Source organism: Somniosus microcephalus, chromosome 4, assembly GCF_052327205.1.
Source record: "Somniosus microcephalus isolate GS21.2 chromosome 4, FLI_Smic_1.0, whole genome shotgun sequence".
Lineage (NCBI taxonomy): Eukaryota > Metazoa > Chordata > Chondrichthyes > Squaliformes > Somniosidae > Somniosus > Somniosus microcephalus.
In genome coordinates, this window is record NC_140990.1 from 271,286,900 (window position 1) to 271,431,078 (window position 144,179).

At 45.2% G+C, this 144,179-nt stretch overlaps 1 protein-coding gene across 1 annotated transcript; it reads left to right on the top strand.

Annotated features, from left to right (window-relative positions):
• Window positions 1–21,595: 21,595 nt before the first annotated feature.
• Window positions 21,596–112,658, top strand: LOC147120460 (voltage-gated inwardly rectifying potassium channel KCNH7-like). Its single transcript, XM_085986427.1, is given in 4 exon segments — window positions 21,596–22,320; window positions 27,220–27,450; window positions 112,421–112,468; window positions 112,471–112,658. Coding segments are annotated over 4 exon segments (483 nt in total). The 5' UTR covers window positions 21,596–22,244; the 3' UTR covers window positions 112,599–112,658.
• Window positions 112,659–144,179: the final 31,521 nt, after the last annotated feature.

Here is a 144,179-nt window from a genome sequence, read left to right on the forward strand (position 1 = left end):
TACTTCTACCACAAATTCAGCCTCAGTGTTTCAGTAAAGTGTAAACAGCAGTGTCTGAATTTTCTTACATTGTATTATACATCACCAAGCACCATTATTAACAAAATTCAAGCAGAATATAACAGAAAATTTACAGTTTAATTTTAAATGAATATATTAAGTGTGTATTTAAAACATGTTAGCATCAAAATAAGAAACCAGTATCACCCAGCTATTGTAATACACTGAAGAGCCCCCAGATGTTCCTCTAACTCTCTGAAAACAAATGTATGTGTGTTCCTTGTTCTTTTATTATAGGGGCAATTTTAACTCTCCCCTGCTCAGTGGAAATGGGGAGGCAGCAGAGTTAAAATTGCATCGAGAGACTTCCCACTCCATTCTTGCTTGATTCCCGTCTGTTGCCATCTTAACTGCGCAGTTCTTTTTGGTGCTCAGTGGAAGAAGGCAGGAACTTCATCAGTACCCCCTTTGAACATCAGTAGCGCCCCGATGCAATTTTAACATGCAAAAATGGAAATTCCACCTCAAAGGGCCATTGGAAGCTGTATTTAAAGAGACAATAACCTGGAGGCTCTCAGATAATAGGAATCTGTGTGCTGCTGCATTTTGTAGATTTCCGCTGGAGAGTTTGCCTTTGAGATCATTTTCTTTTACATTTACTCAGCTTTTACACCCTCAAGAAGCACACAGCTTATGATGGGTGTTATTCTTGGAAATTTAATTTGGTTGCATGAAGTGGAGGAAGAAAAGCAACAGCAGCCGGCAGTCCTAACACAAGGGCCAGCAGGGCTGTTCGAGCAAAGGCCTTACCCAGTCCATAGGGTCTGCAGACCTAAAGTCACTTTCACTGGCATTGTCTGAGGGGCAGTGCATGTGAAGGCTGTGCTTCTCCCGGCAGATTGTCACAGACCTCTGTAAACTCCTGCAAGAGTGCTGGGCCAGGTGGCCGTGCTTTGCCTGTGGCAGTGAAAGTCACCGCTGCTCTTATCATTGTGCCTTTCCAGGGTGATAGAGGGCACCTTTCCGGCACCGCTCAGTCTGCATCAAGCAGGTCATCAATACCTTCTTTGCCAGGGCCAACTTCTACATTACTTTTCCCAATGGATGCCAACACTCAGAATGTAAGGGCTATGCGATATACTGCAGTAGCTGGCTTCCCACCAGTGCAGGGGGTCATAGACTGTACACATATAGCCATTATGGCACCATAAAACCAGGCAGGATCATTCATTAACTGGAAAGGATTTCATTCCATCAATGTGCAGCTGGTCAGTGATCACCACCACACAATGCTGTAGGTCTGTGTTAGGTTTGTAGGCAACTGTTATGATTCCTTCACTCTGCGCCAGTCAACCACCCCCTCCTCCGACCCCACTGTTTCACCCGTCATGGAACATTAGAGGCTGTCTTCTAGGGGAACAAGGGCTAGCCCCTACACACAGGACTTATGACATTCCTCCAGAACCCCAACACACTTGCAGAGATGAGATACAATCAGAGCCACAAAACCACTAGGATGATCATCAAGCACAGATTGAGCTCCTGAAGCAATGGTTCCTTCGTCGGAACATCAGGTCATCTGATTGTTTCCAGCATTTTCTGTTTTTCTTTCAGATTTCCAGCATCCGCAGTATTTTGCTTTTGTATTGAAACTATTGAACCATTTATCATAAAAGTGACCCCCTGACATTGCAGACTAATAATGTGCTATGAAACTAGACTGTAAATACAATTTCAAAATTAGAAAAGGTGAGTTCTTTAATGGCTAAAACAATAATAGCCTTAAAATAATATTCCCTCCATGTGCCAACCCAGTGTCATGCTCCAATTTTTTTTTACTATGATGTAAGATGAGGCAAAAAAAAATTACGCAGCGAGTTGTTATGATCAGCAATGCACTTCCTGAAAGGGTGGTGGAAGCAGATTCAATAAAAACTTTCAAAAATGAATTTGATAAATACTTGAAGAGGAGAAAATTCCAGGGTTATAGGGGAAGAACAGGTGAGTGGGACATGGATAGCTTTTTCAATAAACCGGCACAGGCACGATAGACCAAGTGGTCTCCTTCTGTGCTGTAAGATTCTATGATTATATAATGTTATGACTCCTATGAGGTGCTTCCCCAGTGGATTCAGCATGGCTGGTGGAAGGCTGCTGTTGGTTAAGTGAGATGCCTGTGGTCAGTGACCTCTGAGAACTCGGGCCTTAGAGAGCCTGGCAGCAGACGGTGGCACCTCGGCTATTGCCAAGGTAGACTAGACCAGCTGTCTTTCTGGTACTATAGCGGTCATTGGTTTAGAGTGTGGAGATGGAGTAGACATGCTGTCATCTTGAGAGAGGGGAACATGTATCACTCTTTGTTGTGCCATTGCCACTCCCCTGAGGCTGTGCCTCATCTCTCCCACTGAAATGCGAAAGAATAGACTTCAGGAAATGAGTGGTGTCTTTAAAGCCCCGATCCATGTGGTCCATCAGCCTATCCAAGATAGCACAACATTGGAGCCGAGAGACTGAATGGCAGCAATTTGAGCTACCAACAAAGCTCAAAAGCTGGAGACACAGACTCTTGGTGTGACGGCTTCACTTCAGCGTCTATGGAGGTGACCACGTGCTCCATGGTAGACTGCAGATTGCTGATGCCTTGCAGTAGCACCCAATGCAAGCTGAATGCGGACTTCTCCAAACTTTCAGACATGGTATGGCAACTTCTTGGTGGTTTTCCTGTATTATATCATATAATTGCATGCTTCCAGAAAGGAGCTGTTTCGAAGGCTGGACCCCTGAATTCTGCATCTCTCTCCTCAGCAGAGGTTGGAGCCAAGCTTGCCCTGTGGCAAGCCATCTCCTAGGTTGTCCTTTCCACTACTCCCTGCTCCTCCTCACTCATGTTGGGTACTTGACGGGTATCAGCTGTGGCTCAGTGGGTAGCACTCTCGCCTCTTGAGTCAGAAGATCCTGAGTTCAAATCCTACTCCAAAGACTTGAGCACATAATCTAAGCTAACAAGCCAATGCAGTACTGGATGAGGCATTAAACCAAGGCCCCATCTCCCTTCTCAGGTGGATTGAAAAGATCCCACGGCATTATTTGAAGAAGAGGTTGGGAGTTCTCCCCGGTGTCCTGGCTAAAATTTATCCCTCAACCAACACCTGAAAGCAGATTATCTGGTCATTATCTCATTACTGTGGCAGCTTGCTGCTGCATTTCCTACATTACAACAGTGACTGCACTTAAAAGTACTTAATTCGCTGTAAAACACTTTGGGACATTCTGAGGTCATGAAAGGCGCTATATAAATACAAGTTCTTTCTTTGTTTTCTTTGCTTCACCAAGCGCAGACCCCTCTAACTCGCTGTCTGAACCACCTGGGGTACCAATCTCTGTAGTGGTGCATAGCAGGGATGGAGAATGTGACAGTGCTTCGTTTGGAGGATTGTCCTCATCTGAATCCTCTTTAATGGGGTCAATATGCTGAGAAAGCCCTGGAGAAAGAAGAAAGGGACAAGAGTTAGCATGGCATTGTCAGGATAGATAGCAGCAGGTGACAGGCTTCACTTTGTAGCATAAAGTTGTCAAGCTGCTTGAATGTGCAATTGCTTGAGGTCAATGGAAGGGGCACCCTCGGGCACTCCATCTCTGATGCTCCTTGCTTTGGAGAAACCTATTATCTCCAGGACTATCTGCTCCATCTGTCTGAAGGCATGGATGCTAGCTGGTCCTCCCCTAGTCTTGCTCCTCTGCTTTGCATTGTGAGCCATTTTCTATTGCAAAAAGAGTGGGAGAGAGTCTGTGAGTGGCTTTCGAAAAGTGATGTGTATATGTGTGGTGCTTCTTCATAACATAGGAAATAGGAGCAGGAGTAGGCCATTTGGCCCCTCGAACCTGTTCCACCATTTAATGAGATCATGGCTGATCTGATCTTGGGCTCAGCTCCATTTCCCTGCCCACTCCCCATAACCCTTCACTCCCTTATTGTTCAAAAATCTGTCTATCTCCACCTTAAATATATTCAGTGACCCAGCCTCCACAGCTCTCTGGGGCAGAGAATTCCACAGATTTACGACCCTCTGAGGGAAGAAATTCCTCCTCATCTCAGTTTTAAACGGGCAACCCCTTATTCTGAAACTATGCCTCCTAGTTCTAGATTCCCCCTTGAGGGGAAACATCTTCACTGCATCTACCTTGTCGAGCCCCCTCAGTATCTTATATGTTTCAATAAGATCACCTCTCATTCTTCTAAACTCCAATAACCCCTTCATCTCAGGAATCAACCTCATGAACCTTCTCTGAACTGCCTCCAATGCAAGTATATCCCTCCTTAAATAATGAGACCAAAACTGTACGCAGTACTCCAGGTGTGGTCTCGCCAATACCCTGTACAGTTGTAGCAGGACTTCCCTGCTTTTATACTCCAACCCCCTTGCATACAGTGCGGAGAGGGAGAAGAAGCAATTTGCAAGCAGGATGGGGATGCGTTCAATGAAAAGAAAGTGGTTCGACTATAAACTCAGAAAGCAGTCATTAGGGACTATTGTTTGGCATTTCTATGATTTCTATGATTTGCTACCAGGTGATAATAAAATGCTGTTAGAGCCTATTGTGAAGACAGCAAACACCAGGTGAATATGCATTTGGAATGAGAAGCGGAGTTGGTACAGTGTCCCCTTATGATTGGTAGAGAAGGATGTGGTGCAGGAGAGGGAAGTGTTTAGAATTTAGGGAGGGGGGGAAATACTGTTGCCAGGTGTACTGCAGAGCAATATATATATGAAGACCCGTGCTGCTTAGGTTAGGTCATTGAAGCATTTGCTGCATTGAATCCAGGTTCTGGGGGTGATGCTCAAAGAGTTCACTACCTCTGCCACGTCTCTCCAGACCTGCTGCAAGATCTGTTTTGGCAGCTTCTTTCCATCAGGTGGAAACAGGAAATCCCTCTGTGCCCTTAGCTCCTCTACAGGTGTATCTGAGAACCTTGGTGCTTGCTTCTCGCACAATATTTAAATGTTCCATCGAAACCACAGGCAAATTGCAGTGATGTGAATGTAGCCTCCCTTTAAGAGGTGCATTCACACTTGAAATAGCCATCAGGACAGGGGGGTGGGGCTGCAGGAAATCCCCCCCTAAAAGTGAGTGGGCTGCCTGTCGCTGACCTGATTGGGTGGGCAGCCCACCATTCAAATGCTAATGAGGCCCAGCAGTTAAAATCATCCAGGCCTGACATTGATGACATCGGAGGGCGCCCTACCTCCCCTGTCCACAGCCCACCTGAAAACCTCTGCCAATTAAAATCCCCCCTTATATAAGAAATCAGTGTCACCTTATGATCATGATGTATGCCCATCTGATATAAAGTAAGTATCCTTGACTTTCAGAAACAACAAGATAAATATTACAAACCCTGACTCATAATCTTACTTTTGTAACTCAAGCTGTTTAACAAGTGAATTAAATATTTTGTAGCATGCCCATATTTATTTGCATATGCATCTTATTGAAATTAAAAAAGATGATTTACGAGAAATAATTTGGAACTCTATTGACTTCATTTTACATATTTTAAAATTAATTATTTAAAGTCATCTAAATGTGAGATGGAGCATTTGAGTACAGGAGTAAAGAAGTCTTACTCCAATTATATAGGGCCTTGGTGAGACCACACCTGGAGTACTGTATACAATTTTGGTCTCCTTACCTAAGGAAGGATATACTTGCCATAGAGGGAGTGCAACGAAGGTTCACAAGATTGATTCCCGGATTGGCGGGACTGTCGTATGAGAAGAGATTGAGTAAACTAGTATTCTCTTGAATTCAGAAGAATGAGAGGGGGTCTCATTGAAGCATACTAAATTATTACAGGGCTTGATAGGGTGGATGCTGGGAGAATGTTTCCCTTGACTGGGGGTCTAGAACCAGGCGCCACAGCGTCAGGATAAAGGGTAGGCCATTCAGAACGAAGATGAGAAGAAATTTCTTCACACAGAGGGTGGTGAATCTTTGGAATTCTCTGCCCCAGAGGGCTGTGGAGGCTCAGTCATTGGGTATATTTAAAACAGAAGTCGATAGATTTCTGATTAGTAAAGGCATCAAGGGATATGGCGATAGGGCCGGTGAATGGAATTGAGGCAGAAGATCAGCCATGATCTCATTGAATGGCGGAGCAGGCTCGAAGGGCCGAATGGCCTACTCCTGCTCCTGCTCCTATTTCTTATATTCTTATGTTCTTAATGCAAACAACATATATTACCCTTTTGGATTGTAAACCCTAAGTGAAAATACAATTCAAAACAATTAACGGAAACTATGGGCCCGTATATCTTCCCTGAGATGGCACTAAAAAGCTATAATCTGAGCAGAAATTGCAGCAGAACCTTATTGCTGTCCATTAGAATTACCGCCATCATTTGAGGTCCTGCACAGTATGATGACCACATACGGGAAATTGTATTATGATGCCATGCAGCTGAGGAAAATATGTTGTATGATGTATTTCCCGCCATTTGTGCCCTAACAATGCTGGGCACAAGGGATGTTTGTGCAACTTTAACCACCAGCTTTGCTAAGGGCATTGTGGGGGGAGGGGGCCGGTTCTTAAACTGGTTAACCTACTGCAATTAATTGTACAGCAATTAATTACAAATTAGAAACCAACATATTTGAAAATATGTACATAGTGGTTATGCTACTGGACTACTAATCCAGAGGCCTGGAGACATGAGTTCTAATCCCATCACGGCAGCTGGGCAATTTAAATTCAGTTAATTAAATAAAACTGGAATAAAAAGCTAGTATCAATAATGGAACTGCAACCATGAAAGGGAAGGATATCTGCCATTCTTACACGATCTAGTCTATATTTGACTCCAGACTCACAGCTATGTGTTTGACTCTTAACTGCCCTCTAAAATGGCCTAGCAAGCAACTCAGTTGTATAAAACCGCTAAAAAAGCTATAATAAAACCGGACAGACCCCCCAGCATCAACCTAGGCACTGGACATGACAAAGTCACAACCAACCCAGTCAACTCCGCAAAGTCCTCCTCACTAACATCTGGGGGCTTGTGCCAAAATTGGGAGAGCTGTGCCACAGACTAGTCAAGCAACAGCCTGACACAGTCATAATCACTAAATCATACCTTTCAGCCAATGTCCCAGACTCCTCCACCACCATCTTGCAATCACTGTGGCGAGAAGTTTGCCTTTCTCAATGTGCAATTGATTGTAGTGGTCTGTAATGGGAATTCCCAGCGAAGAGCTGCAGTGATGTCAACAAGCTGGCTAAGCAGCCAATCACATTGAAGAATTCTCACAGACAGCAAACCAGGAAATGAAAAGCATGTTGGAGTCGCTAGAAATCAACAGGCTCTGAGACTTTTGTTGCAGCAAAGGCAAAACACGTGTTACTTTATTCACTCTCCATGAGGACTGAGGGTCTCAGCCTCGTTGCAGGGCTATGACGTCATCACGCTACCGACGCATGACGTCATCACGCTACCGACGCTCTTAAATGGACCCTGCCCTGATAACCCAACCAAGTACGTACATATAACAACATTGGCTATACATAGTGAATTGTGTTTAGGTACATATAACCACATTGGCTATACATTGTGTTATTGTCCCTATGTGGTCTTCGCCACATACGTCCCCCCAGAATTCACTAGCACTGGCAATGTCAGTCGTTGGGGGGGCCAGATCACACGGTCGAAACGGTTCCTCAATTCCGGGGCGGGGACCGGGGGGTTCATCGGAGGGACCTCGGGCGCTCAGTGGTGGACTGAGGGTGCAGAAACCGGAGGTCGGCCCCGCCTCGGGGGCTGTGCCAACTCAACGGGTCAGTCCAGATCCAGGTGGGCCGGCTTACGGAAATGCAGTCCGGCTTACCGCTGACATCCACTACAAAGGTCTTGTCCCCGGTTTCCAGGACACGGTATGGTCCATCGTAGGGAGGCTGAAGAGGTCCCCGGTGGGCGTCGTGGTGGACGAAAACGTACTCCGCCGCACGAAGGTCGAGCGGAACGTGGGACTGCGGGATGCCATGCTGTGACGTGGGCACCAGCGCGAAAACCTTGGCGTTGTCCAGAAGGTCGGACCGCTGATGGGCTGTGGACCAAGGTTCCGTTGCATTGGGGACAAAATCCCCAGGAACCCGCAGCGGCTGTCCGTAGACGAGCTCGGCGGACGAGGACTGGAGGTCCTCCTTGGGGGCGGTCCTGAGTCCCAGCATGACCCACGGGAGTCTGTCGATCCAACTGTCGTCCTGGAGGCTGGCCCGGAACACGGCCTTCATGGAGCGATGAAACCGTTCGCACAGTCCGTTAGCCTGAGGGTGGTATGCTGTGATGCGGTGGAGTCTCAACCTGAGGCCTCGGGCGACAGCGTTCCAGAGCTCCGACGTGAACTGGGGCCCCCGGTCAGAGGAAATGTCAGATGGGGCGCCGAACCGGGCGACCCAAGTGCTGATGAATGCCCGAGCCACATCGGCGGACGTCGTTGAAGACAGCGGGACAGCTTCCGGCCATCGGGTGGTTCTGTCGACCATTGTGAGGAGGTGGGTGAACCCGCGGGAGGACGGCAGGGGCCCCACCAGGTCCACGTTAACATGGTCAAACCGCCTCTTGGGCACCGCGAAAGGCGCCAACAGGGCTTTAGTATGGTGATACACTTTCAAGCATTGGCATACCATGCAGGTGCTGGCCCAGTCGCGAACGTCTTTCCTGAGCCCGTGCCAGACGAACTTAGCCGCCACCAGCTTCTGTGACGGCTTCCTGCCCGGGTGGGAAAGATTATGGACGGCGTCGAAAACTTGCCGTCTCCACCCGTCGGGCATGACGGGACGTGGCTGCCCAACGGAGGCGTCGCACAGGAGTGTGGTGCCAGCATCGTCGAACGCGACGTCCGCTAGTTGAAGGCCCGTGACCGCCGTCCTGTAGGCCTGGACATCTGGGTCGGAGGCCTGGTCGGCCGCCATGCGGGTGTAGTCGATGCCGAGGTGTACAGCGCTGGCGACGGCTCGGGAGAGACAGTCGGCGATGGGGTTTTCTTTCCCAGCCACATGCTGGATGTCCATTGTAAACTCTGAGATGAAGGCCAGCTGGCGTTGCTGACGGGCCGACCACGGCTTGGAAGCTTTGGCCATGGCGAAGGTCAACGGTTTGTGGTCCACGAACGCGGTGAATGGGCGAGCCTCCAGTAGGAAACAGAAGTGTCGGACGGCGAGGTAGAGGCCGAGAAGCTCGCGATCGAAGGTGCTGTACTTCCGCTCGTTGGGGCAGAGCTGCCGGCTGAAGAAGGCGAGCGGCTGCCAGGTGCCGTTGACCCACTGTTCATGGACGGCGCCGACCGCATAGTCCAAGGCGTCGGTGGTGAGAGCGATCGGCGCATCAGGTAACGGATGCGGCAGCATGGTCGCATTAGCCAGGGCCCTTTTCGTGTCCGTGAAAGAATTGGCCATCTCCTCGGACCAGTCGACGGCGAGCTTGTCAGGCTTGCCTTTGAGGGCCTTGTAAAGGGGCCGCATAAGCTGGGCTGCTCGGGGGACGAAGCGATGGTAAAAGTTCACCATGCCCAAAAACTCCTGCAGGGCCTTCACGGTGAGGGGTCGCGGGAAGTCCATCACGACCGCCACTTTCAATGGCAGTGGCACCGCCCCGTCCTTCATGATGCAGTGCCCGAGAAAGTCGATCGAGGACAGCCCGAACTGGCACTTGGCCAGGTTGACGATTAGGCCGTGCTGGCTGAGGCGTTGGAAGAGAGTCCGAAGGTGCGACACATGCTCCGTCCTGGAGGCGCTGGCGATGAGGATGTCGTCCAGGTATACGAACAGGAATGTCAGGTCCCGTAACACGGTGTCCATTAGGCGTTGAAAAGCCTGGGTGGCGTTTTTGAGGCCGAATGGCATGCGGAGGAATTCGAACAGCCCGAACGGGGTGATCACCGCGGTTTTCAGGACGTCCTGCGGCTGGACAGGGACCTGATGGTAACCCCGGATGAGGTCCACTTTCGAGAATGCCACTTTCCCGGCCAGGCAGACAGAAAAGTCCTGGATGTGTGGAATCGGGTAGCGGTCGGGGGTCATAGCGTCGTTGAGGCGCCGGTAATCGCTGCACGGGCGTCACCCGCCGCCTGGTTTCAGAGCAATGTGGAGGGGCGAGGCCCACGGACTGTTTGACCGGCGGATGATGCCGAGGCGCTCCATGGTGTCGAACTCAGCTTTAGCGATGGCGAGTTTCCCCGGATCGAGGCGTCGAGCGCGGGCGTAGACGGGCGGACCGGTGGTCGAGATGTGGTGTTCTACCCCATGTTTGGTGGTGGCGGACGAGAATGTGGGCTTCATGAGGTGCGGGAACTCGGCGAGGAGGCGGGAAAACTCGTCGGAGGCCGAGTGTGCGCTGGACAACTTCGTCGTGCTGGACCCGCTGAGGAAACACGGGAGCGAGCTGAAAGTCTCAGCGTTGATGAGACGTCGGTTCTTGACGTCCACCAAAAGGTCATTGGCGCAGAGGAAGTCAGCGCCGAGAAGAGGGGTGGACACTTTTGCCGTGACAAAGTCCCAGGTGAACCGCTGCCCGCCAAAACAAAGCACCACGCTCCGTTTCCCGAAGGTGCGGATGGAACTGCCGTTGGCGACTTCGAGGATGGGGCCGTGGTTCCCCCCTCGGATGTCTATGGTTGACGCGGGCAGGACGCTCACCTGGGCACCCGTGTTGCAAAGAAACCGACGCCCGGAGTCGGTGTCCGTAATAAATAACAAACTGCCTGAACGGCCAACAGCCATAGCAGCCAACGAGTGGTCTTTCGTTTGTTTCGATGCGGGAAAACTGCACGGGGGCCGGCACTTCCTGGCTTTGGGGCCGAACTGGGAGTGGTAGAAGCAGAGGCTTGGGGGCTGCCGCCATTGGGCTGTATCGGTGGGGGCAGGGCTCCGCGTGGCCGCGCAGTACTGTTGCCCGGCAGAGAAAAATTTGTCGGCCTCCTTGGCCAGGCCGTGGAAATCGGTAATGGAAGAGTTGGCTAAAGCCGACCGTACCTGACCTGGCAGCTGTTGAAGGAACAGTTCCTTGAAGAGGAAGCACGGCCTGTGTGCACCCAGGAGGGCCAGCATGTGGTCCATCAGCTCCGAGGGCTTGGAGTCGCCAAGCCCGGGTAGAGAGAGAAGCCGGCGTGCGCGCTCAGCTTCGGTGAGTCCAAAAGTTTCTAAGAGGTGCGTTTTCAGCATTTCGAATTTGTTGAGCTCCAGGGGGTTCTCGAGCAGGCTCACGACTCTGGCCGCGGTGGAGCTGCCGAGAGCAGAGACGACGTAGTAGTACCTCATGTCGTCCACAGTGATATCCCGGAGTGCAAATTGAGCCTCGGCCTGGGCGAACTAAGCGGCAGCCTGTCGTTCCCAAAACTCGGGTAATTTGATGGAAACGGCGTCCGTCGCCATTTCGGATGAGGTCTTTGGAATCATCCAAAAGAGCAGCGGGGTCACCAATGTTGGAGTCGCTAGAAATCAACAGGCTCTGAGACTTTTGTTGCAGCAAAGGCAAAACGCGTGTTACTTTATTCACTCTCCATGAGGACTGAGGATCTCAGCCTCGTTGCAGGGCTATGACGTCATCACGCTACCGACGCATGATGTCATCACGCTACTGACGCTCTTAAAGGGACCCTGCCCCAATAACCCAACCAAGTATGTACATATAACAACATTGGCTATACATAGTGAATTGTGTTTAGGTACATATAACCGCATTGGCTATACATTGTGTTATTGTCCCTATGTGGTCTCCGCCACAAGCAGCTATTATCTGGACTTTTAAAAAATGTTACAGAGAATGAAATAAAGATTGGGACTTTCACATGGGGTTAAGGTAAAAGCTGAAATATCATGAACAAACGTTAAAAAAATTTAACTTTAAAAAGAATTGTTATTTTTATCATAATGGAGAAATTTGATACTCCATAAATATACAAAATTAGTTTTTCAGGGCCAGAACGTTTGTTTAGCAGTCTATATGCTGTTAAAACCCCAGTTCCACCTATTCCAACAAGGCATAACATTTAATGGGGTATTTAACAGCAATATTAGCATGGAAAAGCCCAAGTTTTCATCGGTTTCACTGATTACACTGCTGCCAGCGATGGCGGGGGGTGGGGGGAGGGGGGTGTGGGGGGCAAAGTGCAGCCTGTGTTGGTGCAGTGAATGTAAACTGCAACTTCAGGATTTCTGCGTTTCGATGCACATGAGCTAAATCCTGAAGTTGTGGTCAGTTTCAGAGGTGTAGTGACAGCGAGCACGAACAGTTCACTGTCATTACCCACCGCAAAATCCAGGCCATTGTATTTTGACACTACATAGTTTAAACTTCATTGAGAATCGTAGAAAAAAAGTAAATTAAATAAATACTTGACAAACCTCCAGATTGAGAGGATCTTTTATATCACCTGACAGTCAGCTACCTGGACTACACTTCCTCCCACCCCGCCTCCTGTAAGGACTCTATTCCATTCTCCCAGTTTCTCCGTCTCCGCTGCATCTGCTCTGACGATGCCACCTTCCACACCAGTGCTTCCGACATGTCTTCCTTTTTCCTCAACCGAGGATTCCCCTCTACCGTGGTTGACACGGCCCTCGACCGTGTCCGTTCTATCTCCCGCACTTCTGCCCTCACCCCTGCCCCTCCCTCCTGGAACCATGATAGGGTTCCCCTTGTCCTCACCTTTCACCCCACCAGCCTCCACATTCAACGGATCATCCTCCGCCATTTCCGCCACCTCCAACGTGATCCCACCACCAAGCGCATCTTCCACTCCCCTCCCCTTTCAGCATTCCGTAGGGACCGCTGCCCCCGAGACACCCTAGTCCACTCCTCTATCACCCCCAGCACCCCTTCCCCTTCACCCAGCACCTTCCCGTGCAAGCGCAGGAGATGCAACACCTGCCCTTATACCTCCCTTCTTCTCACTGTCCAGGGCTCCAAAACCCCTTCCAGGTGAAACAGCAATTTACTTGTACTTCTTGCAATCTAGTATACTGTATTCACTGCTCATGATGTGGTCTCCTCTATATTGGGGAGACCAAACGCAGATTGGGTGACCGCTTTGCGGAACACCTCCGTTCAGTCCGTAAGGATGACCCCGAGCTTTCGGTCGCCTGTCATTTTAATTCACCGCCCCATTCCCACTCAGACCTCACTGTACTCGGGCTTTTGCATTGTTCCACGGAAGCTCAGTGTAAGCCCGAGGAACAGCACCTCATCTTCCGATTAGGCACTTTACAGCCTTCCGGACTCAATATCGAGTTCAACAATTTCAGATCATAACCTCGGTCCCCATTACATTTTTACTTATATTTTTTATCCACACCTTTGTTTTTGCCCTCCCCCCTTTTTTTCTCTCCCACATGGCAGCTGTCTCCCATTCTGCCAGTGCATTTCACACCTAATCTAGAGCCATCTTTTGTCTTCACTAGTCCTATCACCATCTCGTCTCTTCACTTCTCTTTTGTTCTCTCCCAGCCTCCAAACTGGCCTTTTAATTTGTTTCATTTCCTGTGCTTTTTCAGTCTTGACAAAGGGTTTTGACCTGAAACGTTGACTCTATTTCTCTCTCCACGGATGTTGCCTGGCCTGCTGAGTTTTTCCAGCATTTTCTGTTGTTATTTCGGATTTCCAGCATCTGCAGTACTTTGCTATCGTACTAGTCTTCAGCCTTTCTTCTAAACAGTTTAAAGGTCATTCAATCCATTAGTTTCCTCTCTGTGATCATGTTTTGTTCATTTTTGCCCCAGTTCCTTTCTATTCCAATTCTCCCAAAATTATCGTTTCTATTTCAGTGGTGTTCTGAAGAAGGGTTCGGTGTGCTAGCCTATCTTTATCTTTTCTCTCTACTGGTGCTGACTGATCCACTCTGTATTTCCAGCATTTTCTGTTTTTCTTCCAGGCATTGAAATGTTTCTTTTTATGATACTGTTAGATTTACTATCGCTTCCCTTCCAAGAATGCCAGCCCTGAAGAACTGCTATTCCTCTATTTTTCATGATCTCCATTTGTCTCTTTCATCCAGTTGACTTTTATTGTTATGCCTTTTCCTCCTGGTTTGTGATTATGTATTTATTAAGACCCACTTTTACAGCAATTTCTCTTTTCTCAGCACCAGACTCCAGCTCTGACTCATTCCACATGGATTCCAGTTGAAATTTCCCCTGTCGCTTTTGGATTTACACAGCAGTACCATCATGAAATTCAGTGCTCTTTCCAATACTGTTCTCTGCATTTCAGGCAATCCACCCTCTTTACCATACACTGCAACAGGCATGCTCTCAACTTCTGAACCTATATCATACTGGTTCTCAGTATAACACCATCCTTCATCTTTAGCAAAAAATAACTTTTTTCTTACTTTCAGGTAGCAAGCACTGATAGCCCAAGCAACTTTCAAATGTAAGAAATCCCCCAATCTCACTTCCCTTTTACTTTCCTCTGTTGCTTTCTCTCCGAACCTTTTTTCTTTTCAAGTTTTCAACTTCTACTCTGGTCTCCCCCTTTCTGATCCTGAGCAAAGGCTTTATGGATGGATCTTGGATGAAGGAAAAGAGAGTTGTATATCCAAGTTTACAAATGGCATGAAGTTAGGAGGCACCCTCAGCTGTGTAGATGGGAGCAGTAAGTTGCAAAGGGACAAAGACAGATTAAGTGAGTGAGAAAACTGTGGCAGATGAAGAGAGACTGGACAGGCTGGGGTTGATTTCCTTAGAGCAGGGAAGGCTGAGGGGGGACCTGATTGAGGTGTACAAAATTATGAGGGGCATAGATAGGGTAGATAGAAAGGAACATTTCCCCTTAGTAGAGGGGTCAATAACAAGGGGGCATAGTTTCAGGGTAAGGGACAGGAGGTTTAGAGGGGATTTGAGGAGAAACTTTTTCACCCAGAGGGTGGTTGGAATCTGGAACTCACTGCCTAAAAGGGTGGTAGAGGCAGGAACCCTCACAACATTCAAGAAGCATTTAGATGAGCACTTGAAATGCCATTACATACAAGGCTACGGACCAAGTGCTGGAAAATGGGATTCGAATAGACAGGGCTTGATGGCCGGCGTGGACACGATGGGCCGAAGGGCCTCATTCTGTGCTGTATAACTCTATGGGCTGGATTTTGATACTGGAGGCGTGTAGGAGGTGGGACTACAACTTTTGGGGTTGTAGTCCCGCCTCCATCGAGTTGTGGCCAACCCACTCGATTTTCACTTGATTGACCTTGTTGAGCCCACCCAGCGGGCTCAGCAGGCCAATTAAGGGCCACCCGGCAACAGGTGACGGCACAGATTGACATTTCATGTGTCAAGAGCTTTTGACAGATGAAATATCAGCGTTTGACAGCTCTTTGAAGCTGTCAAACACTGACAATCTGTACACTAAGTTAATTCCTTCCTCTCAGGCTGATTTAGAGATCTCTCCAGAACAGAAAGCTGAATGCTGCAACTTTTGACAGCTCGTGGCCATTCTGCTTTCTGTGCCGGTGAGATGAGGGACTCCCGAGACCTGAAGGATGGAAGGCTGTAAAGGTAAGTAAAGGTAATTAAACTTCTTTAAACACTTTACACACACTAAAAACACTTACCTCTGCACTCATGCACACATCACCCACCTGAACACCGGACATCTCGAACCCTCCAAGCCCTTCAGCCCGACGGTCCGCCTCGCCAACTTGGTGTGGTTTGGAGTCGTTGGAATCCCACACTTCAACATTAAAAATAGGGATTAGGCTAAAAACTGCCTGTTAACTACCTGTTAACAGGCAGTTAATTGGCACTAATCCCCTTCCTGCCTCAGGGAGGCAGCTCCCAGCACAGGTCGGGTATTCGCCTCCTTTGAAACTGGCATGGAGGCGGGTTGGGGGCGGGATGGGTTTGTGCCCCCTGATTTCACGATTTTAACCCCCCACATGCCTCCAATCCCGCCTCCATGGCCCAATGAAAATCCTGCCCTATGACTCTATGGAGTTCAATGTGGGGAAGTGTGATCTGGAAGTTGGATCTGAGAAAGACAAATCTGAATATTTTCTTAACAGTGAGAGTCTAGGAGCTGTGGAAGAGCAAATAGATTTAGGTGTCTATGTACATAAATCACTAAAAGCTATGCACCAGTACAAAAAGTAATCAAAAAGGCTAATGGAATATTGGCCTTTATCTCAAGAAGATTGGAATATAAAGGAGAGGAAATGATGCTTCAGTTGTACAGAGCCTTGGTCATATCCTATCAGAAGTACTACAGTCAGTTTTAGTACCAAACCTCAGGAAGAATATATTAGTCTTGGCGTGGATACAGTGCAAATTCACCAGAATGATACCAGAGCTTAAAGGGTTACGTTATGAGGATAGGTTACATAAACTTGGCTTGTATTCCCTTGAGTTTAGAAGTTTGAGGAGTCATTTAATTGAGGTGTTTAAAATAATTAAAGGATTCAATAGGGCAGATACAGAGAAGCTATTTTTTCTGGCGAGGCGCAATCTTCAAATTAGGAGTGAGATCAGAAAGCACTTTTTCAATCAAAGGGTATTGAAAATCTGGAATTCTCTCCCAAAAAAGCTGTGGAGGCTGGGTCAATTGAAATTCTCGAGACAAATTGACAGAGTTTTATAAGGTAAGGATATCAAGGGATATGGATCAAACGCAGGTAACTGGAGTGAGGTACACATCAGCAATAATCTAATTGAATGGCAGCTCAGGCTGAAGTGGGTGAATAACTTACTCCTGTTCCTATGTTCCACAAAAAATTGATTCGGTGGGTTGAAAAAGAGATTAAAATGATGGTGAAACTTAAATGGAAGGCATATGATGACATTAGCGATAACAGTATGAAAAAAAATCTCGAGGAACATACAAAGTTTAGTGGGGAGCTGAAAAAGGAGATTAGAAAGGCTAACCAGGAATATAAAAAAGGTTAGAAGTAATGTAAAAGGAAATAATAATGGCTTTTATAAGCATATAAAAAGTAAAAGAACAGTTAAAAAGTGGACAGGATAACACAGGGATGAAGATGGAAATCTAATTGTGGAAAATAAGGGTGGAGATATTAAATAAATATTTTGCATTGTTTTTTACAAATGATAGGGGAAGCAAGAACAGAGGTGTACTAGAGGAGGATGTGGAACAGTTTAGAGATAACTGTAGAATTTTTTGAATCCACCTTAATATGCAAATTGTGCCATGGGACTGGAGAGTAGCCAATGTATCACCTTTTTTTTCCAAGAGGGGAGACAAGGGCAAATCAGGTAACTATAGACAAGTAAGTCTAATGTCAGTTGTATGCAAAGTCTTAGAATTTCTAATTTAAGATAAAATGAGTAAGTATTTAGAAATACATGGGTTAATCAAGGACAGCCAGCACACATTTGCTAAAGGCAAGTCATGTTTGACAAATTGAATAGAGTTTTTTGAAGAGGTGACTGATTGGCTAGAATACGGGAATGCAGTAAACATAGTGTATATGGAAGGTGTTTGATAAGTTGTCTCATAAGAGGCTTGTTAGAAAAATTCAGATAAGAATAAGAATAAAGTTAGCCGCATGGATAGAAAGTTGGTTGATGAATAGAGAGCCAAGAGTTAGGATAAATGGATATTGCTTGCACTGGAGAAGGACTGGAAGTTGTGTACTCTAGTGTCAGTGCTGGGTTAGTTTTTGTTCTCAGTATATTGAGATGATTTGGACTTGGGCATAGGCAGTGTAATCTCAAGATTTGCTAACAACAGTTTGGTAAACAATGAGAAGGACTGCAAAAGATTTCAGGGATATATAACAACAACTTGTATTTATATAGCACCTTTAACATAGTAAAATGTCCCAAGGCGCTTCACAGAAATAATTGGCACTGAGCCAAAGAAGGAAATATTAGGATGGGTGTCTAAAAGTTTGCTCAAAGAGGTAGGTTTTAAGGAGCATTTTAAAGGAGGAGCGAGAGGTGGAGAGACAGAGAGATTTAGGGAGGTAATTCCAGGGAAGTACACTGTGTTCGCAGAGGGTTGTAGGGCTGGAGATTGTTACAGAGATAGTTGAGGGGGAAGGTCATGGAGGGATTTGAACACAAGGATGAGAATTTTAAAATCAAGGTGTAGGTGGACTGGGAGCCAATGTAGGTCAGCGAGTACAGGGGTGATGGGTGAACCGGACTTGGTGCAAGCTAGGATATGGGCAGCAGAGTTTTAGGTGAGCTCAAGTTTATGGAAGATGGAAGGCTGGCTGGGAGATCATCGGAATAGGTCAGTCTGGAGGTAGCAAAAGCATGGATGAGGGTTTCAACAGCAGATAGTCTGAGGCAGGGGCAGAGACAAACAATGTTATGGAGGCGGAAGTAGGCAATCTTTTTGATGGAGAGGATATATGGTCGATATAAACAGAGTAGTAGAATGGGCAGACAGGTGGAAGATGCAATTCAATGTAGATAACTGTGAGATACTGCTTTTGAAAGAAAAGAAAGAAAGAAGTCATTAAGTATATATTCTCATTTCTTGTTGTTTTCTGCTTTTGGGAGAAAACAACAAGAAATGATTTAGTGACAAGACACTGATGGGTATGGATGAACAGAAAGACCTCTGGATTCACATAAATAATTCCCTGAAAATGCAAATGCAGGTAGATAAAACCAGAAAAGGGACAAAAGTATTTTAGATTTTATCAATAGGACATAGAGTACAAGAATAAAGAAGTCATGATAAATTCGGACAAAACATTGGTTAGCCCCCCCCCCCCCGCCCAATTATAGAATGGACATTATAGCCATAGAGAGCATACAGCATAGATTCACCAGGATTATGCCAGGGATGGGAAACTATAGTTTTGAGAGGGACTTGAGATATGGAATGTTTCCACAGGAGCAGAGAAAGCGAAGAGGGAATTTAGTAGATTTTATTATTATAAAGGGTTTTGAAAGAGTGAATAGAGAAAGACTGTTTCATCTGGGCAGGGAGTCATCAATTTAAAATTGTTACAAATAGAGTGAGGCAAGAGGTTAGGAGAAAATTGTATTTGCAGCAGGTTGTTGGAGAAAGAAATGTTTCCACAGGGAATGGTTATGGCAGTGGTCATTTCATCTTTTGAGGAACATCTGGATAAATATTTGAAGAAGAGGAAGATACAGAGTAACAGGGAGACCATGGGTTAGTGGGATGTAGTTTAGATTGCTCAAGCAAAGAGCTGGCACAGTATAATGAGCTGAATGCCCTCCTTCTGTGTTGTAAACCTTTAAGCCACAAACACAACACATTCCAACCTCAACATGATACTGAACATATCTTCTGCTGTCTTTACTTCTGTGCATTTTTTTTGTTCAGGTGGCCCTCACACCATGAACCTGGCCCACTTTCCAATTAGGCCCCCCCCCCCCTCCGACCTTTTCTTCCTTGCATCAATGACTGTGTTGGTGGTCCTTCCTACTCTCACTCTTGAGAATGTTATTAGTTATACTTTATATTTCTGCCCATCCCTCGCCTTCATGTGGTCTATATTTGTCTTTTCCCTTTTCATCCTGGACTTCTCTATTTCTGATGATGAGCTTTCCATAGACATCTAATGTAAGCCCACCGATTCCCATAACTATCCAATTGATGCTTTCCCACCCCCTCCAACCAGAAAACTCAATTCCTGTCACTCAGTTTCTCTGACTCTGTCACTTTTGCTTTGATGACTTCAACTTCTACAGCAGAGTTGCGAAATGTCTTTTTTTTTTGCCTTACTTGAGGTTTCCTCTCGGCGGTGGGTGACAGAACCCTTGGCTGCATCAATCCCATTTCCCTGCTTCTGTTCTTCCTTTCACATCACAGTACTTCCCCTTGTCCTCACATTTCATTTCATCATTTGGTTTGATTTTTAGTTCCTGTGTCCCCCCATTTCCAGTTAGCAAGATGAGAACTGTGCCAACAAGTAATAGCTAATATTCTGTTGTTTCCCACAAAAAAGTCCAGAAACCAAGTCTGAGCTGGTTATCATTCTGACAGAACCAGTGTTCAGACTGGAGGAAGGTACAGTGTGTTCTCCAGGGGTTGATTCTATTGGTTCTAGGACCACTGCTTTTCTTGATATATATTAATGACTTGGATGTGGGTGTGCAGGGCACAATTTCAAAATTTGCAGATGACACAAAACTTGGAAGTATAGTGAACAGTGAGGAGGATCATGATAGACTTCAGGAAAACATAGACAGGCTGGTGAAATGGGCGGACACGAGGCAGATGAAATTTAACACAGAAAAGTGTGAAGTGATACATATTGGTAGAAAGAATGAGGAGAGGACATATAAACTAAATGGTACAATCCTGAAGTGGGTGCATGAACAGAGAGACCTAAGGGGTATGTGTGCACAAATCATTGAAGGCAGCAGGGAAGGTTGAGAAAGTGGTTAAAAAGGCTTACGGGATCCTGGGCTTCATGAATAGAGGTATAGTGTACAAAAGTGTGGAAATTATGATGAACCTGTATAAAACACTGGTTCAGCCCAACTGGAGTAATGTATCCAAGTGCCACCACACTTTAGGAAGGATGTGAAGGCCTTAGAGAGGGTGCAGAAATGATTTACGAGAATGATTCCAGGAATGAGGGACTTCAGTTACGTTGATAGGCTGGAGAAGCTGGGGTTGTTCTCCTTGGAGCAGAGAAATGTGAGAAGAAATTTGATAGAGGTGTTCAAAATCATGAGGGGTCTGGACAGAGTAGATAGAGAGAAACTGTTCCCATTGGTGGAAGGGTCGAGAACCAGAGGACACAGATTTAAGGTGACTGGCAAAAGAACCAAAGGCGGCGTAAGAAAAAACTTTTTTTATGCAGTGAGTGGTTAGGATCTGGAATGCACTGCCTGAGAGGGTAGTGGAGGCAGATTCAATCATGGCTTTCAAAAGGGAGTTGGATAAGTATCTGAAGGAAAGAAATTTGCAGGGCTACAGGGAAAGGGCAGGGGAGAGGGGCTAGCTGAAGTGCTCTTGCAGAGAGCTGGCACGGGCTTGATGGGCCGAATGGCTTCCTTCTGTGCTGTAACCATTCTATAATTCTATGACTATGAACGATTTACCCTGAATAGCTGAAATGGGAAACACTTGTCTCGCATTTATTTTTACATTTTCTAACCCATCGGTCATCCCTATGCCATCGGTGAGCTAAAGTTGTGATCGCTCCTCTAAAAGAACAGATTATTTATTTTCTCCACCCTGGTGGCATCTCATTTCTTTCTGTAGTCAGCTGCACTCAGCATCATTCCACAGCTGAGAATAGTGTTTACTGTTCCTTTCGTCACCTGAATGGAGGAAGCTAGTTAAGTACAATTGAATACACTTGTTTATTTGGTCTCACTTCAGATTGATCTACATATATGTAGAAATTACATTGACATCAAATGTGTTTTATAACATATGAATAAATAACGTATTTCAGTATCAATAGACCATGCTCTACAACGTTTAACTTGTTCTTAACTGTGCTAAATTCCTCCCCTCCCTATTGCTGGGGAATGAAAGTAATATCAAGCTTCACCTGAAATCATTCATGCACGCCACATCGAAGAGTATCTTGTTAATTGCACATTTTTATTTAGTGGGTCACATATAATGGCTGTGTGTGTGTGGTGTGTGTGTATCGATGTATTTTACTTTTCTGAAACACTTGCGTCATTTCAAATTAAATTGGAGTTGTGTTCAGCACCTTGGACAGCCATAAGTGGATCTCCAGCAGTGATTCTTCTGACAACTAATTGTGTTGCCTTCGCTAACAGCGGATCCGTGGGCATGTTTCCCCCTTCTTTCTGTCTACTTTCCTTTTAATCCCGTGTACTGTTTCTTGAATCTGATTTCCAACATAAAGTGGAATGGGCAGTGATCAGTTGTGTACAGACACGCTTGGGTAATCAGAGCTGCGTGTGGAGCCGAGGGGAGCGTCACCCGGGCTCAGAGCTGCTGATATCTTCCGTTCAGCAGCACCTTAGCGCTTTGAGAAGAGAACATCCTTCCGAAATTTGCGATGCTTTTGTTCCGAGAGGGTGGACCGGGGCAGTGTTCATTGTCCTTCTCTGCGCTGGTTCTCGGGTCTGCTGGGGGGACCCTGAGTTCTTAGATGTTCGCGGACGGTTTGATGTTGCCAAGCGGAGAGAGACTGTGTTGTTGATGATGCTTTTCTGACAAAGGGACGATCTGAAAGAGGCGGAGCGGCTGTAAGAGGAGCACAGACCAAGCGGATCGGACCGGCACTTTAAATCGGGGCAAAGCATCCACATCACAACAAACATGCCTGTGCGAAGAGGGCATGTTGCGCCGCAAAATACCTTTTTGGGGACCATTATACGGAAATTCGAGGGCCAAAGTAAGTGCAAATAAACACACTTCCTGCCAAATGTCCAGGTCTAGCCAATCTGGATGTGTGGTCGTGGGTTCGCGTCCTTCTGCAATTGATCTTTTAGTGTTTGAGGAAATCTAAATATGAATGTAAAGGCGGGGTAGTATTTCTAATGCACATTATTTTTTTTTAGTTTTAATAAGGTGTTTGGTGTTCTTTCCAAAATTCAATGATAGTCGAGTATTTCACTTTTGTTTCTGAAAATCGCAACGAGAGACGCTACGTTTCTGTATCGTTAATATAATTTAGGGTCGCTCCCACCAGACAACCAAACAAATCAATATATAGGAATATAAACTATAATTTGAAAGCAAAAAGGCAAACTGAACATTGAAAATAGTACTCCCTGTCATGTGTGGAGTATATGTCACGTGCCTCTATATAAAGCAGTGGGTGAAATGGTATTTTGTACTGCCATTGTACTTAAAAACAAAGTTGTACCATTTATCATTGTAAGGTGAATTGAGTGGCACAGTGGGTTTGCCTCCGGGACTTGGTACCAAGGTTAGAACTAGCCCAGATAAATAGAAATAATATGTGCTTTCTGTTTATGGCTGTTAAGGGTTTTGCAATGTTAGCCCATGTCTCTGTGGACATGAATCAGGAGCATAAAACTGCCAGTATAATGTGCTTGCATACAAGAGATAAGTTGGCTTGTAGAACCATTGAACTATACTAAATGCAAGTTATTTTAATGTGAACACAACATTAATTAAATTTAATTTGAACAGAGAATGCATTCATTCCTTGAATTTAGTTACAATTATTTATGATTGTGTGCAAAAGCAGCAACATCTAAATGCTGTGGCGTCAACTTGATGCATATTACAACAAAGTTGACTCAGATTTTATGTTGACTTATCTGTCACATGAAAACAAAGGTTACCACATACCTCCTTAGTGTGTACAGGACAGTTCTCTGTTTTTATTTATCAAGTACAATGCTGTGTTGCTGTCTTAAAAGATGTTTTTTTGGAGGGGCTAAATTTTTATGATCATTAAAGTAAGGGATGTTACTATGGAACACCTTTTCACTTTCATTATTCAATGTCAGCATCAAGTATCTCTAATAAATTACAGAATAGTTAGATGTCAAACAATATTTCTTAACCCTAATCTCAGAACTACACTCCCGTTATACAACTATAATTTTTCATTTCAATTTCTCACGTTGGCAATCCTGAGTGTCTCTGAGTGAGTCCAGTGCTGATTTCTGCTCAATTGTCAACAGCTTTGTCTGTAGTTGCATGCATACTAGTAATTAGGTAGAGACTGCTCCAAAGGGGCCTGTACTATCATCAGAGCGAGGAACATTTCAATCCCAGATTAGATTTATGTCCCAGACACAAAACAATAGTATGCAAGCCCATTTCATCTCCCTGTTGTTTTCAGCAGATGCGCAAGCATTGTGTTTTTCAGCTCATTGTGTATTTGCTTGGAGCTTGTGTACTTTGTCACAGTCTTTGTCCCTTCCAACATGGCATGCTTGGCTATCTCTCCGGGCAGCAACAGGTGCATGGCAGTTTGGATCTCCCGGGAGCTGATGGTCGAGCACTTGTTGTCATAAGCCAGGCGGGAAGCTTCACCCGCAGTGCACTCAAAAATATCGCTCACAAAGGAGTTCATGATGCTTATGGCCTTGGAGGAGATGCCGGTGTTGGGGTGAACCTGTTTCATCATTTTGTAGACGTAGATCGAGTAGCATTGTGACTTTTCTTGCAGTTCCCACATTTTTTTTTACATTCCCTGTAACTCTTCACCACATCCTCACTTCCCATCAACTACACGGCTGTGGCCAAGTTAATGCTGATAATGATCTGTGTGACTGAGACTGTAGGCCTTGGTATCACTCCAGACTCAGTTGCTGTGCTATCAAAGCACCTAGAAGAATGCAACACTGCAACAACCAAAATTAGCTATATCTATAATATAGACATGATGATTTCTTTTCACAAATTAGAAGTAGGCAGATTTTATTCATACTTCATTAACTGAGGATGTCTACACTACCACAGTCCCTATCAATTTGGGTAATGCACATGCAATCAAATCGCTAGATGCGTGCAGCTGCAACTTGCATCTCTGCAACTTTTAAGTTAAGTGCAGATTTAAAAATGATCAAACAAGGAACTTGTCAAAGCTTCAGTAAACATATTGTTTGCAAACAATCTACTTAAATATAACAATCTTCCACAATCAGCAGTTTACTTAGATCATCTTTGCAATTTTCCATAAAGTAGCCTTCATAATTAAATTAAGTATATCTTGGTTTTAATTTTGTTAGGCCTAAGTTATATTTTAAGCAATTACCAAAATTACATTTGACAATTAGATTCCTGCTAGAGTGAAAATTGCTGCTTCAATTTCAGCACATTTTAGCTAAAATGTGATACAATGCCAGCTTATAACCAAAACTTTATAATGTGGTCTTTTTACATTCATAACTAATTCTCATTGAATATTTTCCAGCAAGTGCCAAATTCCTAAAGATGCCTATTTCATTCTGGTTGAAACTGCCACTACAAACATCAAACATAGTGTGAGAGGCCATTAGATAGATGGTGCGTAAAATACAAATGTCATGCTGCAGATGCATAGTCATGTTTCAGTAGTCCAAAAATTGAGAATTCATGGACTCAGTGACTGATTTTGAGAATCAAAGCTGGAGCAGAAGCATAGATCAACTGTAACATAGACATATTCTTCCAATCACACCAAAGCTGTCACAGAATAAGGATGCATCCTCTACAACATTACTGCCAGAGGCAATATACATTTACAACATTGCACTATCTCGTATCATGGACATACCTCGACTAAATCAAAGGAAAAGAACTGGAATTTAGTTAGCATTTTATATGTCATCAAGATATCCAGAAGCCAAAAGGATGTTCAGAGTCAATGAATTAATTTTTTGAAGTGTAGTCACTGTTGTTATGTAGGCAAATACAGAAGTCAATTTATACACCACATGACCCCACAAACAGCATTGAGATGAATGGCCAATTAATCTATTTTTGGTGGTGTGGTTAAGGGATAATTGTTTGCCAGGACACCGGGAGAACTTTTCTGTTCTTCAAATAGTACCTCGGGATCTTTTAGGACCACCTGAACAGGCAGGCTTGGTTTAATGTCTCATCTGAAAGATGGCACTTACAACAGTGTAGTACTACACTGAAGTGTCAGCCTAGATTATGTTCTCAAGTCTTATAGTGGGGCTTGAACCCAATAACCTTCTGACTCAGAGCCACTGAGGATCATGTCCACAATAGTTTCTCCCTCTAGTCAAACCACCAGGGCCCAAGGCAACAACCTCCCTCCTGCAAGGAAGGAAGCATGGATAATGGCTACAATACCGCCTCTCAAAATGAAGCTACCAGGAATTATAGTTGTATCTTTCTCCAGCTATGATTGCTAGAGATCATGTTCTCATCAAGACCGCTAGGGTATATGGTTGCATCTTCCAGTGAGAGCAGCAGGGATCAGGGCCACATCTTCCCTCCCAGAGATGACAAAAGACCATGGTCACATCCTTACCCAACACCAAGCTGCCAAATATTGTGGGTATCATCCCACTTCCCACAACAGTAATGCATCCTCCATGCTTGCATCTGATTCTTGCTGGTCTTGTAATGGGGGAAGGGATAGAAGATGCATCTAACAGTGATATCTCACTTTTTAAAAATTCTAATCCTTGGTGATCCTATAGTTGCATTGTTACATCGCCAGCCCTCTCCAGTGAGACACCCAGGGACCTTGGCAACATCCCTAAACCATCAAGTATTTACAAAAATAATGTTTTGTACACGGATAACCTGTTTTTCTTGATGTGCCTCAAAGATACAAGCTACATGATGATGGGAAACCTATGGCAGGACACAGAAAATGTTGTGTACATACAAATGTACAAAGGAAAATTATTTCTTTACATTCACAGCATACTTTCACATAGAGAAAGGTGCAGCTGAATTTGAAATAATCTTCATTTTAAGTAAATGTATACCTCTGACTGAGACAAGTTCAGACTGCTTTGGCCTTTTAATCTGATTCAGCATTTGTTCCCACATTACATGGGTTCCATGGTGTGGAGGTGCCGGTGTTGGACTGGGGTGGACAAATACAAGTCACACAACACCAGGTTATAGTCCAACAGTTTTATTTGAAGTCACAAGCTTTCGGAGCGCTGCTCCTTCATCAGGTGACGAAGGAGCAGCGCTCCGAAAGCTTGTGATTTCAAATAAAACTGTTGGACTATAACTTGGTGTTGTGTGACTTCTTACATGGGTTCAGTTGTAAATGGTGCTTTCAGCTTAGGATAGAGGCTCATTTTAGTACTGATATAGAAGGATATGGTCTCTGCACTGGACTTACACTTTCTTCATCTTTGTTATCACTGAGTACACAGAAGAACATTGTTCCATTCCTCAGTTTTGTCATCCCATGTCTTATTGAGCAGGAAAAAAGAATTGGCAAAAATAAAATTGTAGTTTTCTTCAGGGAAATTTCAGGTTACAGTCTACAACACAATAATGATGTTTTAATGTAGTCCTGCAGTTGTGGATTTTAAAATGAGCATAGCAATTATTGAATCTTTGGTTATCTATAGTTTGTTTACATAATATACTTAAACATAAATGTCAATTAAGCATAAATATATCTTATTGTATGTTTTATGTTCTGGTAATAATTTATGACTTCAACAATTTTGAAATTCTGTTGCTATGAGGGGCTCTTGTAAAACCCTTCTAGTGTAGATTGTCTACACCATCACTAGTTGTTACTGATGACAGCTAGTGATCAACCATGAATTGTAAGAACACACTGGTGTTTTATATTACTCATTATTATTTTTCTGTTTCTTTACAGATAGAAAATTCATCATCGCCAATGCAAGGGTACAGAACTGTGCAATTATCTACTGCAATGATGGATTTTGTGAGATGACTGGCTTCTCGAGGCCGGATGTCATGCAGAAGCCTTGTACATGTGATTTTCTGCATGGCCCAGAAAGCAAGCGGCATGCCATTGCTCAGATTGCCCAAGCTCTGCTCGGCTCAGAAGAGAGGAAAGTGGATGTCATATACTATCGCAAGGATGGTAGGATAAAGAAATATATATTTACTTACAAGATCAAGAATTAATGCACACTTTTAAACTTACTATAGGGAATTTTTCAACATGGAATTACGCATAGGTACAAAATCAGTTTAAAATGTTAAACTTAGCTGAATGGAAACAATATAGCAGTTCACTGAAGTTTAGTAGAAAATGCTTTGGATTATAAAGTTAGTTGATAAACACAATAGCAAATAAATGTAGGTAGACAAATAGAACTAAAGAAACCAAAGAATAAGACTCCGGTTTAAATCCATGTAGGTTAATCCCTGCAATATGCCAATATCAGCTTAAGTGTTTTTATAACAATATTTTTTATCTTGCGAAAAGCTGTTACAAATCTTTGATAACATTTTGTGATGGTGTAGTATTTTTTCAAATACTTGTAAAGCTATTTTTTTCCAGACATTTTAATCACATTCACTATAGCTAATTAACGTAATGAGTAATAAGCCACTTTCTCAATTAGTCAAAAGTCAGATTGAGTCATTGAAGTTATCTACTGCACATCCAAGAGCTGACACTTTGGGACAGTTTTCATGCTGTGGAATGATTGAGATGTTAGTAGTAATTCCAACATAGCTAATTTAGCTTGTGGAATTAATGTAGTGCAAATTAGATTCAGGCACAACAATAAAGAACCTCTTTAGTAATGTCCTAATTCAATCAGGCAACACAAGGTTCAGTTAAAGCAGAAAAAGGCAGACAAATCAATTTCTCTAGAAATGGAATATCTCATTTACCTGTTGTTCTGTATCTAGCTGTTCAACAAAGAATTGGCAAAGTTTGCAAGCCTACTGTAGGCAGTTGATAGCCCTGAAACTTAAGTCTGTGATCTTACAGTTGGGAGGCAAGCACACTTTTGTTCATGCTACTGAGCTAGCAAATCACTTGTGTTTATTAGCAAAAATGAGAGCGTATGGAAGTACAGATAGCCATTTGACTTGGATTTGAAATTGATTGGAAGGTATGAGATGGAGAGTGTGATAAGGCATGATAATGGGTAGGCACTCTGATTGGTGGGATGTGACAAGTGGTGTACCCCAGAGATCTGCTCCAGGGTCTCAATTTCTCATATTTATTAATGACTTGGATGAAGAAATAGAGAGTTGTATATCCAAATTTTCAGATGACACTAAGTTAGGAGGGACAGTAAGTAGTGCAGATAGGAGCAGAAAGTTGCAAAGGAACATAGATGAATTAAGTGAGTGGGCAAAACTTTGGCAAATGGAGTACAATGTGGGCAAGTGTGAGGCCATCCACTTTAAAGGGTTAAATTATGAGGACAGGTTGCATACACTTGGTTTCTATTCCCTTGAGTATTAGAGATTGAGGGATGATCTAAATGAAGTGTTTAAAATGTTAAAAAGATTTGATATCTACCCTAGATAAGGAGAAACTATTTCCTCTGGTGGAGAAATAAAGAAGAAGTTGATATAATCTTAAAATTCAAGCCAATCAGGAAGCACGTTTTCACACAAAGGATAGTGGTTATCAGGAACTCTCTCTCTCCAAAAGGCTGTGGGTGCTAGGTCAATTCTTGCTTTCAAGACTGAGCTAGATAGGTTTTTGTTAGGTAAGAGTATCAAGAGATACGGAGCAAAGGTGCATATCAATTATAATCTAATTGAATGGCAGAGCAAGTCCAAGGGGATGAATGGCCTACTCCTGTTTCTAATGTTCCTATGTTCCTGCTCTTTTGGTTAAAACAAATTGACTGTAAATTAATGAAACTTTAAATGAAACTTAACAAATTAAATTAAAATAAATTAAAATCGCATCGGCCGGGGTGATGATGTACTCCAGTTCCCGCAGCGCCCACCGGTCGCAGAAGGCCTCAAGTGTGCCGGCGGACACCGCGTGCTCCATCTCCAGCGCCACCCAGACGTGAACATAGCTGCGGAAGGGAGGCAGGCAATCGGGCCGAATGACTCCCTCGACCGCCCACTGCCTGGACCTGTTTATGGCTACCTTCGCCAGGCCCAGGAGCAGTCCTATGAGGAAAAAGTCAGATTCGAACCCACGCCTCCAGAAGAGACTGCGACTTGAACACAGACGCCTTAGACTGCTCGGCCACCCTGATGGGCTGTTCCTACGTTCCTAGTGTGTTTAAAAAGAGCTTCCCACTTCTCCCCCATACATATCAGTCAAGATGAACAGATGGGTAATGGCTGCTTAGCTATCCTTCCAATTGATAATTCAGTGGAAAAAGGTGAAATGTAGCTGTGAACAACTGCCACAAAACAGGTGTCAGTCTAAAATACATCTCAGCTTGGCTATCCTAGTCAGAAGCTCAACACTCTAGTTACCAGGCTTGCCAAAGAAGCTGGAAATAGTTGCAAAGATCCTTTATTCATGTTCCTTACAATGATTAATTGCTGATGTTGAATGAAATTGCCAAAATAAGGTTTATAGCTTACCATTTTAATTGTTCTTGTTTATGATATACAATTATATATTGCTTTACAATATAATTCTACCAAAGGGTATAGACAGCACATTTTGAAACGATATAGATTTTGCTAGCTATGATTCTGTAAATAGGAAATATGAATGTAGCAATTCTACGTGTCCCAAAATGTCAAGTTTCAGACCCAGATTGACTGCTTTCTTGTTTTTAATTTTCTCCCGATTGTGTCTAACTTCTCCAGAAGGTGGCTGGGCAGTTCTCTAGGTGCTGGCAGTCCCCAATTACCTCACTCAAGTAGTCATCTTTTGAGTGCAGACCGAGACAATGAATGGCAGCAAGGTATTCAGCTAGGGGGGAAGGGCAACCCAAATGAATCAAATCTTGTCCTCACCCAGTATCCATCGACATACACCTTCCAGCAGGGTGGTGATTAAAAGCAGGAATTTTGATTGATTTTCCTCCCCTAGCCTGGAAGACATGAAGGCCAATTGCTGTGCCCCATTCCTACCACTCTAACTGAGATGAGTTAACTCAGCACAGGCCAAATCTAAGACGTTGCTAGTTTATATAATTCAGCACAACAACATCGAGCTTGTTTACCGACTCAGTGGTCAGGAGTGCCCAGATTTAGGGCTGGATTTTGATACTGGAGGCGTGTAGGAGGCGGGACTACAACTTTTGGGGTTGCAGTCCCGCCTCCATCGAGTTGTGGCCAACCCACTCGATTTTCACTTGATTGACCTTGTTGAGCCCGCACAGCGGATTCAGCAGGCCAATTAAGGGCCACCCGGCAACAGGTGACGTCACAGATTGACATTTCATCTGTCAAGAGCTTTTGACAGATGAAATATCAGCGTTTGACAGCTCTTTGAAGCTGTCAAACACTGACAATCTGTACACTAAGTTAATTCCTTCCTCTCAGGCTGATTTAGAGATCTCTCCAGAACAGAAAGCTGAACGCTGCAACTTTTGACAGCTCGCGGCCATTCTGCTTTCTGTGCTGGTGAGATGAGGGACTCCCGAGACCTGAAGGAAGGAAGGCTGTAAAGGAAAGTAAAAGGTAAGTAAAACTTCTTTAAACACTTTATACACACCAAACACACTTACCTCTGCACTCATGCACCCATCACTCACCTGAACACCGGACATCTTGAACCCTCCAAGCCCTTCAGCCCGACGGTCCGCCTCGCTAACTTGGCATGGTTGGAGCCATCGGGAATCCCACACTTCAGGAATAAAAATAGGGATTAGGCTAAAAACTGCCTGTTAACTACCTGTTAACAGGCAGTTAATTGGCACTAATCCCCTTCCCGCCTCGGGGAGGCGGCTACCAGCACAGGTCGGGTATCTGCCTCCTTTGAAACTGGCATGGAGGCGAGTTGGTGGCAGGATGGGTTCGTGCCGCCCGATTTCGCGATTTTAACCCCCCACACGCCTCCAATCCCGCCTCCACTGCCCAATGAAAATCCTGCCCTTACTGTTTAACATAAACCTGTGATAATATAGCTTCTCTGTAAAAGGTTGTATATTTCCTTCCAGTACTCTCAATATAAAAACACCCTCAATGATATAGGACAGGCTCTTATAATACGTATCTACGCACTAGCCAACACTGAGCTTTAACATTTTGGGATTTATTAAACTGGAGCACAAATCATTTGCAATCTGTCACTGCTACTTTTCACTGTAAAATGACAGGGACAGGTTCCAAATAATGGGTTATGATGTATTTTAATAAATATGAACAGTGTAAAGCAAGCGTGCTCAGTGGGAATCCTCCAGCCAAACATTATCAGAGTGCATATGAATTGAGAATTCTGGGGGAAACATGTACATTTCCAAGGCTTCACACACTCAACATGATGTATTAGGTTGTTTGTTTTTGAAATTTATATTTGTGGATGGTGATTTCTTTGTAATGAGGGTTGTAAGTCTGAGAAATTAAATGATTTTCACCTTTGGAAATGCACTGTCAGCATCGTGGAATCTGAGGCCAGATATATCAGAAGCCAGATACAGAATAAAGCTCCTTCTACGCTCACTCAGCAATATGCCTAGATCTCAATCCCAGAAGAACCGATCTCTCCTGCACTGGTGTAATGTCTTTTTTTAATTTTCTTCACAAAGCAACTTGCCAACTTTGCTGAGTCAGATCATCAAATTAGTGGCAATTTATGTTAAATGTGTAGTTTAGTGCTGTGAACCTGAACCCAATAGAAGTGAGTTAAGAATGCTTAAACCCTTTTAACATACAGCTGGCAAAGAGAGTAGAATTGCATTTCATTAATCAGGTCTGGATTTAAACTTAGATTCCAGAAGGGAAAAGTCACTGCGTCTTCCATTCTTCCATGAAGTGGATATTGAACAGTAGGTCTGATTGTGAAACCTATCATTTGGGGACTCATACAGGAGTATATTTAGCTACTTAATCTTACACTAATGTTCAGTTTAAAGACAGTTTATTCACAGTAAAATACCAAGTAAAAGCTAATAGCTGTTTAACATGAGCTGCTGGAACATCATGTTTTGCCATAGCCTTGTCATTCACAAATACATTTACACAGCAGTGCAAAAATCAAGTATTCTCAGCATGATAATGTATGGTACAGTTAGATTGTCACTTTGCTCTGATAGCTGTATTTTTTTTAATTATCAAGTATTTTCATTTTAACTTCTTCATTTTCCACTCATTAAATTAATAGCTGCTAAGTATTAATATATTCAAATTGATTCACCTTTATATAGCTAAGTAAGATGGATTTATTTTCAGGCGGCTTTGGAGGTTATTTGTCGGACTCTAGAGTTTAAGCAAACCAAAGTCAGAGAAATTCTAATGTACACAGAACATTTGCTTATAAGAATTTGAAAAGATGGAAATTAGATCTGAATTTATTTACATGTCCATAGTCCACATGAAACCACACTATTACTTTTCTAATTGTCCAATTGCTTTTATGTTGATTTTTTTCAAACCTAATTGTTAAGTAAATGTTTTTAGTAAACTCTGTGGTGTTTCAAATCAGTGTTTATAGAAATGCCCTACCCGAGGTTTTTCCCAAAACCCTACAATAGTGAGGTTATGAACTATGTTACAAAGTCATACTTGAGACAATGCAGATTGTAAATATTAGCGCATTTCAGTGGATTGTTACTAATCCCATGGGATATAATGGGATCATATGCTAGAAATTATCAATCAAGTCAAGTGTGATTTTAAAAATGCAAATGATTATATCAGTGATATCATCATACAAAGAATTGTAACAATCGTCATAAACAGACCAAATAGAGCATTATTCATTATATGGAGCAAAGTGTTGTGGCACTATTGGAGGATGATGATCAGTAGAAGTTAAGTACCTGAGGATGGGGAGGAGGTTAAGAGAAAGACCCCATTCTTGCAATTAGGAATAAACTGTAATTACTGATCAATATAAAATTTTTATAACCCTATACTTTGTAATTTGCTACACTGCAGCCTCTTGCAAATAGTCTTAATAAATTAGCTCCCAGCAGTGAATATTTTCTTCCCTTTATGATTCAATGAAGAGGAAAGATTCAAGGGAAAAAAATAGCAGATTTACATCAACAGTATTCATAGTGATCAAATGTCTTGTTTACTAATCAATCATATTTAGCAGAATGCAACTGTATTATATTGTTATTGAGGGTTAGCAGTTAATTTGCATTATTCTAATAAACATTTATTTAAAATATGTAAGAATTTTGAAAGGAATAGTAAAAAATAATTAAACATTTATTTGTGGAGAATAGTTTGTTAGATTAAAGTAGTATATTTATATATATATATATATATGGGCTAGAAATTGGCCTCCTTTGCGCCTCCCGTTATTGCCTCCGGGGGGCGATAATGGGGCACTAACGACTTACAGGCGCGGCAAAAGAAACTACTCCCGCGAAATTCAATGGTGGGGTAACGCCGGCGGTAAAACTTACCGCCTCGATCTCCTGCGTCCTGGAGATCATGACATCATCCGGTGCGCATCGCCCCAGATCCTAAATTTGCTTCCGCCCCCTGCTTCACCGGGTGTCGGCAACGGCAGCTGCAGGAGGCGTTGTGACCTCGGCCGCCTGCTTGGGGAGCGGTAATTAAAGGGTTTGGTGGTCGGGTAAGCCAACATTTTTTTCTCACCCCTTTGTGCTGTGTTTTTTAAATTTTTCATTACTGCAATTGATCAGCCCTGCACTCTCTGAGAGTGCTTGGGGCTGCTCCTCGCGGATTGCAGACGGCTGTCACCGATGCATCCCCAGCCGTACCTATAACAGCTGTGTGCATTGACCCGCCCCGTTAAGGGAGGGAAGGAGCCTGCGAATCTTGCAGCGCTCTGCTGATCCCGCTCCTCTCACTCCCTTTAGCGCTGTAAGGGAAGTGGTAGCGCCTGATTTAGTGCTCCATTTCCCTCTTGGAGCGCTACAACTGAATTTCATGGGAGTCTCTCGTCATTAGTGCCTGGCGATAATTTCTCAGTTTCCGAAGTTTTAGCGCCCCAAACGGGGCTATGATGAATTTCTCCCCCATAGTGTTGAGCCATAGAGACAAAGTGCTATATTTGTCAGGAATAGATTTGAGAATGCAAATGAATAATTTATGACTTTTTGTTCGTTGTAACACTTAATGGGATTGCCATAGCTTGAGCAAGACAAAAGCTGAATCACACGTTTTGGGGTTATGCAACTCATTTTATACAGTAGCAAGCCATGTAGCTACCATAATAATTTTATAATAGGCTGATAAATAAGAATACATACAGAATGAGTTTATTACGGATTAAAGAGCTGTGATGTAGCATGATGCCATAGAAAGTGCAATGTCTTTTCAAAACAATGCAAACGCCATTGGCACTGCTGCTTTCATGGTTGTGAGTGTGAGACCTATTTTTATTGGTTGTTTCTCTTCTGGTGACATTGTGATTGCTAAGGGAACCCTTATTGTTTAGTGCGTAATTTTCTCTAGTACGTGGGTGAAGGGAAGGCAGCTGTTAGAGTTTAAATCGTGGCCCTAGGATACTAATATTCAAACACTTAATACATTCCTTTGGAAGTCCTCTTTCCACTATTTTAGTAGGGATGTTAACATACTTAAAGTAAACACCACAGCTAAAATAGCGGAGAGAGACATTTCAAATGAATGCATTGAACATGTGTGGGCTGATGTCCTAAGGTATAACTTCAGGGCTGGTAGGTATATGCATATACAGGTACTAGAAAACTATTTTGATGAAGATAATAAGTTATCACATGAACTAAGTGGTGTAGCATATAGTATAAATTGCCAATTATTGATATGAAGATGTTGATTTCATTTCATTTTCCTAGTCAATGCCTCTATTGATGCATTTGGCCCAATTTCCCACGTATTTGATGCTAGTACTAGATTCGACACAAAAAGCAATGCTAAATGCATTGTACATGTTTATACCATTGTTAATTAGATGTAGATAACTTACTAATGCAGATGCAATGCTATTACGGCAGCATTTTCTGCTTATGTTTACAGAGCAGTAAGTGAAAAGTGGCTCTCCATGGTACGTGTAACATCCGCCACTAATTTTATTGAAATCAATAGGTGCCTTCAACAAATCGTAAAACTATTTCTATAATTCTGCTTTGCCAGTGAGACAAGAGTCAATTTTGTACTTTTGATTAAACTTGATGGATTGTGTCTTTATATGAAAATAAAACCTATTCCTCACTGCTTATGTTCTATGCTTAGTTGTGTCCGTATAAAAGTTACATGACAGGATATAAAAGTCTTCTTACTGTCAGTACAAACACTCCATTTACCACTGGGTTAGAAAATGATACTGTGAAATTTGGAAATCTCCATATACTAGTGCAAGTAATATTATAGATGTTCCAATAACACAGCTATGCTTTGCCTGCCATAAGCACCTTTCAAAATAATTCAAATAAATTAAGCATCAATATGGTAAAATAGATAAGGGAGAACCAGTGGATGTGGTGTATTTGGACTTTCAGAAGGCTTTCGATAAGGTCCCACACAAGAGATTAGCGTGCAAAATTAAGGCACATGGGATTGGGGGCAAGGTATTGACTTGGATAGAGAACTGGTTGGCAGACAGAAGGCAAAGAGTTGGAATAAACGGGTCGTTTTCCGAGTGGCAGGCAGTGACTAGTGGGGTACCGCAAGGATCGGTCCTAGGACCCCAGCTGTTCACAATATATATTAATGATCTGGACGAGGGAATTGGATGTAATATCTCCAAATTTGCAGATGACACAAAGCTGGGCGGGAGGGTAAGCTGCGAGGAGGATGTCGGGAAACTCCAGTACGATTTGGACAGGTTGGGTGATTGGGCAGAAACATGGCAAATGCACTATAATGTGGATAAATGTGAGGTTATCCACTTTGGTGGCAAAAACAGGAAGGCAGATTATTATTTGAATGGCAATAGATTGGGAGAAGGGGAAATGCAAAGAGACCTGGGTGTCCTTGTGCACCAGTCGCTGAAGGTAAGCATGCGGGTGCAGCAGGCGGTTAAGAAGGCAAATGATATGTTGGCCTTCGTAGCAAGAGGGTTCGAGTACAGGAACAAGGATGTCTTGCTACAGTTGTACAGGGCCTTGGTGAGACCACATCTTGAGTATTGTGTGCAGTTTTGGTCACCTTACCTGAGGAAGGACGTTCTTGCCATGGAGGGAGTGCAGCGAAGATTCACCAGGCTGATACCTGGGATGGCAGGAATGACGTATGAGGAGAGATTGTGTCGATTGGGTTTATACTCACTGGAGTTTAGAAGATTGAGAGGGGATCTCATCGAAACCTATAAAATTCTGTCAGGTCTGGACAGACTAGATGCAGGAAGGATGTTTCTGATGGCCGGGGGGTCCAGAACCAGGGGTCATAGTCTAAGGATAAGGGGTAAGCCATTTAGGACTGAAATGAGGAGGAATTTCTTCACCCAGAGAGTGGTGAACCTGTGGAATTCTCTGCCACAGAGGGCGGTGGAGGCTAGTTCATTAAATATATTCAAGAAAGAGTTGGATATATTTCTTAAGGCTAAAGGGATCAAGGGATATGGGGAAAAGGCAGGGACAGGGTACTGAATTTGGATGATCAGCCATGATCACATTGAATGGCGGTGCAGGCTCGAAGGGCCGAATGGCCTACTCCTGCTCCTATCTTCTATGTTTCTATGTTTCCCATTTATACATTGTGCTGCACTCCCCTTATAAAAAAGTTTCATAATTTATGTTTATTTAATAAAGCCACATAAATTATGCTTAATTTACCAAGATAAGAGAGAAGGGATAATAAACAATTTCCAGTGCCTTATATGATTTTCAGTATATATAATAATTAGTATGTAGGTCTTCTCTGGTGTTCAGATCCTTGAACTAACTGGCACTCTTCCAAACTACCATATATGTAGAAATCAGTAAGAAAAGTAATCTCTGAAAGTATAGAAAGTCATCTTTTTCTTTCACAGGAGAATAACCTTTCAGTGAACCTCTGTACTTATTGTTTAAGTAGATGGCAGAGGGAAATTCCACTGTGTTAGGCTGGTAGATTTGTTTGTAATTCAATTCTTCAGAAAATGCATTCACCTCCCTCCCTATCTCTGTAACCTTCTGCAGCCCGACAATCTCCAAAATCTCTGCGCTCCTCCAATTCTGGCCTCTTGCACAGCCCTGATTTTAGTTGCTCCACCATTGGCAGCCGTGCCTTCAGCTGCCTGGGCCCTAGGCTCCGGAGTTCCCTCCCTAAACCTCGCCGCCTCTCTACCTCGCTCTCCTCCTTTAAGGCGCTCCTTAAAACCTATCTCACCTGTCCTAATATCTCCATCTGTTGCTCGGTGTCAAATTTTGTTTGATAACGCTCCTGTGAAGCGCCTTGGGACATTTGACTATGTTAAAGATGCTCTATAAATGCAAGTTGTTGTTGATTGAACACAGTTTTGATTGCACGTCAATGCAAAGACAGTAGTGCAATTCAGGAGTCAGGTTGATAATCTGACATCTGAGCCCATTGAAGCAAAGAAGTGTAAGTTCACTTCCAGGAGCTGATCTTACACTGCTAGGCCTTTGTACCAGGTGCGGTATAATTCCAGCCTGGTGCAAAGTCACCTTTAAATAGTCCCCGGCGGTGTATTGGTCTGCCTGGACACTTAAATATATTTTTGAATGCTGGGAGCAAGTCCACACTCCTGCCTTGTTCCTCCTAACATTAACAATTAACCGACCAGCCCGACTCCACTTATTGGCATTGTACAAGCCAAGCCGGCAGCGTAACCTCATCCTGTCAGCTGTGCATCAATAGTTGAGTATCAACATTTGAGATTTTATTCTGAAATGCATGAGATCTAAAAACTAAATGCTCTGAATGCATTAACAGAGGTTTTTTACCATTGGTAAACATATTGATCTGAGCAGTCACCTGGGTAAAAATATGAAGTAACTATGGCCCAGATTTTCTGATCGGAGGCTTCCTGCGTGCGGATACCTCCAATCTGGAAAAAAATCTACGCCCTTGCCTGTGGGCTCCGGAGGTCCGGACACTTCTGCTCCTGGGCCTCTCCTGGTGCGCGCACGCAGAGGCCCAGGTATCCCAGGGGCGCAGGCAGTTCGCAAGCATCCCTGGGGTCACGTGGGCCATGGGGAAACAATGGAAGAAGGGAATCCCCAATCACAGTTTTGACAGGTCTCTCAGCTTAGACCCGTCAAAAGTATGAATGGGTATCACTCAAAAAACACATCAAAACATTAAATAATTTTTTTTTTTTAAATCAAGTTTTTAAAATTAGTTAAAATTAAATTAAATATTTTAAACAAATTTAATTTTTTGAAAAAAATAAAGTTTTTTACAGGGCTAAAAATAAACTTACCATTTTTAAAGTATTTTTTAATTATAAATGAGTGAAAAATCTTTTTTTTACTTTTTTAAACTCTTATGCTGGTAAAAGCAGTCCTTACGTTTTATTTATTTTAATTTTCTTTTGACAATTGTGATAATGCTAAGTTTATGCTCTGGGCAGGGATAGCCTTTTCAATAAGGAAATGTTAAGTAATGGTTTCTTCGGATATTGCTACATCTGTACTTTACAATGTCTATCAGATAAATTAAATGATAAATGTACTGAACATATGAGAATTATGAATGTCTCAGGTATTTAATATATTTCCTGATTATAAATTACTTTAAAATATTCAAGATCAACATTTTTTGAACTATGGGGAAGTCTGAGACCTCTCCCTGTGAGGCTGCAGCACCAACAAGATTTGGTAGCATAGAGAAGGGGAATTGAAACATTTATAATGCATATTTAATACTAAAATTAAAATAGTACATGCTGGGCTGTGGTTTACTCCATTATAATGCTTTCATTCTTTATCGGTGACCATTTGTTAAAATTCAGCCAGAGTGGGTCAGCCATAGCTTTTCAAGGTAAATTTCACCCAAAGCCAAGTCTAGGGTTTGAATTGGTTCTCTGGCTAATAACTTAGCACAACATTACAAAGCGCCTTAAGCATACAGGGGTATGAAACTAAGGTGGGGATATACTACAGATACTGGCCTCCAATTGCTATCTGTCTAATGTAAACTCCAACAGGAAGAATTAATACTATTAACTGTACCTCACACTGAGGTTAACAGTTAAGGAGTGCTAGGTATGTAACTTGGATGCATATGCAGAGCTCTGTTCCTGGATGGCCCATTTTTAATGTGTAAGAGAATGAACAAGAGCATCTACTTTCTCCTATCATTAAAACATTGAGTAACAAATTTATAATGTCCCCATGTAGTCCAGGCATGGGCAGGAGTTATTCTGTACCTGGTGTACCTCCAAAAGGTGTGAGTATCCTCAGTCGAGATGGTTTTGCATCTCTCACTTTAGATATTTTTACATTTATTACTTCTGTGGTTTGGGTTGATGAGGACCAATGCCCGTGCGCTGGTTCCCTGTGTTTACATTGCTAAATTATATTGCTTATCCTGGTGGCAGAATTGTACACCTGGGCAAAATATATATAGTTCTACTGCTAGGTAAATGAGTTGAATTTAGCAATGTAAACATGGGAAGCCAGTACACACACATCAATCTCCCACATGAACTGCAAAAGTATTAAATGAAATGTGCATTTTAGTGCACTTGGGAGTCAGGTCACTGACTTAACTGCAGAGTTAAATTGCCACTTTAATATTATTGTGTACCTTCAACCACTCCATTTTGATACAGAAGTGACAATATAACTATCACCTGTCAATATAACTATAACCTAAGGCTGTGCGCCCCCCCCCCCCCCATTCAAGCCAATTAAATAAACTGCTTTAATTTGTAGGTCCTTTTAAATTAACCTGGTTCCCTTCCATTTCATGTCATCTTGTGCTTTCTTATCTATTTAACTTTTTTCTTTCCCCTGCATAGCAATCTTTCTGCCCTTTCTGGTACTTTTTAAAACTAAATGTATTTTTCCCTGTTTCACTGCATTTCATTCACTTGCTGCCCCAAACAGCCAGGCTTGTTATTGCTTTCCCTTGTTGTTCCTTTCTCTTTGCCCTGTGTCTTTGTCCGACCAGTCTTTGAGTCATAGAGTCATAGAGTTATACAGCACAGAAAGAGGCCCTTCGGCCCATCGCGTCCGCGCCGGCCATCAAGCCCTGTCTAATCTAATCCCATTTTCCAGCATTTGGTCCTTAGCCTTGTATGCTATGGCATTTCAAGTGCTCATCCAAATGCTTCTTGAATGTTGTGAGGGTTCCTGCCTCTACCACCCTTTCAGGCAGTGAGTTCCAGATTCCAACCACCCTCTGGGTGAAAAAGTTTTTCCTCAAATCCCCTCTAAACCTTCTGCCCCTTACCTTGAATCTATGCCCCCTGGTTATTGACCCCTCTACTAAGGGGAAAAGTTCATTTCTATCCACCCTATCTATGCTCCTCATAATTTTGTATACCTCGATCAGGTCCCCCCTCAGCCTTCTCTGCTCCAAGGAAAACAACCCCAGCCTGTCCAGTCTCTCTTCATAGCTGAAACGCTACAGCCCAGGTAACATCCTGGTGAATCTCCTATGCACCCTCTCCAAAGCAATCACATCCTTCCTATAGTGTGGCGACCAGAACTGCACACAGTACTCCAGCTGTGGCCTTACCAGCGTTTTGTACAGCTCCATCATAACCTCCCTGCTCTTATATTCTATTCCTCGGCTAATGAAGGCAAGTATCCCATATGCCTTTTTAACCACCTTATCCACCTGTTCTGCTGCCTTCAGGGATCTATGTACATGCACACCAAGGTCCCTCTGATCCTCTGTCTTTCCTAGGGTCTTACCATTCATTGTGTATTCCCTTGCCTTGTTAGTCCGTCCAAAATGCATCACCTCACACTTTTCAGGGTTAAATTCCATTTGCCACTGTTCCGCCCATCTGACCAACCCATCTATATCGTCCTGTAGCCTGAGGCTTCCCGCCTCACTATTTACCACCCCACCAATTTTCGTGTCATCTGCGAACTTACTGATCATACCTTTTACATTCACATCCAAATCATTAATGTAGACCACAAACAGCAAGGGACCCAGCACCGATCCCTGCGGTACCCCACTGGACACAGGCTTCCAGTCACAAAAACAACCTTCCACCATCACCCTCTGCCTTCTGCCACTAAGCCAGTTTTGGATCCAATGTGCCAAGGCACCCTGGATCCCATGGGCTCTTACCTTCCTGACCAGTCTCCTATGCGGGACTTTATCAAAAGCCTTACTGAAATCCATGTAAATCCATGCTCATCAGTTTTTCTTCCTCTAATAATGATTTAGCCAGTCAACTTTTCTCCCTTTCTTGTGTTATTCAGTTTCTTTTTCTCATCTATATTTAGCTCTTGCGCTCGCTCCATCTCAATCTTTTTAATGTTTTACATTTGTTATTCCAATTAGGAATCAGTTAAATACCACAGCAACAGAGCAACACACTGTTGGCTCTTCCCATGCTCTGAAACATGGCTGCCTAGAAGCACAAGCAAAAAAATAACACTGGCAATGAATGAATTCTAGGCATGGTGCCATGCTGGGCATTTTTGTACTGAATAAAATATATGTGCCAAAATATATTAAAAATCTGCTACACGTTAAAAACATAACGCAGTAAAAATGTAACTGCAGCTATAATCAGCAAAAGAACAGGCTGTGCACAGGAAGTCTTATTCATCTTTTTGCTACTGTGCTTTCCACACTAGTAGATTTAAATCACCTCCTGTCTTGCTATTGGCTCTTATTTCTAACTTGTTACTAAACCATGCAAGAGCAAGAAAATAGCTTGAACCTGGTTTGCCCTTCCAGTGGTTCGTTCAAGTATCATTTGCTGCAGAAAAGTTTGGATAAAAGCTTGACTTTTTTCTGCTAAGCTTGTTTTCCTCTTTGTACAATTTATTGTTGTTTAAGCATCTTAAAATGAATAGAATTCCACCCACTACCAAAGGCAATTGCATATTAGAATTTCTTATAGTAAACAGCTAACATGCCAGCATATGCAGCATTTTGTACTTTTACAAATGATAATACAGTTTTGACATAGTATTAAGCAGACATTAATGACCATGGTAGAAATATATCTTGGAAACACAAATTGGCAAGCAAATGGAAATATAAATCGAAAGGGAATTAACATACTTATTGCTGCAGGATGAATATTCTAGTTTACCACCTTACACCTCAGGATTTTAAATCAATAATGGGGCAAAGTGAAGGTTCTAATATCAACCTTATATCAAGTTCATGCATGAAATGAACTGCTGTCAATCCAGTCACCTTCTATCCCTGTGTACAGGTGAATTCTGATGCAGGAAGCTGTCACTTGGCACAATTAGGAACTCTCTTTTCAAAGTGTTGTTTAGACCACATTGTTGAGGAAGTGCCAAGACTATTAATAATTTCCACCAGCCACCGTAACTCTATCCAAGGATCACTTACTACAGTTCTTGAAAAATAGATGGGTTTTCCCAATTCTCTCATATTGTTATTGTCCATAAGATTGGCAGGAATCTTTTTCTAAGGTGTATGACAACGACCCATATAATAATTTTGCAGTGGAAAAGGATACCTGTTGTTTCACAGGAGGAATTGTTCTTCAATCAATCCACACTGCGAGACTATCATGTTGTACATCCTGCAGAACTAAATTGTCTGTCAATATGCAGCTACTCAATCTTCCTAAGCATGACCTTTTTTAAAAGCAATGTCAGTGATGATACCATTATTTCTTCTGCCCCTCATTTGCCCTCTGATTTTACCCCTTACAAAGGCAGTAACTTACACCTTAAAGTTTCTTTAAATTGTAATTTTTATAATTATTGAGAAATTTGACACTCCACAAATTAAAATTCATTTTTCAAGGCCATAACGTTTGTTTAGAGTCAATGGCCTAGAAATTCATTATAGCCATTTTTGGGGCGGTAAAGTCGGGTGGCTGCTAAAGTTTGCGCCCGGCGCAAATTCGAGGCCACTTCCCCGATATTCATTAGCTTCGCCCTAAGAGTTTGCTCGAGCGCTAAAACTGGCGATGCACGGCTCTCTTTAGGCGCTAAGCCGGTGGCCCGGGCGCTAACACCGGAAGGTGGGCGCAGGGCAGGTGCGGCGAGCTGCTGATTGACGGCAGACACTCTGGCTCCGGTGAGCTCTTAAAGGGGGAGGGTGGATTTGGTTTTTTGAAAGGCCGCGACTGCTGTATTTGTGTTGTTGGGGAGGGCTTCTCTCCATCAGTTTGTTATGTGGATCCGGCACAACAACAACAACAACAACACCTCCTCCTCCTCCTCATTTTTGTCTCTCACAAAGTGTTGCAAAACGGCTGCCTTTTCTACTGCAGGAGTGCCCTTTAATTTGCGCTCCCCACGGCCCGCCTCGGCTGTGTACCATTCCACTTCACAGTCGTTAGGGCCGCCCGGCGCACAATGGGGCGGCGCGAGTGAAGTTCCGGTTCCGGGCGCACAAAGGGCGTTGCACGACAAAATGACGTCATGATCTGCGCGTGCAGCAGGGCGCGCTAAGACTTTGCGCTGGCGCTAAATGTCTACTGAAGTTGGGGCGAGGCGCAGATCGCGCTGCGCCTGGGCGCTAAGTGCCTAGCGCTCGAGATCTACTCCTCCTAAGGCGCTAACGGCTGGCGCGCCCAACTGAATTTCTAGGCCAATGCGTTGTTCAAACCCCAGTTACACCCAATCCAACAAGGCATAACTTTTAATAGGGTATTTAACAGTGATATTACCGCGGAAAAGCCCAAGTTTTTGTCAGTTTCACTGATTTCACTGATTGCCGGCTATGAGGGGTCCACAGCGCAGCCAGTGTCAGAGCAGTGAATGACTGACCGCAACTTCAGGATTTCCACGTTTAGATGCACATACGCTAAATCCAGAAGTTGCGATCAGTTTCAAAGGGGTAATAACAGCGAACGCTATTAGTTCGCCATTATTACCCACCGCATATTCCAGCCCAATGTTAACATTTTTCAGTGCTTTTCAGTGCTCCACCTTAATGAAATAATGGGCCGTATTTTGCGACCCCTATGGGTGTGTACAAGGTGTGTATGCGCCCATAGGGGCCGCGCAAGTTCCAGGTTTAGGCCTGTGAAGCGCATGCGCTAAAACCCGGAACATTCCGATCTGTCAAGAATCTTCTGGAAAGATCCTCTGCATCCCCGGGAGATGGGCCTCTGCGGTGGAGAGTTGCGCTATTTGCCTAACTTCCGCTTACTGAATGCCTGTGAAATTCTTACACCTGGTAAAAGGCGTAAGGCCTGCTTTTACCATCATAAGTGTTTTTTTAAAAATAGAAAAATAAAATGTTATCACTCATTTATACATTAAAAACCCTGTTCAATAAGGTAAGTTTATTTTTAGCCCCATTAAAACATATACATTTTATTTTCAAAATTAAATTTTCATTTAAAATATTTAATTAATGGCATTTTAAATAATTTTAAATATATAATGTTTTTTTAACATTTATTTCATGTGTTTGTGTATTTTTTAAGTGATCCCCATTCATACTTACGGGGGTTCCGTACGGATCTCCCAGAAGTATGAATGGGGATTCCCTTTTATTGGTTGGGCCGGCCCACGTGATCCCAGGGGCGCTTGCGAACCGCCTGCGACCCGGGATATGTGGGCCTCTGCCCGCGCGGACCTGGAGAGGCCCAGGATTGCAAGCCTCCGTACCTCCCGGACCACCAGGTAAATGTGTAGATGTTTTACAGGCCGGAGGCATCCACCCATGGGAGGCCTCCGATCTTAAATTTTGGGCCAATACATTGTATGTTGTTACATCCTTCCTTAAATAACAACGCATCATCTGACTTATAATGAGTAATGCCACAGGAGAAATGCTAGTAATAAAAACTGGTCCATGTGCATGTATTTTTTTGTCCATTATGTAACATGTCCTCTATCACAGCTCTCTGTCAAATTTATGGCAAATTTGTTCTAGTCAACTTTCTCATTGCTGATTGGTTCATATGCATATTTCTTCTTTTAAAAAAGGAGAAAGGAAACAAGTCATTTGGATTTTATAGTGAAACTGTTCCACCAGTTGAAAATGCCTTTTAACACAGGAGTCAGAATATCTGTAGCCCATGACTTAATAAATACATTTAGCAATCACATGTTTTTAAAAAGAAAATAAGTCAAACATTTTGGTTTTGGTGTGCAGTTTGAAGAGCCATTTAATTAGCATTTACCTCACGCCGCGCAGTTCCGTCACCAAACAAATAAATTCTGATTGACCAAACGTTGCCTACTTAACGACATTTAGATTTTGTGGCCTTAGAGAGATGCAACTTAATACATTGTGTGCTGCATGGTACAGCAACAATCCTATCCTTACAAATCAGCATACCATCTGAATTACCATGATAAAGCTCACGGGAGATTAGCTGGTATATACAGAAAATTAGTGTATTACAGAAATGTTAAAAATATTTACAAAGATATTCAGTGCATCTTTCTAACTTCCTGTAGAATTGTAAAATATAGTAAAACCTAAACAAAATTCCCAGATCTTAGAATCAATTTTAAATTTATAGGCCTGACAAAATGTCAGAATATAAGAGTGTAAGTATTGAATAAGAAAAGGGCATCCAGTCCATTAAGCTAGATTCTTTGCACAGACTCAATATCATATTCTATCATGGATAACACCTAACCTTTCCAGTATTCCTGGGGAGTCAACCAAGTGCAGGTGAATCCTCCAGCAAGATAAAAGTTTGAGATTTCTGCCTGAACTCTTGAAAGCAATGGAGCTAAATTCTAAGACACCAATTCAACCTGACAACCCACATCATTTGTCCCTGATCAGTCACATTCCACAGATAATACTGCCATATATATTCTGCGCAACCAAATCTTTTTGAAAAAACGAAAAAGATCTAACCTCCCCTATCACAGTAGAACACAGGGCTGATTTTACATGTAAGTGGTGCAGGGGCCTCTGCTGATGACAGTTTGAGCTGTAAAATCAGGTGTATAACCTCACATGCCTGATCTACGCCAGGCTGCGTTTTATACCAGCTAATTTGGGGGTGAAAATTAGGCCATGCTACAGGCTAGCTTCAATTAAATGGAATAATTACTTAAAACCGATCCCGTATCGAATCTCCCAATCTTGAATGAGGCTTCACCCACAGGCTGCACCTTACCCCTATAAAGTGGATACATGCTGAAACCTGGACTGCTCAAAAAGGCTTCTTTAAGTTTCAATAGCTGGTAAAAATATTTTGTTTTTCATTTTAAGAAAGAAAAAGCTTGCATTTTACAGCACCTTTCACATGCTCAAGATGTCCCAAAATGCTACACAGCCAATGAATTACTTTAGAGGTTTAGTCATTGTTGCTTTTTAGACAAGTGCGGCAACCAATTTGCACACAAGGTCTCACAACAGTTAACTTAATATATAACCGGTTGATATTGTTTTTGGTAGTGTTGTTTGAGGAATGGATGTTTAGCCAGAACACCAGGGGAATTCCTTGGCTTTCTTTGAAAAGGTGCCATGGATCTTTTACGACTACCTGAATTGCCAGACGGGATCTCAGATTAATGTGTTGTCTAAAAGACAGCATCTCCAACAATGCAGCACTTCCTCAGTACGTTAGTGAAATATCAGCCTAGGTTATGTGCTCAAAACCTGGAGTGGTACTTGAACCTGATTCAGAGGTGAAATTGAGTCATGCTGCCAATTTAAATTGCATTTTGCATTTTGCTCCATGTATTATTTGGTTTTGACGGGTAGTCCACCAATTTTGCATTTTTTTTGTTTTTCCTGCCAATACTTCCTTCATGATTGTTAGTGGCTGCTGCCATTCAAATCATATCAGACAAAATGGTGAGGTTGAATATTCCTTGGGGCCTCCAAATTTCCTGTATGATTTAGCTGAGGAAGACGAGTTCATGATGTGCCAACAAATGCAGATGCAATGATGGCTAAACCATTTTATCCAAAAACGTAACTACTTGGGACCTACATTTAAAGACCACGCTACACGTACCTAGAAATGTCAGATGACACCTGATTCACATAACAGGCTGTCAAAGAGTGCTACCAGAGATACCTCAGCCTAATAGAAATTAATATTGTCGCAACATGAAGTTTTCATGCTAACAGATTCTTCTAAGCCAGCCCATTTTGCCATATCAGTCTCAATACAGATATTGAGCAAGCAACAAATGTAATGCTCACAAGGGGCAACACCTTCATCATTGTCCCGGTGGAAAGGAAGCATGAGCTGGACAGGGTGCAGAGCTTTTAATGGATGACAGAGTTCCTTTGAGTGCAAGGTATCTCAGATGGCATCTCAGACCCCACCTATGTGGGCATCAAGGCTCTTTATATCACCCCCATAGCCCACATGAGGAGCAAGAATTTGCACTCAATGTTCAGGTGGTATCTGATTACAAAATCATCATTACATCAGTAGCCATTATCCAAGAAACAACCATGATGCTTTCATTATGCAACAGTTCACAGTGAGGGCATTATTTGATGGGGAGGAAACACTAAAGGTATGGCTCTTAGGAGACAAGGGCTAACGTCTGCATCCATAACAGCAGAGGAGCAACTCTGGCTGGAAGTGTGAGTAGCTGATTGATATTCCTCGGCTTCACACCGTGTGCAAAACAAAGAATGGTTCTGTGTAGTGACTGAAGTGCTACCTCCAGAGTGTGCAGTAGTTCCCAACTGGATTTGTGCCATGCTTCATCAGCCCCACAAGAAATGTATGTAAGAGTGAGGAGCTTTGCTCCTGATATCGGCAAATGTCTTTCTCATTTCCAGCCTGGTAAGATGAATGTGGGTGAATGCAAAGACTTGGTTAGCAACTTCACTCCATGCAGCTTGCATCTGTGCCTTTTTCTGGAGAGTGACCTTCAGCCTCAATTAAGACCTGCATCTCCTGCAGCAGGACCTCCAGCCCGTCTACATCAAAGGGAGCAGTGTTGCCTACATGTCTCCGCTTTGCCATTGTAAGCAATCGGTCCACTTCTTTGCTGCCACCACAACTTTCCCTTTAATGGCAAGATATAGCTCTTTTAAGAGCTGCTGCCTTGTTGGATTTTACGCTCTCCAGCCAAATATGCTACAGGCCAAGCTCTCTTGACAAGGTCTTCTTGTGCCTGTAACCTGTTCAAATGAGGGGGAGGGGCTTTCATCACAAAATGTAGCATAGCTTGTCTCCTCAGCTACCATCAGAAGTGAATCTGCACCATGGGTCAACTCAAGCTCATTTTTGCCATTCTTGCAAAATCAGAGTTCAACATATAGTATGTCCGACATCAATAAACACATAGGCCAATTGTTCACTTATATGTTCCTTGTGCATAAGCTCCTACCCTACAAAATGATTCTATCCAATATTACCAAATAAATCTATATTACTAACATACAACTTGCTACATCCAACAATTACTAAAAAAAAATTCCACAATGTAACTTCAGATTACAGCGAAAGCCATCACCTTGCACACTGCCGTCATTTGATATCTGTTATGAAACAGGTATCTGTCAATAAAGTTGTCATTTGTTGATTTAACAAAAGCAGTGAATGCGCTGTAGACAGAGATGCAGCAGACATAGCAGGTAAACATATACTGTCACCTGGTGCAAGATTTCAAGACTTCCTTCATCATTTTGTTTAGTGACGCAACAATGACAGAAAGCTGTATAGATGTGCTGAAGAAATTAAACTCTCTGTACTGAGTGATCTGAAGTGCATGATGCAACAGATGAAAGGATTTGCAATTTTTCATGAAAAAAATTGTATATGTTAGTTCACAGAAATTATCCAAATTAGCAGGATTTGATCACATTGTAAAGACCTCAATTAGATCACCCCTCAACCTTCTAAACTCAAGGGAATACAAACCAGGTTTTTGCAACTTGTCCTCAATTTAACCCTTTAAGCCCTGGTATCATTCTGGTGAATCTACACTGTACCCTCTCCACGGCGAATATATCTTTCCTGAGGTTCAGTACTGAAAACTGAATATAGTATTCCACATGGAGTCTGACCAAGGCTCTGTATAACTAAAGTATAATTTCCTCACTTTTATATTCCTACCCCTTGAGATAAAGGCCAACATTCCTGAAATAAAGAGTAGATTGCCTTTCAAAAGCTAAGCTTTATTAACCTTAAAAAACCAGCAAGTACATGTTGGGCACCCAGTCTCAACCACTGTAGAAAACTGAATTTAAGATGGCCACCACAGGTCACATGGAATCAACTAACCAATAAGTTTACAGCATATATCTCAAGGCAGGAAAACAGGCAACCAATTACAATGCTTCTTATAAAACAAGAATAATCACCACATTCACCCCTCCTTTTAAAATATACTTCAACCTAGGTAGCCTTTACAGTTTACAATTAGTTATTTATGACTAGAGCAATACATGTATAATGCCTTCAACAATTTTAAAATTTTACTATTAATTTATTAATTATTTTAAAAGTCCATTTTTAATCGGTCGACCGGATATCTTGTTCGTGTCGACCTTCTTAGCCTTGATGGAGTTCCTTGCCCTCCCACACCAGGAGACACAGAAATATCTTCTGCAGGGAGGCTATCAATATCCCGATTATCAACGGTTTCTGGATTGGAAGTCCCATTAGAAGGTAGACTGGGAGGGTCATGAACATCCATCGGGGGCAGACTAAGAGAATTGTAAGTGTCTGCAATAGGATTGGAAATGTTCGTAGTATCTGTGATGACATCAACATTATCTGAATTATGGCTATTGTTAATGTCCTCAGGAGAGGGCTGGCCACCACAAGGAGCTAAGTCTTTAACTGAAACCGTACTTTCTTTCCCATCTTGGAATCGAATGTGAGCATATTGGGAATTTGCCTCCAATATCTCCACCTCCTCCACTAAAGGATCATACTTTGACAGTCTAACATGGCGTCGGAGCAGCACAGGTCCCTGCATAGTAAGCCATGAAGGTACCGAATATCCCGTAGTGGATCTCCGCGGATAGTTGAAGAGCCTTTCATGGGGGGTCACATTAGTAGCCGTTGAAAGCAATGATCTAATGGAATGCAGGGCATCAGGCAGTACCATTTCCCACTGTGTATTCTTAAGGTTCCGGGATGTCAAAGCCAACATAACTGCCTTCCAGATCAACTGCCTTCCAGATCACCCCATTGTATCGTTCGCACTGTCCATTACCCTGGGGATTATACGGGGTAGTTCTGCTAGTAGAAATTCCCCGACTCTGGAGGTATTCCTTCAACTGGGAAGACATAAAAGAACTTCCCTGATCCGAATGGATATACGCAGGCATCCCAAAGATGACAAAAAGTTGAGTCAGACATTTAATAACTGTAGCAGCTGATACATCTGCACAAGGAAAAGCAAAAGGGAACCTTGAAAACTCATCCACAACAGTAAATATATATCGATTCTGAGTCATTGAAGGAAGAGGCCCCTTAAAATCAACGCTCAGGCGTTCAAAGGGAGAAGTAACCTTTATAAGATGAGCTCGTTGAGGCTTAAAGAAATTCGGTTTACACCGGGCGCAGACAGAGCATAACGAAGTCATCCGCTTGACGTCTTCAACTGAAAAGGGCAAATTCTTACTGCGTATGAAGTGTATCATCCTCGTAACACCAGGATGGCACAAAGCATTATGAAGATTAATAAGCGTATCTCCGTGAAGCACAGAACAATAAGCCTTCAACAGCGCATCAGCGGCAACATTATCCTTCCCCGGACGATAGACTATATCGAAATGATAACATGCCAACTCGATCCTCCACCTCATTATTTTATCATTCTTAATCTTTCCGAAATGTTTGACATCAAACATGAAAGACACAGATTTTTGGTCAGTTACTAACGAAAAATGTCGCCCAGATAAATAATGTCTCCATTTACGCAGTGCTTCTACTATTGCGTACGCCTCTTTCTCTATTGATGAATGTCTCTGCTCACTATTGCTCAGAGTACGTGAGAAAAAGGCCACAGGTCTTCCATTTTGGTTCAGGGTAGCCCCAATTGCAAAATCGGAAGCGTCCGTCTCAATCACAAAGGGAACCTGCTCATCTATAGAATGCACAACTGCTCCAAGGATATCCTTTTTAAGATTATCAAAACACATCCTGGCCTCCCATGATAGAGGATATGTCGTAACCCGAATAAGGGGCCGGATCTTCTGCGAGAAGTTTGCAATCCAATTAGAATAATAAAAAAACAGTCCAACAACTCGTTGCAAGGCCTTAGAATTAGTAGGGCAAGGTAACTCAATCAGTGGTCGCAGCCATTCTGGATCTGGTTTAATCTTGTTTCCCGAGATAATATACCCCAGTAAATTTACCTCGGTGGTCGAAAAGATACACTTCTCTTTATTGAAAGTTAAGCCAACTTTTTCCGCAACTTGAAGGAATCTTTCTAGATTAAAATCATGCTCCACCCTTGATTTGCCACACACCGTGATGTCATCTAAATATGAGAAGGGGTCAGAGAGAGAGTTATCACTTATAAAAGCATCCATTGCCCGTTGAAAACAGGCGACACCGTTAGTAACACCGAATGGTACTCGGCAAAACTGGTACAGCTTTCCGCCAGCTTCAAAGGCCGTATATGGTTTGTCCCTCTTAGCGATAGGAATCTGATGATAAGCACTCTTTAGGTCAATAGTGCTAAAAACCTTATATTGAGATACTTTATTGATAAGCTCATCAATCTTAGGCAGGGGGTACACATCTAATTGAGTATACCTGTTAATAGTTTGAGAGTAGTCTATCACCATTCGCTTCTTATGTCTCTCATTAGTGGTGACAACTACCTGTGCCCGCCAGGGCGAAAAACTAGGTTCAATGATTCCTTCCGATAAAAGACGTTGAACTTCAGAATTAATAAATTCTTTATCCTGACTGCTATACCTTCTTGACTTGGTAGCAATTGGCTTACAGTCTGGCATCAAATTGGAAAAAAGTGATAATAGAGAAATGAATAAAGAAGTTAATCCACAAATAGACAAAGGTGGCTTGGTTCCTCCGAAAGAAAGACTGAGGGACTCATGTAATTGAAGCACATCATGACCAATCAAAATGTCCGCACAGAGATTAGGCAGAATGGATAGGCGTATATCAGTATACGTATTACCTAGGAGAATTAATTTCACAAGGCAACAACCAGCTACTTGTGAGGTGAGAGTCGTCTGAGCCATACACACCTGATAGGAAACAGGCGAAATTTTCAAATGCTTCTCCCTCACAAACTGAAGACTTATAAAGCTCTCAGTACTGCCCGTATCTATAAGGGCCTTCACTTCTAACCCATTAACTTGGGCCATAACTATAGCTTTGTTTAGGCCATGGGAAAAGGCGGCAGAAACTGATGCAATAAACGCCCTATCTAAAGGCTGAATGGTCGCAGAGGAGGCAACCGATTTGCAAACACGTGCATAATGACCTCCCTTGCCGCATTTACTACACACAGCCTCCCAGGCAGGGCACTTCAGACGAGGGTGCCGGGCGTTCCCGCAAAAATAATACTTCTGAATCCTAGAGGCAACAGCTGCCGAAGTAGAAACTGTTTCGGAATCTGGTAAACCACTCCTATTAAATCCACGTAACTCCCTTTCATCCGGAACTGCCAAAACCACGGTCGCAGGCCGATCAAAAAGAGCATAAGAATCCGAACTTCTCAGAGCCAAATCCAATGTAGAGGCTTGCTCAAAAGCACTCTTAAGATCCAAGATCTTATTTTCTAATAACTGCTGACAAATTGATCTAGACAGTAATCCATTAATAAATGCATCCCGTACCGACTCTTCCTTATGTTCTTCTGCAGACACGGCCTTATAGTTACAGTTAGCACCAAGGCGCCGGAGTGCTTGTAAATAAGCATCCAAGGATTCTCCTGCCTGCTGCCTACGGGCAGATAAAAGGTGACGTGCAAATACCTCATTTTTGGGTTTAACAAAAAAAAATTCCAACATAGCAATAGCCAATTCATAAGTTTCACAGTCCAAAATATACTTATACACATCCGGAGCAATGTAGTTGATTAGTATATCCAACTTATTCAGAGATTGCTGATCCAACACACCCAAAAAGTTTTTAAATGTACGATACCAATGTTTCCATTGATCATCCACTCCTGCAGAATTAGGGTCAGCATTAAATCGTTCCGGTCGAAGATATCGTTCCATTATAGCAAAAGGTTAATAAATTGAAATAAAGAGTAGATTGCCTTTCAAAAGCTAGGCTTTATTAACCTTAAAAAACCAGCAAGTACATGTTGGGCAGCCAGTCTCAACCACTGTAGAAAACTGAATTTAAGATGGTCACCACAGGTCACATGAAATCAACTAACCAATAAGTTTGCAGCATATATCTCAAGGCAGGAAAATAGGCAACCAATTACAATGCTTCTTATAAAACAAGAATAATCACCACAATTCCATTAGCCTTTTAGTATCTATGCACTAGCTTTTAGTGATTTGTGTACATGGACAACTAAATCCCTTTGCTCCTCCACAGCTCTAGTCTCTCACCATTAAAAAAATATTCTGATTTGTCTTTCACGGATCCAAAGTAGATGACCCCACACTTCCCCACATTGAACTCTAGTTCCATAGTTTTGCCCACTCACTTAGTCTGTCTATGTCCTTTTGTAATTTCCTGCTCCAATCTACACAACTTACTGTGCCTCCTAACTTAGTGTCATCTGCCAACTTGGATATACAACTCTCTATTCTTTCATCCAAGTTATTCATATACTGTATATGGTGAAAATCTGTGGCCCCAGTACAGATTGCTGGGGAATACCATTTGTCATATCCCGCCAATTAGAGAACATTCCCATTATACCTACTCTCTGTCTCCTTCATCCTAGCCAATTACTAACGCATGTCACAAGGTTACCTCCAATTATCATAATATCAAGCAGGAAATTAATGTTGCGGATATGCTATGACACTTGGAGAACTCTGCTCTTCTAGTGCATTGGAATATTTGATGTCCACCTGAATAGACAGAAGATAACTCAGTTTAAGGTCTCAACAATAGACAGTACCTCCTCAATGTAGCACTCCCTCAATGCTGCACTGAAGGGTCAGTCTATATTAAGTGCTCCATAGTAGGGTTATGTGCTATTTTCAGTTAAATGCTTTAAGCACATTTAATAATTCTTTGGCAGCAGCCATGCATAAAAATATCAATCAAGCTGTTACAATAAGAAGCAATGTTATCATATGTTAATAATATGTCAGTATCAAGTTGGAAATTAATGTTGGTGATATCAGTAGATCAACTTTCAACCATTAATATCAACAGTAATTTCTAGCCTACTGGCTTTATATAACCTCTTTTTCTATGAAAGTTGAAGTATAGAAATATATAGAACAGTAAAATCATTCCTCATTTTCATGAGAATGGACCTAAAATACATTTTCAAAGTGCAATCTCCAGACCCTTGGACATCCATGAGGGGATCCCAGATCTCCATATGTCATCAGAATTTTCCTGTCATCAGATTTCTGTATTTTTGTTTCATCAGAGTTCTGTACTTTTCTGTATTTGTTGACTTACTATCCCAATAATTCAGCTGCTGTATACTAATAAACACATCTGCAATCATAGCATTTTTAGGAAGTTGACACAGTTTTTCACAAGCTTGGCCAAGGGGGCAGCCAGGAGTATGCATTATTTGTAGAGGGTCCTCAGGAGTTGACAGTATTTTCTGGGAAGTTGCCCATGCAGGAAAGTCTGAAAAACATTGGTGTCGCCCAGTTAGTATGTTTATGTGAATATAAATTGCAGCTGTTGTTCTCAAAGTATTAAAGTAAGAGGCTGCTAAAACTGGAAGCACCACATTGGCTTTTGGATTCCACCCCAATAGGGAACAACATAGAACACATTTTGGAAGAAGATCCGACTGCTTAATGTTATTGGTGCGACATGTGGAAGTGGAGCTGTCAGGTTAGCTTTCTTTGTTTTGTGTAGATGTGAATACATGAAGCTTCTTTTCTTTTTGCCTCATGGGGTTCTTTTTATGAGAAGACTAGTGGCACACTAATCAATCTCGGCCTATTAGAGAAGCCAAGATGAAACACAATGAAAACAGGTTCTGGGTTATCAATAGACACATCTGCAATTTGTATGGTAGCTCACAGATCAGACAAAGATATAGTTCCTCTTGTCAAAGCCATTAACCACCTTAGCAATGAAAATGAAGAAAGCTCCATTACTTCTAGAATTTATGTGATTTTTATTCTCCTAAATGTGATACACTTAGGAAAAAGACTTGGGCCAGAATATTCTCCAGGTAGGCAGAATGGGGCGGGGGGCCTCCAAAGCAAGCGGGAAACCCAGGGGGCTGGGATTCCAACAGGCCCTGCCAACGTTTAACGGCAGGGCCTGATTTGCATCTGAGGCCTCGGTTTCCCACCCGCAGCCAGCCAGTTTGAGAGGCTGGCTGGCTGCAGGAGGGTAGGCCTGCAGAGAGGGAGCGAGGGGTCGGTCCGGGGGAGAGATCGCGGGGGGGCTCGGTCAGGGATCGCAGATTGGGGAGGTCAAGAATTGGCGGGGGGGAGGATCAGGCATCGGGAGGAGGAAGCAGAGATCGGCAGGGGCTCGGTCGGGAATCGGCGGCGAGGATCGAGTATCGGGAGGGGGAGGTTGGGGATCAGCAGGTGCTCAGACGGGGATCTGGTGGGGGGAGGATCGAGGATCGGAGGCAGGGCGGGGAGGGGTGATTGCCAGGGCTCAGGGATTGGAGTCAGCCAGGAATCGGTGGGGTGGGGGGGTGTGGCCGGAGATGGGGGGGTTGATGGGGGATGGGTTGGCCGGAGCATCGGCGGGGGGAGAAAGAGGATTGTGACTGGCCACTGGAGGATTGTGGCCAGCCTCAGCGTCATTGGTGGGGTGGGGGGAGGCCTCATGGTGGGGATTGGAGGCCTGGAAAGGCGATCGGAGGCCTCGTGAGGGGGGTCTCTGATTATGGGGGGTGGGTAAGTTAGTTGACCCTGGATCCAAGAGGTATGTATACAGTCTCCGCCTCATTTTAACTGCCGGGTTTCACGAATTGTGTGAAACCTGTCCACATGCAGTTCAATTCAAAATGGACGGGGAAAAAAGAGGCATCCAGCCTCATTATAATATTTAAATTGATGTGCCGCCCCTTGGGAGCGGGTTGTTCGCCCCCGTCCCGCCTCCGTTAAAACCAGAAGTGGGTGGGTTGGAGGAGGGATCAGGAAGGGAATCCCATTTTTAACAATTTAACTGCCCTATGCTCCAAACACACCCGTTTTTTAGGGGAAAATTCCGGCCTTGATTTGTTATGTTGTGCAGGTTTAGATGATACTTTCGAAAACCTCTCTATCACTCTGTTTAACTTGCATTGAAGATGAAAGGATGGAAGTAGAAATGCAAATTGATCACAGTTTTTGAAATTACGCAATTGTTTTTCAAATAAGATTTTACATTGTAATAGAGCCACCTGGTGGAACATTGATGTATATAATAATAAAGCCATGTGGAGTACAGTTCTTACCAGAAGCCATGTTGTGCTATGTATGCTGTGTCTCAAGATATCACAGAATTGGCGATGAGGATACGATTGCAGATTCCCTAGCTGAAATTTTTGTTGGAGGATAATCCTGCCAATCGATGGAGGGACTGTTAAAGGTTCTTCGTTTTGCAGAAAAACTTAAAAATCAGAGGTAAATTTCGAACACACGTGGCTGAACTGTCGACGTTGCCGACTTTGTCAGAGTCCAGATGGGCATGCCTATGGGAATAATAGGGCACTTGGGTGAGTTCCATCGTGACCGAGAAACTTTTGGAGCCTATGGAGTGGCTAGAAATGTTTTTCACCGTGAATAGTATTGTCGGAGATCCTGATGATGTAAACCATGACCGGGCAGTTTTAGAAATGAAACGGGCTATTTTTTTGACTGAAGCAGGCCCCAAGGTGAATGAAACCCTGAAAAATGTGCTTGTTCCCGCCAAGCCGAAGGACACGCCACTGAAAGAGATCCTAACCAAGTTAGAACAGCACTACAGTCCTGAGCCTCTGGAAATTGTTGAAAGTTATCATTTTGGAACACGTGATCAATTAAATGATGAGGGAATCAGTGAGTACATTGTAGCTTTAAAAAAGCTATCCATTCACTGTTATTTTGGAAACTTTCAGGACCGAGCTTTGCGTGACAGCTTTGTTTGTGGGTCGAAAAATAAACGTATCAGAAGTAATCTGTTGACAACCCCTAACTTGACTTTTGACTTGGCTTGTCAGACAGCTATATCGATGGATATGGCCGAACGATACTCCCGAGAGTTCCGCGCCATTTCCAGTCATCAGACAACCAAATGAATCGGCTGCAGATTAAAAGTAAAAGGCAGTTGGGCTCCAAGGCCTCAGTAACTGGCCAAGGTAACAGTGCATTGAAGTCGTGCTATCAGTGCCTGGGACAACACATCACTCAAAGCTGTCCATATGGGAAGGCAGAATGTTTCTACTGCAAGAAAACTGGGCATCTTGCGAAGGCGTGCCGACAGAAGAGTAAACCGACTGGCAATGCTAGAAGTAGAAATCGGCAGACACTACATACCATTAAAGAGAAGCAGCAGGACGAGGAGTTTCTGGAGATTCATGTCATCAGGAGCACCAAAGTATCTAACGATGATTCACGAGATATCTTCATCCAAGTAGATGTCGCAGGAACCAGGATACCAATGGAAATCGACACTGGTGCATCCGTGAGCATAGTACCAGAATCACTATATCGCAACATGCTGTGTGATTATCAACTAGAGAAATCGAAGGTAGAGCTGCGAGGCTACTCAGGAGAGCAAATCCCTGTAGTAGGAAGTGTCACCATACCAGTGAAATACAAGGATCAATGTCAGAGCTTGCCTCTCCTAGTAGTGGCAGGAGACAAGCCTGCCTTGATAGGTAGAAATTGGCTGGGATCACTGAAGCTGGATTGGAGTGAGATTTTTCATTTGGAAGCAAAAGATGATGTCATCAAGCAGTATCCGAAGGTGTTCAGCGAAACGGGCAGTCTGAGCCAAGACTTCAAGGCGAGTGTCAGAGTGCAGAAGGACGCAAAACCAGTTTACTGTAAGCCATCTACCACACCATACGCACTCGAAGAAAATTGAGCAAGAACCCAAAAGACTAGAAACTGAGAATATTATCTCTAAGGTAGATCTGAGTAATTGGGCTACACCCATTGTTGTTGTACCTAAGTCAGATGGTAAATTAAGGTTGTGTGGTGATTATAAGGTAACCGTAAACCAGGTTCTAGAGTGTAATCTACCCAATATGTTCCCAAATGTGGAAGATTTGTTCACAATGCTGACAGGTGGCCAGATCTTTTCGAAGTTAGATCTAACAAACGCTTACCTACAACTTGAGTTAGATGAAGAGTCCAAGTCATGTTTGACTGTCAATACTCACCGAGGCCTGTATCAGTTCAATAGGCTACCATTTGGAGTGACTTCTGCCCCCGACATATTCCAGGGGGTGAGGAACCAAATTTTGCAAGGGATTGAAGGGCTAGTGTGTTATTTGGATGACATACTCATTTCAGCACCAAACAGGTAAATCCATGATGAGGTTTTGAATGAAGTGCTCAAACGGCTAGAGAAGCACAGAGTACGAGAGACAGCTCACAAGTGTGAGTTGTTTCAAAACTCAGTGGAGTACTTAGGGCACAGAGTAGACAAAGATGGTTTGCATCCAACCAAGGGAAAGCTGGATGCAATCAGAAATGTATCCACTCCCAAGAATGTATCTGAACTTCGATCATTTTTGGGTCTTTTGAATTATTACAGAAAGTTCCTCCCAAACTTGGCTACATTGTTACATCCACTGAATGAGCTGTTGAGAAAACAGGTCCCTTGGAAGTGGTCAAAAGAATGTGCCACAGCATTCAAAGAGTGTAAAAGCCCAGTTAGTAGAGAGTACCATGTTAGTTCACTATGACATATCTAAGGAGATCAAGCGAGTATGTGATGCCTCTCTGTACGGAGCTGGGGTAGTGATCTCTCATGTACTAGATAGTGGGGAGGAGCGACCAATTACTTTTGCTTCACGCACTCTCAGTGCCAGTGAGCGGAATTATGCGCAGATCGAAAGGGAAGCTTTGTCATTGATTTTTGGAGTCAAGAAGTTTCACAAATACTTGTTTGGTCATAAGTTTACCATAGTTACTGACCATAAGCCCCTGATAGCAATCCTCCATCCAAAGTCCCCAGTTCCAACCTTAGCTATAGACCGAATGCAGAGATGGGCTTTGATTTTTGTCAGCATATACAGACAATCAGCTGATCACAGTAATGCTGATGCTATGTCCAGGTTGCCATCCCCATCACAAGTTACACCCAATAAGGAAGAAGTTTTCTATTTCTCATATATTGATGAGCTGCCAGTCACAGCTGAAGAGATTGGTAGGGCAACCAGTTATGTCAAAGGTATATGATTACATAGCAAATGGATGGCCAAGCCAGGTATCAGAGGAAGATATCCATCCATACTTCGTTCATAGGAATGAATTGGCAGTGAATAAAGATTGTATCATGTGGGGAGCAAGAGTGGTTATCCCAAGTAGGTTCAGGTCTAAATTGTTAGGAGATCTTCATGACTAGCACCTGGGAATGTGCTTGGCCAAGAGCTTTGCACGCAGTTACTTATGGTGGCCAGGTTTAGATAAAGAGACAGAGTACATAGTCAGTCAGTGTACAACATGTCAATCGGTGAGCAAGAAACCACCATCAGTAGTACCATTACAGCCATGGAAATGGCCTCCCAGCTTGTGGCAAAGGTTACATGTAGATTTTGCTGAGCTAGAAGGACAGCAATTGTTCATAGTCATAGAGTCATAGAGTTATACAGCACAGAAAGAGGCCCTTCAGCCCATCGTGTCCGCGCCGGCCATCAAGCCCTGTCTATTCTAATCCCATTTTCCAGCACTTGGTCCGTAGCCTTGTATGCTATGGCGTTTCAAGTGCTCATCTAAATGATTCTTGAATGTTGTGAGGGTTCCTGCCTCTACCACCCTTTCAGGCAGTGAGTTCCAGATTCCAACCACCCTCTGGGTGAAAAAGTTTTTCCTCAAATCCCCTCTGAACCTTCTGCCCCTTACCTTGAAACTATGCCCCCTGGTTATTGACCCCTCTACTAAAGGGGAAAAGTTCCTTTCTATCTACCCTATCTATGCCCCTCATAATTTTGTATACCTCAATCAGGTCCCCCCTCAGCCTTCTCTGCTCTAAGGAAAACAACCCCAGCCTGCCCAGTCTCTCTTCATAGCTGAAGCGCTCCAGCCCAGGTAACATCCTGGTGAATCTCCTCTGCACCCTCTCCAATGCAATCACATCCTTCCTATAGTGTGGTGACCAGAACTGCACACAGTATTCCAGCTGTGGCCTAACCAGCGTTTTGTACAGCTCCATCATAACCTCCTGCTCTTATATTCTATGCCTCGGCTAATGAAGGCAAGTATCCCATATGCCTTTTTAACCACCTTATCTACCTGTCCTGCTGCCTTCAGGGATCTATGTACATGCACACCAAGGTCTCTCTGATCCTCTGTCCTTCCTAGGGTCCTACCATTCATTGTGTATTCCCTTGCCTTTTTAGCCCTCCCAAAATGCATCAGCTCACACTTTTCAGGGTTAAATTCCATTTGCCACTGTTCTGCCCATCTAACCATCCCGTCTATATCGTCCTGTAGCCTGAGGCTTCCCTCCTCGCTATTTACCACTCCACCAATTTTCGTGTCATCTGTGAACTTACTGATCATACCTCCTACATTCATATCTAAACCATTAATGTACACTACAAACAGCAAAGGACCCAGCACCGATCCCTGCGGTACGCCACTGGACACAGGCTTCCAGTCACAAAAACAACCTTCGACCATCACCCTCTGCCTCCTGCCACTAAGCCAATTTTGGATCCAATGTACCAAATTGCCCTGGATCCCATGGGCTCTTACCTTCTTGACCAGTCTCCCATGTGGAACTTTGTCAAAAGCCTTACTGAAGTCCATGTAGACTACATCAACTGCACCACCCTCATCCATACATCTAGTCACCCCCTCGAAAAATTCAATCAAATTGGTCATACATGATCTCCCCCTGACAAAGCCATGCTGACTATTCTTGATTAATCCTTGCCTCTCCAAGTGGAGACTAATCCTCCCTTCCCTCACACAGGAGCCTGGGATACATCTTGTCTGGGCCTGGGGATTTATCCACTTTTAAGCCTGCTAAAACTGCTAGTACCTCCTCCCTCTCAATATTAATTTGTTCAAGTATATCACAATCCCTCTGCCTGATTTCTGTGCCTACATCGTCCTTCTCCATAGTGAACACAGATGCAAAATATTCATTTAAAACCTCAACTACATCTTCCGGCTCTACACACAGATTGCCACTTTGGTCCCTAATGGGCCCTACTCTTTCCCTGGTTATCCTCTTGCCCTTAATATACTTATAAAACACCTTGGGATTTTCCTTTATTTTGCTTGCCAGTGTTTTTTCATGCCCCCTCTTCGCTCTCCTAATTTCTTTTTTAAGTACCCCCCCTGCACTTTCTATACTCCTCTAGGGCTTCCACTGTTTTTAGTCCTTTGTATCTGCCAAAAGCCTCCCTTTTTTTCCTAATCCACTCTTGTATGTCCCTCGACATTCAGGGTTCCCTGGGCTTGTTGGTCCCACCCTTGACCTTTACGGGAACATGTTGGTGTTGTACTCTGTTTATTTCCTTTCTGAAAGACTCCCACTGCTCTGATGTGGATTTTCCTACAAGTAGCTGATCCCAGTCCACTTTGGCCAGATCCTGCCTTATCATATTAAAATCAGCCTTCCCCCAATTTAGAACCTTTATTTCCGGTCAATCTTTGTCCTTTTCCATGACTACCTTAAATCTCACCGAATTATGGTCACTGTCACCAAAATGCTCTCCTAATGACACTTCTACCACTTGCCCGGCTACATTCCCTAGAATTAGGTCCAGTACCACCCCCTCTCTTGTAGGACTTTCTACATGCTGGCTCAAAAAGCTCTCCTGGATGCACTTTAAGAATTCCACACCCTCTTAGCCTTTCACACTCTAATTATCCCAGTTAATATTGGGGAAGTTGAAATCCCCTACTATTATTACCCTATTATTGCTACACTTCTCTGAGGTTTGCCTACATATCTGTTCCTCTATCTCCCCTTGACTGGGGGCCTATAGTACACTCCCGACAAAGTGCTTGCCCCCTTTTTGTTTTTAAGTTCTACCCATATGGCCGCATTAGAGGAACCTGCTAAGATATCATCCCTCCTTACAGCAGTAATTGACTCCTTGATTAATATTGCGACACCTCCTCCTCTTTTACACCCCCCTCTGTCTTGCCTGAAGATTCTATATCCCAGAATATTGAGCTGCCAGTCCTGCCCCTCCCTCAACCATGTCTCTGTGATAGCAACAATATCATACTCCCATGTGTTCATCAACACCTGCAATTCATCTGCCTTACTCGCAAGACTCCTTGCATTAAAATAAATGCCATCCAAACTTGCCATACTCCCTTGTGCCGTTACATATTTGCTCTGCCTTCCAGGCTGACTTGTTTTTTTCCTCTATATTTGGCTGTGCATCACCCCCTACTATAGCTCCACTCCACCACAACCTCTGACTGTTCGCCCTCCCCCTTCAGAATGCCCTGCAGCTGTTCAGTGACATCCTTGACCCTGGCACCATCCTGGAATCATGTCTGCGGCCACAGAAACATCTACCTGTTCCCCTTACGATAGAATCCCCTATCACTATTGCTCTCCCACACTTTTTCCTCCCCTCCTGTGCAGCTGAGCCACTCGTAGTGCCACGGACTTGGCTCTTGCTGCATTCCCCTGAGAAACCATCTCCCCCATCAGTATCCAAAACGGAAAATCTGTTGGAGAGGGAGATGGACCCAGGCGACTCCTGCACTACCTTCCTAGTTCTTTTACTCTGTCTGGTGGTCACCCATTTCCTGTCTGCCTGTGCACTCTTTACCTGCGGTGTGACTGACGTAAGAGAACTACTAGGCACTTGGTCTAAGCATTAAACAAAGCTTTAATCAACTGTTTTACAACATGGAGGTCTAGTTGTGTACTTCACTAGTTCCTGTTAAGAATGTCCTGCGCAAGCTGGGCCCGTGCCCGTGCCCGAGTATTTATACTCTCCCTCGACAGCGCCACCTGCAGGCCGCTCAGTATTATTTCATAAGTCTTTCTTTCATGAATGACTGATTCATGTCAGTGACCACCTCGTTAAATGTGCTATCCACGAAGATCTCAGCTTCGCGGATATTCCACAGTGACTCCAGCCGCAGCTCCAGCTTCGAAACGCGGATTTTGAGTACCTGCAACTGGAGACACTTCCTGCACATGTGTTTGCCCTGGACACCGAAAGTGTCCCTGACTTCCCACATAGCACAGGAGGAGCACTCCAAGATGCCGAGCTGCCCTGCCATGTCCTACCCTTAATTTACTCCCTTTACTTCCTTTAAATTAAAGAACACTAAATACACTAGGGACCTTACTTCCCTTTAAACACTACTTACTCTAAACTAGAAACCTTACTTTTACTTTAACGACTCAACTGTAGAAATACTCACCAGGTCCTACTTACCAATCAGCCCCTTCCCTCATAGTGATAGATAGTCATTCAATGTGGGTAGAGGTGTTTCTAATGCAGATAATAACAACAAGCAAAACACTAGACAATTTGCGAAGATTGTTTTCTTCATACAGCCTCCCAGAAGAAATTGTGTCTGATAATGGGCCCCAATTTTGTTCAGAAGAGTTCACACAGTTCATGAGCAGTAATAGTGTGAAACATACCAAAGTTCCACCGTACCACCCTGCTTCAAATGGTGCAACAGAACGCACAGTACTAATTGTCAAACGTGCCCTCATCAAGCAAATGCTAGATCCAAATCCAAAGAAACATCAGTTGTCATTGGACCACAAACTGGCAAATTTTCTGATTACCTATCGGAATAATCCTCATACCACTACTGGTAGAAAACCAGCAGAGTTGTTTTTCAAATGACAGTCACGAACCAGGTTCTCGTTGTTTAAGCCAAACTTGGCACAGTTCATAGAAGAGAAACAATCAAGGCAGAAAGAGAATCATGATAAAGGCAGAGTTAGAGAGAGAAGTGTGAAGTTGAACCAAAAGGTTAGAGTGAAGAACCATCACCTTAAATGGTTAAAGTGGTTACCAGGAAGAGTAGTGAAGATATGTGGCCCTCGCACATATTTGGTCAAGATGTTTGATCATGGAAAGGTTAAGTTTATTCACATTGATCATATCTTACCTACAGATGTGGAAGGAGTTGAAAGCTGGGATGATTCAATTTATTCTGATGAGTCAGATAGTCTTGCTACAAGTAGAGTACCAGTAGCAAATCCTACATCAGACATACCAGAAACAAGTCCAAGACAAAGTCAGAATTTAGGTCTGAGCCCGAGTCAGGCAGACAAACAGTCTGAAAGTGTAGAGAGTCCAAATGTAGATCAAGTTCAGCCCTTGGAGAAAAATTCTCCACAGGCTCAGCCTAGAATGAGTCAAAGTCCTACAACAAGATCTGAAAGTTCTGTTCAAGAAAGAAGGTATCCTCTTCGAAACAGAAAACCAGTGGTTAAGTTTAATCTGCAAATATGGAAAATAAGTTCCTATCTTTTGTTTGTGTTACAGAATTCGATAGTAGAATTTGGAAACATAAAAGGGTTCCATTTGAGAAATGTACACCGAGTTATGTATACCATGCAAGTCATGTGCAATAATTATTTGCTTTGATTAACTTCAATAAGGATGGAGAAGTGGTAATAGAGCCACCAGGTGGACTACTGATGTATATAATAACTAACTGGAGTGCCCGGCGGTGCCGAGGGCTTTTTGAGGGCATGATGTTATGAAAAAAGTAGAAATAATTTTAATAATATATATAAATGAGTTTGTCAGTCTGTCTGTCTATGTGGGAAGGAAAGAGAGAGAGAGAGAGAGAAAGAGAGAGAGAGAGGGAAAGAGAGAGAGAAAGGGGGAAGGAGAGAGAGAGAGGGGGAAGGAGAGAGAAGGGGGAAGGAGAGAGAGAAAGGGGGAGAGAGAGAAAGGGGGAAGGAGAGAGAGAGCGAGGGGGAAGGAGAGAGAGAGGGGGAAGGAGAGAGAGGGGGGAAGGAGAGAGAGAGAGAGGGAAGGAGGGAGAGAGAGGGGGAAGGAGAGAGAGGGGGAAGGAGAGAGAGGGGGGAAGGAGAGAGAGAGAGGGGGAAGGAGAGAGAGAGAGGGGGAAGGAGAGAGAGAGAGGGGGAAGGAGAGAGAGGGAAGGAGAGAGAGGGGGAAGGAGAGAGAGAGAGGGGGGAAGGAGAGAGGGGGGAAGGAGAGAGGGGGGGAAGGAGAGAGAGGGGGAAGGAGAGAGAGAGGGGGAAGGAGAGAGAGAGGGGGAAGGAGAGAGAGAGAGGGGGAAGGAGAGAGAGAGGGGGAAGGAGAGAGAGGGAAGGGGGAGAGAGAGAGAGAGGGAAGGAGAGAGAGAGAGAGAGAGAGGGAAGGAGAGAGAGGGGGGAAGGAGAGAGAGAGAGAGACTGGGGGGAGAGAGAGAGAGACTGGGGGGAGACGAGAGAGACGGGGGAGACGAGAGAGACGGGGGAAGAGAGAGAGAGACTGGGGGGAGAAGTGAGAGACTGGGGGGAGAAGAGAGAGACTGGGGGAGAAGAGAGAGATGGGGGGGAGAGAGAGACTGGGGGGAGAAGAGAGAGACAGGGGGGAAGAGAGAGAGAGAGACGGGGGGGGAGAGAAAGAGAGAGACTGGGGGGGAAGAGAGGAGAGAGAGAGAGACTGGGGGGGAAGAGGAGAGCGAGAGAGACTGCTGGATTTAGTTCGGGATTAGCGCTGGAGGAAGAAGGCGAGCTCTCCCTCCCTCTCCCACCCCTTCACTCTTTCCCTCCCCTAACCCTTTCTCTCCTCTCCCTCCCCCCCCTCTCTCTCCCTGCCCCTCTCTCCCCTCTCTCCCCCCTCTCCTCTCCCTCCGTCCCCTCTCCCTCCGTCCCCTCTCCCTCTCTCTCCCTCCCCCTCTCCTCTCCCTCCCCTCCCCTCCCCTCTCCCTCTCTCTCCCCCTCTCCTCTCCCTCCCTGTCTCCCCCTCTCCCCTCCCCGCTCTGTCTCCCTCCCTCTCTCCCCCCTCTCTCCCTCTCTCCCTCTCCCCCCCTCCTCTTCCTCCTCATGGTTAACGCGGCGGGCCCTTTGGACCCGGTTGGCCGGGGCGGCAGAACGAACGCCTTTCGCTGCGGACTCCCGTGCCCGATTTCGGGTCAGGGACGGCTCTCCCCCTCCCTCCCCGCTCTCTCTCCCTCCCTCCCCTCTCCCTCTCTCTCCCTCTCTCTCCTCTCCTCTCCCTCCCTCTCCCCCCTCTCCTCTCCCTCTCTCCCTCCCCCTCTCTCTCTCCCCTCCCCCTGTCTCTCCCTCCTTTCCTCTCCCTCCCCTCCCCTCTCCCTCCCTAGCGCCTCAGGCCTGGCCCGACTCACCTCGGTACCAGAACGGAGTCAGTCCGACACCGGGAGGCCGGGGTACCCATCGCTCCGAAGCGAGCCCAGGGTTCCTCATGGTTAACCCAGCGGACCTTGGACCCGGTTGGCCGGGGGCGGCAGACGAACGCCTTTCGCTTGCGGACTCCCGTGGTCCGATTTCGTTCGGGGACGGCTCGTTGGAAAAGCCCCGGTTTTCCCCGGGTCCCACACTCACGGCAAGAAAGAGAGAGGGGGGAAGGAGAGAGAGAGAGAGATAGAGGGAAGGAGAGAGAGAGAGAGAGAGAGATAGAGGGAAGGAGAGAGAGTGAGGAAGGAGATAGTTTTCCCGCGGCCGCCATTTTGTGAGGCACTACCGGGGCCGAGGGGGGGGAAAGCCCGAGTCCCCGGCCGCAAACGGAGCCAAGCCCCCGGGGACCGGGCCGAGGGGGGGAAAGCCCGAGTCCCCGGCCGCAAACGGAGCCTGAGGACCGGACCCAAGGGGGGGAAAGCCCGAGTCCCCGGCTGGGGCCTCCAGCTCCACAAGGTGGGGAGAACTTCCCTGGAAGAACAACTGAGTTCCTTCATACTTGAAATGGATCACTTCATTTCTAACTGTTCCTAAAGACTATTTGAAACTGAATTAATTTGTTCTTTTCCTTAGTTGCCTGTATTAAAGTTCAGGTTTTTTAAGCACCCCATAGCTAAGAAGACAACTGCACTACATGATCTGGCATTAAGCCATATAGAACAGGAAGGTGGCAGCTGTTAAAATGTGAATAAAAGTAAAAGCTGAGGTAAAGATGGCCGAATTAACGGCAGTTTGAAAGATTAGGCCCCGCCCACACACGCCATGAAACGCCCTCCGTGATGCAGCGTGCTCCCCCCGTAGGATTGGTCAACCTTCACGTCACTCAATACTAATGAGCGGATTTCCCCCGTATGATTGGCCAACCGCTAATGAGCGGAATTTTGAACATTTTTTGTCTACTGTCCGAACAATTTTTGTCTGACCAAAAAGTAAATACACCTAGGACACCCTCCTAATCATAACCTTTCTTTTGATATAACATATGTGTAGGTACGCTCTATAACTTTCGAGTGATGCCCAGACAGACAGACAGACACCACTATCCTTTTATATATATATAGATAATAAAGTCATATGCAGTACAGTTCTTATAGGAAGCCATGTTGTGCTGTTGTGTGTGTGTATGTATATGCTGTGTCTCAAGACATCACATACATAAAGAGTTTGAGGGAGAAATTAGAGTGGTACCTGCATTCCTGTCCTTCCTGGCTCCATATTAAAGTTTTGTTTAAAGAAAATGTACCCTTTTTGACGGCCACTTATTATGGTTCATCCCTGGCCAGGAAACCTAAACGGAGCAAACCCAATGGCTGCTCGGCTCAAGGCAGCCCAGTATCAGGAAACAATCCTTAACATTAGGCCACTCATTAACATATGGCTGCCATGTGAAAAATCAAAGACCCATTATGGGGTTGGATGTATTTTCGGTGCCTTTGGGGCAGGAGATATAGCCCCACAAAATTAGTCCTTGCCTCCTATTTTCCAGTTGGAAAATGGGCACAACAAGCTCCAATTTCCACCCCATTTACTTCTGTACCTAGCTGACTAAGTGATAGAGAAGTTACTCTCCCTAATGACTTTGTGAACCTGTTTTTCAGACAGCCGAGTGGGATTTGGAGGAGGGAAAAGTCTGAAACCTAGCAGTATTAATGGTTGGATATTTTCCTAAAATAGAGATTTATTGTAAAATGCAATCTATTTGTATTTTGAGACCTCACATATAACTTCTAGGTGCATATTATTCAATGGAGAGATAAATTGCATAATACACAGAATTCAAAAAACAAAGACGATATTTGGACCTGGTGACATCCAGATCTCAATTACAATCATTGCCGACATACCCAAATAAAACCTTAAGTTTTATTTTGCTTAAAGCTTGTGCAGCATTTCAACCTAAATTCAACAACTTACCTTAAAATCGTTTTTCTTTCCAGTAAGTAATGGCACTTCAAAATGTTATTTCTAAATTAAGGCCTATTTTCTCCTTTGTAAAAATATTAACACATTAATGGTGAATTTAATTTTAATTGGGCAATGTTGTAATTTAAATGTACACTTAATTCCTTAAAGAATTATCATCAGTAAATATTTGATGTTAAGCATATTTGAAAGAAAATTCAAATTATTTTTCGATTAAAGATGAGAAGACATTTTAAAGCTGAACATCAAGGACGAACAAAGGGAATTGAACATAGAGGAAAGTGGAAACAAATCAACACAAAAAAATCTAATTTTGCTTGTACAATTTCTTTATCAGTTTTCTTTCCTCTGCATTCACACATTTGTTATATAGTGAACATGCTTATTAGATTAATTTCCTGGTCCTTGATATTGATAACATTTTCTGGGTATGATTTTTTTGCTGCATTACATTCAAAGGAAATATGGAATCCACTGCTGTGCGACTCATTAAGTACAGCTGACAGGCTGGCTAATGGTCCCCACGAGACTTTCAAATCAGGCTTGTCATACATAGGACTTCCTCCAGCTATCACCTTGGCAATAAGCACACATCCAATCAACACACCAGCTACAGTTCTGCACTATGACTAATGTTATGATTATAGCCTCAAGTTACCTCAGACCATTACACTGGTCTCGACTCCTAGCCCCTAGACTGGCTCTGAAGCTAATAAACCTAAAACACCACCAAAATGTCAATAAAATAAGATAGAATCATTGCACAGATTCAATAATATTTTATATATCAAAAAACTGAACCTAAAAATAGCCTAATTTTATAGCCATTAGGAGTCAAGCTCACAAGCATCAGAAGATCTCTAGCCATGTCTTCACAGCCAGGATTCTTGACGATTTAAGATTCTTTTGTATCTTTGACAGCTTCTTTAAATCTGCTCCTTTTCAAGGCCAGTAACTGCTTCTTTCAGCTTATACCTTATCAACTCCCTAGCTTGACATTTCCTTCTCAAGATCAAACTGCAGACGTATCCAATTATTAAAACTGCTTCCATGTCAGCTACTGCACCTCCCTCTAAAAATTACCTGCATATATTTTTTAATCATTCCCATAAATAAGGGGCTAGAAATTCAGGAGCACCCAGGAAGGAGCGCTAATTTTGAGAAGTTTAACGCCAGGCGCTAAGCAATCTCGCTGCCTGCTAAATTCAGTCTCAACGCTCAAAGAATGCATGGGAGCGCAAATAAGGCTCTAATGGCGTAGGCGAGTGGCGTTAGGCGAGTGGTGTTAGGCTCCAAGCGATAAGGAATATGAGGTGTTGTGTAATCGGAATTGAGCATTGGCGAAGGCGCCTTCCAGCCATTAAAGGGGAGGGTCACTGGAGTCTGCACACCAGCCCCCAATGATTCGGGGAGTGCAGAACGGCGATATGCTGCTGGATGAAATGCAAAGTCCTTTGATGACCCGCAACACTCCGGGGACTGAGCATCCTTTATTTGGCTGCAGATACATCCTGTGCTCTCTGCCACTTATAACTGACCTTTGGAACAGAAGTTCCTTGAGAGCTGGGGCGCATCCCTTTAAGTAGCGCCCCGCCAGCCAGCTGGTTCACGCCTCCGCTCCCTGGCGCTGTCGGCGTGAGGCGGTAAGGTGGGGAGCGCTACTGAAGCTTGCAGATCAAGCGCCCAGTGAGCGTCGCATGCTCACTGACATCACGATCTGCATGGTGCTAACTGTTATTGGCGGCGCTACGGGGCCGGTGAATTTGCCGTGCACTGCGGAATTCGTCCTGCCGTGGCACTACTGCCTGAGTGCCCCGTTAGCGCCCCCGCCAGGCGCTAACTGGGGGCGCTACCATGCCGAATTTCTCCCCCAAGGTATTTATTTGTAAGTTGCTTTATGATTCTAGCACCACATTTACTATTGAGTAAGCAGAAAAGCCAGAGACAGTCAAATATTTTATTTATATCAGACATGGACATATTACAGTATACTTATTTCTTGTGTGTTTTTTTGTTTTATAGATATTGGCCTAGAAATTCAGTTGGGCGCGCCAGCTGTTAGCGCCTTAGGAGGAGTAGATCTCGTGCGCTAGGCGCTTAGCGCCCGGGCGCAGCACGATCTGCGCCTCGCCCCAACTTCAGTACACATTTAGCACCGGCGCAAAGTCTTAGCGCGCGCCCTGCTGCGCGCGCAGATCATGACGTAATTTCGTCGTGCAACGCCCTTTGTGCGCCCCGAACCGGAACTTCACTCGCGCCGGCCCATTGTGTGCCGGGCGGCCCTAACGACTGTGAAGTGGAACGGTACACAGCCGATGCGGGCCGCGGGGAGCGCAAATTAAAGGGCCCTCCTGTACTAGAAATGGTATGGCTGGCTGGCTGGCGAGGAGGAGGAGGAGGACTGCTGCTGTTGTTGTGCCGGGAACACATAACAAACTGATGGAGAGAAACCCTCCCCAAAACCACAAATACACCAGTGTCGGCCTTTCAAAAAAACAAATCCACCCTCCCCCTTTAAGAGCTCACCGGAGCCAGAGTGTCTGCCGTCAATCAGCAGCTCGCCGCACCTGCCCTGCGCCCAACTTCCGGTTTAGCGCCCCGGCCCGCCGGCTTAGCGCCTAAAGAGAGGCGTGCAGCGCCAGTTTTAGCGCTCGAGCAAACTCTTAGGGCGAAGCTAATGAATATCGGAGAAGTGGCCTCGATTTGGCGGCCGCCCGACTTTACCGCCCCAAAAGTGGCTACAATGAATTTCTAGGGCATTGCATCCAATGATATTTCCAAGTGTCCTCTATTCATCTTACTGTTTTACATTCTAACCTTTTTATTATCAAGGAACGATAATTTCCTGTTCATCCCATATCAATCTAATTTATTTGATATTCTATTATAATAGAACCTATTTACTGATCAAAGTTCTTGCCAGGTTAAGGAACTTTAGGCAGCTACAAATGATTTAAATTCAGTTTGCAAACATTCCTGAAACTTTTAACATCTGTTGTATATATGAATTTGTTTCTTTATTGGTATCAAAAGTATATTAGCTTGTGAGTAATCCTAATCACTGAGTTATGTAACTTTTCCCCAACCACCTCTTCATTTGGGGCATGTTTTCCTCTGTTCATTTATTTCAGTGAAAAAGTAGACATGCGTATACAGTTGTGAACTATTGGGGAAAAAACTGTCACGGATTGTCTATTTGTGCCACTGCACAAAGTCCTGCTTCCATTCTAAAATAGGATGGTAGAAATTAGCAAGAGAAAAAAAATAGCTTTGTGCTTGTTAAGGCCTTGCTGGTTATCTGTAGCTTATGCTGTGGTCATTTCTGAGTCATTATCAGATGGTAGATCCTGGACATCTGGTTCACTGATTTTCAGAAGGTTTTTTTGTTTTCATAATGTAAGACCTTAATGCACAATAGATTGGAAACCAGCATAGTATCCATATCCAAGAAAGAGGAAACATCTAAACTGGGTAATTATAGATCCTCTAATCTTATCTAGCAAAGCAATGGAATCAATTATCAATTAAACTTGAGGATTACCTGCACGAGAATAATCCAGTAAATAACATTCCACATAGAAAGAAACTATACTATCTGTTTAATCACCTTAACTTTTGAGGAAGTGGCATTCTGAGTGGCCAGAAAACCATAACAATGACACACACCATCAAACGGTGATTCCAATTGTTGGAGGTGCAGAACCTCTGCGACATCTGCTTGCATTCTGCATTGCAGTCATGGTAGGCACCAAACCGTGTATCTGTGAACAGATCTTCTCATAACTGGACTGCAGGTAATATTTTCCAGTAGCTTTAATCCAAAGTCTCAGAATTTCCTCACCAGCTATACAATAAACAACATGGTGAAAGGACTTATGACGGGCAGCTTGCAATCTTAATATTCTACACCTTGGAAACCAAGGCCTAGAAATTGACTATAGCCCCGTTTGGGGCGCCAGCCTCGCCAGGGCGCTAAAAGTAGTGCCCCGGAAGCATTTGTGGCCGCCCGCCAGAAATTCAGTTGGAGCGCCCCAAAGGGAAGCGCGGCACTACTGGAGGCGCCCCGCATCCCTCTTGGGGTGCTGCGACTGAATATCGCTGCGCAACGTGCCGCAGCGCCACATGCTGTGGCACGTCGCGCTGCAGTACTGCAGGCCTTCCTCCCCTTCTTAAAGGGGAGGGGCCTTGTTCTGCACGATCTGGGGCCCAGCTGGGCCCCTAAGGATTGCGAGTGCCGGCAAAAGAGCCGGGCTCTTGGAACGCAGCCGGCACTCCGCGGTGGGGGGGGTCAGGAGGCCAGGGACAGGAGCGCAGAGAGATGCTGGCAGGCGGCCAACAACAAAGATGGCCACCCCGCACCTCCTTTAATTTGCGCCTCTACCGCCGCAGGTAGGCCCCCCTGAACCGGTCGCACATAGCGTCTGGCGGTAAATCAGGGGGCGCTTCCTAATATCGCGGCCGGGGCGTCAGCGGGGCGCTGCGCACACCGGTGACATCATCGGTAGCGGCACAGCACTAACGGCTAATGCCACCATTAGCGTCCCGCAGAATTTAGCGGGAGGCGTGGCCAGTGGCTTGCAACCCACTTAGCGCCCTCTTAAGGCGCTAACGGGTGGCGCAGCCTCCTGAATTTCTAGGCCCAAAGCTGGTTTACTAGTCATTAACTATTTTATCCAGGTCCTCATATGAGGGGCTTTGACACAGAGATGTATCTGTCAGGTGCTGGCTCCCCCATTTTGCCATGAATCCACCTCACTCACTGCTTGGTCTTGGATTTCACACATTAGCCGGAGGAAGCCCTTCCACTGTATGAAGCGTATTTTGGTTTATATCTTATAAACCACAAGCTTAATCCTCATTAGGACTTTGGTGTCATTGAAGAAAAATGAGTCAGATCAAAAAAGCCTTTGTCCTTTCTTAGTTTTGTTCCAAAGGACTATGTCAAGGCTGAAATTGTAATGCACCAGGATTTCCACGTACTGATATGACTCAACAATTAGAACAGATGCACCTTGAATCTTCCTATAAATACCTTGAAGATCTCCTCTGGAGCCATGGAAAGCCATAAAACTGCAAATGGGGGTACCCACCACTATATCTCATTGGTTAGACCATTGATGAAGATAGTGAATAGGGTGCACTAGATTCCCAGGTAAGCCTAGACACCACACAATATCATCTGTGAAATAGAACACCCAACTTTTTTCAGAAATGCCCAGAAGAGATGCTTTGAGGCTGTTCTTTATATTGCCATCCAACACATCATTGGTGAAGACACACCAAAATAGGATGGGTGAGAATGGAAAATCTTGCCTTATTGCACTTTCAAGAGTGTAGGTTCAGAAAGTCTGATACCATTACCAACATGTTGGAGCTGGAACACATGCTGCAGATAAAATCTCAATTTGTATATATAGATAGTCTGTAGCTCAATTTAACTGTTCAAAGATAACACTGTGACATTGATGAAAGGATAGTAAGGATGGCAGTGATATATAACTATGTTATTTACTTTCAACTCCTCCATCCTAATACCGTAATACAAAACCTTGGTTAGACCACACTTGGAGTACTATGAGCAGTTCTGGGCACAACACCTTAGGAAGGATATATTGGCCTTGGAGGGAGTGCAGTGTAGATTTACCAGAATGATACTTCGACTTCAAGGGTTAAGTTACAAGGAGAGATTACACAAATTAGGATTGTATTCCCTAGAATTTAGAAGGTTAAGGGGTGATCTGTTCAAAGTTTGCAAGCTATTAAGGGGAACGGATAGGGTACATAAAAACATAAGAAATAGGAGCAGGAGTAGGCCAATCGGCCCCTCGAGCCTGCTCCGCCATTCAATAAGATCATGGCTGATCTGATCCTAACCGCCAATCTACTATCACAGAACCATCTCCTGATCTAACAGAATTAGACACACGAAATAGGAGCAGGATCAGGCTACACGGCCCCTGGGCCCGCTCCGCTACCCACAGGGCCATGACCGATCCGAACCTAGACTCATGTCCAAATTCCTGCCCGCTCCCCATAACCCTTTATTCCCTTTACTTCTAGGAAACTGTCCATTTCTGTTTTAAATTTATGTAATGATGTAGCTTCTACAGCTTTTTGGGGCAGCATATTCCATAGAGATAGAGAGAAACTATTTTCGCTGGTTGGGGAATTCTAGGACTAGGGGGCATAGTTTAAAGATTAGAGCCAGACCTTTCAGGAGTGAAATTAGGAAACACTTCTACACACAAAAGGTGGTAGAAGTTTGGAACTCGCTTCTGCAAACGGCAATTGATGCTAGATCAATTGGTCATTTTAAATCTGAGATTGATAACTTTTTGTTAACTAAAGGTATTAAGGGATATGGGCCAAAGGCGGATATATGGAGTTAAGTCGCAGATCAGCCATGATTTCATTGAATGGTGGAACAGGCTCAAGGGACTGAATGGCTGAATGGTCTACTCCTGTTCCTATGTTCCTATAATACCTCATTTTTCCACATAAAATTACTATAAATATATTACACAATTTGTCTCTTCACAGTTTCTTTTATTGATTTTGCTATATTTTTAAGTTTTACTTCACCTTTTTGTTTTTATGTGCTATCTTCGTATTTTAACTTTTGTCTAAAGACGGAGAGAGGATCCTAATTGTAAAATTCAGTGCTAAGGAGGATAGGAACCTACAACTTACCCTGTACAGAGTAAGCTTCATGCCCACACTTAAGGGATAATTTGAACCTAATCCGTTGGGCGGGAAACGGTCGGGCTCGGGTCTGCCGTCTATTTTACACCTCACCTGATTTTTACTCATCATTTGAAGTCAACGGAGAGTAAGATCGGGTGGGGTATAAAAGGGGCGGGGTATAAAAGGGGCGGTCGATCCATACCTGCCCAAACTGGCTTGTTTGCTCTCCGCTGATTTGGCTAAAATTACCCACTTATAGCCCATTGCTTAAAATATGAAAATGTCAGATGATATTGTCGTTTAGTGCTTCACATATTAGACAAAATACTTGTTTTTTTCATGGAACAAAGTAATTTTACAATAACAAGAAATGCTAAAAAATGAGGTGCATTATAAAAATATTATTGAAGTGTACATTTTTCTGTACTTTGAGCAGAACATTGCACTTACTGTTAAGCTCATGTCCTACAGCAATCTAAAATACTCACAGTTCATTAGTCAATTACTCTAGTAGTGTTAAAATAGTAATGTGAATGTAGTTGGGACAAAGCTATTTGCCTTTATTTTACAGAATAACTCATGCACCTTGACATAAAAAAACTACTAGGCACTTGGTCTAAGCATTAAACAAAGCTTTAATCAACTGTTTTTCAACATGGAGATCTAGTTGTGTCCTTCTCTAGTTCCTGTTAAAAAATGCCCTGAGCAAGTTGGGCCCATGCCCGAGTATTTATACTCTCCCTGGACAGCGCCACCAGCAGGCCGCCCAGTATTATTTCATAAGTCATTTCCACATGAATGACAAGATTCATGTCACACCTATTTTCTATATTCTGTCATATAATTTCAAGCAATACTGTGCTTTTTGTTAAAATCAGAAGACTTAGAACTGTAGGCATGAGAAAATTAATTTGTGGACGGTTTTAGAAGTGTCATTCTTATATAAAAGAGTTTATATAGGGCTAGAAATTTGGCTCCTTTGTGCCTGTCGTTAGTGCCTCTAGCATTGCTGAGGCGCTACCCGCTAGCGTCGCACCCCGGGCCACGCCAGCGCCAGCCTCGCAAGTCATGAGCCGGGCCGACCTCTGCTCGTGGAGCAGTATTTAAAGGGGAGGTGTAGCCACGACCCATGCCGCCATTTTCTTTTTTTGTCCGACCTCCAGATCGGTCCTCTGTGGTGTGCCGTGACATGGTCCTGGCCGTCATCGCGCAGCCCGGCTCCTCATCTCAGTGCCAGGCTGCTGCCATGGCACCACACTGCCCTGGTGGCCTAGTGTGGGCCATCGGAGGCCCTGCAGAGTGCGTAACGGCCCTCCCCTTTAACTGAAGGGGAGGGGCATTGAGCGCTGCCGATCGTGCCCCGACATCGCCTCGGTTACCGTCCAACCAGGAAGTTGATCACCCGAGATTGCGCTCCACTTCCTGTGCAGGGTGGTAAGCCGAATTTAGCAGCCGGGGCGGTACTTCCACTCCAGGCGCTAAATGTCTGGCCTTAACTTGGTTACTGCCCCCAAATGGGGCTTAACCCAATTTCGCGCCCTATATGTATTACCAAAAAATGTGTATTTTATAAAATGGAGCCAACTTGATTCTACCGCCATATCTGATTCTCTGATTTGTGGATAGGAATCTGTGACTTACATGTTTGGTTTTTCTAACAATGTATATTTAAATTTGAGTGCAGATTTTTTTCACGCTCTTGAATAATGACATTTCGAGACCTTTGATGATGACATTACCAATGATGAATGATGCGTGCATTATGAGCTGATTTAAATACCAGAGACAGTTTGCATTGCAGATAAAGTTAGGGTCAATTCTTTAATTCAAGCTAATGCTTAAAGTTCAAGGAGCTGAACCAAGCTACAGTATTAATTTATGCTTTGAATTACCTTGTTGATGATCGATACAGATAGTCAGGCAGAATTTTCACAGGTAAGAACGGGTGGGTTGGAGGTGGGGGGGAAGTGAAAGTTGTAAAAATATAAACCACGACCCCAACCCACCCACTCACCTTTCACTTAGGCGGGACGGCGGGGGGGTGGTGCGGGCTGCCAAACTGCTGCCAGGATGTGGGTTGGCAATTTAAATATTATAATGAGGCCCAAAGCCTCTGCTTTAACTGTTGTGCAGGTTTTACTGCAGGCGGCCGGGGATCCCGGGGCTCGCAATTCCCGTTGGCTGCAACAAGGTGGCCTCAGCCTTGGGGTGCAATCCTTGTGGGCCGGGTGGAGCAGAGTGCTTCCTCCTGGCCCCCCAAGCTCCTTCACCAGCAGCCTGCACCCCCCGGGGTCAGGGATCGGACCCCCCCCACCCAGGGATCGGACCCCTCCACCCCCCCCCCACCCACGGGCCTGGAACACGCCCCACGGAATCACCCCGCCCCACCAGGATCGCAACTCAGCCTCAGGGTCGGGGATCAGACCCCCACCCAGGGGCCTGGAACTCCCCCCACGGAATCACCCCACCCCGCCAGGATCGTAACTCGGCCTGGGGGTCGGGGATCGGACCCCCACCCACAGGCCTGGAACACCCCCTAACCCCGAGGATCGGACCCCCCCACCACGGCTTCAAACTTCACCCCCCCCCCCCCCCACCATCCTGGGCCCAGCACTTACCTGGTCCTGTAGTGTCCTGGCCTGTGTTCCCCGCACAACTGGAAGCCAGTCTGTCAATCAGGCTGACTTCCAGGCAGGGAAACTACCCTTCACGTCGCACGCACGCTGTGGTTTCCCAGGTCCTCCCGCACCGTACGGGTGGGACCCGGGAAAATCCAGCCCTCAGTGTTTTGTGGCCCTGGTTAGTGCTTCACCATTTGCTGACACAAATCATCCCAGCCAGGTCCCCCTCTGCTCCCTCGTCCCATTCCTCCTGAGTCAAGTGGCTAATACCAGGCCCCACTTCTTCTCTTTGCATACTCCCAGGGCCAATAGCCCCAGTTGCTGCCTTTGCATACTAGAGGTGGAAACTCTCTCAAAAACAGGAGTTATGTCTCTAATATACAGAGGTGGAAATTGCTGCCTTTACTACTGGAGCATGCAAAGAGGAGGGGTGGGACTGTTGGATGCATTAATCACTGGATTTGAATAAGAGCAGCATGGGGAAATAGAAGGCCCAGGAGGGGATTAAATGCAAGGGGAGTGTAATTGAGAGTGAATGTAAGGAAAGAGCAATGGTGGAGAAAGTGAAAGGGTAGGGCAATTGGGGGAGAAAATGGATAAGATGGGAGAGCAAAAAGGATTCAGAAGGGAAGAAAGGGGACAGAATGTTTAGGAAAGGGGATAAATTGCATGGGGGGAATGTATGGGGAGGGGTGAGAGAAAATGGAGGGGAGGGGAGTGGATGGCAGTGAAAGAGGGCATAGTGAATGGTAATAAAGGGAACAAAGGTTGGGGAAGAAGCTGTGAGTGTTTCCTTGGGGGAAAGAGTTAAGAAGCTGTTAGTGACCCTTGGAGGGGAAGAAACTGGGAGCAACACTTCGGGGTGGAAGAAGAAGGAACGTGCTCACATTAATTGAGATGGGGTGGGGGGAGGGAGAATAAACTCTGGGAGAGGAGGAGGAAAGCGAACCAGCTTGAATGGTACAGAATGGAAGAGTACCAGTAAGTAGGTTGAAGGGGGAGTATAGCCCAGGCTGAATTGATGAGGGAACAAGAAAATATCATCAGTATGAACTGAAAGTGTTGGAGAAGAGAATGGCTGCAATTTTGCCAGTGCTCAGAGGGCGGGTTCGGAGGTGGGTCTGCTGTCAAAATTGCAATGATTGACGGCGGGTTGGGAACCCACTGCGAACCTGCCTCCATGTAAGTTTCCAAAGTATCGGGTCTGCAATTTCAGAACAGACCCGACACCAAGCGGCGGGGGAGGCATTTAGGATAGTTAACTGCTTATTACCTGCTTGTTAAATACTATTTTGCCAGCCTTTTTGTATTTTCCCATATTTTTAACAGGGTTCACGGCATTCGGAGATCACGTCAGGTAAGTATGTTGGGAGTTCAATTGAGCTGAATAGTTCACAGCTGCAACTGCAGTATAAAATCTAACCTTTCACATCTGTTCAGTTTCCAATGTCAGAAGTTGCTGATTTCAGGATTGGGAAGACACATTTGATCTATATTGAGGCTGTAAGTGTGTGGTGTTAACTCTATATGCACTGTCACCTCCTTGGAATAACCTCTCTCCCCATTGACTGATTGCTTCTAACATCTCATCCTCAACTGCCATATATAACAGCAGAATGGGAACGCTTTGTACTCTCTCACCCTGGTCCTCAGAATCGGAAGATGATCAGCCACAACAGCAGCAGAACCAAGCACACCAGCAGCACCAACAACAAGAGCGCCAACCTCCTCCTCAACCACCTGATGCTGCACAGGGCAGAGGCCATCAGCGCAGGGCTGCACCGCGCCGCGTAAGATACCCACAACACAGGGTTTGCAGGCAGAGGATCAGCTTCCCAAACATGACTGAGCAGCAGTGCCAAAGGAGGCTGAGACTTTCGTGACAGGTAGTTGCAGACATTTGCACAATGCTCGATCAAGACCTGCAGCCCAGAGGAGCAGGTGGACACTCCTTACCAGTGGCTGTCAAAGTCACCACCGCCCTCAACTTCTTTGCATTGGGCTCCTTCCAGGGATCAGCAGCAGACATTAGCGGCATCTCCCAGTCGGCCTGCCACAGATTCATCACGCAGGTGACCAATGCTCTCTTTGACAAGTCCGACAATTACATCCACTTTTCCACTGATGAAGCCAGTGTTACCAAGCGGGTGCTCGGCTTTGTCAATCTAGCTGGCTTTCCACGGGTGCAGGGCTTCATTGACTGCACACATGTGGCCATCAGGACACCCCATCAGAGCCCACCAGTATTTGCCAACTGCAAGGGCTTCCACTCTCTTAACGTGCAGCTGGTGTGCAACCATAGGAAGAGCATCATACATGTGTGCGCCAAGTTCCCTGGCAGCTGCCATGACTCTTACATCCTGCGCCAGTCCACTGTTCCTCAGCTCTTCACATCGCCAAATGAACTTTCTGGCTGGCTCCTTGGAGACTATCCCCTGAAGACGTGGCTAATAACATAATTGAGGAGGCCATCAAGCGAGCCTGAGGAGCATTACAATCAAAGCCACATTTCCACCAGAAGTCTCATACAGCAAACAATAGGATTGCTCAAAATGTGGACAGATCTGGTGAAGCCCTACAGTATGCACCAGCCAGGGGCTTGAGAATAGTCATTGTCTGCTGTGCTCTGCACAACATCGCACTGCTATGAGGATTAGTGCTGGATGAGGAACAAGGCACAGAGCGCACAGCCTCTTAGGAGGAGGAGCAGAATGAGGTCCCAGATGAGGAACACCTGGAGGAGGTGGCTGACCCATTGAGACCAGCACGTGAGCACATTGCTGCCTGTGATGGCCTAATCAATGCCAGATTCACCTAACTTTATACAGCACAGACATGTGGCTGCCACATGCACATGAAGGTTGGCATGACCACACTTCAACACCATAGAACATCTCTACAATGAACTGTGCATTCTTTGCACTGTCACCACCATTGCTGGACATTAAAAGCACCCTTACCCTTTACTGTGCCAATTCAAATTGTGACCACACATACGGCAACGATTTCAAACATTCAGAAAACATTACTTTATTACAACAAAATAAAAGAACAGAAACTTAACATTCATTTATAGCAAATCACCCAAGTGGCTACCCTTGTGACTATTTATGTGGGAGTTTACTTTTACGCATGCTTCTACGTGGTGCTACCCCGTGGCTTCAGCAGATGTAGAGGCAGCCTGCTCACTTCCCTGCTGCGCCTGCTTAGATGCCTTTGGCGGTCATCCTCTGGGTTTTGGAGCCTTTGAGGGCCCCGCCAATGTCTGCTCCTCCTGTGGCTGTGCAGGGGCAGACACGCCCCAGGTGCCTCCCCGAGCAGTGATGGCCTCTGACCGAGGGGTTGGCAAGGGGGCAGGGGGAGTTTGAGTGCTTGGAGAGGAGCCCCCACTTTCGTGTCCCCTCACACCATCAACCCTCTCATGGGCCACCCGCACTTCTATGCAAGCAAGTAGCTGGAGAGCACCTAGCTGCGCATCAGTGGGGCCATGAGGACCCGTGTCTGTACAAGATTCCTCATAACAAGGACGTCAATGAAGCTTTGATTTCTCTCCTCGATAAATGCCCATCTATCCTCCATAGATGACCATCTATTTAGAAGTGTTACCATGTTCTCCTGAGTCTGGTGATTTATGTCCTCCATGGAGGTTGCCATCCTTATGTCCTCCATGGAGTTGAACACACCGCAGGTAGAGGTTGGACAGGAAGAAAGGGAATGTGTGACCAACAGGCAGAGTACTAGGCGCAAGCAGGTAGTGCAGGGGTCCTCTGTGGCCATCCCCCTCTCCAACAGATACACCACTTTGGGCACTGTTGCGGGGGATGGCTTATCAGAGGAAGGCAGCAGCAGCCAACTTCCTGGCACCAGGGGTGGCTCTGCTGCACAGAATGGGAGGAAAAAGAGGGGTAGAGCTATAGTAATAGGGGATTCTATTGTAAGGGGAATAGATAGGCGTTTCTGCGGCCGCAAACGAGACTCCAGGATGGTGTGTTGCCTCCCTGGTGCAAGGGTCAAGGATGTCTACGAGCGGCTGCAGAACATCTTGGAAGGGGAGGGTGAATGGCCAGTTGTCGTGGTGCATATAGGCACCAATGATATAGGTAAAAAGTGGGATGAGGTCCTAAAAGTGGAATATAGGGAGTTAGGAGATAAATTAAAAAACAGGACCTCAAAGGTAGTAATCTCAGGATTGCTACCAGTGCCACGTGCTAGTCAGAGTAGAAATAGAAGGATACCTCAGATGAATACGTGGCTAGAGGAATGGTGCCAGGGGGAGGGATTCAAGTTCCTGGGACATTGGAACCGGTTCTGGGGGAGGTGGGACCAGTTCAAACCGGATGGTTTGTACCTGGGCAGGGCTGGAACCAATGTCCTAGGGGGAGTGTTTGCTAGTGCTGTGGGGGAGGGTTTAAACTAAAATGGCACGGGGTTGGGAACCTGAGCAGGGAGACAGAGGAAAGGGAAACAAGGATAAAAGCAAAAGATAGGAAGGAGAAAAACAAAAGTGGCAGTCAGGGAAATCAACGGTTTAAATCAAACATGGCCACAGTAAATAATAATTCTAATAGGTCTAAGAGCGTTAAAAAAACAAGCCTGAAGGCTTTGTGTCTTAATGCGAGGAGCATTTGTAATAAGGTGGATGAATTGGCTGTGCAAATAGAAGTAAACGAATATGATTTGGTTGGGATTACGGAAACGTGGCTCAAGGATGGCCAAGACTGGGAACTCTACATCCAGGGGTATTCGATATTCAGGAAAGATAGGCAAAAAGGAAAGGGAGGTGGGGTAGCATTACTGGTTAAAGAAGGGATTAACACAATTGTAATGAAGGATATTAGCTCTGATGATGTGGAATCTGTATGGGTAGAATTGAGAAATACTAAGGGGAAAAAAGCATTAGTGGGAGTGGTATATAGACCTCCAAACAGTAAGGCGAAGGTTGGGGATGGCATTAAAAGGGAAATTAAAGAAGCGTGCAATAAGGGCACAGCAGTCATCATGGGTGACTTTAATCTACATATAGATTGGGCCAACCAAATTAGTAACAATACTGTGGAGGAGGAATTCCTGGAGTGTTTACGGGATGGTTTCCTGGACCAATATGTCGAGGAACCAACCAGAGATCAGACCATTTTAGACTGGGTATTATGTAACGAGAAAGGATTAATTAGCAATCTTGTTGTACGAGGCCCCTTGGGTCGGAGCGATCATAATATGATCGAATTCTTCATTAAGATGGAGAATGAAGTAGTTGACTCAGAGACTAGGGTCCTCAATTTAAATAAAGGAAACTACGATGGTCTGAGGAGCGAGTTGGGTAGGATTGATTGGGGAATGGCACTCAAAGGGTTGATGGTGGATAGGCAATGGCAAACATTCAAAGGCCGAATGGATGAGCTACAGAATTTGTTCATCCCAGTTTGGCATAAAAATAAAACAAAAAAGGTGACTCAACCGTGGCTAACAAGGGAAATTAGGGACAGCATAAGATCTAAGGAGAGGACATATAAATTGGCCAGAAAAAGCAATAATCCTGAGGACTGGGAACAGTTTAGGATTCAACAAAGGAGGACAAAGGGATTAATTAAGAAAGGGAAAATAGAATATGAGAGTAAGCTTTCAGGGAACATAAAAACTGACTGTAAAAGCTTTTATACATATGTGAAGAGAAAAAGATTGGTGAAGTCAAGCGTAGGTCCTTTGCAGTCACAATCGGGGGAATTTATAATGGGGAACAAAGAAATGGCAGACCAACTAAATACATATTTTGGTTCTGTCTTCACAAAGGAGGACACAAATAACCTCCCAGAGATGCTGGGGAACATAGGGTCTGATGAAAGGGTGGAACTGAAAGAAATCAGTATTTGTAGGGAAAATGGTGTTAGGAAAATTGATGGGACTGAAGGCTGATAAATCCCCAGGGCCTGATAATCTACATCCCAGGGTACTTAAAGAAGTGGCCCTAGAAATAGTAGATGCATTGCTGGTCATCTTTCAGAACTCGATAGACTCTGGAACGGTACCCATGGATTGGAGGGTAGCTAATGTTACCCCACTATTCAAAAAAGGTGGTAGAGAAAAAGCGGGGAATTATAGCCTGACATCGGTAGTGGGGAAAATGATAGAGACCATTATAAAAGATGTAATAGCAGAGCACTTGGAAAGCAGTGACAGGATCGGACAAAGTCAACATGGATTTACAAAAGGTAAATCATGCTTGACTAATCTACTGGAATTTTTTGAGGATGTAACTGGTAAAATAGATAAGGGAGAACCAGTGGATGTGGTGTATTTGGACTTTCAGAAGGCTTTCGATAAGGTCCCACATAAGAGATTAGCGTGCAAAATTAAGGCACATGGGATTGGGGGCAAGGTATTGACTTGGATAGAGAACTGGTTGGTGGACAGAAAGCAAAGAGTTGGATTAAACGGGTTGTTTTCCAAGTGGCAGGCAGTGACTAGTGGGGTACCGCAAGGATCGGTCCTAGGACCCCAGCTGTTCACAATATATATTAATGACCTGGACGAGGGAATTGGATGTAATATCTCCAAATTTGCAGATGACACAAAGCTGGGTGGGAGGGTATGCTTTGAGGAGGATGTCGTGAAACTCCAGTACAATTTGGACAGGTTGGGTGATTGGGAAGAAACATGGCAAAAGCACTATAAATGCACTATAATGTGGATAAATGTGAGGTTACCCACTTTGGTGGCAAAAACAGGAAGGCAGATTATTATTTGAATGGCAATAGATTGGGAGAAGGGGAAGTGCAAAGAGACCTGGGTGTTCTTGTGCACCAGTCGCTGAAGGTAAGCATGCAGGTGCAGCAGGCAGTTAAGAAGGCAAATGGTATGTTGGCCTTCGTAGCAAGAGGGTTCGAGTACAGGAACAAGGATGTCTTGCTACAGTTGTACAGGGCCTTGGTGAGACCGCACCTTGAGTATTTTGTGCAGTTTTGGTCGCCTTACCTGAAGAAGGACGTTCTTGCCATGGAAGGTGTAATGTATGTGCCTTTAAGAGCCCCATGTGTACTGTAATGCCGGTAATGGCCACTTGGGCTATATAAGCCTGTATATTGTGTTGTATCAGTTAGTTCCCCTCCAGACTTTGTTTAGTAAACGCCTGTGAAACCAACTCCTGTCTTCAGTGTCTCTATCAACACATGGACACAACAGTGGCGACGAATTGGAAACGGACTTACCTGCAATTCGGCAGCACCTCAAGGACATCGATTCCTCTGGCGTCCAAAGTTGAAAAGAAAAAGCTGTGGTTTCACCAGCTAGCCAAGCTGGTGGCAGGTACTGCAATAATCCTTCCTGGGCGTCGGGCTGGGGCTCCAGCGGCTGGCTCTGCAGCTAGGCCAAGCAGCGAAAGCGGAGGCAAGCAGTAACAGACGGGGAGGGAGCACTCGGAAGACGGCCGGCGCTGCAAGCAGGTCGGCGTTCAGACCTAGAGAGAGAGTCCGGCGGGAACGAGTCTGCAACTGTAAATAAATAAATAAAAAGAACGGAAACCGCGGGAAACAGCATTGTCATCGGCAGCAGCGGCGGGGAAGCGCGGGAAGTGCCATTTTTTTTCTAGGATGCCTAAGTCTGGCAATATTGATGCTTTTGATAACAAGATAGAGGATTGGACCACATATGTGGAAAGAGTGGAGGTATATTACACCGCAAATGGAATAGAAGATGATAAAAAAGCTTCAGTACTTCTAAATCTAATGGGCGCAAAGACATATAAGCTGTTACGAAACTTAATCACTCCAGCCGAACCGATGGACAAGAATTTTAAGGAGATTGTTGATACCCTACACTGCCAATTCGGGGCAGGACTGGCAGATTCTCTACGAGACAAATTCGTCTGTGGTCTCCTAAGTGAAGGAACACAAAAAAGGCTACTTTCTGAGAAAGATTTGACACTGGACAAGGCTTTCAGTGCAAGAGGAGCTGCAGAAATACAGCAAAAGCCACAGGACTTCGGCACCCATGAAATGACACGGGGTTTCGAGAGATGTTATCGCTGCGGCAGATCCACCCATGACCAGAGGGACTGCTGGTTCAAGGACAAAGCATGCAGGCAATGCAGAAAGATGGGACACATTACACGTGTATGCCGATCTGGAAACAAAAAATCCACTAACAGAAAAAAAATCAATAAGGAAAAGCACAGAAAGGTACAAATGATGACGGACAATAGCTCCGAAGACCAGAAGAGTGATAGCGACTCCGGAAACAAGAGACTAAGCTCTCTCAAATTACATAATGTAATTGCCAAAGAAGATTACCAGACCATTTGGGTTACCCTCACAATAGCAGGGTCCCCAGTTAAAATGGAGCTAGATACAGGATCAGCTCTGACCGTCATAAATCGACGGGATTACGAGCGGCTATTTCCGCATATACCTTTAAAAGACACATCCATTATCTTGAAAACATATACGGGGCAGAAAGTATACCCCAAAGGAAAAATAAGGGTGCCTGTTGTATACAACGGCAAGGAAATACAGAAGTTGTATTTATATGTTCTACAAGATGGTGGTCCACCGCTGTTGGGACGTGAATGGATCAGGAAAATACATTTAGATTGGCACTCCATTCAGGCACTGACGGTGACCAGTAAGGAAAAAAATGATGATGACGTCATACCTGAATGATTAAAAGACATCTTGGTCAACGCCAAGGAAGTGTTTCAAGAGAAACTAGGAACCTTGAAAGGCATCACCGCCTCAATAAAAGTGGAAGATGCGGCAATTCCCAAGTTTTTTAAGGCAAGGCCAGTGCCATACGCAATTCGTCCAGCAGTCGAGGCAGAGCTGGAGAATTTGGAAAAGGCAGGCATATTATCCAAAATAGGTTGGAGCGAGTGGGCAACACCCATCGTCCCGGTCATGAAGAAAACGTTGAATAATGATAAATCTGAAGAACAGAGAAAAATTCGCATCTGTGGAGACTTCAAGGTGACTGTAAACCCAGTCCTTCACACGGTACAGTATCCTCTTCCGAGGATAGAAGATATTTTCGCCTCACTATCCGGAGGGAAACATTTCACCAAAATTGACTTGGCACAGGCATATCTACAGATGGAGGTTGAAGAGGCCTCTAAAAAGTATCTCACGATAAATACACACAAAGGCCTATACCAGTACAATCGACTGGTTTTCGGAGTAGCATCCGCTCCAGCTATCTGGCAAAGAGCTATGGAGCAAGTCCTCCAAGGGATTCCGGGGACTCAATGCTACCTAGACGACATCCTTGTAACAGGAGAAAACGACAACGAGCACCTTGCCAATTTGGAGCAGTTGCTCACTAGGCTGAGAGAACGGGGCCTACGAACAAATCGCCCCAAGTGCGAATTTTTCCAGAATCAAATATCATATTGTGGCCACATAATTAATAAGAAAGGGTTGCATAAGTCACCTGAAAAAATTGAAGTGGTCATAAAAGCCCCAGCACCTGAAAATGTTTCACAATTAAGGTCGTTCCTGGGATTAATAAATTACAGGTAGACTATCCTTTATCCGAAAACCTCGGGACCAGTCGTGTTTCGGTTTTCGGAAAATTTCGGATTTCAGAAGGTATTTTATAAGACTGGGAAATTTGTCGGGGGTGGGTCGGCGGGGGTCAGGGTCGGTGGGGGGGGTCGGCGGGGGGTCGGGGGTCGGCGGGGGGTCGGCGGGGGTCTGCGGGGGGGTCAGCGGGGGGTCGGCGGGGGGTCGGCGGGAGTCGGGGTCGGCGGGGGTCCGCGGGGGGGTCAGCGGGGGGTCGGCGGGGGGGTCGGCGGGAGTCGGGGTCGGCGGGGGTCCGCGGGGGGGTCAGCGGGAGTCGGGGTCGGCGGGGGGGTCGGCGGGGGTCGGGGTCGGCGGGGGGGTCGGCGGGGGGTCGGGGTCGCGCGCACGACTTACGCTGACCCTCTGCTCAGCGTAAGTCGTGCGCCACTCTGGTCATGTCGTGCGCACGACTTACGCTGAACGAAAAAACCTTCGGTTTTTAGAGGGTTTCGGTTTTCGGAAGTTCGGATAAAAGGTAGTCTACCTGTACTATCATAAATTTTTACCGAACTTATCAACTCTTCTACACCCTCTTAATGAACTGCTACAAACAGGAGTAATTTGGAAATGGAGCGAAGACTGTAAACGTGCCTTCCATAAATGCAAAGACTTAATCACGTCCAGAGAAGTTTTGGCTCATTACAACCCATCACTGCCAATCAGACTGGTGTGCGATGCATCCCCTTACGGCGTAGGAGCAGTATTATCGCATAAATTCCCTGATGGCTCGGAACGGCCGATAGCTTTTGCGTCACGCTCATTGAACTCAGCTGAGCGTAACTATGCCCAAATCGACAGGGAAGCACTCAGCCTGGTGTGGGGAGTGAAGAAATTCAACCATTACCTACACGGACAAAAATTTACCTTGTTGACTGACCATCAACCACTCATCTCCATATTCAACCCTAAAAAGGGTGTTCCCATTATGACAGCGCAAAGGCTACAGAGGTGGTCCCTTTTTCTAGGGGCACACCAATACAACATAGAATACAAAGGATCAAAACGGCATGGGAATGCTGATGGGTTATCGCGCCTACCGTTGCCAATGGTAGAAGAAGCACCTACCGTAGACCCAGTGGAGATTTTCCACTCTACCATAGTCGAATGTCTACCAGTAACAAATTCTGCCATTGAAAGGGAAACTAGAAATGACCCGACTCTCTCACGAGTCTACGATTTAACAGTGAAGGGATGGCCAGCACATGGCGAACTGTTACCAGCATTCTCGCAAAGAAAACAGCTGTCAGTGTGCCGAGGAACCTTGATGTGTGGATCCAGAGTGGTGATTCCACCCAAACTCCAGGATAAAGTTCTAAAGGAGCTTCACGAGGGGCATCTGGGTGGAGTGAAAATGAAGAACCTAGCCAGGGCGTTTGTATGGTGGCCAGGTATCGATGGAGACATCGAAGAAATGACCAAGAGCTGCCTAGGATGCCAGAAGGTCCAAAACGCTCCACCACAAGCCCCTCTACATCCATGGAAGTGGCCCTCATCCCCCTGGCAAAGGGTACACATCGACTTTGCTGGTCCATTTATGGACTCAATGTTCTTAATCGCGGTTGATGCACACTCCAAGTGGCCGGAGGTAATAAAGATGTCCTCCACCACCACGGAAAAAACCATCACAGTATTAAGGACCATATTTGCCAGGAATGGGCTGCCGGAACAGATCTGTTCTGATAATGGACCGCAATTTGTGTCCGAAGAATTCAGGAAGTTCTTAAAAAACAATGGGGTTAAGCACTACACGTCCGCCCCATACCATCCCGCCACCAATGGATTGGCTGAAAGGTTTGTCCAGACCTTCAAGAAGGCCATAAAGGCCATGGGTAATGAAGACATAAAACTTCAGCACAAGGTGGATAACTTCTTGTTCACATACAGGAATGCAACACATATGGTTACAAACCAAACTCCCGCCATGATGTTCTTCAATAGAAACCTAAGATGCCGGCTGGATTTGATCAAGCCAAACATCAGAAGGGACGTGGAGAACCGGCAATTTCAAGGCATGAATGAAAGGCCAACTAGAACCTTCCAGATAGGTCAACAAGTTTTGGCCCGGGACTACCGTACCGAGAAATGGCAGCCTGGAACTATCTGCACACGACTAGGACCGCTGATGTATACCGTAGACATCGGAGAAAGCATAATAAGGCGCCATGCTGACCAAATCATAGAGTCATCCGAAAAGGGACAACCTACTCCACAACTCTATACGCCTAATGATGAAGTAGAGATACCCATATCTACCTCCGATCCGGTGATACTGGAACCTGATGAACCCGACACTGGCATTCAAGCCGAATCAGCCTTGCCAAAAGAACCTACTACACCACCAGAAACTACTACACCACCGAGGCGTTATCCGGACCGAGTCAGGAAGCCTCCAGAGAGACTGACTTATAATTAATTAACTGCCGCAATGTGTAGATTATTTTTCTTGTAACATGTAATTAATGATTACTTAAAATTATTATGTGCTGGTTGGCTAAAAGGGGAGGAATTGTAGTGTATGTGCCTTTAAGAGCCCCATGTGTACTGTAATGCCAGTAATGGCCACTCGGGCTATATAAGCCTGTATATTGTGTTGTATCAGTTAGTTCCCCTCCAGACTTTGTTTAGTAAACACCTGTGAAACCAACTCCTGTTTTCAGTGTCTCTATCAACACACGGACACAACAGAAGGAGTGCAGCAAAGATTCACCAGGCTGATACCTGGGATGGCAGGAATGACGTATGAGGAGAGATTGTGTCGATTGGGCTTATACTCACTGGGGTTTAGAAGGTTGAGAGGGGATCTCATCAAAACCTACAAAATTTTGTCAGGCCTGGACAGTCTAGATGCAGGAAGGATGTTTCTGATGGCCGGGGAGTCCAGAACCAGGGGTCATAGTCTAAGGATAAGGGGTAAGCCATTTAGGACTGAAATGAGGAGGAATTTCTTCACCCAGAGAGTGGTGAACCTGTGGAATTCTCTGCCACAGAGGGCGGTGGAGGCCAGTTCATTAAATATATTCAAGAAAGAGTTGGATATATTTCTTAAGGCTAAAGGGATCAAGGGATATGGGGAGAAGGCAGGGATAGGGTACTGAATTTGGATGATCAGCCATGATCTCATTGAATGGTGGAGCAGGCTTGAAGGGCTGAATGGCCTACTCCTGCTCATATCTTCTATGTTTCTATATTTTCCATGGTGGGACCTACAGTTACCAGTGCGGGCGCCATGGCGTTGCTCATATTTGAGATGGACTCTATTCTCTGCACACTCGCAGTCACCATGGTTGCTAACCTAATCAGAGCCTCCTGCACTTGTTCCTGAAGCTCCAGGATCGCCCCCTTCCTGGATGGCTCCCGAGGCTCAGTGTCTGCATGCAGATGAGCACAGCTAGGAGATTCCTGCGGCCTCCACTGCTGACCCTGTCACCACCATCTGATCTTCCTCAATTTTGACTTGTAACACACCAGTTGACAACACTACTCTATCTTGCATAGGACACACTGAGGTGTGCATCTCTGCGCTGCTGCAGGGTGTCTGTGTGACAGGGTGCGGAGTTGGATGGAGTACAGTGACACAGTGACAGGGTGAAGAGTTGGATGGAGTGCAGTGTCTGTGTGACAGGGTGGGGAGTTGGATGGAGTGCAGTGTCTGTGTGACAGGGTGGGGGGTTGGATGGAGTGCAGTGTCTGTGTGACAGGGTGGGGAGTTGGATGGAGTGTAGTGTCTGTGTGACAGGGTGGGGAGTTGGATGAAGTGCAGTGTCTGTGTGACAGTGTGGGGAGTTGGATGGAGTGCAGTGTCTGTGTGACAGGGTGGGGAGTTGGATGAAGTGCAGTGTCTGTGTGACAGTGTGGGGAGTTGGATGGAGTGCAGTGTCTCGGTGACAGGGTGCGGAGTTGGATGGTGTCGTGTATTGATTGCGAGTTTGACACCAGTCAATACGGTAATGTAATGTGCATTGCATTATGGGAATTAACCAGGAAAACGGCAGTCGGCCATTTTACGCAATAAAGTGAACATCGCAGTTATAAGCCTGTCTGCCTGACTCTGATTTAAGTTGACGTATCTACATGCTTGATTGAACGCATTAAAGCGTAGATACAACATTGACGACGAGGATAACGAAAGGAATCATTTTAGTTAGGTAGTTGCCCAAGTTTTAGTTAGCTAGAATGGAGAAGACCGGCATTCAAAATTTTGCATGCTTCGCCGAGCCAGCCACGTTGGGTCCAAGATGGTCGAGGTGGTTAACGTCTTTTGAGCTTTATGCCGACGGCAAAGGACTCATTATCGACGATACCTCTACAGGTGCCACAAAGCAGAGGAGAAGAGCTCTACTTCTACACCTAGCAGGACCAGATGTCCAGGATATCTTTTTGACTCTACCGGACACAGGAGAGCCAGCAGACTACACGGCGGCGGTTAGCGCTTTGAATCACTACTTTGTGCCCCAGGTCAACGCAGCATCTGCTAGACAGACTTTTCATAAGTTGTCCCAGAAGACAGGTGAGACTTTGCAACAATTTGCTACTCGCTTGCGGCAGGCTGCTAAAGACTGTGCTTTTGGGGGGGCTGCGGATAATCAAATAAGAGACGCTATCCTGAGTAGGTGCACGTCAGCCTATGTGCGGAGGAAATTGCTAGAGGAAGGGCAAGGTCTAACGCTCACCCGCATGTTACAATTGGCCTCACAATGTGAAAACGTCGAGGGCAGATGTCAGCCATGTCATGTACAGAGAAGGCGGAGACAGATACTGTTCGTCGTGTTACACAGAAAAGAGGGTATTATGCGAAAAGCTCGACGGGGAAACCAAAGGGAAATGGCGATAGGAACGAAAGGAAATGTTACAGATGTGGACACACAGACCACATGGGCAGAGATCCGAAATGCCCAGCAAGCGGACAGACGTGTCATAAATGGAAGGGAAAGGATCATTTGTCCAAAGTATACCGCACAAAGGGTACAAAGAAACACAGTGTGAACAATGTAGGGGAACAAAATGACTTTGCATTTGGTGTTACTGGAAATAACGGGACAGAGAGACTTACCTTTTGTGTGGGGGGAGTAAACCTGAGAATGTTAATTGATTCGGGTGCAACTAGTAATGTGATAGATGAGAATACATGGGAAGGATTAAAGTCAGAACACATTAAGTGTCAGTCACATGGCCCTAAGACAGAGAGAAAGTTATTCTCTTATGCTTCTAGCCGACCACTGTCAGTTATAGGTGTATTCACATGTGGGATTACAATAGGTAAGAGAACTGAGCAGGCGGAGTTCTTTGTGGTTAAAGGCCATGGAGAGCCGTTGCTAGGAAGGGAGACAGCCATGAAACTGAGCATTTTAAAAATAGGCGCAGATGTCTCAGCTGTGGTAGATGTAAGACTGCTACTAGAACAGCGGTATCCAAAGGTGTTCCAGGGAGTAGGAAGGCTGAACACAAAACAGATCAGTTTGTATATCGACCCACAAGTGAAGCCTGTGGCCCAGCCACTCAGGCGTATACCATTCAACTTAAGGGGGGCAGTAGAGGCCAAAATAAAATAATTGAGGGACATGGACATTATCGAACCTGTAACTGGTCCCACCCCATGGGTAAATCCTGTTGTTATTGTACCAAAAGCGGATAAGGATGTAAGGTTATGCCTAGACATGAGACGAGCAAACCAGACAATAGTGAGGGAATGATATCCAATCCCCACCGTTGATGAGATACTCCAAGGTATGAACGGCTCGACGGTGTTTAGTAAGCTAGACCTGAAATGGGGTTATCACCAGCTAGAACTGACCCCTGAGTCACGAGAAATCACAACGTTTGCAGTACATAACGGAGTATACAGGTACAAGAGACTGATATTCGGTGTATCCTCAGCTAGTGAGCAATATCAGCACGAGATAGCTAATGCCTTAGCTGGAATAGAGGGTGTTGAAAACATCTCAGATGACATTATCGTGCATGGACACGACCAGGAAACGCACGACAGACGCCTGCACGCTGTCATGATCAGACTAATGGAAAGTGGACTGACACTAAACTCAAAGAAGTGCCAATTCAACATGGACCGATTGATTTTCATGGGAATCCTGTTGTCTGAAAAGGGCATCGGACCAACAGCAGAGAGAGTGCGAGCGGTGGCAGAAGCTCGGGAACCAGAGAATGCTACAGAGGTGAGGAGTTTCTTGGGACTCGTTGGGTACAGTAGCAGATTCATCCCACAGTTTGCAACGCTATCAGAGCCACTGCAACGCCTGACGAGAAAAGACACACCATTTAAATTTGGATCGCAACAGAGACAGTCATTCAGTGTACTCAAGGAAGAGTTGGCCAGAGCCGGCACTTCAGCATATTTTGATAAGGACGCACCAACCAAGGTGATAGCAGATGCCAGTCCTGTAGGTTTAGGCGCAGTACTAGTTCAGGACCAACAGGGACAAGAGGTGCCAATATGCTATGTAAGTCGTAGTTTAACAATGTGAGAGGAAATACTCTCAAACAGAGAGAGAGGCCTTAGGTCTTGTATGGGCTTGTGAGAGGCTGCATCCATATGTGTATGGATGAAAATTTAACTTGATAACTGACCATAAGCCATTACAAGTGATATACGGCCCACACTCTAAACCCTGTACCTGTATAGAGAGATGGGTACTTCGATTACAGCCGTACAATTTTAAGGTGATACACATTCCAGGCAAGCAAAACATTGCAGACCCACTGTCACGATTGCTGGGGGAGACAGCAAAACAGGAGAGACATTCTCATGGCTCAGATGAATACGTGAGATTTGTAGCTGTGAGTGCGACACCAAAAGCACTCACTACTAGAGAGGTGGAGGAAGCCTCTGCTACCGACCCAAAGATGATTGAGGTACGGAAGGCAATCACAAACGGACATTTTGAGAACTGTAAAGCTTATGCAGCAATTGCAAATGAGCTGTGCGTAGTGGGGTATCTAGTTCTTCAGGGAACACGCATCGTGCTACCCACAGTGTTACACGCACGAGCCCTGGTGTTAGCACATGAAGGACACTTGGGAATAGTTGGAACAAAGCAACATCTCAGAACCAAGGTTTGGTGGCCTGGCATGGACAAGGCAGCTGAAAAACACTCTAAAGCGTGCCACGGCTGTCAGATAGTAGCCAGACCCGACCCACCTGAACCGTTGAGACCAACACCATTACCGGAGGGCCCCTGGCAGGATGTAGCTATAGACTTACTGGGACCCTTGCCATCCAACCACTCCATTCTTGTGGTAGTTGATTATTATAGTCGCTGCTATGACTACGACATCATGACCTCCACAACAACAGAGAAGGTTATTGATAGTTTAGAATCAATCTTCAGCCGTCATGGTTTGCCAATCACCTGCAAATCTGATAATGGTCCCCAATTCAGATCTGAATTATTCAAAGAATACTGTGAAAACAACGGGATCAAACACCTGAAAACGACAGCAAAATGGGCTCAGGCTAACGGAGAAGTCGAGCGCCAGAATGCATCGCTGATGAAGAGAATCAGAATTGCTCAGTCAGAAGGACTAGATTGGAAACGTGAACTTAGAAAATATGTGACTGTGTACAGGAGCATTGACCATGCCCGGCAGAGCTGCTCTTTAAACGGAAAATGAGAGGAAAGCTGCCAGACATCACAGAGTCGCGCGCAGACATGGAAGTACGTGACCGGGACGCAGAACAAAAAGGCAAGTCCAAACTGCACGCAGATGAACAGCGGAGAACACAATACTCAGAGGTGGAAGTTGGCGACACGGTGCTGGTACGGCAGGACAAAGTGGACAAGTTCACCACTCCTTTTAATGCCACACCCCACAAAGTTTTGAGTAAAACAGGGAGTCACGTAGTAGTAGAATCTCCAGACGGAGCACGCTACTTGAGAAACACTACGTTTGTGAAGAAATGCAGAACCAATGGACCAAAGGAGACACTCCATGAGCAGGAGGAAACACAAGGGACTGAGGACAGTATAGTAGACCCTGACACACATACCACTGTGACACAGGCAATACCCACTGACACCAACATGTCAGACATACCCAATACAGCCAGACCTCAAAGGGTTAAAAGAAAACCCCAAAGACTGTCTGATTATGTCACAACATAAACTGTGCGAGAACTGCATGGGTGATGTTAAATGTTTAAACCTGGGAATTATTTAGTTGTGTGGTAAGACACAAGTTTGTAAAAAGTTTATAAACCAAATAAGTTATGCAGTGTTATTGTAAGCAACTGTTTGTAAACTGCAAGTTTGTTTCCAAGGAAAAGGGGGATGTCTTGCATTGATTGCGAATTTGACACCAGTCAAAACGGTAATCTAATGTGCATTGCATTATGGGAATTACCCAGGAAAACGGCAGTCGGCCATTTTACGCAATAAAGTGAACATCGCAGTTATAAGCCTGTCTGCCTGACTCTGATTTAATTCGACATATCTACATGCTTGATTGAACGCATTAAAGCATAGATACAACAGATGGCGTGCAGTGTCTGTGTGACAGGGTGGGGAGTTGGATGGAATGCAGTGTCTGTGTGACAGGGTGGGGAGTTGGATGGAATGCAGTGTCTGTGTGACAGGGTGGGGAGTTGGATGGAATGCAGTGTCTGTGTGACAGGGTGGGGAGTTGGATGGAATGCAGTGTCTGTGTGACAGGGTGGGGAGTTGGATGGAATGCAGTGTCTGTGTGACAGGGTGGGGAGTTGGATGGAATGCAGTGTCTGTGTGACAGGGTGGGGAGTTGGATGGAATGCAGTGTCTGTGTGACAGGGTGGGGAGTTGGATGGAGTGCAGTGTCTGTGTGACAGGGTGGGGAGTTGGATGGAGTGCAGTGTCTGTGTGACAGGGTGGGGAGTTGGATGGAATGCAGTGTCTGTGTGACAGGGTGGGGAGTTGGATGGAGTGCAGTGTCTGTGTGACAGGATGGGGAGTTGGATGGAGTGCAGTGTCTGTGTGACAGGGTGGGGAGTTGGATGGAGTGCAGTGTCTGTGTGACAGGATGGGGAGTTGGATGGAGTGCAGTGTCTGTGTGACAGGGTGGGGAGTTGGTTGGAGTGCAGTGTCTGTGTGACAGGGTGGGGCGTTGGTTGGAGTGCAGTGACTCATAAGAACATAAGAAGTAGGAGCAGGAGTAGGCCATACGGCCCCTCGGGCCTGCTCCGCCATTCAATAGGATCATGGCTGATCCGAATCTAGACTCACGTCCACTTCCCTGCCCTTTCCCCGTAACCCCTAATTCTCTTATCTGCTAGGAAACTGTCTATCTCCGTTTTAAATTTATTTAATGTTGCAGCTTCCACAGCTCTCTGGGGTAGCAAATTCCATAGATTTACTACCCTCTGAGTGAAGAAGTTTCTCCTCATCTCAGTTTTGAAAGGGCAGCCCCTTATTCTAAGATTATGCCCCCTAGTTCTAGTCTCACCCATCAGCGGAAACATCCTCCCCGCATCCACCCGATCAAGCCCCCTCACAATCTTATATGTTTCGATAAGATCGCCTCTCATTCTTCTGAACTCCAATGAGTAGAGGCCCAACCTACTCAACCTTTCCTCATACGTCAACCCCCTCATCTCCGGAATCAACCAAGTGAACCTTCTCTGAACCGCCTCGAGAGCAAGTATATCTTTTCTTAAATATGGGAACCAAAACTGCACGCAGTATTCCAGGTGTGGCCTCACCAATACCCTGTATAACTGCAGCAAGACTTCCCTGTTTTTATACTCCATCCCCCTTGCAATAAAAGCCAAGATTCCATTGGCCTTCCTGATCACCTGCTGCACCTGCATACTAACTTTTTGTGTTTCATGCACCAGGACCCCCAGATCCCTTTGTACTGTAGCACTTTGCAGTTTCTCTCCATTTAGATAATAACTTGCTCTTTGATTTTTTCTGCCAAAGTGCATAACCTCACACTTTCCAATATTATATTCCATCTGCCAAATCTCTGCCCACTCACTTAGCCTGTCTATGTCCTTTTGCAGGTTTTCTGTGTCCTCCTCACTCACTGCTTTCCCTCCCATCTTTGTATCGTCGGCAAACTTGGATATGTTGCACTCGGTCCCTTCCTCCAAATCGTTAATATAGATTGTAAAGAATTGGGGTCCCAGCACTGACCCCTGCGGAACACCACTAGTTACTGATTGCCAGCCCGAGAACGAACCATTTATCCCAACTCTTTGTTTTCTGTTAGATAGCCAATCTTCCACCCATGCCAGTATATTACCCCCAATCCCGTGATTTTTTTATCTTGATCAGTAATCAGTAATCTTTTGTGCAGTGTCTGTGTTACAGGGTGCGGAGTTGGATGGAGTGCAGTGTCTGTGTGACAGGGTGGGGAGTTGGATGGAGTGCAGTGTCTGTGTGACAGGGTGGGGAGTTGGATGGAGTGCAGTGTCTGTGTGACAGGGTGGGGAGTTGGATGGAGTGCAGTCTCTCAGTGACAAGGTGGGGAGTTCGATGGAGTGCAGTCTCTCAGTGACAAGGTGGGGAGTTCGATGGAGTGCAGTGTCTGTGTGACAGGGTGGGGGATTGAATGGAGTGCAGTGTCTCAGTGAACTGTGTCTGGAAGTAGTTTTCCTTTGCTATGATTAAAAATCGGATAATGAAATGTAAATGTGCTTAAACGTAACCAAAATACATAATTTTTAAGGCAAAAATTCAAAATCTTTTGCTGCGGGGGCTGGGGAGGGGGATCATGTCCCTGGACCCACCTAGAAATGCACCACTAATTTTATGACTTCAAAATTTGGATTGTTCCTTCAGGCTTCATGTAGGGTTTTTTTTACTATTTCTCCAATATAAATGAACGAATATCCTGGAAACCTGCCACTTATTATGTTACAATGCCCATGTTATCACATGTCAAGGCTGTTCTTGAGTTGTCAGCTATTTTTAGAACTGGCATTTGTGCTCCCATTTATTCCAGTGTCCTGACAGTTTTGTATACAGGTGCAATTCAATGGCTATAATACAAAATGGCTGTGTTGCCACAGTACTGCCCCCCCGATTATCAAAATCCATGACAAGGCCTTGGACAACGTGGACCACTTCCCATACCTTGGGAGCCTACTGTTAACAAGGGCAGACGTCAACGACGAAGTCCAACACCGCCTTCAGTGTGCCAGTGCAGCCTTCGGTCACCTGAGGAAGAGAGTTTTTGAAGACCAGAACCTCAAACCCAGCACTAAGCTTATGGTCTACAGAGCAGCAGTGATACCCGCCCTACTGTATGCCTCAGAGATATGGACTATGTACAGCAGGAACCTCAAAGCACTGGAGAGGTACCACCAACGCTGCCTCCGCAAGATCCTGCAAAACCATTGGCAGGATAGGCGCACCAATGTCAGTGTTCTTGCTCAGGCCAACATCCCCAGCATCGAAACTTTGACCACGCTTGATCAGCGCCGATGGTTGGGTCACATTGTCCGGATGCCCGATACAAGACTCCCAAAACAAGTGCTCTACTCGGAGCTCCGGCACTGCAAGAGAGCCCCAGGTGGGCAGAGGAAACGCTTCAAAGACACCCTCAAAGCCTCCTTGAAAAAGTGTAACATCCCCACCGACACCTGGGAACCCCTGGCCCAAGACCGCACAAAGTGAGGGAGAAGCATCTGGGAAGGCGGCGAACACCTCGAGTCTCTTCGCCGGGAGCAAGCGGAAGCCAAGCGCAGGCAGTGCAAGGAGCGCACGTCAACCCAAGCACCCCACCCACCTGCCCCTTCAACCACCGTCTGCCCCACCTGTGAGCGAGACTGTAGGTCCTGCATTGGACTCATCAGTCATCTGCAGACTCGTTTTTAATGTGGAAGCAAGTCATCCTCGGTTCTGAGGGACTGCCTAAGAAGAAGAAGAGAAGAAAAAGAAGATAATACAAAATGGCTGTATTGATTTGCCGTAATACAAATTACGCAGGTGAGCACTAAAAAGATGTTATTTCCCATCGACTTGTATTAGCTGTTGGTTGGAGTGCTTTAGACAGATGGGGGGAAAAATTCAGTTGGTAGCGTCACCCGTTAATGCCTTAAGAGGGTGCTAAGTGAGGCGCAAACCAACTAGCGCCCGGGCGTGGCGATATCTGCGCCTCTCGCGAAATTGACCGGACATTTTGCGGCGGCGCTAAACAATACCGCCCAATCTCCTGCACACGCAGATCTTGACATCATTCGAGAGTGCAACGCCCTTGGGGCACACTGGACCGGAAACTCAGTGGCGAACCCCCCCTCCTTTCCGCCTGGCGCTTCCAACGACAGGTTGACTGGAACGCTTCCCAGTCGCTGTGGGGCTGGGGGGGGCGCTATTTAAAGGGGGCCTCTTCCTGGCTTTTGTGTGGTAGCCATTTTTGCAGCACTCGTTCTGAGAGAGAGAGAGAGAGATTTGGAGAGAGACAAAGAGAGAAAGAGACTTCTGCATTGAGTCAACGCTCTCTGAGGTAGTTTTGGCTTCTGACCATAACTTTGCAGGTACTTTGCTTTTTGACCTTCATAACTCTGACTGCCCAGATACTATGGGGGCTGCAATGAATGGGAATGTCGCCCTTCTCCATCACATTCGGAGGGCACAGAGATGCAGAGAGAGAGTGGCAATCATGGCCAGACGGAGGAGGGCCAACAGGCCTCGGTACAGGAGACCTTACCCTCCCAGGGTTTTTTGCCAACAGTTCTCCTACATTAATATGTCTGAGGAGCAGTGTTTGCGAAGGCTGCGATTCAGCAAGGAGGTGGTCACTGAGCTCTGCCACCTGCTTCAGCCAGATCTGCAGCCTCAACTGAGGAGCGGGACGTCTCTGTCAGTGGCAGTGAAGATAACAGTGGCTCTCAACTTTCATGCCATCGGCTCATTTCAATCAGCTACTGGGGACATCGCCAATATCTCCCAGTTCGCGGTGCATTGCTGCATCTGTCAGGTAACAAATGCCCTCTTTAAAAGGAGATGAGAGTACATCTCTTTCCCCATGACCCCAGACAAGCAGCAAGAACGCGCAACGGGCTTTGCGATGATAGCGGGCTTCCCCATAGTGCAGGGCACCATTGACTGCACGCATGTGGCTTTGCGGGCACCGCAAGTGAATGCCGAGGATTTCCGCAACTGAAAGGGCTTCCATTCCTTAAACGTCCAGTTGGTCTGTGACCACAGACAGCTGATACTCGCTGTCAATGACCACTTTCCAGGCAGCAGCCACGATACCTTCATCCTGCGCCAGACCTCTGTAACAGACCTTTTCCAGGCACCGCATCACCCAGGAGGTTGGCTTCTCGGGGACAAGGGATATCCTCTGTGCACCTGGCTGATGACACCGCTCTGTTTGCCCAGCAGCCCTGCTGAGCTACGATACAATGAGAGCCATCAAGCTACCAGGAACATCGTTGAGCACACAATCGGCGTGCTCAAGCAATGGGTCCGCTGTCTGGACCATTCTGGAGGAGCCCTGCAGTACTCACCTGAGCGAGTCTCCCACTTCGTCGTTGTGTGCTGCATGCTGCATAACCTTGCAATCCTCAGGACCCAGCCAATGCCACCAGACATTGGAGCACCAGCAGAGGAGGAGGAGGAGGAGGAGGAGGAAGATGAGGAGGATGATCATCAGCAGCACCAAGGCGGGAGGGAGGCACAAAGTGGAAGGGCCATCCATCAAAGGCTCATAGCAAGTCGCTTCTAGGCCCCCTCTGAGGGAATGGCTTCTGCCATTCAAACAACCTGAATGAAACCATCCCGCAACCCCTAAGCCGGTCAAGGCAACAATGAGTGCAAAGACCAAACAGGCACTTCTTTATTTCACAAATTCTGTGTGTCTCATTTCCGCATGACAAAGTAATAGAAAGAAACACAAAAAAAAGCAGTCATTCACATAACTGGCTCTCACAACCTGGAGACAATGTCCAAAATAGTAACAAAAATTTGACCACGACACTCGGCCTTCAATAAAACAATGAAAAATATTTTGCCACACCTCCTACTTTTTGCCCTTCAAGGGTGATCTGCTTCCCTTGCGAAATTCCCCCCTTCCCACCCTGCAGCTCCTCCATAATGGGACCCCCGTGGCTGGAGCAAGGCTGGCGGAAGGCTGCTGAGTGTCAGAAACTGAGACTGCAGATGCCCTTGAGGGACAACCTGGACCAGCTCTGGGCCTGGAGGGCCCGGCTGCTGACTGCACCAACTCTGCATGGGCGGCAGCAGTCTGTCCTATAGGTGGTGGCAACTGCAGTGGAGAAGTGCCAGTGGTGGCAGCAGGAATGCTGTCATCTTGAGAGAGGACAGCAACTCCCTGCTCGACCGACACACTGGCACTCCCACGGGGTAGCACTTCAGCATCCGGAGAAATCTGATGGAGCACAGATTGCTGGCCTGCTGCGGCGTGGAGAGCCCCGGGGAAACCTGCCCGATCCAGCGAGGGTGGCAGCAGTCAGTGCTCGCATGGCCTCAATCTGCGTCTGCATGAGACCAGCCACTGACTGCATTGCAGCACTTAGCATTTGCGTGGCAGCCGCCTGTGCTACAGCATAGTGCTCCACACTCCTTGCCAGTGATTCAATGGATCCGGGCACCCTTGCCACTGCAGCCATGAGCTCAGTGTGCCTTTGCTCCGCCTGGGCGCTCATTTCAGCGAGGACCCGCTCCTCGTCTGCGTCCAGTGCAGCAGGACTCGAGGGCCTAGAAATTCAGTTGGTTGCGCCAGCAGTTAGCGCCTTAAGAGAAGTGAATTTCGGGCGCTATGCGTGTAGCGCCCGGGCGCAGCGCAGTTTGCGCCTCGCCCCAAATTAAGTTGACCCTTAGCGCCGGCGCAAAGTTTAGCGCCCGCCCAGCTGCGCGCGCAGAAAATGACGTCACATCCTCGTGCAATGCCCTTTGCGCGCCCCGATTCCAAACTTCAGTCGGACCGCCCCATTGTGCGGCTGGCGGCCAGAGCGTTTGTAAAATGGAACGCAACACAGCCGACGCGGGCCCCGGGGAGTGCAAATTAAAGGGCACGTACCCTGCAGTATAAAGGGCAGCCATTTTGCAGCAAACACTCTTGTGCAACGGATTTCTGGACACACAACAAGGAGGAGAGCTAACTGGTTTCATGCAGCAATAGCTCAGGTATTTTTGGACTCGGGCCAAAGCGCTGCAAGTGCCCTGTTGGAAAATTGACTGTTTGCCAGCATTTGATGGGGGTTGCATGGGGTGCCAACGCGGAGTTTCAGCGCCATGTGCGTAGGGCTCGCAGACGCGGGGTCAGAGGGGCAGCCCTGGCTAGAGGCAGAGGGGGCAACAGGCGTCGGCAACATAGGCCTCACCCAGTCAGGGTATACCGCCAGCAGCGCTCCTACCTCACCATGAGTGGCGCGCGATGTGTAAGAAGGCTGAGATTCCGAAAGGAGGTGGTTGCAGAGATCTGCCACCTGCTTCGCAGAGATCTGCGTCCAAAGCTCAGGTGCAGGACGTCTCTATCGGTGGAAGTGAAGGTGACGGTGGCATTGAACTTCTATGCCACCGGCTCCTTCCAATCCGCTGTTGGGGACATAGCTAACATATCCCAGTTCGGCGTGCATCGCTGCATCCGCCAGGTGACCGATGCCCTTTTCAGAAGGAGACGCCAATTCATCTCCTTCCCCATGGCCCTGGAGAGCCAGCATCAGCGTGCAGTGGGATTTGCAAGACTCGCGGCCTTCCCCTTGGTGCAGGGCGCCATTGACTGTACGCATGTGGCTTTGCGGGCACCTCTGGAGCATGGCGGGCAGTATCGCAACCGGAAGGGCTACCATTCTCTCAATGTGCAGCTGGTGTGTGACCACAAGCAGCGCATCCTGGCTGTCAATGCCTGCTTTCCAGGCAGCTGCCACGATGCCTTTATCCTGCGGCAGAGTACTGTGCATGACATGTTCGAGGCACAGCCTCCCCCAAGAGGATGGCTACTCTGGGACAAAGGCTATCCTTTGTGTACCTGGCTCATGACCCCGCTCCGCGCGCCCAGGACCGCTGCTGAAGAGGCATACAACGAGAGCCATCAAAGGAGCAGAAACATCATCGAGCAAACTATTGGGGTCCTCAAGCAGCGGTTCCGCTGCCTTGATCGTTCCGGCGGATCTCTGCAGTATTCGCCGCACCGGGTCTCCCAATTTGTCGTAGTTTGCTGCATGCTACACAACCTGGCTCTCCGTAGGATTCAGGCACTGCCACCTGACGTTGGACCACCACCTCAGGAGGAGGAGCAGGAGGAGGAGGAGGAGTACGTTCCCAGGAGGGAGCGACAAGGTCCAAGGGCCGTCCGCCGCCAGCTTATTGAACGTAACTTCTAAGCCCCCTGTCAGGGAATGCCTTGTGGCCATGAAGCAAGATGAATGCAGCCGCTCCGCAAGCCCTCAGCCGGCGAAGGCAACAAAGACTAACAAGAACAACCATGGACACTGTCTGAATAAAGATAAATTTATATTTGACAAAAATGAAACCCCTTCCCACATGAATCCCAAAAACAATCAACGGCCCCCACAAAAAGTGCAACAAACGACTCACTCCCACAACCTGGGGAGGAGTAACTCCACATTTGAACAAACCAGGCCTCAACCTCGGCCTTAACGCAAAAAACATACCCAGAAACAAAACAACCATGGGCAAAATAAAGATGTCCACCGCCATATAAAATGAAAGCTGGCCACACCCTCTACTTAGTGGCCCGCAAGGGCGAGACCTTGTCCAGCCTTTTGGCGCCCCTGCCCGGCCTGCTGCTCCTCCGCAAGCTCTGCCCAGTGGCTGCTGCGAGGCTGGGGGAAGGCGCCTGAGGGTCAGATGTCCTTCCGCCAGATGGCCTTGGGGATCGGCCTACACGGGCTTTGGGCCTCGAGGGGCCGGCTGTTGATTGGCGCACATGTGCATGCCCACCATCAGCTCCAGCCGCTTGCCATTGACGCTCCACTGGGGGAGTGGCGGCGACGGATGGCACAATGTGGGCAAGCTGGCGTATTGGAGGCGCTGGCTGGTGATGTCGCATGCTGGCACTCGCCTGGGCACGCACTGCACGATCCGCACCAATCAGCCGAAGGGCGGATCGCTGTGCTGCTGCAGCGCGGCGGGTGTCCTGGCGATGCCTGGCTGAGGCAGCGCGTGTGGCAGCAGTGAGTGCCCCTGTTGCCCTGGTCTGCGCCCGCATCACATCCGCCACTGACTTGACGGCATCAGCCAGCGACTCCATCGCCGGAGGCATCCGTTCCACTACCTCCATCATCATCCGGCCACTCTCGGCATTTGATGCCCCAAACTCCCGCACACTGGTCGCCAGCGACTCGATGGCCTCAGGCATCCGTCCCACCACCTGCATGAGCTCTGTGTGGTGGCGGTCCGAATCCTCAGCCATTTTGTCCAGCTGGCGCGCCTCCTCCGAGGTGAAGGTGGCCGGACTGGAGGCGGGACTCTCCCGCTGGGGAGCAGGGGTCCGAGCTAGGCGACCCTTGGCACGTTGCTGGCGCCGAATGTCCGCAGCAACTGCACTCCCCTCCGATCCTTCCCCCCTCTGGGGGGAAGGCCGCGGCCCACCCGCAGCCCTCCTGGGTGGCTGGACGCCACTGGTCCCAGCAGCTGCACTCCCCTCCGAAAGTTGCTCCAGGCTCTTGTCCAGGGAAGACGTGTCCAACACTTCGCCCTCTGCTGCGGGACCTGAGTCCTCCCCTGATGGTCCGGGTTGCTCTTCCTCCTCCTCCTCCTCCTCCTCCTCCTGTTCGGAGGGGCTGTCACTGGCAGCTTCAGGGAGCTCTTCGTCACCAGCTGAAAGCAGGAAGGCACAAGAGTAGCTTCAGAGTGAGGAGAGGGTGTCAGCGAGGGAGTCATGACTGGTGGCATTCAGCGCATTGGTGGCACAGTGGCAAAGGAGGTAGCTCGGATGCGCAAGTGCGATGAGAGAGGGCCAAAAGGCGAGGTCCTTACCATTGCCGGGCAGCGGAGGGTCGGCTTCTCCGCACGCTCTGGGCACAATCACGCGGCCTCCCATGAGGCCACTCACGCGCTCCTCCAGGGGAGTGAGCTTCTGGAACTTGGCGCGGCCTCCCCCGGTGATGTCGCGGCGCTTGCGATTATTCGCAAGTTTAGCCTGCAAGAGAAAGGACGGGCTCTAAGTATGGTGTGTAGCCGTGACGTAGTGTGCACTGCCTCCCATGGTGGAATAGCTTGGCCAGAGTGTAGCCCTGATCTAGTGTGCACTGCCTCTCATGGTGGAATAGCTTGGCCAGTGTGTAAAGTGCAGAATGTGCAATTGATGCTCATGACTGTCCCAAAGCTGCTGGCTGAGGGCTGCCCATTAGGCCTTTCAGGTCCCTTTGCCCATCATGTCAGGTGTACATGCAAGAATGAGGAGGAGAGTGGAAAGGGTACTCACCCTGATGATCCTGGTCAGGTCATTGTATTTCTTCCGACATTGCACCTTGTCCCTGGGGGCATCGCCGTAGGACGACACCCTGGTGGCGATCTCCCTCCAGGCTTTGGTGTAGACGCGGTGGGTGGGATTCCTGCCAGTGTCTGGGAACAAGATCCTGCGCCTCTTCTCCAATGCTGTCAGCATGATATCCAGATCACGCTCTGAGAAGCGCAGGGCACGCTCACGGGCCTTCTCATGCGTTGCCATGGCTCCTTGGGCTCAGCAGCAGTGTTGAGGCCTAGTTTGAAAGCTGCAGTGTGCAGGGCGTGGCAGCAGACCAAATCGTCCCTTCCCCCTTTAAGAGCTGGCCGGCGCCACGGGGTCTGCTGTCAATCAAAAAATGACCGCACCCGCGCTGCGCCCCGCCTCGGCGCTATCCCTCTGCACCGCCGGCTTAGCGCCTAAAGATAGTCATGTAACGCCTCTTTTAGCGCTCCAGCAACCTCTTAGGGCGAAGCAACTGAATTTCGGCGAAGGGGGCGCAACTTTGGGGCGGGTGCTAAAGTCGGGCGGGCGCTAACGTTAGCGCCCCAAAACTGGCAAAACTGAATTTCTAGGCCGAGGCCATACTCTCCCTCCGGGGAGAAGGCCCCCGAGCTTCTCTACCCCCCTCGCATTCGTGCAGCCTGCTGGGTCCTGGAGCTTCACCCTCATCAGACCATTCCCCCCTGCTCCCCTCCAAGGAAGGCATGTCCCCAGTATGGGCATGGGCTGCCTCGGTAGAGGGTGGCGCTGATGGTCCAGCTTCCTCTTCCTCCTCGCCTTCAGCTTCACTCTCACTGGCAGCTTGAGGGCCCGTCTCCTCACCTGCTGAATCACCATCTGAAAGCAGGGAGGTACAAGAGTGGCTTTAGCGTGAGGACAGGGTGGCAGCAAGGGAGGCATGAGTGCAGCGATTTAGTACTTTGGATTGAAAGTGTCAAAGGCTGCTGTTGTGAGGAACAAGTGGAAGGAGAGAGGACAAAAAGGTGATGACCTTACCATTGCTGTCCAGAACAGGGTCGGTGTCTCCAGTGGCGACGGGACTGATCACCCGGCTTGCCACAATCCTGTGGATGCGCTCCTCAAGATCGCTGAGGGTTTGAAGGTGAGGCTGCCCTCCACCAGTCCATTGCTGCTGTCTCCTATTATGAGACAGCTTGGCCTGCAAGAAAAAGGATGGCGTCTGAGTAAATATGCAGCCATGATCTTGCCTGAAATGCCTCCCATGGTTGAATAGCCCTTACTGTATGCAAAGTGTGGAATGTGCGTGTGTGTTTGATGAAAGGGCCATAGGTGTTGGATGAGTGTTGGGCATTGGGGCTTTCAAGACCCTCTGGCCATAAAGTGAGGTTGAGATGGAGGGATGAAGAGGTTTTGAAAAAAAGGCACTCACCCTGATGACCTGAGTGAGGTCGTTGAACTTTTTCCTACATTGCACATGGGTCCTAGGCACCATGCTGCTGAGGACACTCTCTGAGCCACCTCCCTCCACACTCTTCTGTACTCGCGTGGCAAAGGCCTCCTGACACTCTCTGGGTACAGAATAGATCTTCTGCGCTCCACCCCGTGAACCAGAGCCTCCAAAGCCCGCTCGCAGAAGTGCTGTGCTCGCTCCCTGGCCCTTTCCATAGTGTCTGGCTGCTAGATTTAGCCACAGGTCTGCCCAGGCCAAGATTCAAGGCTCCAGTGAGCAGGGTGTGGCTGCAGAGCAAGATCGACCCTCCCCTTTAAGAACTGACCGGCGCCAGTGTGTCTGTGTTCAGTCGCTAACTGACAGCACCTGCGCTGCGCCTCGCTCCTCAGCCTTAGCGCCTTAAGAGAGGTGTGTAGCACCTGATTTAGCGCTCCAATCACCTCCAGGGGCGATAAAAGCCAAGTTTGCTGTCGGAGGCGATAATTAGCGCCAGGCGCTAAACTTTGCGCACTGCCAGTAATGGCGCCCCATATGGGGCGATACCGAATTTTTCCCCCATGGCATTTTATAAAAGTGATTCTAAGTATATACATGTCAGCCAGCAAAATCTGACCAGCAGCTTCAGCAATGCCGGCACAGCTCCAGTAATTGTAACCGCACAAAAACAGCACTGAATATGTGTCTTATAGCACTGGAAGATGATGCGTTGTATTGAAAGTGAAATGGGGCATGAGCAGGTCACAATTTAAGCTGCAGGTATACCCAACATTTAATTATTTATTAAAGGGAAACAATCCTAAAGTACACAAAAGTGCAGTATGCCGCAGTGGTGAATTTAGAAATGACTGAAGTGGGATGTCATATGAGTGTTGAAGACATGGGATTTATTTTCTAGGGTATCTGGAGTACACCTTCCTCCCAGAAGATTTTAATTCATGCCATTTTATTTTGTGCATTTATCTTCATTTGGGAGCCTACTGTAATCCTGTCTTTCAGACCAAAAATAGTTTCCTGAAAGGGTCAGAGATATTTTAAATATGAAATGAAAACTAGTTGTACATAATTCAATACATTACAGGGTAAAGTTAAAATAAATGGGTTAATGCCCTCCCATTAAAATAACAGAGAGAAAAATCAAAGAAATATGATATCATCATTATTGCCAACAGTAATTTCTAATCTATGTTGCTCTTTTAAACCTGTCAAAAAGGTTTATTTTCTTCTCCTAAAAATAAATATAATTATACACAACAATCATTAAAAAAGTAGGGTGTACAAAAACGTGATCTCCAGCAACAGGTGTGGGAAGCTGAATTTTGTGTTTTCAGATGCACCTGACTGTTTGCCTCCAGTCTGAAGAGGGAAATCTATTATACTGTTACAATTATTATTAACATTTCTCATATTTCCCTGTGGATGTTAACTGCTCCAATGGTGTGGGCTCTTTTCCTGGTTACTCAGTGATAAAAAAGGGGCCTTAACAATGTGAGTGTAAACTGATAACAGCTAAATTACAGAACATAACCATGCACTTTGTCTCACACACAAAGAAGCCAATGTTCTGCATCACACATCACTGCAATACGTTGGAATGAAATCCTAAATATGGAATCTCAGAGTAATTTGTTTCAGTTAATTAAAACTCATCATTGCTTCTAATCAAATCTTCAGGCATATAACTGACAGTGCATTTCCAGCAGGCCGCTCATTTACATATGCTCCAGAAACTCTCCAAAGTCATACCTGGTACAAAGGAAGATGGTTGTGGTTGTTGGAGGCCAATCATCTCAGCCCCAGGACATGGCTGCAGGAGTTCCTCAGGGCAGCATCCTCAGCCCAACTATCTTCAGCTGCTTCATCAAAGACCTCCTTCAGAAGGTCAGATGTGTGTCTGTTTGCTGATGATTGCAGTATTTAGCTCCATTCACAATTCCTCAGATAATGCAGCAGTCCATGCTCACATACAGTAAGAGCTGGGCAACATTCAGGCTTAGGCTGATAAGTAATATTTGTGCCACGCAATGACCATCTCCAATAAGAGAGAGTCTACCCACCTCCCCCTGACATTCAATGGCATTACCATTGCCACGACTCCCACGATCAACATCTTAGGGGGTCACTATTGGCCAGAAACTAAACTAGACCAGCCACATAAATGCTGTGGCAACTAGAGCAGGTCAGAGGCAGGGCAATCTGCATCAAATGGCTCACCTCCTGCCTCCCCAAAGCCTCTCCACCATTTACAAGGCACAAGTCAGGAGAGGAATGGAATTGGATGGGTGCAGCTGCAACAACACTCAAGAAGCTTGACACCATCCAGGACAAAGCAGTCCATTTGATTGGCTCCTCATCCACTAGTCCAACCCCTCCACCACTGGCATACCCTCCAAGTTCCCCTTCAAGTCTCACACCATACTGACTTGGACGTATATTACTGTTCCTTCATCATTCCTGGGTTAAAATCCTGGAACCAGGTGTTAACACGGACTGCAGCGGTTCAAGAAGGCAGCTCACCACCATCTTCTCAAGGGCAACTAGGGATAGGCAATAAATGCTGGCCTTGCCAGCAACGTCCACATCCCATAAGCGAATTAAAAAAAAACTCCATACCAAACAGCATTGTGGGAGCACCTTCACCACACAAACTGCAGCATTTCAAGAAGGTGGCCCACCACCACTTTCTCAAGGGCAACTAGTGATGGGCGATACCGGCCTTGTCCACATCCTGAAAATTAATTTAAAAAATGCATACTCATTATCTCCGAATTTCAATTACAACCAATCTTGAAGAAAATAAAATTCATATAAGGCAACAGCTGGACATGCCTCACAAAGTTCTTCTGCAGAGAATTATGGGGTAAAAATTCAGTTGGTTTGCACCTCCTGTTAGCGCCTTAAGAGGGCACTAATGGGGCGCAAAGCAACTAGCGCCCGTGCACGGCGATGTTTGCGCCGCTCACGAAATTAACTAGACATTTTGCGGCAGCGCTAAACACTACCGCCACGATCTGCGCTAGCAGATCGTGACATCAGTCGAGTGTGCAACGCCTCGGTAGCGCCCCCCTGCCTTACCGCCTGCCGCTAGCAACGACAGGTTGAGGGGAGCGTTTTGCACTCAGGAAGGGACTGGGGGAGCGCTATTTAAAGGCTACCACTTCCTGCCTTTTTTTGTTGGTGACATTTTTGCACCATGCATTCTGAGAGAGAGAGAGAGAGAGAGACTTCTGGAGAGATTCAACGCTGTGTGAAGGAGTTTTGGGTACTGAGCAGCACTTTGCAGGTTCATTTTAATTTGCCCTTCCTTGTATCAATTTAGAAGAGACTGTGGGGGCTGCACTCTGAGCTCTTTCCCTGGGCCTCTCCATTGTTCTTTCCAGCAGATTTGATGTAAAGGTCTCTCCAGGCCGAGATTCAAGGCTGCAATGAGCAGGATGTGGATGGAGAGCATGAATCACAGAAACCCCACAGTGCAGATAGAGGCCATTTCGGCCCATCGAGCCTGCACCGACACATATCCCACCCGATCCCCGTAACCCCTACACCAACACATATCCCACCCTATCCCCGTAACCTCACGTATTTAATCCCCCTAACACTAAGGGTCAATTTATCATAGCCAATCAACCTAACCCGCACATCTTTGGACTGTGGGAGGAAACCGGAGCACCCGGAGGAAACCCACGCAAACACAGGGAGAATGTGCAAACTCCACACAGACAGTCACCCGAGGCCGGATTCGAACCCGGGTCCCTGGTGCTGTGAGGCAACAGTGCTAACCACTATGCCACAGTGCTGAGCATGACATCACATGAGCTTCGCCAACGCTCTGAGGTAGCACCTCGCTCCTCGGCCTTTGCACCTTAAGACAGGTGTGTAGCACCTGATTTAGCGCTCCAATCACCTCCAGGGACGACAAAAGCCAAGTTTGCAGTCGGAGGCGATAATTAGCACCAGGTAATCTTTCTAACTGCCATTTATCACACCTCGGCAGAGAGATAATCACAGCAATCAAAGGTGTGAATGGTGTCCAAACAGGTCAGTCAGGAAAACATTACATCAAAGAACAATGAGGTGGGGTCATTTTACCCCTTGTGACCCCACCTCATTGTTCTTTGATGTAATGTTTTCCTGACTGACCTGTTTGGACACCATTCACACCTTTGATTGCTGTGATTATCTCTCTGCCGAGGTGTGATAAATGGCAGTTAGAAAGATTACCTGTAATCATCCGGCATTATTCTCTGACTATATAATCTGTGTCTATAGGCATCTCTCCACTTCACCTGACGAAGGAGCAGTGCTCCGAAAGCTTGTGATTTCAAATAAAACTGTTGGACTATAACCTGGTGTAGTGTGACTTCTTATAATTTTTAGAAACTACATTTTAGTAGTTTGGTATATTAACTATATTGGGAACAAATATTAGAACAAAACACTTGTAACTGAGACTCAGAAACCATCAGTTCTGTTTAATACATTTCTACATCAAGTTTGTGTACATTCAACAGGAGAGAAAAAATGGTCATGTAGTTTTCATTTCCACCTCCCAACTGACCTGATTAGTTGTGACAAGCCTGCAGTTGTGCCTTCAACCGACCTGATTGGTTCATAGCGATAACTTCTAATCTCAGGGGAGAAAATAGACTTTTCTCGTGAAATGCTGACAAGTTGACACATGGTTTGAAAAGTTAACTGTCAACTTAAAAAACTAATGGTTGCCATGTGTGTAAGTAGAAAAAAATGGAAATAAAAATCAGGAGAGATGTAAAACGGGCTGGCTATCACCCATTTTACACTATCGCATCAAAGTCAAGATCTACCCCAATGTCAACTCAATGGGGATAATTTTCAATTTGGGCACTTTGTTTTGCATACAAACTCTTGCTTAGGATTCAAACCTTTGGTGTTAAAATCCATAATATTCTAGACCTTACTTATGCTAGTCAATGGGTGGAGGAATTCTCCACAAACATTCAAGACTCTGCCAAGCCACTTGCCAGGAAATTAGCTGCTCAAAAATTAACTGTCAATGCATCAGTGAAGGGCATCTTTTATATTAAGGGTTGAAGTCATCACATTACAGGAATCTCCAGAGCATTCAAGATTGTTTTTCTATTTTGTATCAGAGTGATTCCCTCAGGAATGGCAAAAGCTCAATTTAATAGAAGTCTAGAATCTAGCATGCTTTGTCATTTTGATTTTAATTTCTCCATAATAATTTTACATGTGGTATAGTAGCAACAAACATAGAAATATGTCGCACAAAACAGCTCTTGTGCACTAATTAGCACCTCAGCCTGTGGTTGCTGTGTTCACGCAGTGTGCAGAAGACCTTTATTGCATTGCATATTCTAGGATAACACTGAAATACTAATGTGTGGAAAGCTAAAACCAGTTTTCTACTCTTCACTCTAAAGGTAATTTGTCATTGTGAGGAAGCAGTTAGCTCCACGATGAATGATGATGACGTAACATGAACTGAATGTACTTGCAGGGTTTTCCTAGCAGCACACTTTATTGAGTCTTTTCTACATTTCCTTTGTCCCATAAACTAGCATTAATTTGAATTGGACTCACAAACAGTATGCGATTTGGAAGGCATTAAAATGCTGTAGAATACCTGACAGGAACAGAAGGCAGTTCTGCATGTATTGCCAAGCTCACAGAGATTCATTTCTTTAAATAGCTATAGAAAAATATTCATGATAAATATTATATGAACATCTGTGATGGTTATTAAACATGAAATGTTGACATACAGGTCTCATTTAATAATATTTTTAAAGCAAGAATAAAGATATGTAATGTTTAAGCTTGGATCTTACTAAAAAGTATATAAAATATCTTGTAGAATAACGTATAAATCATGATGAATGTTTACTATGTTTTGTAGAAAGAATACAATGCAATTAGAACAATTTTAAAATTCAACTGGGATTTATTTTCTTTTAATGTTTTTCCACAGTTATGAGAGTAAAGTATTATATCTGGAAATTTTAAACCACCATGATTACACAAACTGAAGACAACAGGAATTTTTCTTTAATATTTTTGAAACAGCACGTTCTGTTTTATATAAAATGGTATATTGCTGTTGTAACAATTAATCCCACATCGAAGCAAGCTATGATATTTTCCTTTATACCTTGGAACACCTTCCTCAGGAATGGTTTGGTTGGACGGGTGCAATACATAATAGAGATAAACCTTTCTTCTCTGGCTTGCTACATTTTCACCATCTATCCAGCGGAATCATTTCAATATGCATAATTATCTTTAAAAATATGCTCAAACATCCATCAAACCATACTCTACTTAACACAACCTGCAATTTTTTGACTTGAAACTCCAATAACCCCTAAGAAGTGGTATTCTTTATACAGAATTTGTATTAATGATCTCATATTTATATTGGTCATGGAGCAGAAGTATATGAAAAAATGTGCTTTGCATAACAAAATCTTAAATATAGATTTGCAAACACAAAGTTCAAACAGTTCAATTTTAAAATATACATAATTTTTGTTTACAGAGAGGATTTAAATGCAATGAAATGCCAAACAATGGGAATATGCCTCCCTCTCTGATTTCTGGGGATAGGTGAAAAGATATTTTGCAAAAATTAGGAATTCCAGGATTTTCATTAGTGTTTTCAGGATTTCATTCCACAATTCCATCTGTTAATAATTAAGGCAATTGGTCTACGCTGACTGACTAAATCAATTTTTTTTTATTATACTGGATACCAGGATCTTAATTGGTGTTTTGGGAATCAAATTCCACAATCACATCCATTTTTATGTGAAACCATAAATCATCGCGGAAAGGCTACTTATTATTATGTAATGAATAATAAGACACCTATACAATATTTCCATTGTGCATAATCTTTCTGTCTTCACATATAAAGGATAGCTAACTGAACTATATTTTGTAATATGTTGTTTTACATGATAATTTTTTGAAATATAATGAAGAAAGATGTAAAGATGAAGGTTGCTGCTTATGGGCAAGTTAGACTGACTGGGATATTTTCTGTGGTCATTTTATTGATAAGAATTGAGGGCTCAAATGATACTTGAATTAATCTCAGAATTTCCTTCAGAATAGGGCAACAGTTCTGATGTGAATTGAATGCAAAAGAAAGACCATTTTAAATCTATCTTTTCACAGATATTTCACAACCTATATTCCAAATAGAAATGAGTATGCTGTGGAGTCACCTACGTATTTTAAGCAAATTATCATAGATCCCATAAGGACGTTTTTCCTCCTGCCTGACATGTACTGTTGCTTCCTATTAATGTTAAGCAGTTTAGAATGTGTTTCTGCCCATGACGAGCAATATAAAAAATATAAGTTGCTGTTGTGATATATTTGTAATGACTTTTCAACCTTATTTAATTATTTCTAACACATTACACCACAGAATCATGATTAGTTACTGTTGTGCTCATGTCCAAGACAATGAACTTGAAGTCAGCCAACACATCATTAAAGCATTTGGATTGAAGACCAATTCCTTTTCAAGATTTCACTTCAGTTGAAAATTATATAGTAGCATTTATAAATAGTGATATGGTAGTGTTGTGGCGATGGCACTAGATTAGCAGCCCAGAGGAGTTCAAAAAGGCAGTGGGGTAGCCTTGATAATAAAGGATGAGATAAAGGCAGTAGGGAGAAAGGATCTTAGCCCAGAAAAATCTGGATGTAGAATCAGTAAGAGTAGAGCTAAGAAATAGCAAAGGGCAGAAAACACTGGTGGGAGTAGTTTATAGGTCCCCTAATGGTAATCATAGTGTTGGACAGTGTATAAATCAGGAAATTAGAGGAGCATGTAACAAGGGTAATGCATTAATCCTGGGGGACTTTAATTTTCATATTCATAATCTTCATGAGGTAGATTGGGAAATTAGATTAAAAGATATGACGGTAAATAAGCAATGGCAAACATTCATTAAAGAAATAATTCATAATTCTCAATGAATATACATTCCCTTGAGGAATAAAAACTCCACTGGAAAAGTGGTACAGCTGTGGCTAATTAAAAAAGTTAAGGATATTATTGGAATAAAAGAAGACGCTTACAATGTTGCCAAAAAGAGTAGTAAGCCTGAGGATTGTGAAGGTTTTAAAAATCAGCAAAGGATGACCAAGAAATTGATAAAGAGGGAGAAAATAGAATGAGAATAAAGTAGCAAGAAATATAAAAACAAATTGTAAGAGCTTTTACAAGTATGTAAAAAGGAAGAGATTAGTGAAAGTAAACATGGGTCCCTTAGAGGCAGAGAAAGGAGAAATTATAATAGGGAATAAGGAAACGGCAGAGATTTTAAACAAATATTTTGTGTCTGTCTTCACAGTAGAAGACACAAAGAACATATCGGAAATTGTGGGGAGCCAAGGGTCTAATGAGAGTGAGGAACTTAAAGTAATTAATATTAGTAAAGAAAAAGTACTGGAGAAATTAATGGGACTAAAAGCCGAACAATCCCCTAGACCTGATAGCCTATATCCTAGAGATTTAAATGAGGTGGCTGCAGAGTTAGTGGATGCATAGGTTTTGATTTTCCAGAATTCCCTAGGTTTTAGAATGGTTCCCCATGGATTGGAAGGTAGTAAATGTAACCCCACTGTTCAAGAAAGGAGGGAGAGCGAAAACATGGAAATATAAGCCAGTTAGCCTGATATCAGCAGTAGGGAAAATGCTAGAATCTAATATTTAGGATGTGGTAACAGGGCACTTGGAAAATCATAATATGATTAGACACAGTCAGCACGGTTTTATGAAAGGGAAATCATGTTTGACAAATCTATTAGAGTTTTTTGAGGGTATAACTAGTAGGCTGGATAAGGGTAAACCAGTGGATATAGTATATTTGGATTTTCAGAAGGCATTCGATAAAGTGCTACACAGGAGGTTGTTATACAAGATAAGGGGTCATGGGATTGGGGGTAATATATTAGCATGGATTGAGGATTGGTTAACAGACAAAAACAGCATAAGAATAAATGGGTAATCTTTGAGATGGCAGGGTATAACTAGTGGAGTGCCGCAAGGATCAGTGCTTGGGCCTCAGCTATTTACAATCTAGATCAATGACTTAGATGAGGGGACCGAGTGCAATGTATCCAAGTTTGCTAGGATGCAAAGAGGCTGCAAAGGGATATAGACCAATGTTCCCTCTAATTTTAAATTTGACTGGGCGGTCCCTTTAACGGGCTGCATGGCCCAGTCAACATTGCACAAAACTTCACATTGGAAAAGCTGGTCCCGGGCTGTGAGGGACCGGCAGACTGAGCCGCGCAGCTCAGAGGGAACATTGATATAAACCGGTTAAGTGATTGGGCAAGAAGGTGACAGATGGAGTATAATGTGGGAAGTGTGAAATGGAAAAGCAGAATATTTTTTAAAAGGTGAGAGGCTAGTAAATGTTGGTATGCAGACGGATTTGGTGGGTCCTTGTACACGAATCACAGAAAGTTAACATGCAAGCACAGTAAGCAATTAGGAAGGCAAGTGGTATGTTAGCCTTTATTGCAAGGGGGGTTGGAGTATAGAGTAAGGAAGTCTTGCTGCAATGATGTAAGGGCTTTGGTGAGACCACACCTGGAGTACTGTGCCCAGTTTTGGTCTCCTTACCTAAGGAGGGATATACTTGCCTTGGAGTTGGTGCAGCAAAAGTTCACTAGATTGATTCCTGGGATGAGAGGGCTGTCCTACGAGAGAAAATTGAGTAGAATGGGTCTATATTCTCAGGAGTTTTGAAGAATGAGAGGTGATCTCATTGGAATGTATAAAATTCTTAGAGGGTTTGACAGGGTAGATGCTGAGAGGCTGTTTCCCCTGGCTGGAGAGTCTAGAACAAGGGGGCATAGTCTCAGGATAAGGGGTCAGCCATTTAGGACTGAAATGAGGAGAAATTTCTTCACTCAGAGGGTTGTGAATCTTTGAAATTCTCTACCCCAGAGGGCTGTGGATAGTCAGTCGATGAGTATATTCAAGACTGAGATCGATGAATTTTTGGGCACTTAGGGAATCAAGGGATATGGGGATATGATGGGAAAGGGGAGTTTATATAGAAGTTCAGCCATGATCTTATTGAATGGCAGAGCAGGATCGGGGGCAATATGGCCTACTCCTGCTTCTGTTTCTTATGTTCTTGGCAAGTTCCCTAGCCCTAATGGTCCAGAAATTAAAATGGGGGAAAAAAGGTGATGGGAGCCTAGTGTTATCCAGTCCTAGCTTAATCTCTATGCCTGCCTCCCAGCATTATGGTTTGGGTACCCACCTGATCTATACTAAATGCCCCTAGCCTGGGAGAGTGGGCCAGCAGAGCAACTAGTGACCAGGGGGAAGTCCTACCCTATCCCCAAAAAGGTCTCCTGAGGAAATTGAGGGTCTGGATTTTAGGGTTGATCCCGTTCGTAGCAGATAAGTAACTACTGCACTGAGAAAAGCTTTTGCTCATGGTTTCTATTTCTATTTCAGGAACTTTCCAGGAAATCTTACTGCAATGTGTGCTGCCTATATCTGATTGCAGGAAATATTTACAATAGGAATTTCCATTTCACTACTCACTCAGTCAAAGTCATAAATCACCGAAGCTTCAAAGTACACAGTCAGAAGTCTTCAGACTAAACTAAAGGTGATTCTGTATGACAACATAAACTTCTCAATGATTCAAAAAATGTTTCATTTTCTCTAAATTGCTTCTAATTTGAGAGACTGTAGTAAGACAACTTTATGCAGCTTTGCTCTAAGAAAGTAGTACAAATGTACAATTTCAACCTATATGTTTCCTGTTTTTAAACTCAAATTTGGACTTCCCAAATGTATCCTGCAAAATTGACAATGACATTGTTCCCTGTATGAGGAAAAAGGGGTAAATCTTCCGCATCTCTGCGCCAGGTATAAAACCTCACAGGTCAGAAGATCAGACCTCCAACTTCCTGTGCCACTAACAGCTCACATCTGATTTTCCACTGACCATTTTCGCAGGCAAAAAGTAGGCCTCATTGTAGGCTTACAATCCCTTCTTTATGGTAATAAGATCCCACTCTGATTTTTCCACTTTGGGTGAAGTTTTACCCACTAAGAGCTGCGTATTTATATAAAAGGGTCTCATCTGTTTGAAAGTGGCCTGGACTACATTTAGGGGTTCTCTTGAAGATGGCTGGCTGCTATTCTATTGGCAACGAATTCAGCAGGATTTTTTGGGTTCAGCATTTTTGCGTGGTGGGTGTCATAAATTGCAACTTCTACACGAAGTAACTCAGGAAGTACTACTGGACGGCCAGCTGAGGGCGCCATCCGAGGAGTATAAATACTCGGGCATGGGCCCAACTTGGCCAGAGACAATCTGGAAACAGGAAGCTAGTGACTACTAACTAGATCTCCATGTTTTGTTACAAGTCGATTAAAGCCTTGCTTTATGTTCAACCAAGTGTGTAGTGAGTCTTTATTACGTCAATTTAATCAACTTGTTATCGTCTCCACGCTTTGGGTGATTCGGAACAACCAGCTGCAACTCAAACCGCAGAAAGGAACTTAGGCAAGAAACTGATCCATCATGGAAAAACTCCTTAGACCCGCTCGTCTCGACCTGGACCCGAATGCACCTGTGGCAGCGAAGGTATGGAAGCATTGGTTTCGTACCTTTAGCAACTTTCTTGAAGAATGTGGGGCGGATGCCCCTAATTATGAATGCTTATTAACTACGTATCTCCTCATGTGTATGATTATATTGAGGACTGTATAGACTACGATGCTGCTATCCAAATTTTACAGCAGATATATGTCAAGTCCCCGAATGAAATCTTTGCTCGACACCTACTGGCCACAACTCGGCAGCAGCCTGGGGAATCACCTGATGAATTCCTCCAGAAACTTTGCAGGCTCGGCAAAGATTGTAACCTTAAAGCGGTTACAGCTGAACAGTATCAAGAGGAACTAATCCGCGATTCCTTTATCAATGGGATTGCGTCCCCTTTTATACATCAGCGCTTGCTGGAAAATAAAACCCTCAATTTACGGACCGCTTATGACCAGGCGTGTTCCCTGGACTTGGCCAAGAAGAATGCAGACACTTATCTCCCACCACATGCACGGGCAGCGGCTATCACCTTTAATGAGTCTTTCGATAGGTCTCGAGCGGATGCCCCCGCTGATGATGACTCGACTCTAACGGGCGACGACCCTACCCTAGAGGCCTTCGCTGATGATGACCCCGCCCTAGCAGCATCCTGGCAATCAGGAAGAAAGTGTCTCTTTTGTGGAGGTACGTTCCATTACAGAAAATTTTGCCCAGCTCGTAGTGCAACCTGCAATCATTGCAGCAAGAAAGGACACTTTTGCAAGGTATGCCAGTCACGGGCCTCTGCTAACAAGAAAGGCCGCTCCTCTAAAGTATACTGGTCGAGAGCTCCTGTTAGCTTCACAGCTGCTATTTATGGAGCTGCTCCTCCCCCAAGAACCACTGCTAAGGCTACAGCTGCCGAAGGAAAAATTGCCCCTCCTCCCATCACAGCTGTTTTTCCCCAAAGTTTGTCCCATGCAGCCACGAAGGTTTCAGTAAATGGGCACACTCTAAGCGCGCTAATCGACTCCTGGAGCTCTGACAGCTTCATTAGTAAGCGGGCTGTCAGCAAGTTAAAACTGCGCATTTATCCCTCGGACAGGGAGATTGCAATGGCTCTGACGACTCTGACCACCAATTCTTCTGGCTTCTGTCTTGTCAACCTCATTCTCAATGGCCGCACTTATCTCTCCACCCGGCTCGGAGTACTCGAAAACTTATGCAGCGATGTGCTTCTGGGACAGGACTTCCAGAAGCAGCACAAAAGACTCACTTTTGAGTTTGGAGGGTCGAAGCCGGAGCTTACCATTTCTAAGGTGCCGTTGTGTGCACTCTCGGCGGCCTTACTCGGTGAGCCCTCCCTGTTTGCCAATCTCTCCCCCCGCTGTAAACCCATAGCCACCAAATCGTGGCGCTTTAGCCAAGACGACCGAGCATTTATCGAGGCAGAAATCTCTCGCCTTTTAGCTGACGGTATTATCGAGCCGTATTCATCTCCCTGGCGGGCTCAAGTCGTCGTTGTGAAAAACCCTTTAAAACAACATAAGAAACGTCTGTGTATTGATTATTCGCAGACTATTAATCAATATACCAATCTGGATGCCTACCTGCTACCACGCATAGATGACATGGTCAACAACCTTGCCAAATACAAGGTATTTTCAACCTTCGATATAAAGAACGCGTACCATCAGGTACCGCTGAAAGACTCTGACAAAAAGTATACGCCCTTTGAGGCCAATGGTCGGCTTTATCAGTTTCGTCGCCTTCCATTTGGGGTCATCAATGGGGTGGCCGTCTTCCAACGGGCAATGGGTGGCAAGAGAACTTGATGGATACCTTTCCGTATTTAGACAATATCACTATTGCCGGCCATGATCAAAAGGAGCATGACACCAATCTTCAGAGATTTTTTGACGTTCTCTGTCGTCGCCACTTAACGTTAAACGAATCCAAATCGGTGAAATCGGTGCCATCAGTGAACATTCTTGGCTACTGGATGGGCAACAGTGTTATTGAACCGGACCCAGAGTGACTTCGTCCACTTCAGGAGCTCCCTCCCCCTACAAATCTCGGCTCTCTTCGTCGGGCACTTGGCATGTTTGCTTATTACGCAAAGTAGATACCTCACTTCTCCGATAAAATACAGCCCCTGCTTCATGCGAAGTCTTTTCCATTGGAAGCAACGGCTATTTCTGCCTTCAACCTCCTCAAACGACAACTGGAGAAAGCCACGCTTCGCTCCATTGACGAAAACCTTCCTTTTGTGGTCGAATGTGATGCATCGGAGGTGGCGAACTCGGCTACCTTGAATCAAGGCGGTCGACCCATGGCATTCCTATCCAGAACCTTGCAGGGTAGCAAGCTCCATTACACGCCCGTCGAGGAGACTACAGCCATCATCGAGGCTGTACGCCAATGAAGTCATTTTCTTGCTCGGCGTCATTTCACGCTCATAACTGACCAGCGCTCCGTGGTTTTCATGTTGGATAACCGGAAGCGCATGAAAGTCAAAAATAATAAAATTCAACTTTGGATATACTATCCGTTACCGACCCAGCAAACAGAATGTGGCCCCAGATACCTTCACACGGGCATTTTGCTCTTCAGTGTCAACGTCGACTCTGGCGGATCTGCATATGGACTTATGCCACCCTGGCGTTACCCGTATGTTGCACTTTGTGCGCTCCAAAAATCTACCATTCTCAACGGAGGACGTAAAGAAAACATGCTCCTCCTGTAGGATTTGTGCAGAATTGAAACCACAATTTTTCCGCCCATCAGATGGCTTACTCATACATGCAATGCAGCCTATGCAGAGGCTCAGCATAGACTTTAAAGGGCCATTTCCTTCATCGATGCGGAACACCTACCTTTTTACGATGGTAGACAAGTATTCACGCTTTCCCTTTGCCTTCCCCTGTCCTAATATGCTTACCTCTACGGTAATTAAATGCCTCAATCAGGTCTTTTCCCTTTGCAGGACGGCCAATTTTATCCACACGGATCGGGGTCCCTCCTTTATGTCGAGTGAACTTAAAGGTTATCCCTCCCAACGGGGAATCGCCTCGAGTAAGACGACACCATATCACTCAATCGGCAACGGACAGGTTGAACGATACAATGCCATCATCTGGAACGCTGTCCGTCTGGCACTGAGGCCACGCAACCTACCAGACCAGCAGTGGGAAACTGTGCTCCCCGACATGTTACACTCTATCAGGTCTCTTCTCTCCACATCCACTAATGTCACGCCTCATGAGCGATTCTTCAAGTTCCGGCGTCGCTCTACACATGGGACATCTCTACCATCATGGTTGGTGGCTCCAGGCCCTGTGCTACTCCGAAGGTTTGTCCGGTCTGCCAAGAATGACCCTCTCGTTGACGAAGTGGAGTTAATGGAGGTAAACCCCACGTATGCGCACGTGCGGTACCCTAATGTCCACCGTCTCGCTCAGAGATCTGGCTCCCTGCCCAACCGGTCACACGGGCCCGAATGATGAAGGATCCCACAACAATGTCAACACTCCGCACCCCTATGAAGATGACGCCCTACCTGGGACATTGAGGGATCTGCCGGCAGTGCTACCGGATCAACTCAGGGAGCCGAACGCTCCCTGTAGGATGGCTACCCGAAACCAGGATGCCGGACAATCTCCGGCTACGACACAGGATGAGGCCAGCTCTGCGCCTGTGGGGACCCGCACCCTGAGTCATGATATTCCCAGTCCTCCACAGGACGATCAAGATGACGCGGACTCTACCGACTTACCAGTACGGGCCAAGCGACCCAGGGACCAGGACACGGTCCGGGGAGACATGCCTTCCGGTCACAAACAGAAAGCTAAACGACTACGGCTACTTTTGGTCCGCCTAGTCCGTTAAAGGAAGACTGAACTTCCAAACATTTAAGGAAGGATGAATGTCATAAATCGCAACTTCTACAAGAAGTAACTCAGGAAGTACTACTGGACAGCCAGCTGAGGGCGCCATCCAAGGAGTATAAATACTCGGGCGTGGGCCCAACTTGGCCAGAGACAATCTGGAAACAGGAAGCTAGTGACTACTAACTAGACCTCCATGTTTTGTTACAAGTCGATTAAAGCCTTGCTTTATGTTCAACCAAGTGCGTAGTGAGTCTTTATTACGTCAGTGGGATTGAATATCTTTCACATTGCGTGAAGCTACAATTTTGCTGAAATGGGACTTTCTACAAATCACACTTTCCTGGAGTCTTGGTGGTTGCTGTTGCTGTCCCAGTTGTAGCGAAGCAAGTTGGGAGGATGAGTTAATATGAGCACACTGGAGCCAATTTTAACCTACAGGTATAACTCTGTTCTAAATAATTAAGAAGTGGTACAAATCTTGCCTGAAAATCAAGTGCTAATAGCACTCAATTCTCTGGCATATGCTCACTTATGTAATTAATTGCAGCAACATGTGTAGAGCTCGTGATAGCAATGGGAAAAGAAAATTGCATTCATGTCAAATTTAAAGGGATGGGGCTAATTGTGTGGTAGTTTTACAATAGGGGGACAACACATCTGAAAGCCTTTGGAGAGCACCAGAGACATTTCAACACATAAAAGATGAAAAGGCAGAGGTTTAAGAAATATCAGGTGAAAATGAAGGGGGAAAAACCCTGACTGCAGGCACAAGACTGCAGACAAGTAACATTAGCAGCCAAACATTAGGGCCCTTTGTTTGCTGGCTGCTGAACTGGAGGTGGTGCTGCATGAGGTATTTGTATGAAGAGAGTTGCATTCTGTACCACTACATGGTACCTCATGTAAGTATTGCAACATGCCTGGAAGGAGATGCAGCCAAGGTTCATGCCACAACTGACCATGACAGTTGCTACATGTGCCAACCCTGTGCTGCTTGGTAGTTCCTCGTGCCCTTGTCTGAATGCCAACCCTGACCCCAAAAAGACAGACCCTCATGGTGTTTGCTAGGTAGCTGTGCCAGGACTTGTAGAAATAATTGGTGGCATCTTGGTGGTGTAGCCAATAAGGTAAATCTGGCTCTTGATCACCTTGGCATGCCTTCTGTCATACAGTAGCATGTTAAGTGTGGCATACTGTGATTGGGGTGCTTCTGAAGAACCATCCAGCAGAAAGGACTGTCAGACCTTCACATTTCAAAACGACACTATCAGGTCCTTCAGGAAGGGAAGCCTCTAGCAGCACTACATTTGCCAATGATAACATCTAATCTTATGTAGAAGTGTTTGTGAATCCCAAAATTATGGGAAATTAGGAATAGCAGTAGAAATCACTGGATTACAAAGGTGAATGCAGAAAGATTACAGTTTGGAGATTTCTGAGCTATGTGGCTTAGTGAGGAGGAACCTGAACTTGGAACAAGAGGCAAGGACTTAACATATTCATCTGAGCATTACAGTATTTTAGGAAAGGCATTAACCCATTTATTTTAAATGAATTAGTACCTCTGCTAAAAAGATGGATAAAGGGATTACAAACAAACATGCAAATTGTCCGGGATGCTAGGATCACACAGATTATTGCAAGTTCATAGTCACAGCTCAACCCATCTAATTTTTCTATAGTCGCTATATTTTCAATATTAAGAATTCTGATCAAATCTCTGTTTTACTTTGGCTGCTACTCTTACCTTTTCACTCAGCCCAAGCCTCACAATGATTGCTGGGTAGGATCAATTGATTTTTTTCAATAGTGTAGTTAAAAATCAGCTGCAATTTATTTCCTCCAAGATTTACGCCAATCAGAAATGTCTAATATTTAATCCATAAAAACATGAATGTTACGATCCGGGCACTTACCATATACTTTTTTCTAATGCACAATGAATCAAAATGTGACCTTATGTGCAAAGTAATCTGGGAAGTAAATGCTCTGGGTGAAAAATGAACTTGTTATGTTTCGAGATGTACAGTAAATCCAGACCTCTCTGACTGACAGACTAATAATACTTTTGATAAATTTCTTAATAAACCTATACGTAATCTAACAGAAGTAAGAGCAAACATAACAGATTTCACTCGATCGCAGTAAAAATACTTGATTTCTCAGCAGTAATTTCAGCCCAGTTCAAAATAAAAAAATCTTGAAGCTTCAGTAATTCTCCTGCCTTGGAACACACATCTCTGTGAGTCATTCTATAGCCTTGAGGTTGAGTGAACAGTCTACCTTTTTTTTGCTCTAAAATCTGAACTGAGACAAAGGAATATCAAACCAATTAGACAAAGACTTCACTATTAGTCAAAAAGTCAACAAAAGAAGATAGATATCACTTACATTTAATCAAAGCCGACCAACTATAAAGGCTGGCATTTACTCCAGGTAGGCGGGTTGGGGGCGGGGGGGCTTCCGAGGCAGACAGGAAACCCAGGTTGGTCACCCGCTCCCCCGTCCCGCCTCCGTTAAAACTGGACGTGGGCGGGTTGGAGGCGGGAGCAGGTTGGGAATCCCACTTTTAACGCTTTAACTACCCCCACGCTCCAAACTCACCCATTTTTTTTTTAGGGGAAAATTCCGGCCAAAGTTTTTCTTTCAGTTACAAAGATTAGATTGTGCAGGGATCAGGGAAGCTGCTTGAGTATCAGCCTCAAGGCATTCCCATCCTTCAGATTAAAGCAGAGCTCAACATTTGGTAAACAAGCCCCTTTTCCCCCAGTTGGGGCAAACATTTACTTATTGGCTCTTTTAAGGCCTAATACCATAGTTCACAAAATAAACTGTAAATCTGGGCTGATCACAGCCCAATGATCTACAGTAAATGTTTCGAACATGTGGGTGAATTTTGTGTTTAGCACTTATTAAGCAATCCACCCAGACAGAGGTGACCTATCCATCTTGGAAGCAACAGGCTGCATATGAGCCAGTGGTGTGGATTTCCTCCAATAATTAAAACAGCAGAAAATTTCCCCCAAAAATCTAGTTTTCAGAAACAATTTTGAAGTAGCCACAAATCTGACATGCTACATTCTTAATAGATTTGTAGTAAAATATAGGGATTCTATTTTCCTCCCTTCAACTCTAGTGCAAAGTCAGGTTGTGCACCTTGTGAAAATGTCCTGCTGGAACATAGCTGAACCTGAATGAATTTCATCCCGCTTCACTCACAGAAATTTATCACAACCGAGCTTGTTACATTGTTGTAACACTTAATCGGTTTGTCTAATGAGAGTTAGTGAATTTAATTAAATTTTGCAAACAGTTAATAATTTTGTGTACCTTTAAAATGGAAGCTATCACTCTAGCAGGTATATTTCATTAGAAATATTGTTGGGGGGGGAGGGTGCCAAGCCATTCAATTCAAATACAAACGTTCTTTGTGATTTGCACAAGCATGGGCTGGATTTTGCCAATGGGGAGCTTTTGGAGGTGGGACTCCCACTTGTCGGGTTTCAGTCCCGCCTCCATCAATTTCTGGCCAACCCACGCTATTTTCCCTTGATTGACCTTGTTAAGCCCGCCCAGCGGGTTTAGCAGGCCAGTTAAGGGAAAGCCAGTTACAGAGAAAGTCAATATATGACGTTTCATCTGTCAAAAATTTTTGACATGAATTGTCATCGTTTGACAGCTCTGTCAAGCTGTCAAACACTGAATTTCTCTGTAGTTTGATGAGTTCTTGAATTCAAGACTCACCAAACCTCTATTTAGCAGAAATTAGATGGTTGCTGCATTGGAGAATGCAGTGGCCATGTGTCATCTCTACCGCAGAAGTGCGAGACTCTCCACATACCCAACTCTTGAAGCCTGCAGGAAGAAACAAAGGTAAGTAAACTTCTACTAACACTTTCCACTTACCTCACATACTCACCTCTCCACACTTGCACCCATCACTTACCTTCACAGCGCATTTTTGCACCCCTCCGACCCCCACAGACCCACTGCTCGCCTCGGTGACCCTGACAGGGTTCGGAGCCTTCGGGAAGCCCACAGTTGTGTGGGCAAAATGGGGCTAATCCTCTTATCTGCCTGTTAACTAGCTGTTAACAGGCAGATAAGTGGCACTAATCCCCTTCCCGCCTCCAAGGAGACGGGACCTGGCACGGGTCGGCTACCCGCCTCCTGGCAAGATGGCACCCGCCCCCAGATTCTGCCATTTTCCCGGCAGTCCCACCTCCATACCCACCTCCCCAGGGCTGGCAAGATCGCAAGATCGTGTTTGATTGAAAACCATTTAAATTCTGTTTGGTCTTGCTCACAGGTACAAAGTTATTTATCAGCCTGTCTTTTTCAAATCTCTGAAGAGATCTAGTCAAACCAAATAACTTCCATAGCTGCTGAGAAAATGAAAAAGTGCCACTTCATGAGAAAATTACTTCCATCCTAGTTTAGCACTTGTGAACTATTTACTTTCTACAGCACAAGGTGAAAACAAAGCTTAACAATTACTGTAAAAATATCTTTTGTCTCACTGCTATTATTCACTTGTTCTTTTATTGTTTAATAAACTTGTTTGGGAGTTGAAATCTAGGACAAAATATGTTTGATTATAACTTGCAGTGGGAAGCTGGCAGGAAAGACAGCAATCCTGCATGGGAGTGGGTGTCAGAGGTATGGCAGGTTTTAATTGCTGGCCCTCACTGGATAAAAAATCACGGGATTGGGGGTAATATACTGGCATGGGTGGAAGATCTAACAGAAAACAAAGAGTTGGGATAAATGGTTCGTTCTCGGGCTGGCAATCAGTAACTAGTGGTGTTCCGCAGGGGTCAGTGCTGGGACCCCAACTCTTTACAATCTATATTAACGATTTGGAGGAAGGGACCGAGTGCAACATATCCAAGTTTGCTGACGATACAAAGATGGGAGGGAAAGCAGTGAGTGAGAAGGACATAAAAAACCTGCAAAAGGACATAGACAGGCTAAGTGAGTGGGCAGAGATTTGGCAGATGGAATATAATATTGGAAAGTGTGAGGTTATGCACTTTGGCAGAAAAAATCAAAGAGCAAGTTATTATCTAAATGGAGAGAAACTGCAAAGTGCTACAGTACAAAGGGATCTGGGGGTCCTGGTGCATGAAACACAAAAAGTTAGTATGCAGGTGCAGCAGGTGATCAGGAAGGCCAATGGAATCTTGGCTTTTATTGCAAGGGGGATGGAGTATAAAAACAGGGAAGTCTTGCTGCAGTTATACAGGGTATTGGTGAGGCCATACCTGGAATACTGCGTGCAGTTTTGGTTTCCATATTTAAGAAAAGATATACTTGCTCTCAAGGCGGTTCAGAGAAGGTTCACTCGGTTGATTCCGGAGATGAGGGGGTTGACGTATGAGGAAAGGTTGAGTAGGTTGGGCCTCTACTCATTGTAGTTCAGAAGAATGAGAGGCGATCTTATCGAAACATATAAGATTGTGAGGGGGCTTGATCGGCTGGATGCGGTGAGGATGTTTCCACTGATGGGTGAGACTAGAACTAGGGGGCATAATCTTAGAATAAGGGGCTGCCCTTTCAAAACTGAGATGAGGAGAAACTTCTTCACTCAGAGGGTAGTAAATCTATGGAATTTGCTACCCCAGAGAGCTGTGGAAGCTGCAACATTAAATAAATTTAAAACAGAGATAGACAGTTTCCTAGCAGAGAAGGGAATTAGGGGTTACAGGGAGAGGGCAGGGAAGTGGATGTGAGTCTAGATTCGGATCAGCCATGATCCTATTGAATGGCGGAGCAGGCCCAAGGGGCCATATGGCCTACTCCTGCTCCTACTTCTTATGTTCTTATGTTCACTTGAATCCTGCCAGTAAGCTGCTCAGCCATTTCCTATGGAAAGCAATAGCTGATCGACAGGGAAGGACTCAAATTGGCTAACGGCTTCAGAAGAAATCTGCCAGCAGCAAGATTATTCTGGGAAGGGGTTGTTCTCAGAGTCCCTCGACTGGAGAGGGGGAGGGTCCCTGGGCTCGGACCTTCATTGTGGGGCCTGGAGGACCACTAAGGACTACTTTTTTTTAACTTAGCTTAGCGGACCTGGTTGGCAGCCTGGTGGGGCAGCCGTGGCAAGCGCCCTGCTTAGGAGAGGGTTAAAATTCTGTCATGGGACTCCAATTTATATTTAATATTGAATTTCCCACAGGAGCCTCAGTAACCGCCAAAAGCAGTGGCATTACAATTGCAGATTGGAAGGAATGGAGAAGGAAATGGAGTTGCTCTACTTTAACTGCTGGCCCACCCTGCTCTCGTCAATTGGGGAGAGATAAAATTGCCCCTAAAGTCTATTATAATGCTATAGCAAAATACTGCGGATGCTGGAAATCCAAAATAACAACAGAAAATGCTGGAAAAACTCAGCAGGCCAGGCAACATCCGTGGAGAGAGAAACAGAGTCAACGTTTCGGGTCGAAAACCTTCTACAGAACTGAGAGAAAAGGCAGGAAATGAAACAAAAGGCAGTTTGGGGGCTGGGAAATGGGGGAGGGGATGAAAGCACGGTGGCATAGTGGTTAGCACTGTTGCCTCACAGCGCCAGGGACCCGGGTTCGAATCTGGCCTCGGGTGACTGTCTGTGTGGAGTTTGCACATTCTCCCCGTGTTCACGTGGGTTTCCTCCGGGTGCTCCGGTTTCCTCCCACAGTCCAAAGATGTGCGGGTTAGGTTGATTGGCTATGATAAATTGACCCTTAGTGTTAGGGGGATTAAATATGTGGGGTTACGGGGATAGGGTGGGATATGTGTTGGTGCAGGGGTTACGGGGATCGGGTGGGATATGTGTCGGTGCAGGCTCGATGGGCCGAAATGGCCTCTATCTGCACTGTGGGGTTTCTGTGATTTCTGTGATTAAGAGATATTCAAGGCGAGATGAGGTAGTAATAGGACAGGTAAAGAAACAGACAATGGCTCTAAATGAAGTGTGAAATGCGCCGGCAGAGTGAGAGACAGCGGCCCTGTGGGAGAGAGAGAAAAGAAAAGTCACAAACCAAAAGTGTGGATAAAAAATATAAAAATATGATAGGGGCCGAGGTTATGATCTAAATTTATTGAACTCGATATTGAGTCCGAAGGCTGTAAAGTGCCTAATCGGAAGACGAGGTGCTGTTCCTCGAGTTTAGGTGAGCTTCCGTGGAACAATGCAAGAGGCCAAGGACGGTGAGGTCTGAGTGGGAGTGAAGCGGTGAATTGAAGTGACAGGCGACCGGAAGCTCGGGGTCACCCTTACGGATTGAACGGAGGTGTTCCGCAAAGCGGTCACCCAATCTGTGTTTGGTCTCCCCAATGTAGAGGAGACCACATCTGCTCACTAAAGTCTATTATAATCCTTTTCTGCCATCTTCTGAAAACAAGGGAGTTCCCATGAAGACATAAGATATCGCACGCCTCACCTTGGTGAAAATCTAGACTTAAATGATGCTGTAATATTTTGTTGCTGTGTATTGCAGTTCAACTGCAGTGTAGTAAAAGCAGCTACAATTCTGCAGTAACTTATAAATCCCTCGGTGCAATCAGGAAAGAGCAACTCAATGAATAATACTATGGTTGCTGATCCTGGTCTGTTCTTTCATCACTGCTTAGCTTCAAGTAACAACCATCTGTTTCCTGTTTTATTTACACAAATTGCTGAAATCTTTCTGTCAATTGCCCCACATAGCTTCATAGCAGGAAGCTTTTTTTCTCTTACCTTGCCAGTTTATTCCACCAATTTCTCACCCATCCTCTCCTGAAAGCATTGACTCTTGGATGAGGTGGGACTTTGTGGGTGCTGATCACCCTCCATTATTTTTCCCAAGTGCTTATTATTTGTGTTGAATCTTAACAACAGGATGATTTTCCATGTCCATTCTCACAGTGAGGTACTTCATGTGCCGCAAATATGCTGCACACTTTTCTCAATTGCACTCGTAGCAGGCAAGGTACCTCACCACAGGCGAGGACTCAGAAAATTCAACCTAATAAGTGTTGCTAGGCAATTTGACTATGGAGGCCTTCACAGCTGAGCCACGCACACTACCGGCAGGCACTGCTGGATAGTGATCAGGCATTAGGACCTGATTGATCTTCTCTTCACTACACTGAGGCAAATGTTATCACCAATACCACTGCCCCAGCTGATGCCATCAGATTCAGCATGGACCATGAGACTGTAGTGGTCTGTATCGCTCAGCTACTCACTGGGTAAACTCCAGAAAAGTAACTACAATATTTGTTCATTTAAAATAAAGATGTTAAAATGCTGATTTACATAGATTTTAAATTGCACGAGCCCAGAAATTCGGGTCGTGGGCTTCCCGCGGGTGCAAGCCCCCGACCTGCACTTACCTACTGCGCCGGCCGTTGAGCTGTGGGCCCGTGTGGGATTCCGATCCTGGGCCTCCTCGAACTGCCAGCGCGCAGTGCTTGCGTATCCCAGGGGCGCAGTTAGTTCGATGCATCCCCTGGGATCACGTGGGCCATGGAGAGCCAATGGTAGCAGGGAATGCTTCATTCATAAGTTTGACAGGGACCTGTCAAACCTATAAATACTATAAGCCCCAAAACATCACTAAATCTTCAAATAATTTTTTTTTTAAATCACCTTTTTAAAATAGCTATAAATTACATGAAATAACTATTTTAAACAATAATTTTAATTTTTGAAAAAATTAATTACATTTTCTAACAGGGCTAAAAATAAACTTACCTTTCTTTAAAGTATTTAAAAATAATAAACCTGTGGAAAAAATGTTTTAATTTTAATTAATTTGCCACTTACCTTGTAAAAAGCAGGCCTTGCGCCTGCTTTTTAAAAGTGTAACTCCTGGAGACTTACCCTCCCGGGAAAACCTGCAAAAGAAACGTAAGTTCGATGCGCACGCACTGCCTCTCCTGCGCATGCGTTCCACCTCTGAACCCCTTCTTTCAGGGGAACGGAAGTGCCGGTTTCCCGCACATGCGCAGTGCATGCACGAAATCGGCACTTCCATTGGGCTTACGGGTGAGTACCCCGTGCCTACTCACTCGTGGAGACCCGAATTTCTGATCTTTAAAAGTAGTATTTATACCAACATTTTAAAGAAGTAACACAAACTCATTATATACTTTGATATTGCTTTTTAGCTTATTGTCAAGCAAATCAATTAAACCCCTGTATGAATTAAACAAAAATATACAAATTATGTAATGGCGGAAGTGCACAGAATTGCTGGATATTAGGCAGGCACCAGATATGCTGTAGCTTTGCCATACATTGGAGAATTTGTGAGTCTTGGAAGAGGAGGACTATGTGTCCTGCTGATGTACAAGTATGCATGAGATGCAATGAAAGAACTATAAGGTGGTATGAGGGCTGGACATAGGCCAGTAATAAATGTAGAACAGCAACACTTTACAGCATGTGCCATTTAACTGTTGGTTAGTCTTACCATGCCAGATCTCTAAGTGTGTTGTCTTCTCCCACGTCTGTTTCCAGTCATTGTGGACAGCAATCGGTCTGGTCACCACCTCCTGTCGGGCAGAATACTCTGTTTCATTCCAGGGTGCCAATAAGGACTAGCCTTGTTGCACCTACCTTTTTTTTAATCATTAAGACAACTTCACCAGTTATCAAAAATGGAATCGGTGGCTGTGCCACTCTACCACTTACGAATGTAATCCATTTCATGCCTCCACATTATTCAGCTTTGCCTGTCACTTCTTTCCTCCCTGCACTCCCCCATCCCATGGAGCTTCCACAAGGATTGAAATTTAAAAATTTCAGCCTTTCAAGGCATCAGACATTTTTGCCCCTCCTCAGTGCATGCTCTGTCTTTGGGGCTCCCTTCCCAATAATCTGTGCACAAGGCTCAGGCTGTGCAGGGAGTGTGTTAAATAGTTAAATGGCCCAACCCACGGAATTCAGCAGCCGGGCTGCCTTACCACCAATGTTCCCTCTAATTTTGTTTTGGCCCGCGCGGCCCCTTTAATGTGACGTGCGGGCCATTCAAAATTCCGCGCATGCGCGGTTGTCTATTTAAAAGCCGGCTCACCGGCTGCGCGGGAACTGCAGAGCGCTGCGCGGCCACGCAGCTTAAAGGGAACTTTACTTACCACCACTGTGAGTGTGGGCCACCCCACTCCCCCTCCCAGCCCTAGGATTTCTGCTCCTGATTAAAATCGGGACTATAGATTCATGCAAGACTTTTAATTAATTATACATAGACAACTTCAGTCCTCCCTATTTTCCCCATTCTCTCTTTCACATTCTCTAACTGTCCAACTCATTATTTGTGTAACTTTTATTTTGCTTTTTTGTACCTAATTTATCCAATATTTTCTAGACTTCTTTCTTTGCTTTATATCTTAAACTTTCTACTTGTCTGTTTTCTAGGTTTTGTTGGCTGATGTATTTGCCTGGGAAAGAAACTGGCATTCAATCAAAAGCCCATATAATGTAAAAAATGACCTAATCATATCAAAACCCAGAAAGGTTGTTGCTGACAAATATACTTGTCAACAGCCTCACAACCTGTGAGTGCCTCGAAGACTAAGTTCACCTGTGGCACTTACAGGATTAAAAATTACTCCACTTCAAATTTGAAATGAAGTACAATCTCCTCTCATGAAATGATACACCATGTAAATTAATTTCCTTTCTAACCCAGATGTACTTAACGTAGATGTTATTAGTGCTGCCAGTGTATGAAACTGAAAAATATTCTATTTTTTAAACCATTTGCCAAAAAAGATAAAAATATTTAAAAAAATTAAAAACCCATCAGTATGATGGTTTATTGAAACCTCATTCTCAGCTGCTCAATAACTCACATCCAAGGTTGAACCTGAATATCAACAAGGTCCTTTTACAGTCTGCAGTGAATCATTATCATCCAGAAATGGCCAAAACAGTTAGTTCTCCCCACAAATCAATCAGTTGTCATAGGATCTGCTGAAATAAAAATGAGTGATGGATAAATGAGCTGACCAAGGTTAATTGGCTTAGTTAAACTGAAACCTACCTAAACAAGCTTGTGGTGCTTAGAATTAGAGCCAAGTCTTAGAAAAACAGTTGTTTTGACTTTCTAAATGCCCCTACAGTGCTAAACTTTGTCCTTCCTACTAACCAGACTGCAGTAGATGAAGGTTCCAATGTTTGGTCAGGTTTCCAAGCTCTAACTAACCTAATGATCTATTCTCTTGACTTGACTGTTCTCTCAAGGGAAATTTCTTTTGAAAATGCCCTTATCTGGGCCTAACGCAATCAGTATTAAAGCAAAATACTGCAGATGCTGGAAATCTGAAATAAAAATGGAAAATGCTGGAAATACTCAGCAGGTCAGGCAGCACCTGTAGAGAGAGAAACAGAGTTAACGTTTCAGGTCGATGACCTTTCATCAGAACTGTTCTCAAAAACAAAAGAAAGGGATATGACTTAGTCATGGCAAGGTCACAATCTTGACAATCATTCAGTCTTCTCAAAGTTCAGTGATTGATGAAATGAAGTTAGCATGTGTGTCAGAGATATTTGTAATTCTGTCACCAGCTACCTTTCTCTCCATCTCTGACTGAGAGGAACGCTGATGTGCCACCTACCTCCAGGGCATCCTCCTCTGAATCTGTGAGCTTCACTATTTGTGGTGGCCCACCTGCAGTCCTGTCCCTCCCCCTTGCGTTTTGTGCTCTCTTCTCCTGCAAGGGGTGAAAAAACAGACCTGTGAGTGAAAGTGAGGTATTCACCCAATGGATGCAGTGCATTTGGTGAGGGTGACTATGAGGCACATGCATCACATTGCATCAGGATTGGGGTGAGTGTCAACAGTGGATGGATAAATGCAGAGATGATGAAGTGCATAGAAGGTGAAGGCTGAGTGCTACTGAAAGTTGACTGGATGTGAGGAGTTATGTGATGGAGAACACTTAGCAAGATAAAGTGAAGGGGGGGCTTAAAGCACAGGATATAGTTAAATCTGCAAATGTACTCACTTTTAGTGACCCGGTTAGGTCATTAAATTGCTTTCTACATTGCATCCATGACTTGGGTACAATGCTCCTGCTGCTCACCTCCTCAGCTACCTCCAATCATGCCTTCTTGCTGAGAGCAGCAGGTTTCTTCCTCCCATTGCTGGAGAAATGTATGTTCCTCCTCCTGACTACACCCAGCAGTAATTCCAGTGAGGCATCATTAAATCTGGCTGCTGCCCTTGCTTTATGTCCACCATTCATCCTCAACAACTCCAATTTACATTTGTGGACTGTCCCTTTAAATACAGCTGAGATCACATCATGCGGGTGCGCATCATGCCTACTGCGCAGCTTGGAGATGTGAAACCCGGAAGTCAAAATGAATTGGTACAATTGAGTTGCGATCGCAGATTCTGGCTCACTCAGCTAACTTCCAGGTTTCCCCCACGCAATTTCACCCTCGCCCGCATGGAAACCACCTTCAGATTAATATCGGGGCCATTATTTCTAACTTTGTTTTTTATTATTGTCACAGCCCAAAGGTGCAACCACTTCTTTGGTATAATTTTTTTTAATGTATATTTTTTTGGATGACTTTTTGAGTTCATGTTGAGGGCTGCCATATTGGAAAAGGCAACACTTTATACTTTTTACCCCAGTGTGAGCATCAAACCCACTTAGATAAGATACGACACAGACAGATGCAGAGTAAAGTTCTCCAATCCAATTCAATAACGCACCTTCAAACCAACCTTAGAAGAACATTCTACTACACCAGTATTTTTCATTTTGTACACCAGCCATGCTCATGGGCTTTCTGAGTTAGACTACCAGTTTATGTGTATTTTATAATGTGAACTCAAGCCCACTACACCGGGAATTTCCTTGGGAGTTGTCCCGATCAGCCGACGTAACTTCAGCGGAAAATTTGACGGAAACCCCAGAGTCTCGTAAATCCCAAGCTTCTGCTGATCTTTTGCCAAGATTACAGTGCCTGATTGGGAGAACAAGCCCCAACCCCATTCCTAAGAGAAATTCCAAGCCTAGGACCTGGGTTAGGGCTGACCAAACTCATTTCACTTTGGACCCTTACAGAGGTAGAGAGGAGACATTCCTTTCAGTCTATTAGTCTGCATGCCTAAGACTCAAATTTGAAAGCATAATACTATAACCAATGTGACCCCCAATCCATTATCTATATCACCCCATATGCAGTAAAGATATACTTGCCAAATTTGTTGATAAATATTTTGTGCAGCCTATTACAATTAAACATTTTTTTGAATGGTATATTACTATAAAAATGAAAACCTTAGTCATTAATATTTTATTTTTTCTCTACTGTAAGTGAAATAACAAATTATTTCTGCAGCAGATCTACTCAGTTTAAATGTCTTTGGAGTAATTAAAATGTAATTTCTGTTTTGAAAGATTTAATATTCAATTTCAGGAATTATAGCATTTTTCACAAATAATGTTCTTAAATTATCAGAGAAGATGATCGCTTGTAGCAACAAAATTTGACCACTAAACGGTATTTAAATTTTGTTACAGTTGTGCCTTTTTACCTCAATAAATTACTTTAGTTGACTAGTCTAGCCAATAACCTACTGTTTGTGGATTTAACATAATATTATCTTCTGTCTATCAACTTTGTCAAACTGCATCTGTGACACAATATTACATTTTCATTTCATTTTTAAATGTGGAATGTGATTTCACTGCATTAGGAAAGAGTGGTTACAGTGAGTGCCAGAAAGTTTAATTTTTTATTCATAAGTAAGTATTATGTGGAATTTTATTTCTTCATGAATTAGATAAAGTCTGGCACTATCAGGGATAGAGTCTTTTCAAAAATGAATTGCATTTTTCAGCGTGGACAAGCTGAGCTGCACATTGAATATATACAAGGCTGAAATAGACAGATTTTTTGAACTACAGGGGAGTTAAGGGTTATGGGGAACGGGCGGGAAAGTGGAATTAAGGCCAAGATCAGATCAGCCATGATTTTATTGAATGGCGAAGCAGGCTCAAGGGGCCAAATGGCCTACTCCTGCTCCTATTTCTTATATTCTTATGTTCTTATGACAGAACATGCAACAGTGATGAGACATATGTCTGAGTGGGAGCAACCCCCAGCAATTCAGATAAGCTTCCAAAACACATTTTTTTGTTTCTGGAGACATGGCTATCTGAAAAACAAAATGCAATGCTGACTATAGACCACCCACTAACAGGACAGTCCATCCTCAAAGTAATGAACCTATCTGGAAAACAAATGAGAATTACAAGAAGGTAGCCAGACTGCCATCAACAATCTATGTACGAAGTCACACAACACCAGGTTATAGTCCAACAGTTTTATTTGAAATCACAAGCTTTCGGAGCGCTGCTCCTTCATCAGGTGAAGTGGAGAGATGCATAAAGACACAGCTTATATAGTCAGAGAATAATGCCAGATGATTACAGGTAATCTTTCTAACTGCCATTTATCACACCTCGGCAGAGAGATAATCACAGCAATCAAAGGTGTGAATGGTATCCAAACAGGTCAGTCAGGAAAACATTGCATGACCATGGGGACCAAATTCGCACCCCAATACGCCAACATCTTCATGCACAAGTTCGAGCAAGACTTCTTCGCTGCACAGGACCTCTAACCAATGCTATACACCAGATCCATCAACGACATTTTCTTCCTATGGACCCACGGCGAAGAATCACTGAAAAGACTACACGATAACATCAACAAGTTCCATCCCACCATCAAACTCACCATGGACTACTCCTCAGAATCAGTTTCATTCTTGGACACACGAATCTCCATCAAAGATGGACACCTCAGCACTTCACTCTACCGCAAGCCCACGGAAAACCTCAGGATGCTCCACTTCTCCAGCTTCCACCCTAACCATGTTAAAGAAGCCATCCCCTATGGACAAGCCCTGCGAATACACAGGATTTTCTCAGACGAGGAGGAACGCGATGGACACGTACAGACGCTGAAGACGCCCTCGTAAGAACGGGATATGACGCTCGACTCGTCGATCGACAGTTCCGACGGGCCACAGCCAAAAATCGCATAGACCTCCTCAGAAGACAAACATGGGACACAACCAACAGAGTACCCTTCGTCGTCCAGTACTTCCCCGGAGTGGAGAAACTACGCCATGTTCTTCGCAGCCTTCAACATGTCATCGATGACGACGAACACCTCGCTAAGGCCATCCCCACGCCTCCACTACTTGCCTTCAAACAGCCGCCTAACCTCAAACAGACCATCGTTCGCAGCAAATTACCCAGCTTTCAGGAGAACAGCGACCACGACACCACACAACCCTGCCACGGCAACCTCTGCAAGACATGCCAGATCATCAACACAGATACCATCATCACATGTGAGGACACCACCCACCAGGTACATGGTACATACTCATGTGACTCGGCCAACGTTGTCTACCTCATACGTTGCAGGAAAGGATGCTCCGGAGCATGGTACATCGGCGAGACCATGCAGACACTGCGACAACGGATGAACGAACACCACACAACAATCGCCAGGCAGGAGTGTTCCCTCCCAGTCGGGGAACACTTCAGCAGTCAAGGACATTCAGCCTCCGATCTTCGGGTAAGCCTTCTCCAAGGCGGCCTTCGAGACACACGACAACGCAAAATCGTAGAGCAGAAACTGATAGCCAAGTTCCGCACTAATGAGGACGGCCTCAACCAGGATCTTGGGTTCATGTCACGCTACATGTAACCCCACCTGACGTAGGGTCATCCAGACTCAAGTCGTCGTTGGCTTGTTCTCTCTACACAGATGCGGCCGGACCTGCTGTGATTTCCAGCAAAAAAAATGTTTTTTTGTCTGTTTTTTGTTTTTCATACAGACCCCAGCATCTGCAACATTTGACCCCTTGTGACCCCACCTCATTGTTCTTTGATGTAATGTTTTCCTGACTGACCTGTTTGGACACCATTTACACCTTTGATTGCTGTGATTATCTCTCTGCCGAGGTGTGATAAATGGCAGTTAGAAAGATTACCTGTAATCATCTGGCATTATTCTCTGACTATATAAGCTGTGTCTTTATGCATCTCTCCACTTCACCTGACGAAGGAGCAGCGCTCCGAAAGCTTGTGATTTCAACTAAAACTGTTGGACTATAACCTGGTGTTGTGTGACTTCGTACATTTGTCCACCCCAGTCCAACACCGGCATCTCCACACCATCAACAATCTACTTCACTTATAACTGGAGTGTTACTGTAGCTCTCAGTCCCTCCTGTTTCCTTAATCTCTTCTTGAAGTGTCAGTCGTGGCTCAGTTCACCTCTGAGTCAGAAGGTTGTGGGTTCAAGTCCCACTCCAGAAACACAAAATCTAAGCTGACATTCCAGTGCAGTACTGAGGGAGTGCTACACTGTCAGAGGTGTTGTCTTTGGATGAGACATTAAATCTGTTTTCTCAGGTGTAGGTAAATGATCCCATGGCACTATTTTGAAGAAGAGCAGGGGATGCGGTGTCATAGCCAGTATTTATCCCTCTTTAGTAACCAGCAATTGTCATATGTCAGGTAGCTACACATCCTGTCCATCTGTGATGGGAGGAGCCATTATCATATTGCTGTTTGTGGGAGCTTGCTGTGTGCAATTTGGCTGCAGCGTTTCCTACTTTTTTTTTATTCATTCCTGGGATGTGGGAGTCGCTGGCAAGGCCAGCATTTACTGCTAATCCCCAGTTGGCCTTGAGAAGGTGGTGGTGAGCTGCCTTCTTGAACCGCTGCAGTCTGTGTGGTAAAAGTACTCCCACAGTGCTGTTAGGGAGGGAGTTCCAGGATTTTGACCCAGCGACGATGAAGGAATGGTGATATATTTCCACGTCAGGATGGTGGGGAACTTGGAGGGGAACTTGCAGCTGATGGTGTTCCCATGCGTCTGCTGCCCTTGTCCTTCTAGATGGTAGAGATCGCGGGTTTGGAAGGTTCTGTCGAAGAGGTCTTGGCAAGTTGCAGCAGTGCATCTTGTAGATGGTACACACTGTAGCCACGGTGCACCGATGGTGAAAGGAGTGAATGTTTAAGGTGGTGGATGGGGTGCCAATCAAGCGGACTGCTTTGTCCTGGATGGTGTCGAGCTTCTTGAGTGTTGTTGGAGATGCACTCCTCCAGGCAAGTGGAGAGTATTCCATCACACTCCTGACTTGTACCTTGTAGATGGTGGTACCTTGTAGATGGTGGAAAGTCTTTGGGGAGTCAGGAGATGAGACACTCACCACAGAATACCCAGCCTCTGACCTGCTGTTGTTGCCACAGTATTTATGTGGCTGGTTCAGTTAAGTTTCTGGTTAATGGTGACCCCCAGGATGTTGATGGTGGGGGATTTGGCAGTGGTAATGCTGCTGAATGTCAAGGGAAGGTGGTTAGACTCTCTCTTGTTGGAGATAGTCATTGCCTAGCACTTGTGTGCACGAATGTTACGTGCCACTTACAGCCCAAGCCTGAATGTTGTCCAGGTCTTGCTGCATGCTTCATGGACAGCTTCAATATCTGGGGAGTTGCGAATGGAACTGAACACTGTGCAATCACCAGCGAACATCCCCACTTCTGACCTTATGATGGGGGGAAGGTCATTGATGAAGCAGCTGAAGATGGTTGGGCCTAGAACACTGCCTTGAGGAACTCCTACAGTGATGTTCTGGGGCTAAGATGTTTGACCTCCAACAACCACAACCATCTTCCTTTGTGCTAGATATGGCTCCAGCCAGTGGAGAGTTTTCCCCCGATTCCCATTGACTTCAATTTTACTAGAGCTCCTTGATGCCACACTCAGTCAAATGCTGCCTTGATGTCAAGGGCAGTCACTTTCACCTCACCTCTGGAATTCAGCTCCTTTGTCCACGTTTGGACCAAGGCTGTAATGAGGTCGGGAGTCGAGGGGTCCTGGCGCAACCCACACTGAGCATTGTTGAGAAGGTTATTGGTGAGTAAGTGCTGCTTGATCACACTGTCGAAGACACATTCCATCATTTTTCTGATAATTGAGAGTAGACTGATGGGGCGGTAATTGGCTGGATTGGATTTGTCCTGCTTTTTGTGAACAGGACATACCTGGGCAGTTTTCCACATTGTTGGGTAGATGCCAGTGTTGTAGCTGTACTGTAACAGCTTGGCTAGCGGCACAGCTAGTTTTGGAGTGCAAGTCTTCAGCATGACAGCCGGGATGTTGTCGGGGCCCATAGCCTTTGCTGTATCCAGTGCGCTCAGCTGTTTCTTGATATCACGTGGAGTAAATCGAATTGGCTGAAGACTGGCTTCTGTTTATGGTGGGGACCTCAGGAAGAGGCCGATATGGATCATCCACTCAGCACTTCTTGCTGAAGATGGTTGCAAACGCTTCAGCTTTGTCTTTTGCACTTGCGTGCTGGGCTCCATCATCATTGAGGATGGGGATGTTCATGGAGCCTCCTCCTCCCATTAGTTATTTAACTGTCCACCACCATTCATGACTGGATGTGGCAGGACTGCAGAGCTTTGATCTGATCCATTGATTGTGGGATCGGTTAGCTCTGTCTATAGCATGCTGCTTTCACTGTTTAGCATGCATGTAGTCCTGTGTTGCAGCTTCCCCAGGTTGGCACCTCATTTTTAGGTACGCCTGGTGCTGCTCCTGGCATGCTCTTCTACACTCGTCATTGAACCAGGGTTGGTCCCCTGGCTTGGTGGTAATGGTAGAGTGAGGGATATGCCGGGCTATGAGGTTACAGATTGTGGTGGAATACAATTCTGCTGCTGCTGATGGCCCACTGCGCCTCATGGATGCCCAGTTTTGAGCTGCTAGATCTGTTCTGAATCTATCCCATTTAGCACGGTGGTAGTGTCACACAACACAATGGAGGGTGTCCTCAGTGTGAAGACGGGACTTCATCTCCACAAGGGCTGTGCGGTGGTCACTGCTACCAATACTGTCATGGACAGATGCATCTGTGACAGGTAGATTGGTGAGGATGAGGTCAAGTAGGTTGTTCCCTCGTGTTGGTTCTCTCATCACCTGTCGCAGGCCCAGACTGGCAGTTATGTCGAAGAAATTGTAATTCATCAAGGGTATGCACATAGGTGTTTGACAAAATGTTATGTTGTTAAGTTTCCTTTATTATAATGCCACGTAAAATGTAATGATTTGCCCCTATTCCAAACCTTGCGCATCCCGAGAGCCAATTCGTCCTTTCACTTGTTTCATGATGAATGTCAATACATGCCGGGACCCATTGGGCAGATGTGCAATGGTGGATGTGGTTGAAGGACTGTTTAGTACGGGGGGAGTTTGTGCTGGTGGTGGGAGTGGACCGCAGGATTTAATTTGTTATGCTTCACACTAGGTGAACCTTCACGATATTAGGGCTTCCCAGGTATCCTAGGCAGCAATGTAAGCAGCTGGTCTTTCGATGGATGCCCCATCTTCATCCTCCTCTTCCTGCTGCTCCTCATCTTCTATGTTCTCTTCACCTGAAGATGAATGATGAGCCCTTTCATCCTCCTTCACTTGCAAACCTCCCTCCTGCGGACCTCTCTCCTATACACGTGCTGATCCCAGTACAGCACGTCCTCACTGCCATGGATGGTGATGGTCTTCCTCTTCTGATGTGCTGTGAAACACATCCAAGGTGACGCCCATCCTGATCTTGTCAATTTGAAATCCACAAAGGTTGAAAAAAGCTGTATCCACACAAGCGCTCTCTGCCAAACATTTACCAAAGGGAAGTGAGGCAGCAGCTGCAATAAGTGAGGTTTTATTCAGATGGGAAAATAACACATTTAAATACCCACCTGAACTGCTGGTCAAACTCGCCTCTGTTCCCCTGGCCAGTTTCCCGAGCCCCAGGAAACCTGTCCTGCTCAAGAAAAATTTGGAGCCAGGTTAAAAACAATTTAAAAATACCTCATTAACGTCTTCTAAGGACGTTAATTCTGTCTAAAAGTACCCACCCGCATCCAATTAGGAAATTCCTGACTTAGTGCATAGGTTTCTCGCCAGCATCCAAACGCGCCTCCATTAAAACCGGAAGTGGGCACGTTTGCATTGAAGTCAATGGAAATGATTATCAGGTGCAGTGTAAAACAGGCTGTCAATTCGTTGTTGCCCGTTTTGCATTTTTGCTGAAGACCAATTTCACCCTGATATTTTTAATGAAATATTCCTGTTTTTGTCAAATTAAGAGTACAGCAGTAATAGCTGGCAATGATTTTCACCAGCTCTTGATTAGCATCCGGAAACAATGAATATGTTGAGCAGTGAGATTTCTATTGGAGCTGCTCACTTGCAGGCCTCCTCAGTGATGCTAGCAAAACAGCTCCCTGTAGAGAGAGGAGACCTGAAATAGCAGTTCTCCGTAGGTGAGGGGAAGGAAAGCAGGTTAAAATTAAGAGTATCTCGAAGGACTTGCGATTTTTTTTTAATGGGGGTGAATTTATTCAGAGCTTCTCCTGCTCTGTCACCGTAACTTCGGTGGATCCCTCGTTTGCACGTGTAAATGGGGTTTACACCGCACGTCCGCCGAACTTACATTGGCCGAGAGGGCAATTCACCTCCAGTATTTTTTTCCAGTGTTCAGCTGAAAACATTTCCATTTAAATTTATCTATTCCTTGTATCCTTTAACAAGAGACAAAGTGCAGAGCAAAAGGTTATACGATTTTAAACTAGGTACATTTATATTGAACTGGTACCAATGCAGTGATATGAAACCAAAGATTAAAGGGGTGAGTTGTCTCACTAATGCAGTTAGAGATTATAGACTATTACACACTAACCTGCCTGCACCAGTGAAGCATACTAAATAACGTTGCCTCACTTGTACAGTTAGGTTGTGCTGGCTGTACGCAATTGAATGCTATGCTTCTCAGCGCGTGTGCAGGTATTTGCATATTATGCTATGTATCACTTACTTGAACATGCCCAGTGAAGCTCCGAGTTGCAGAGAAAGCCAAAATATCCATAAAATGACCACACATACCCACCCAACATTGTTAGCCCTATGACCTTTTCCTTTTCAAAAAAAAACTAGTGCTCTTGTTGTTTTGTCACTTCCAAACTGAGTGGGCAGACATGCATCAGTAGGTATTGGGCAAGATCAAAGAGTGCCATGATGTTGGTTTCTCGGCATTGTATCAGTTACACCTTCACCAGCAGACTACCACAAATCCGGGCAGTATACAGTATCATTAACATACAAG